Source organism: Engraulis encrasicolus, chromosome 2 (assembly GCF_034702125.1).
Source record: "Engraulis encrasicolus isolate BLACKSEA-1 chromosome 2, IST_EnEncr_1.0, whole genome shotgun sequence".
In the NCBI taxonomy this organism is placed as follows: Eukaryota; Metazoa; Chordata; class Actinopteri; order Clupeiformes; family Engraulidae; genus Engraulis; species Engraulis encrasicolus.
In genome coordinates, this window is record NC_085858.1 from 51491541 (window position 1) to 51619427 (window position 127887).

At 42.3% G+C, this 127887-nt stretch overlaps 8 protein-coding genes across 9 annotated transcripts in view; 4 read left to right on the forward strand and 4 right to left on the reverse strand.

The window, feature by feature from the left end:
• LOC134465089 (protein phosphatase 1 regulatory subunit 1B-like) overlaps positions 1-6000 on the forward strand; it is a 17786-nt gene extending 11786 nt beyond the window's left edge. The window contains exons 2-6 of the mRNA XM_063218531.1: positions 844-927; positions 1376-1451; positions 4295-4384; positions 5237-5355; positions 5995-6000. Of these exons, the coding sequence (XP_063074601.1) occupies positions 844-927; positions 1376-1451; positions 4295-4384; positions 5237-5355; positions 5995-6000 (375 nt within the window). The remainder of the gene's footprint in view (positions 1-843; positions 928-1375; positions 1452-4294; positions 4385-5236; positions 5356-5994) is intronic.
• A 3289-nt stretch (positions 6001-9289) lies between these two features.
• On the reverse strand, positions 9290-12594 carry LOC134463394 (olfactomedin-4-like). Its single transcript, XM_063216600.1, has 5 exons — positions 12506-12594; positions 12062-12184; positions 11031-11249; positions 10556-10709; positions 9290-10119 (listed from the first exon to the last, which is right to left on the reverse strand). Exons 1-5 carry the CDS (start codon positions 12560-12562, stop codon positions 9290-9292), a joined length of 1383 nt encoding a protein of 460 aa, XP_063072670.1. The 5' UTR covers positions 12563-12594.
• Positions 12595-37336: 24742 nt separating this feature from the next.
• Positions 37337-38971, forward strand: LOC134463414 (1-phosphatidylinositol phosphodiesterase-like). The gene is made up of 3 exons (XM_063216617.1): positions 37337-37452; positions 37751-37821; positions 37992-38971. Exons 2-3 carry the CDS (start codon positions 37775-37777, stop codon positions 38857-38859), a joined length of 915 nt encoding a protein of 304 aa, XP_063072687.1. The 5' UTR covers positions 37337-37452; positions 37751-37774; the 3' UTR covers positions 38860-38971.
• Positions 38972-46994: 8023 nt separating this feature from the next.
• On the reverse strand, positions 46995-48729 carry LOC134465101 (1-phosphatidylinositol phosphodiesterase-like). The gene is made up of 2 exons (XM_063218556.1): positions 48659-48729; positions 46995-47853 (listed from the first exon to the last, which is right to left on the reverse strand). The coding sequence occupies exons 1-2, from the start codon at positions 48727-48729 to the stop codon at positions 46995-46997; spliced, it is 930 nt and encodes a 309-aa protein (XP_063074626.1).
• A 2416-nt stretch (positions 48730-51145) lies between these two features.
• On the reverse strand, positions 51146-54442 carry LOC134463425 (olfactomedin-4-like). Its single transcript, XM_063216627.1, has 5 exons — positions 54419-54442; positions 53927-54049; positions 52962-53180; positions 52552-52705; positions 51146-52179 (listed from the first exon to the last, which is right to left on the reverse strand). The coding sequence occupies exons 1-5, from the start codon at positions 54422-54424 to the stop codon at positions 51338-51340; spliced, it is 1344 nt and encodes a 447-aa protein (XP_063072697.1). The 5' UTR covers positions 54425-54442; the 3' UTR covers positions 51146-51337.
• Positions 54443-57463: 3021 nt separating this feature from the next.
• Positions 57464-60554, reverse strand: LOC134463434 (olfactomedin-4-like). Its single transcript, XM_063216634.1, has 5 exons — positions 60456-60554; positions 60071-60193; positions 59629-59847; positions 59209-59362; positions 57464-58751 (listed from the first exon to the last, which is right to left on the reverse strand). The coding sequence occupies exons 1-5, from the start codon at positions 60513-60515 to the stop codon at positions 57922-57924; spliced, it is 1386 nt and encodes a 461-aa protein (XP_063072704.1). The 5' UTR covers positions 60516-60554; the 3' UTR covers positions 57464-57921.
• A 973-nt stretch (positions 60555-61527) lies between these two features.
• gaa (alpha glucosidase) lies at positions 61528-75947 on the forward strand. The gene is made up of 19 exons (XM_063216644.1): positions 61528-62049; positions 62210-62361; positions 62607-62772; positions 63112-63208; positions 63956-64075; positions 64566-64684; positions 64815-64946; positions 65705-65815; positions 65977-66090; positions 67246-67330; positions 67419-67536; positions 68141-68274; positions 69042-69193; positions 70050-70198; positions 71243-71384; positions 71630-71728; positions 72049-72213; positions 73240-73392; positions 74627-75947. The coding sequence occupies exons 1-19, from the start codon at positions 61537-61539 to the stop codon at positions 74690-74692; spliced, it is 2787 nt and encodes a 928-aa protein (XP_063072714.1). The 5' UTR covers positions 61528-61536; the 3' UTR covers positions 74693-75947.
• A 1059-nt stretch (positions 75948-77006) lies between these two features.
• On the forward strand, positions 77007-121455 carry tbc1d16 (TBC1 domain family, member 16). Of its 2 annotated transcripts, none has more exons than XM_063190594.1 (12): positions 77007-77180; positions 81155-81355; positions 84481-85009; positions 93188-93379; positions 95119-95266; positions 96172-96336; positions 100487-100635; positions 106368-106502; positions 109831-110017; positions 111675-111854; positions 113828-113974; positions 119184-121455. In XM_063190594.1, the coding sequence occupies exons 2-12, from the start codon at positions 81187-81189 to the stop codon at positions 119475-119477; spliced, it is 2295 nt and encodes a 764-aa protein (XP_063046664.1). In that variant the 5' UTR covers positions 77007-77180; positions 81155-81186; the 3' UTR covers positions 119478-121455. The 2 variants fall into 2 exon arrangements, with proteins under 2 accessions (XP_063046664.1, XP_063046656.1); XM_063190586.1 differs by lacking the exon at positions 77007-77180 and adding an exon at positions 78563-78679.
• Positions 121456-127887: the final 6432 nt, after the last annotated feature.

Genomic DNA, 127887 nt, shown 5'->3' on the forward strand with positions numbered 1-127887 from the left:
CCCGCCAGGGATCCAGATCCAGTCCATGTTGTTGCATCACCAATACGCCACTAGCTTTTAGTGTATATTGCATTTTTTCCAGTGTACACAACATGCTAGCTAGGCTAGGCTAGGCAAGGCTATTGCTAGACGATGATAATCTGGTCCAGATGATGTATCCCGGGTGTGGCCCAATAACAACACACTGTACACAACATGCTAGGCTAGGCTAGGCTAGGCTAGACAGGGATAATCTGGTCCAGATGTGACCCAGATGTGGCCCTGACCCGCTTCTGTTGAGCGGTAACCCCATGTGACCGTTGGCCTGGACATCAGCTTATCTATCGCACGTCCACATGACCCATGAGGCATGCATTTCAGCATCACAAATATGATTGGAATATCAAGTATTCTGTCATGCTAGTGTGTGTATAAACACCATTTGCCAAATTTAGGTCAAGACCAGTCTTGCTAAAAACTGGGTAGATAGAAATTTGGAAAAAAGTTGTTGTCGATATACTGTATGAAAATGCACCCGAATGCAGCAGATAAAAGTGATGCTCAGGCATAAACAGTAACGCAAACGCTCCAACAGATAGCAGTGATGCTAAGACTAACAGTAAACACTTAAACCACACACTCCACCACATAGCACTGATGCCCAGGCATATACAGGCTATGAATCTGGCGCACTTGTGCACTTCGGACACTATGTTTCAGTGCGTAACTAATGTGCAATACGCACTAAAACATGAACACTGAAGTGCACAAATGCACCATTTGAGATCCAGGGTCCCAGCTCCCAGGCATGAAGTAGCCTACCGTACGTAGGCCTACTAAAGCCAACACTGCACCTGTTTCCAGATCCGACGGAGGAGGCCAACGCCCGCGACTCTCTTCAGACTGACAGACCACCCTACTCCTGAGGACGACCTCTGCAGCCACCAGGTGAGGTACCGCCACCTTGACCTTGCCATACGTAAAGATCCAGTCAATTGACATTTCTCTCCACGTTATGGCTAAGATGGGTCCTCTGAGAGGAGATTATTCTTGTTGCCATACAAGGCTATGAATTAAACTACAGTATTACAGTTTTCTCGAGATTTGACATTGCAGGACAAATAACGAAAACAAAACAAAAAAACGAACGCTCAGCTTTATTACAGTTGCTTTGTGGTATGCCACAGAACAGATAAAAAAAATATTGTTGACCAAAATATTGTTATCCTGATGTGCTGTATTTCATAACGGCATGTATTACTACAGGATTTACTGTGGATTTACTGCATTTAAAAATGTTTCCATGCAGTAATGGTCATGCTGATGGGCTAATGGCATCTTAAAGTGTTTTGTCATCTTGTTGTAAGAACCTAACTTGATTCCACTCTTTCATCAGAATACAACAGAAGAAAACGGTGTCCTGAAACACATGAGATCAAACATTGCAGTTTACCAGCCCCCATCACTCCAAGGTGAGTGCTCGCGCTCTGACTGCTGTGCCTGAATTTCCCAGCGGAAATCCATGGTTCCGACCTCACAAAACATTACAGACAGCGAATTGTATGAGAATAGCAATGAGTAAGTCATGCATAATAGATAATTGGTCATAAAATCACAATCGGTTTTTAACAAAATGCTGTCATTGGATGAAAGAAAATGACGTCAAGTAGCAGATGGAGAACTTGACGACGACTTATCAGTGAACCATGACATAAACTACCCCCAAAGAAATGTAGAGGGAATCGTCAGATTATCAAGAGGTTAGGACAAAGGAGCTTTGTAGAAGCATGCTGTCATTGAATACTGCCTGTCTCTTTGACCATGTGTCTGTGCATAGCGGATTTTGCAAATTGCAGAGGCAACGGGAGCTGAGAAGGTTTCTCTGTTTCCTTGTTATTCTTTCTACAACATTGCATGCTAGTCAAGTGTGATTATATGGCTTAGATGGCCATACACACCTGTGTGCGTGTATAAAGGATTTTCAAATGAGTGTGTGTGCGTGTGTGTGCGTGTGTGCACGCATGCGCGTGTGTGTGCGTGCGTGTGTGCGTGTACACCTAACAACTATTTTGGGTGCTAGATGTCCCCACAAACATATTAAAATCCACAATTTCGGCCCCATAAAATCTAACAGTTTTTCTTGGTAGTTTTGTTGTCACTGGTAAAAGAAAAAGTGATCACTAATAGGTTAAGGTTAGGGGTTGTTTTGGTGTGGGCACAGTTTAGAATTCTTTAGCTGTGTGTGTGTGTGTGTGTGTGTGTGTGTGTGTGTGCGTGTGCGTGTGTGTGTGTGTGTGTGTGTGTGTGTGTGTGTGTGTGTGTGGTGTGTGTGTGTGTGTACGTGTGTGAATATATGGAATTCTGTCAGTGTCTATGTGTGGCTAGTTGTGCTCTCCAGTAATCCAGGATGCTGCAGAGGGTTCATGAAGTCATTGCACAGCTGTCCTCATTCGTAATCCCTTCAGACACAGAGATGAACACACACACACACACACACACACACACACACACACACACACACACACACACACACACACACACACACACACACACACACACACACACACACACACACACGGCACACAAAAATACTGATAAGCAGTCAGACATACAAGAAATGCTGAAATACACACACACGTACACACGTACACACACACACACACACTTTTCTATTGGGCTCCATAAGGGGCCGTGTTGTAGGGCAGAGTGACCTTGTCTGGATATTAGCCTGGAGAGGGGCACAGAGGGGTGTGTGTGTGTGTGTGTGTGTGTGTGTGTGTGTGTGTGTGTGTGTGTGTGTGTGTGTGTGTGTGTGTGTGTGTGTGTGTGTGTGTGTGTGTGTGCGTGTGTGTGTGTGTGTGTGTGCGTGCGCGTGTGTGTGTGTATGCGCTCGTGCACGTGTGCATGCGTGTGCGCGCGCGCGCGTGTGTGTGCTTGCATTTGTGTGTGTGTGTGACTCAGCATTCTGCCAAGGAGAATGAAGGCAGAGAGGCCTGTTGGAGCTAAGGGCTGAAGTGATGACAGGCCAACTGGCTAGTTTCATTAAGCAGACACTGGAGACTTCATACAGACCTGACCTTGCCCCGACCTTGATGTATTCCATCGCCATCAGTGGCGTGCACAGACATTTTGGGGGGGGCAGGTGCTGAAGAAGGTGGGGTTGGGGGCCATGTGGAACTTATTACTAGGCTATAGAGGTTTAATATGATATTGGGGCATTATTGTCACATGCGCTTAATCATGGAGCATGTGTAAATTATTCATGTCAACATGGACCACAGTGCATTGAGACAAAAACTTGAGTCAAAAAAGAATGTTCAAAAAGGGCATTTTTTTGTCCAGTAGGGTAAAGGGGCAGGTGCTTTAGCACCACCTCGTCCCTATCTGTGAGCGCCCATCATTGCCATCACACTCTAAGCTAACCTGGGTGAAAGCCGACTGTTGACTCCATCGCACAGTCTGGAACAAGCTAAGAGGAATCCGTTTCCATGGAAGGTGGGAGATGGTCTGACCTTACTCTGCTATTTAAATTAATTGGAGCTCCGAATTCAAATTCAAATTCAAATTGTGCTTTGTCAGCATGACTGTTATGATACAGTGTTGCCAAAGCATACAAATAACAAGACAAAAATGTGAATAGTGTTGCCATAACCAATCAGTAACGGACTCTGTGAGTGAGTTCTGCGTCACGACTGTCAACTGTTTGCTGATTGGCAGAACGGTGAGCGAACCGAGCTAGGAGGGCTGGGCCAAACTATGTACGGAGCCAAACTCTTTGGGTGGAAGTATGTAGGATGGCAGCGCCAGGCTAACTCTAAAAGCATTCTAATAGACACAAAAAGGAGCGAGCGGGTGACGAGACACAAGCATGACTTGGATTGAGTGAGTGAGGGCGGTTGTTGTGAGTGGTGGAAGTTAAAGTGGGTATGGGTAGAGATACTTGAATGAGTAGAGATTAAATATACTGTACGTGCTTATACAGAACACATTACACAAATCCAACATATCATTTACACATACTACCTCTGCATATCTACATTAGCCAGGCTACGGCCTCCTAATGACGCAACGCCTGCAGCATTGCTAAATTAGTAAGGAAAAAAGCTTGTTCAAGTACTTTCTCACCTGACCAGAATCTTGGTACGAGATCTGAAAGTCGATGAAAATCAGGTTATATCTACATAGTAGCTACATAACTGTACATAATGTGTGTGTTTGTCTGTGTAGTGTGTGCATGCCTGCGTGTGTGTACATTAACATGCTTGTCTTTATGTGTAAGTTGTGTGTATGCTGTTTGTGCACTATGTTCTTGCAGTTGTACAGAAGATGGCTCAGGCCCACATGCTGAAGTTTCAGAGTTCACCAGAGGGGGGCAGCACCTCACTAAGCCCGGACAGTGATGAGGGTGAGTGGGGTCATCTGTCTGTCCAACCTTCCTTCCATCCACCCATTCCTCCCTCCGTCCACGCAGCCATTCATGTGTTCATCCATCTATCCATGCCATCTTTTCTTCCATCCATCTCTCCGTCTCATCCAGCTATCCAAACACATACCATCAATACACGTCTGTCCATCCAATATTTTAGACATTCATAAATCTATCTGTCCATCCATCCATCCATCCATCATACATACATCTGTCCATCTTTTCATTCATCAACCCATCCATTTGTCCATTCATCCATCCATTCACATCTGGTGGTCGCCACTACATTGTATGTAGTCAAAGCTGTCAGTAGCCCTGGGTACATGTACTGTATAGATATCAGGGTGAAAGTGAGTGAATTGTATGATCTGTGGGAGGCTGAATGATAACTGTCTAAATCATGCCTGCCCTAAATGTTTGATGTTACTGGTTGTCTGTTTCATTTGTCTGTGTCCCTCTAAAACAATAATTCTGTTAATCTGTCAAGTGAATGAGCGAGGGTTTTTCGTAATCCATGGTCCTTGGCGGCACCCACACAGTCACCACCGCCCACACATACACACACACTGCCCTCACCGCCCACAGCACTCACCTCCAATCCACCCGTCTCACCACACACACACACACACACTCAGTCACTCCGCCCCCTCTCCACACACACACACACACACACACACACACACACACACACACACACACACACACACACACACACACACACACACACACACACACACACACACACACACACACACACACACACACACACACACACACACACACACCTAGCCTTCGTCACTGACCTCCAAATCTGACCCCCTGTCATCACAGACTTTCCGGAGGATTCCGAGCCTACCGACCAATCAGAAGAGCGCATGGGGTCAAAGGTCACAGCGGTTGAGTTACCTAACATTCTGCAAACGGAACCACCAGATGAGGAGGGGGGCGGAGCCAATGAGGAGGAGGAAGAAGAGGATTAGGAGGAGGACAGGAGGCAGAATTGAGAGAGAGAGAGAGAGAGAGAGAGAGAGAGAGAGAGAGAGAGAGAGAGAGAGAGAGAGAGAGAGAGAGCAACTCACAACATGGGGAACTGGGAGCGGCTGGGGTGTGGGGTACGGGGGCAAGTGCCATGCTCTTACAAGACTTTGTTTTCATACTGTAAACTGTGAATTTGGAACTTGCAGGTTGTATGTGCATCACGGTGAGAGGGACAAATTTTGGATGAGAAAAAAAGCTGGAGCACACTGAAGCTTAAACTTTAAGCATACAAACAACTGGTCTGTTGATGTCACTGAAGAGCCTAATGAATTGGGAATTTGGGAAAGAGAAAGTGGGGGTGAGGGTGGAAGGTTGGTTCGTAGAGAGAGTTAATCACAGTGTCTTGGGGGTGGGGTGGGGGGTGCTTTGTGTATCGACTGGTCATGACAGCAAAAAATGTTTTCATACATGGGTCTAAAACTCCAGACACCAGCAGTAAAGCACTAACGGATGTCCTGTTTAAAGGGCTGTTCAGACTAAAAGTGACCAAAGCGAGCAGAACTAACGTCTGGGACACGTGCCATGTTTACATGATGTTTTCCATTCTGAAGAAATAGATCGGAATTAAATAGTTTGGAATTCAAATTGTTTCCCGTCGAGTTTACATGAAGCACTTTCATTCCATTCCGAATAAATGTCTGGGGATCAGAAAGCATTTTGATTGGACAGAGGATGCATAATCTGGGTTTGCGTCGCTGCCTCTATGGTCATCACGTAGCAATGAGCATGTGTGTGTCGACCGGAATTGTTTTAAAGGTGCTCTGTGTTAAATATTTTATTTTTATTTCCACAATTCATGCTGCCCTTTCACAAATGTTTTTCACAAATACTTAAAACTTGATTGTGGTGGTAAGTACTCACTATGACTGGGAAAATTGTTCTTTTCACACATGAAAAGGGGTATCTTCTCCATTTTGAATGTTCAGACTCTTCTACCTGCAAAACTTTACTTACGTATAAGCAAGCAGCACAGTTTCAATTAGCAATTTGCAATACCTCTGGCCACAATTCCACACAGCGCACCTTTAAAGTGGAATTAACATATGATACAGAAGTTAATTATTCAGAATTAACAATGGAATAAACCACCCACGTTATTCAGAATAAATAACTTTAATTTCGAATTGTGAGGTGTTTACATGGTTTTCAAAGCAGAATTGAAGCAAAGAGAGTTGAAATTCAGTCTTCAATTGTGACAGCCCAACGCTGCGGAATCAAATCAACCAAAACATTTATGTTGCTGATTGGATTGGCCGCCACAGGTGAAATTCACTTCTCATTTACAAAATATTGATCTTGCCCAAATATTTTCGCTTAGATTCGCCCCTGTTCGCTTCCTTTTGCTCAAATTGCCTCATAGGATTGGATGACAAATTTTGCTTCGCTTTGCCAAAATCACATGTACTCTATGTGTCGCATGTGTCAGTGAAAGTGCGATGGTAAAATCTAGTTCACTGTGCCGAAAAACAAAAAAGATGGACCCATTTTTTAATTCCCCATGCTGACAAACCAAATCCCCATGCCGTCTCATAATAGGCTGAGCAACATCAAACATCCCAATCATAGTGAGTTCAACAACTTAACAGCTTGACTGACATAACAACTTCTATTCTACATTCCCCCATACTTTCCCCTACATGGTTTATGCCCTCTTTTATAACATATTTTACAAGGATAAAAATGTCTGCTAAATGAAATTTGTTCCATTTGGTCACTTTTGGTCTGAAAATGTAGCCGCTCCAATCCAACATATCATACTCCAAAGGAATGAATGAATAAATGAACGAGTGAACAAATTAATACATCTTTAATGACCACACAGCCAGACTGATTATATTTGTTCTCTGTGCAGCGCCTTTGCACAGGTTCCATCATTATCACATTCATGTAATACAAAACAGATACACATACAGGAGTCAATGACATTTTTGTAGTAGTAGACATCGGGGTGGTGCAACCACAGCTAATGCCACTATTATATGAATTAAATGTGTTTTCTTTTGTTTATTTGTTTGTTTGTTCTTACTGGATTGCCTAAGAAACATATTCAGTTTCTCTGCATTCATTACCAATTACGAATTCATTTATGGCCATTAACTGTGGTTGACCCAACGTCATTGACCCACAGACAAAATGTATTGTTCATAGGGGAACCAGATTATCATTTGAGAGAGTTCATGACATTTATAGCAGTGGGAATGAAACTGTTTTTGAATCAGGTTGATTTGTTTTGCAGTTGTCCTGTACTGCCTCCCAGAGGACAGAAGGCCTAAGTGGTAATCTTATAACAATGTTGCTATGATGTAGTTGCGGGGGTTTTTTTTCAGCAAAGAGTCATTAGGCTCCTTAACAGACCCGTCAGCTCTGAGAAGTGACACAATCGTATTAATTACAATCAGCAACTTAACGACTGGGATGGGAACTTCAGATTTCTTTGTCCCGGGTCCGGCAAAAGCTGTCACTTTAAGTGTATCATACACAAATATAGTAGATGCATATTTTTATTGGAATGTACAGTACAGTTTCACTATCCGGGATGCTTTACGTAGATTTTTTTTCTTTTTTCTTTTACAAACTGGATGACTGGTGGACTTTGTAATGATTTAATGCCTATTTTTTCTCTGGCCTATGTGTGTGTGTATGTGTGTGTGCGTGCGTGCGTACGTACGTGCGTGCGTACGCGCGTCATTGCGTGTGTATGCTTTATGAGGGCCTAAATCAGTATGTATTGTATATTATCTTTGAATGAACACAATAACACAGTGTCAAATGATCATTGAATGAATAATTCTTCTGCATTCCTTCTTTCCTTGCATCATGTTGCTTGTAATTACATTTAAAAAAAATAAAACAGATATTGCAAATTCATTGTCCGCTCATGTTTATCATTGTTTATCATGTTGTTTATCTACACTTTGTCCTAAGACGGCAGGTCTTGATTCCCCTTTCAGCTTTCACCTTTAAAATGCACAGATGTCTTCAGAGTCTGACAATCACCCTATTGAGAACATGATGCATGCAGTAGATGAGTAGGTACAGTAGGTACGAAGTAGGTAAAAATGACTAAAGTAACACATTCTGTGATGAAGCGATGAATGGTGTGAGTAAAGGGAATTTGAAGAAAATGCTATGGACGTAATAAAAATGCAAGACAGCTAAATAAATAAGTGGTAGCAGGCATAACAAACCTCACCTCAGAAGTTTGTCATGACCTTCTCTTTCAAGGAGCAGGACGTTAGGTAGGCCATGTGGAAATACGGTAGACAGTACACTAACAAGTCCACAACATACGAGGGCGACGACTAACTTTTGGGGCCAGGAGAGAGTCACTTGGAGAGAGGTTCTGGATTCCAATTAGCGGACTCATTGCTCACATTGCTGAACAAGAAAAAAAATCATGCATGATGAGACAACATGGTTCCCAAGCTTAATGCAGGGATTGCTCAGGGTGTATGTAACTACATTTACAGTAAAAAAAAAAAAAAAACTTTGGAAAATGTGTGTTAACATTTGTTTGTCATTGTAACATTTTCATGCTTAATTTGAATGCCCCATGGCCCCATTAACCCAATTAACCCATTACATTTGTTTACGAATTTGAAGGTAGTGGCAGACATCTCTCTGCCATCAGCAGCTCATCGTTTTACCCTCTGCACGTAGACAGGAAATAAAATGAAGGATACAGTACTTTTGTTTTTGAACATAGTGTACAGTATTTGGAAGGAAAATGACAACAGTGGACAACAAGAATAACACCATTCCATTAGTTCAACTGCTTATTTTAATATGAGTTCAACAGCACAACATATCGAGCAAAAGCTGATCCAAACGAGTACATAAACAAACTCATTCAAAAATGACATCATAGGAGATAGCATATGCATTGGCATAAGCATACAGCCTGTGGTCAGAGGGGTTATAATTTAGAGACTGTATATTAGTCTGCATCTTCTTGAAGCTGATGTCCAGATCATAGCGTTCCACACCAGTGCGTGTGTCAAAGGAGTAGAATACCTCTTCTGTCTCCTTGTCCACATACCGAGTGGCGTAGAGAACTCCACATGCCATAAAGGTGTTGGTGGCTGTGCGTTTGTGCAGGGAGGTTTTCAACGTGCGTCCTAACTTGGGGACATCACCAGACTCAACCTGACTTAGCATAACGTTACCATAGGACTCTTCTGAGGCGTAGGCCACCCAAACACCAGAATCGTCTGTCATCAGGTCCAGATCTGTGTAGACGTAGCACGCCCCTAAGTGGCAAAAAGGGAACTTGTTGTTGATGCCAGTATTCGCTGGCAGGGCCGCTGTGGTAATCTCACGTGACGTGACGTTGAAGCGGCAGACAGAGGGGGTGTTGTAGCAGCCGTAGTAGAGGGCGTCACCGTACATCACCACATTGGGCCCCTGGATGGTGTTGGTGGTGGGGTTGTCATTGGATATGGAAATAACCATAGAATCTACACCAGCAACTAGAGCACTAAAGCTTCTATACAGGAGGACATAGTTTGCAAAGACATCACTGCTTGTCAGTGCTACCAGCCAGTACCAGTTCTCCCTTCCAGGACCAGGCTGTGGGTCTTGGCCCCAGGATCCATAGTAATAAGAGGTGCCATACTCTGTAATGGTGTACGTACTCGGACCATTCACCTGTGCAAGACGACGCCGTGGACAAGTTCCTGTGCAGGCAAGGAAATAAATGTATTACAGAGGGTCCACATTGTACCTTTCAAAATGATCCATATCATTTTTTTAAATAACCAGTTAGACTAAGCCCATTTCTTTCAGCCTTCAAGAAGCAAATAAAGACTCTTCTCTTTCGTGACTATCTACCACACTAATGCTTGAGCTGACCCCGTCCCCAGCCTGACTCTATGGCATGATGTGTATGTGTGTACTCTACTTAACCCTGTACTAATATACTTAAACGAAAAAGGCTAACCCTACTTAGCATCTACACTTATTGTTCTGTATATTTCCTGTGCACGTCGTATCTGCTAGTGATGCTGGCTATGACTATGTTCTCGATTGTAAGTCGCTTTGGTTAAAAAGCGTCTGCCAAGTGCAATGTAATGTAATGTAAAAGGTATAGGGGTGTGGTTTGTCTTGGTGTACCTGGGGGCAGGGTTGGAGGAGGGGGTGTGGCCTGAAGTTCCTCATGGCACTGGGCCAGACTCCTCTGCAGTCCTTTGTTCTCCTCCAGCTTCTGAATGATCTGCATTTGGTCAAACTCCTCAAGCTGTTTCAACTCCTCTGTCAACTGCTGCACCTGGAGTTTTCAAAAAGGCCTTCTTAAAAGGGTTTGTAAAATGTATAAGACAAAAAAAAAATCTTGGTTGGTTTTCTGCCTGTTTCACAATAAAGTGGTCTAATTACAAATGGTAACTCAATCCTCACAAAGAAGGAAGCTGAGTGTGATATCAGTTGAATTGGAGTTCCCAATCCATTGGTAAATTGCTAACCTGTTCAAGTTAAGCATGTAGCTGTTTAACAGTGGACTATACTGACCTTCGTAGAGTATACAACACAGCACATGCATAAACTATTATGTTATAATAATGCCCCTCTATTGGCAAATTGTGCAACTCACTGTAGCAGTGACATTCGTGCTCAGACTCAGGTGCATGTTATGTGTGGTGTTGAGCCTGTTGATGAGCTGCAGTATCTCGGCCAGCTCCAGCTCGATGATCCTGAGAGACACGGCTCCATACAGACCACCATCATCCTCCTGCTCCAGCACAGACACCTCATCCTGCAGCTGCAGCAGACGCTTATGCAGACCCAGACGCAGGGAAGCCTCCTCAGACACCTGGAGAGAGAGGAGGGGGGGAGGGCGGGGCGGGGTTACAAAGAAGAGTAGGCAAGAAACTTGATTTGGTCAAATAAAATATAAAGCAAAGGGAATACGTTAGACGGCTAAATAACAGATAAAATACACCTTTATGTAATGTGCACATTAAACAATCTATCATGTTGGCCCAGTCGCCCAGTCAAACGGCTGGGCACTGGACTGCTATACGGGCGATCTGTATGATTTATTTGGCAATCCTTCCCGGTCTCTCTCTCCCCTCATTTCCTGTCTCTCCCACTGTCCTATATCAAAAAATAAACTAGAAGCACTCAGAGAGCGCAAACCGCCGCCATGGCCATGGGGTCACTGATGCCATAACATGATCCAGATCACCACCAAAATTTAATCACTTGTTCCTTTTGTCATTTCCAACAACTCCACACAAACTTCTCATCAACATGTGTTTGTAACTTTTGGAGTTTTCCTGCTGACAGACAGACAAACCAACGCGACCGAAAACACAACCTCTTTGGTGGATATGAAATTTCCCAAAATATATATCTAAATTAAAAACCCTTTCTGCCATATTAATGATTTTTTAAAAATATATAATTGCATTACATTACATGTGGCAGCTTTTAACCAAAGAGTCAGGAGATACTGTAATAGAGGTGATGAAGCGCTGGAAGTATCATCGTCACAGTAACATCAAGGTCTTCAAAGCAGTTGTTGACTGACGCATGAATGTTGATGCAACACAAGCAAGATTTAACATGTTTGTAAATGTAATGTAAAATGGCTCTGGTCTATGACATTCGACATGTAGATACCTTTGCAGACTGTATTTTCTGATTGCATGCCACAGCGGAGGTCTCCATACTCAGCAGTTTGTCTTTGGGGAAAGGCTTCTCTCCACTGGTCAACTCACAGGCACAGTCAGTGGCCATAACACCCTGCAGAGCATCAGTCAGTTGTGAAAGGTTTCTCATCAGTTTGTTAGCTATAAACAGTAATGTAGTACATTTTTCACTACATTAAATCCTGCCGACAAATTACTGAAATCCAACTTTCATGGCTAAATAAACCAGACAAAATGTTGAGCAACCTTTGATTGATGAATTAATAAAAAAAGGGGGGGAAGGGGGGGGGGGGGGGGGGGTTGTGATCAACCTGTAATTGAAAGCCAGACTCATTTTAGCAGATTGGCACATTTTTTATGTACAAAAAAATGTCACATTTAATAATCTTTAAAAGAAGTATATATTCGTTTTTACCTGCACAATGAACAGACTTAAAAACAAAAAAAATGTTTTCCACTTGGACAGACACATTCTGATCCTGATGCGATGACAGGTGGCAGAAGTTAAGTTCCTCTTCAGGATGCAGACCCCTTCTAATAACCTCCCAAACCTTGCACAGCAGACAATATAACAGAGGAAATGCAGAAAAAAATGAGTTTTGAAACCACAAAAGGAGGTACTCTGATAAATTTAACATGCCTGATGACGACTAAAAAGTTGCTGACATTTATGAAGTTGTGACCGGAAAAAAGTTTTCTTTTCCTCTTTTCCCATCATTTCAACGTATGTAAAATGTATATTGTTCCTCATTCATATGCTTATTTCGCTTTGTCAGTCCTTCAAATAGAACAGAACATGGCGTTCCAGCACAAAAGCCTGGCCTCATATGAGATTAACATATTAAATTGATCCATTTAGGCAAAATTGTATCCTTTTTCGACAGCCACGACAAATAAATTGACTCACAGCAGAGAAAGTTTATTGAGTGCTTGGAGTGTTTATAAGGGCAGTGGGCCTTCAGACCAAAATGAAACAAGAGCAATCAGAGATGGTAACACCCCCCCCCCCCACCCCCATTGCCTTGCATGTGCACACACACACACAAACAGACAGGCAGGGTCACTAAAATACCAGGCCTGACCCCTTCCGGAGTAGCAGGTAAAAACTAAATCATAGAAAAGGTAGGTAGGTATTTAGATACATAGCCTCTTAGGGCTGTATTATCCCACCCGTGTAAGTAAAAAAAGCGTGAAACAGCGCCTCCCCGCTTACTCAAATGTGTGTTTATGCAGGATTTGACCAGTATTCTTTTTTTTTTGTTTAGCTTGTTTCCTCTTCCCTTTGTTAGTCTGTCCCTCCCAGATTCACACTGGATCCGATCCCCTTTAGCTCCCGGTACTAGTCCAGCCCTAGGCTACTGGCCCCTTATGATCGAGCTTCCAGGGTACGCAGCCTCCTTTTTGAAACAGTCACTTGAGTGTGTAGTGGAAGTGTGCGAGCTCTATCTGAGTCAGTGTGTGAGACTCTTGACTGTCTGCCACCTTACAGGTTTATTTGCCCCACTTGTGTGTAACAGGGGTTGCAGTGCTAAATACTTTGGACTATTTGTGTTCTGCCTTAGGGGTCATTTCCCTTCACATGTGTATTACGAGGCTGGCCCAGACTGTTCCCTCTGTTCGGCCCAGTAGGCTAGCGCCGACCCGGGCATTGTAGGAACCAGTGTGTCTTTGTCCAAACTTTCCCCCAATGTATTTGTTTATTTATGTTTAACCTGTTGCAACACCTCTGGCAAATTTTAATGTGTATTTAATAAAACCAGTATTTTTATACTTTTCCTAATTACCGTTGTGTGGATTTTTGGGACAGAGTTCCCCTTGCTCTCAAAGTGTGAATTCAAGGGGTGGCGTAGTCTTTACTGCAGGGGGCGCTACATCTACAAAGTCTACTGTAGGGGGCGCTACATTTACAAGCATCAAAGGGCTGTAGTAAGGTCAAGCGCCACTATGAGGCAAAATGTAATAGCCTATTGCATTTGATGCTCGCTTGGCTCGCATTTTGAACATTTTACAAGGTATGCTGTGTTGATGTTCCTTACCGTCAGCGTGAGTCCAAATCGAAATTCAATTTTCTGTTGTTGAATTTCTAAACTACACAGTTCCACAAAAACATTCTACATTAACTGTGGCAAAATATGACTAGCTGCCCAGAACATATTCTCATATCGGTAACCTTACAAACAAAAGCAAGCAATTAATAATTAATCAGTATGAGGATCATATCATGTTGTGCCCACGGACTGCAACCAAAACCAAAACCACTTCGTTGCACCATGCGCAAGTGGATAAGGCGTCAGACTAAAGAATGCTGTTCCAGTCGTCTGGACAGCCACCCCAATGTAGGCTTATTCAAAAACAACCTTCACCATTTTTACGATGGTGTAGCCACGTTAAGTAAAGGCTTTTTATTGCAACTCCTCCACTTTTGTGATTTATTTGAACTCGTGCATATGTGCATGTAGCCTATTAAACTTTCTGGACTGATCCCCAACATACAAAGCCACCATCGACCTATTGAGGCAGGCAACAGGTCGTCCTATCTGTTTTTGTAAGACACAAAATATTTTCTGAATCTCATTACAGCTAAACGTAAAAAGGTAGGCCTACATATCAGAGCATGTCTGACATTTCGCTTCTGGTCTCTATTACACCCCATCAACTGCGTGTTTAAGTCCTGGCTTGACATTGCATGCCCATGCGCAATTCCCATGTCTGCGACAGAATATAAAGTATTTTCATGACGATCGATTTCCTTGTTCATTCTTCAGCATGCATGCAAGTGTCATATGCTGACGGACAGCTGAGATCCACATATTTCCAATAGTATTAATATCACGTCGCTGCTGTACAGAGAAGCGGAGAAGCGATTTTAATAGTCAGCGAATACAATGTGTTACTGTGGGATTAAGAGGCAAAGATCAGCACTTTAAATCAACACACCAAACTCAATTTTTAACAAAACGTTTCATATTGATTATTTCACCCAACCTGTTGCTGCGCTCCCAAACGCCAAGCTACAGTTCCCGCGGAAGGGACACATTGCGTTGCCATCTCATTATCACACCTCCACTACTCGCCTTGTGTTTGTGAAAAGGAGTGGAGGTTAGATTTTGAAATGTTTTTGCATGATCGCTTTTGGTACGTGGTTTTAAATTCAAAGTTAAAGTTCAGTTTTGGATTTCAATGGACTGCCGCTGTTTTCACATGGTTGATCTGAAAATCCATGCTCTGCGGTTTGTTGGTAGCCACAACTGATGAACTCGGAGAAGACTCATCCCCACATTTAGCATATATCACGCCCATGTTGGGCTTGCATGCTACACATTGACTTTCACTAGCTTAGCGACATGCTCCCTCTTTTAACTTGTCTTAAAGCAAGACAACGGCTTACATGAAAAATAAGACACTTTACCACCTTTATAAACCCTGGCCAACGAGTTTAACTGTATTAAGCCCCAAAATAGTGGCATACCCCTTTAGGTGGTGACGGGAAAATTCCGCCCTATTTGATGAAAATACTCAACTACGGTACACGATAACAATGTTGTTATAACATTACTGAGAGCTTTAAAGGCCAACTTCCGATAAAACACAGTTTTACTCACTCCTTTTGAAGATCGGACGGTCACCCCAAGTTAAACTCACTTGCAAGGCTCTCATAGCGGTGCGTCACCTCGCCTGGCTGTGTTTCCCGGTGTTTCCCAATTGACATAAATAATGCAGAGAAACGAGCGAATCACGAAAGCCTTTCTGTGTTTCGTCACGTCGAAAGAAGGCGTTGGCCACAAAGGTTTATGTCGACCCATTTTTCTAAAAACATGTCGAGTAATTTTTTTCTGCTTGTTTTCAATACAAGCAACGTCTGGTGGCCCGAAATCTAGCTTAGCTTAGCTTTCAGCTGGTTGCTACTCTCAGGTACACACACAGCACAAAGCCTCATCCATAGAGCAAGCCCACTCTGGTTGCTCCATGCCTGCAGCTCTCCTAGGGGTCGCTGTCGAAAGAGCACAGCCCTGAATGGAGCATGCACGCCTCCGTTGGCGCCCCTATAGTGCAGTACCACCCGGAGAAGTGGCGACTCTGTTTCCCATTACATTCTCTCCAAGAACAGGAGGACTGAGCCAATCAGAGACGCATTTCCACGAGAAACACGGAACACCCTCTCGTTTCTCCACAAGCCACCTTGCTGGCTTGCAAAAACGGCTTGAAACAAAGCAACCAGAACGTTTTTTAAAACAGGACCAACGCGTAACACATTCAATAACAATGGGGAACACAGCAATATTAATCAAATGACATAGGGTCTGGGGTTAAGATGTCCCTTAGAAATTTGGTTAAACTTAACTCCAGCAGTTACTATGGGGCGCCGTTTGTAAAGCTGACTGTGCTGAAAATTTCAGCAACATTTTGTCACATTTAGCTTAAAACAGTGTTATAAAATGGTGTGAATTTTTCAGACTCCCCTTTTTACACATTTAGAACAATAAATGTTAAATCTAAATAATGTATCCAAATGTTAAATATAAATGTAAATAATATATAAAAATGTTAAATCTAAATGTCAAATCTAAATAATAAATCTAAATCTAAATATTAAAATCTAAATGTTTAATCTAAATGTTAAATCTAAATCTAAATGTTAAATCTAAATGTCAAATCTAAATAATAAATCTAAATGTTGAATTTAAACTTAAATCTAAATGTGAAATGTAAATCTAAATGTTAAATCTAAACTTACTTACTTAATCCTCTTCTTCCCGGATGGGAAATAAGGCTTCGACGACTCGACGCCATTCATCTCGCTGTTGTGCTAGTCTCTGTGCCTCGCCCCATGTAAGCTTCATCTCCTTCAGCTCCCCTTGAACTGTTCTCTGCCAGGTGTTCTTTGGCCGCCCAGGCTTACGTTTTCCCGGTGGTGTCCATCTTAACGCTGCCTTTGGTATCCTCTCGTTTTCCATTCTTAGAACATGGCCTAGCCATCTGAGTCGCCTGAGTTTTATTTCAAGGACCACATCTCTGCATCCTGTTTTGGTGTACAGCTCCTTGTTTGTTATTTTGTTGGGCCAGAAGATTCGGCAGATTTTTCTAAGGCACCCATTGTGGAAGGCACTGATTTCATTCATGTCCCCTTTAACCACTCGCCAGCATTCAGAGCCGTACATAAGGACAGATTTCACGCAGCTGTTGTAGAGCTGAATCTTGGTCCTGAGATGGTACTGTCGGGACTTCCAGATTGGCTGTAGTCTTGCGAATGCCCCACAAGCTTTTGAGAGCCTTGCTTGAATGTCTTTTTTCGCTCCATTGTCCTTGCTGATGAGGCTCCCCAGGTATGTGAAGTCCTCTGCAAACTCGAGTGGCACGCCATTGATGGTGATAGGTGTAGGGTTGGTGGTGTTTATGCACATGACTTGTGTCTTTGTGGTGTTAATGTTCAGACCTGTCTGTTTTGCATATTTACTCAGCCTATCCGTTTTCTCTTGCAGGTGATCTCTCCTTGAGGACAAGACTGCTAGGTCGTCCGCAAAGTCGAGATCCTCTAAATGGGAGAAAGGCGTCCACTGAATTCCTCTGCGCATGTCCGATGTAGTGTTACGCATGATCCAGTCGAGGGTAACTAGGAACAGAAAGGGGGAGAGGATGCAGCCCTGCCGTACACCTGATTCTACTGGAAACCATTCCGAGAGTGTCTTGTTGTTAATGATCACACTACATTCAAAACATAAACATTAACATTAAATCTAAATGTTAAATCTAAACCTAAATCTAAATCTAAATGTTAAATCTACATCTTACATCTAAATATTTAGATTTAGATTTAACATTTAGATAAGTTAAGTTACAAACACAAAAATGTTTAATCTAAATGTTAAATCTAAATGTTAAATCTAAATCTAAATATTTAAATTTAACATTTAGATTTGACATTTAGATTTAACATTTAGATTCAATATTCAGGTTTAGATTTAACATTTAAATTTAAATTCCACATTTAGATTGAAGTTTATATTTAACATTTGAATTTAGACTTATTATTTAGATTTGACATTTAGATTTTACATTTAGATATATTATTTAAATTTAGATTTAACATTTAGATATAACATTTAGATTTAACATTTAGATTCAATATTTATATTTAATATTTAGATTTAAGATTTATATTTAACATTTAGATTTAGATTTAGATTTATTATTTAGATTTGACATTTAGATTAAACATTTTTATATATTATTTAGATTTATATTTAACATTTAGATACATTATTTAGATTTAACATTCATTGTTCTAAATGTGCAAAAAGGGGAGTATGAAAAATTCACCCCGTTTTAAAAACACTGTTTTAAGCTAAATGTGACAAATTGTTGATGGAATTTCAGCTAAATGTGACAAAATGTTGCTGAAATTTTCAGCACAGTCAGCTTTACAAACGGTTCCCCATAAGTTACTGCTAAGGATTTTCGAAGGGCACATCACTAGATTTCATCAGAAAGCCTTCTGTGGCGCAGCATGCTAAGCCCCCCACCTTTGAGCTTGCCTTGTTATTTATTATACCTTGGGAAAAAAAACATTAATTTGCCAGGAACCGAAGGATTATCTACCTTCGAATTGTAATTACTCGTTTTAAAACTGGTAGGCTAACTTGCATCAGCACATTACCAGTAGCTAACACAGCTAAAGTCAGATGTTTGTGCCGTTTCAGATCTTTAAACCGTAATATCACTTTACCATTTAATTACAGACTGTATATTAGACTGGGGGGAGGTCTACATACACCTGTCAAAAAAGTTGCAGGTGGTTGTCCAGCTTGCACAGCATCGGTAAGTATTTACACCACAGCCCGTATTACACTTCACTAGCTAGCGAGCTGTTTTGGATGTGTCAGATGTGTTTCAATGGAGCCCTATCTCTGTCATTTCGTGAAGTATTCACGAAAAAAATAACTTTAATTTTCGTGGTGCATTCACGTTATTGCCCGTTTTTCGTGGTTGGGCAACGCTTCCGCTGCCTATTCATTTGAATTGCCCAACTGCTGCCTAGCGACTCGTGGTCGGTATTTTCAGCTCATGTTGTTGCTATGGTTATCCAAGCGTCTACCCTAACCCTAACCCTAACCCTAACCCTAAACCTAACCCTAACCCTAACCCTAACCTTAACCCTACTTAACCCTAAACCTAACCCTAACCCTAAACCTAAACCTAACCCTAACCCTAAATTGCTTGTTTGAAATGTTTGATTACCATGTGACGGTACCGAAAGGGCGTCAAACTAGTGGGTCGCTAGGCAGCAGTCGGGCAATTCAAATGAATAGGCAGCGGAAGCGTTGCCCAACCACGAAAAACGGGCAATAACGTGAATGCACCACGAAAATTAAAGTTATTTTTTTCGTGAATACTTCACGAAATGACAGAGATACGGTTGTTCAATGGGCTCGTTCATGATGGTGCAGGATGTGGGCATATATGCAGCGTGCGTGCACAGGCAAAATTACAATGTATTCTGGTTAAAAACACAGCCGGTTACTAATAGCCACCCTACTTCGTATTCACCATATCATACAGAATATTACAGTGGTTTCCGAGAGATCCATATGGATCTCTATGGATGCAATAATCTGGAAGTTATATCCTTCTGTTTTCTTACAGGTTGGGCGGTTGCGAGTCAGTCTCCGTTAGCATCTACTAGGGTTGTAAATCACAGCCTCCATGACGATACATCGATTTCTTGAGGCAGTTATTCGATTATTTTCGATACTTAAGAATGCCCCATGATACGATTCGATCGGCGGCTGTAGGATTGATGCATATCAATTATTATTTACACACCAAGCATCTACGTACGTACCTAACGAAATCCAATCAGCTAATGAAGAACTCAGAGCAGCTAACACAGTCTTGTGGACTAACGTAGGGTAGTGGACTAACGAAAGACTGACAGATCGTAAAATAGGTAGAGCGACGTCATATGTAGATAATACAACATATCTGCCTTCGTCGTTTGTGAGGATTGTTTATCCTATTATATCGAATTATATCCAAAGTAATGGCAGCAACTGTAGAGCTCCATAGGACCCCATTAATTCTGACTGGCTCTGCACTCGCCCAGGAGCGCTGCCATGGAGTGCGGTACCATCCAGAAAAAGTCATCACTGAATATGCATTCTGCAGAATTTCAAACAGGGCCAATACAGCTCCAGGCCTTTTTATTAGAATACCATGAAAAAGTTGATTTATTTCCATAATTCCATCAATAATGTTAATCCGTCATGGACTGTAGATTCATGGCCCAGTTTTTTAACTATTCCAATCATTGATTTTTTTTCTTTTTATATACGTTGGCCTTCCAGCTAAAAAAAAACATGAATTGGGGAATTCGCATTATTAGAATATTGTTATAAAATCACAGTGTGGGGCACCAGGTCAACAAACAAGAACAGCTGACAGCAAAGCATCAAGGATATCTGGGCTTCCATAACTCCCATGCACTGTTTTTGCCATTGACTTCAATGTTAAACGCATCATGGCCATTATGAAGACAGAGAATGTCCTAACCAAGTATTGACCATTGCATGTTATGTAGAAAGTACCAAATTTCAACTGATTTAATGTGACCCGAATTTTGATGAAGAAAAATGTGATTTTATAACAATATTCTAATAATGTGAATTCCCCAATTCATGGTTTTTTTGAGCTGGAAGGCCAACGTATATAAAAAGAAAAAAATCAATGATGGGAATAGTTAAAAAACTGGGCCATGAATCTACAGTGCAGTCCATGACAGTTTAACATTATTGATGGAAATATGGAAATAAATCAACTTTTTCATGGTATTCTAATAAAAAGGCCTGGAGCTGTATGTCAGATCATTTACTCGGTAATATCCCCTTTCAAACTTTCATGTTTTTTAATGTAGGCCTACAAACAAAATAACATTTGCATCCATTAAGTCTTTTTTTAGAAGAGAATTATGTGTTCACTTCAGCTTAAAATTGTTTTACTTAGAGACACATTCTGATTCTGATGCGATGACAGGTTAAGTTCCTCTTCAGGATGCAGACCCCTTCTAACAACCTCCCAAACCTTGCACAGCAGACAATATAACAGAGGAAAAGAAGAAAAAATGAGTTCTGAAACCACAAGATGTACTCTGAAAAATGTAACATGGCTGATGGTGACTATATACACTGATAAAAATGATTTTGAGGGGCAGTACATTTCACTGACAAAAAATTTATATTTTTTACCCCAACAAATTAGGTTGCTGAGGTTACTCTGATGCAAGGGGTATAATATACTCACTCTACCTATAAATAAGGAGTAGGACTTGGTACTGGTGAGAAATGACTAAACTATACCTAATTTGCATTCATACGCTATAACTAATACTAATGGCTAGTGTCGAAACTACCTATAAATGACTAAACTTTACCCAATTTACATTCCAACACTGTAACTAATACTATTGGCTAGTATGATCCAAACCGTCTCTGTCAAAACTACCTATTGAAATTGGTTAAGGCCCGCAAATGCGCATTGCTTTCTGGGACTTCATTGGAAGAAGAATCAACCGGCGACTGTGGCGAGCCTCGCCGCGGATGAAGTTAACTTCCAATGGACGGGACAGATTCAGAAGGTAAGCTGACCAGTCGTGCATTAAACATGGGATACAAAACATGAACAATGATCAAAAGGAAACTAAATCACGCTGGAGTTGTAGTTGGCTCGTAATGACTGGCTGACTGTGACTAAGGCAGCTGCTATCAGCAACGCACTGGGCAGACAGGTCAATGGACCATGTAAGCTGCCGTTCAAACTTCGTTTGGAAAAGGCAACAAGTAGCCTATGCGCTGTGTTCAAGATGAACGGATAGCACTACCAATGTCAAAATGTTGTAGAATGAAACCCACTGCAGCCGAGTTTTTTTCCATTCTCAAATGTTGCCTTGTTGGCTCGTTTTGGCGCGCAGACTGGGACTGGCTGCTGGTGGTGATCTGACCTCGTGTGTCGTTCTACAATTTGTTGCTGAATGTTCCATCCACGGCCACTTGATGCTCTGCATCACTCGAAAGCACGGAGGAGAAAATTCTACAAGATAGCCTCCATTTTTGCTTTCACACAAGGCTGTAGTGTGATAATCTTACATGCACCTAAATGACTGTGCTCGTAGACAGACTATGAACGGCACATTACTTCACTAAATTAAATGAAGATAAAACTGAAGTGTTGCTCATTGGGCCTAAGAAAAAACGTGCAAAACTCCACTCAAGCCTAGGTGACCTAAGCATACACATTAAAGATAAGGTTACTAGCCTAGGTGTGGTCATAGACTCGGATTTGAGCTTTGAGCCTCACATCAACAAGATAACAAAATCTGCTTTTTTCCATCTTAGAAATGTCAACAAAGTGCGCGGCTTGGCCCCCCGACAAGACGCTGAGAAACTTATTCATGCCTTTGTCACCAGTAGGATAGACTACTGCAATGCTCTTTTCTCCGGTCTCCCAAAAAAATTAATTGACAAATTGCAACTCATTCAAAATTCTGCGGCAAGAATCCTAACAAGAACCAGAATGAGAGAGCACATCTCTCCTGTCTTGGCAGACCTGCACTGGTTACCTGTCTCATACAGAATCGACTTTAAGATTCTGCTCACAGTATTTAAAGCATTAAATGGACTTGCCCCTAGCTATATCTCAGACATGCTCTCTTTTTATGCCCCTGCTCGAGCTCTCAGGTCCACTGATGCCAAGCTGCTAAGGACCCCCACCCCCCCGCAGAAGAAGATCGGCGACGCCGCGTTTGCCTGCTATGCGCCCAAGAGATGGAACGCCCTCCCCATCGAGATCCGATCAGCCACCTCCGTCGACTCCTTTAAGAAGCAGCTGAAGACCCACCTCTTCATCCTTGCCAACTCCTAGCTGCCAAGGCGTCATAGTGTCCCAGCCGCCGCAGCGCCCTTACTACTCGCAATCCAGCCCTGGCAGGGGGCTCCCCTAGGTGGCCGCTGGTCTCTGCCTGAGGTTTCTTCCTGACTACAGGGGGTCTTTTTTCTCAGACCTCACTGAGCTTTTTTTTCCCCTCACAAACTATAAAGCAAGCGAAAGGGAGTTTTTCCTCACCCCTGATGCCACCAGGGGCCGCACCTGAGCGCCCAATCTCTGTGTGACTATCTATGACTTATGATAGGCCCAGCCACTATGGACCTTACACATCTAAGAATCCTGGTCCTAACCTACGTTGACCTTATGACTCTACATTCTCTGTCCATCTCTTCTTCCTCTGCCTTCCTGCTTTTTCTGCCTCTCCTCTATACCTCTCCTTTTAAATCTATCTCTAACAATGTTTTTTCCCATTTGTTAAGCACTTTGAGTTACATGCCTTGTATGACACAGTGCTATACAAATACAATTATTATTATTATTATTATTATTACTATTTCATTCTCCACAATAAATCCATTCAACATGGAACGGCTACATTTTTGAATGGTCACTCACTGAATCCTTCATCGTAGCCTAAGTCTTTCAACAGTTCCCGTCGCGAATCGTCCTCTTTGAATGTGGTTTTAAAAATGTGTAAATTCCTATGGTCACCAAGTTTTCAAATCAATGAAATGCGCGACGAAATGCTTCATATCAACTGTCAAAGCAGTGTGCGTAAACAGTCATCATTCTGGGATGCCTCCGTGCCGAGTCAACTAAATACTTTTTTGTATTATTAATCATAATCGTAGACATTCTTAGTTTGAATGACAGTTTGAAGATGGGGAGCGAGACAGACGGTGTGTGCATGCCGGGTGCCTGCCTGTGTTACTGGGAAGGGAGAGGGGGAGCGAGAGGAATCGATCATCAAATAACTTTTTAAACAACGCTACCCTAGACATGATAAATCCTGCTGAGCATAAACGCTAACAAAGGATCAACCCGTTAACATTGCGAGGAGAAATTGATTAGTTTGTTGTAAATGTATCATAGTAAGTAGTCCTATGTAGACCAACACGCCCTTATGTTACTCTGAGTAGCCTAGTGGTGAGAGGAGGTTTTTGGCGAGGGACCTCCCAATGTGCTCATCCACAGTCATAACATCACCTAAGATGAAGTCAGTTATTTTTTTGTTGGACATTGCAAACTCAATCTCAGGGTTACGATAGTTTGATGGTTGCTTCATAGTCGAAGGACTCGCTATGAACAGACACGCGCAGGTTCCATAAGCACAGCCCTTCTCTCTCTCTCTCTCTCTCTCTCTCTCTCTCTCTCTCTCTCTCTCTCTCTCTCGCTCTCTCTCTCTCTCTCTCTCTCTCACTGGTCTCCGCAGTCCGCACACACTTCAGTTGTACCGAAGTGATGACGTTTGACATTAGGAAGGGCAGTCCAACGAAAAGAGACCGGTAGCCTATATTTTCATAACTAGTATAAAAAAGTGAAACAAATGCTTCAAAACGGATAGCAATTGCAAGGGGTAGAAATGTTTACTTAAGAATCGAGTGTAAAAGTACAACTTCTTAAACTTTATCCATGTCAAATTATTCACAATGTTTTGTGCATAATGAAGGTGTTCTGCTTCTGCCTACTGCAGGAGTTGAGAAAAGGCGGTAACTGCTTACCTCTCATGTAAGCTATAGCCTATGTGGTGTGTGGCAAGTAAAGCATATTAATATGTGTTTCAGGCAGTGGTTGCATCTTTTATATGCATGGTTGTCCTGAAGTCATTCTGGAACAGGGTAAGTCGCCGACTTCAGAAAAATAAACAGACTTAAAGGCCATAACACTGTCATGTTATTTGTTTATGAATAGCCATTTTCACTCACTCAGGCTTGCTGTCCTTGTTGCACTGTGCACTGTGTAGGGTGAGTAGATTTTGCAACTGTGGTGCCTAATTTGATCTTTTCATGAATATTTACTAAATAATAAACTCATATTTACAGTTATTATATATTATTATTATATACTATTATAACTAATATTGCAATTTGCGCAGTCATAGAGAATATTTTGAATTTGATGGTGGTGGTAAGAATCGGTGAAAAAGATTTATGACTGGGCCGCATGAATTATGGAAAGAGACTGCCAAATACATTTCACAGTGCACCCAGAGAGAGTAGAGAGAGAGAGGTTCCATTGGCCCATTGTTTCCTGGTTCTATTATGGCCCCCCTTAGGCAGACCTAGGCAGACCTAAGGACTGTTCTATTCATTGTGGGAGCATTATGACACACCCCTTTAGGCAGACCGGAACCTGGTCGCGTTAGGTGCCCATAGAAACCTATTATGTTGGCATATCTCTATATACTTAAAGAATCTCTGGTGCACCTTTGAGGTCAATAGATCCCTTTACTGTTTGCATACAGATGTGACATAATCAAGCTGCGCTCTCATTGTTGGAGCACAATGGACCATGTATGCACATTTGTAAAGAAACTAGCCAGGTGTTATTTCTGAAATAAGCAAATGGATGGTCACGTTAACTTCAGATATGAAGTGGGCATCGCTCATTCCTTATGGTGGCCTCAGTCCAGTCGTTCTTAAATTTCTTGAAACAAACTCCGATGTTCTGAAACAGCCTATTCCCGTAGGTTCTTTTTGGGGTCTCTATTTAAAAAAAGGACGGCAGGTCTTCTCTCTTTAGGGTCTGCACTGTCTGTGTGTGTGTTTGAGTCAACAATGCGTGAGCAGTCTGATGACTTAACTTCTATGTGAAGCTGTCAAGAGCTGTGTAGAGGGCAAATACACTGTGGATTGGTCACAACTGTTACTAATAACTCAACCCCTTTACTTTTTCAGCTCTAGACAGATGACCAAAACAGACCATAGAATGTACCTTTAAAAAAAAGTTTAACCAATGAGTATTCTTAATAGTGTATCTTGTCACAGGGTTGTGTTCAGGTGCGTGACAACTGACAACATTGAGAAGACCCAGGAGCGGGAGAAGGGCAGCCTGATGAAAGAAGGCGACAGTGTTCTGTGGTCACACCTGAGATGATGGTCCTGAAGAGGAACGAGAGGAGATACTGGGCATAAAAATGCAGGCACTGTACGTTGTTTTTCTGTCCATTATCTTTTTTTTCTATTTTTTGGCATACTGTATTTCACTCGCATATGTAGTAATCAGTACGTGTTATTGTTAAAAGGGTCATCACAGTGGAGGACAATCATGAAAAGGTTGAGGACTTCACTGTGCCCATCCCTGAAGTCCCTCCACTCGGTGCAGCAGTTCTTTCCACCATACTGCCATGCTCTGGGTTGTCCCTGCCACCATCCACCTTTTGGGTCATCCGTGCCGCCAGCCATCCCCATGCCTGCAGCGCCTGGGTCATCCGTGCCACTCCCCACCATGCTGCCAGCCATAACTGTGCCAGCAGCACCTGGGTCATCCCTGCCACCATCCACCGTGCCTCCAACGTCCACAGCACCTCCGGTCTCTGTGAGCCAGTTCGCAGCTCTACTGGCCTCTCCAGTATACAGTATGCTGTAATTGCTAATGGTTTCTCTGAGTGGCCTGACCGGTTAATTGTCCCGTATCCCAACTATTTACCACTAAACAAGTGATTTTGTAATGAGTAGGAGATCTTTGCAATGTTATCAGTATGGTTGGACTCTGATGTTTCAATGCTGTATGTCTTCCTCAAAGAGTAAAACGAATTCTGAGTATTCTTGGATTTAGTCTTTGAAAAGTAGAGCAGCCCGCTTGTTTGAAACTGTTGTCCTGGACACCAAATAGACTGGAACTGATATCCTTTTTTATGTGTGCAGTTTAATGGTAGAACAGTATACACTTATGTGCCTTTATCAGTAACAAAGTGAAAACGGAACAAAATTTGACTATTTCTGTCAAAAATTGCTACAAATTCTACATATTGTTTATATAAACCTAGTTCTGGAGGAAGTCTGACAGTTATTGACAGCTGCCATGTCTAGCTTCCGCCTTCACGTAAATTTAAATCCCTCCTTCCCCTGTCATGCGCAAAGGCTATCCTAATTGTCCCAGCACCTCCCCCTACTCCCTCATCTCACTGGATCACCCAGCTACATGTCCCCTACACTTATAGGGTGGAAGCGGATCTCGTGCCGCATGATCTCTGCAGGGTCCCAGGACAGAGGCCAGCTAACATCGAATTATGCCGATTGCCTATGGTTACCATACTCCAGGGCAAACTCGTGAATTAAATGGTCCTGTTGTTTATGTTTGTTTACTTTTTGTGAGATAAACTGAAACATTGTGTATCTGCTCATTTTTCACATTTTCCTGTTGGCGATATCCCTTTAAATAAAACATCTTGGTTGATATGCACAGGTTTGTTGTAATTGTAATTTCCCTGGTGGACGTTTGCACAACACAGTAGAGGCAGAAAACACTGATTGTTACCTAAGTAGATTCTTCCAATGGTACATTTACTTGTGATTGAGTACAATTTCAACAGAGTCGGCTAATTATTCTGATTACTTTATTGTTGTGTTTTTCTTATTCTTATTAACCAGAGGTGAAAAGAGTACTAAAATATTTTACTCAGAGTTAAGTATTTTAGTACTCTTTTCACCTCTGGTTAATAGGAATAAGAATAACACAGCAATAAAGTAATCAGAATAATTAACAATTGATAAATAAGCAGTAATACTAAAAGGCTACATGAAATGAGTAAACGTTAACCCATTTTTATCAGCAATAGGTGTTAATAAAAAGCTACATGAAATGAGTAAATTTTAACAAAATTTTAACAGTAACAAGTGGTGATAAAAAGCTACCTCAAATGAGTAAATGTTACTCCATTTTTATCAGTAATAGGTGTTAATAAAAAGTTACATGAAATGAGTAAATTTTAACCAATTTTTAACAGTAACAAGTGGTGATAAAAAGCTACCTGAAATAATTAAATGTTACCCCATTTTTACCAGTATTTTTTACTTTGATGTGGTCAGTATAACAGAACTTCTGGAATTGGTTAATCTTAACTGAATATGTAGGGGTACGTAATACTCTATTTAGGACTGTGGAAATTGTTACACCAATTTAATTGAGTAAATCCTATAGATCTCTTTTTACGTAGTTGCTGATATGGGTGAAATTGCGACCGTCAAAAAGTTTTATTTTCCTCTTTTCCCATCATGGCATTATCTGCCAGAATATTGTACCACATATCTCCCAGTTCCTCAATCAGATGCTTGTTTTTTGTCAGTCCTTCAAGTGGCAATCAACAAATAAAAATGTATACATCTGGAAATTAAAAATGGCAGACAATGGAGAAGATCCCCCTTTTCATGTATGAAAAGTGCAATTTTCCCAGTCATAATCAATCAATAATAATCATTGTATGTGTTTAGCACTATATCATACAAGGCATGCAGCTCAAAGTGCTTAACAAATGGAAAAAAACATTAGTGTTAAAGATGGATATAAAAAGAGAAGTAGAAAGGAAAGACAGAAACAAGAGAATAGCAAGAAGACAAAAGATGAAGACATAGATAGAGATTATAGAGGCATAAGGTCCACATAGGTTGTGCCCAGGATTCTTAGTGGCATAAGGTCCACCAACATGATCTCCAAAAATTCCTTCCAGGAGCACAGAATTTTTGGAGATCAGGCTGGGTCCACAGTGGTTGGGTCCAGGATAAGTGATAGTCACACTGAATATGGGCGCTTAGATGTGGCCCCTGGTGGCAACAGGGGTGAGGAACAACTCCCCTTTTCACTTGATTCATGGTTTATAGGGGGGAAAGCTCAATGAGGTCTGAGAAAAACACAACAACATATCGTCAGGAAGAAACCTCAGGCAGAGACCAGCGGCCACCTAGGGGAGCCCCCTGACAGGGCTGGTTGTGAATAGTCATAACTAGAAAAGCGCTCATAGAGCACACCTCCGTCAAGGCAGGTCAGAATTATATTACATTTTTGGAGGAGAAAGCCAATGCACACCAGAAGTTTTGAGGTGCAGGTAGCGGGTACTTGTTCACTTCAGAGGGGAAGATACTGCAAACTCTTGTCCATTCAATGCTGAATTTTATTAAACGTTTTGGGCAGTGTGGCCTCTCTCAAGTTTTTTTCTCAGATTACAACCAAAAAGAATCAGCTTGCAACATATTCCTGCTTTAAAAATGTCAAATAAAGTAGTAATGGGGTGATAGAGAAGAGTAACCTGACGTACATATTTTGCTAGTTATCTGAAATGTGCTGAGGTGTAAGAGTGTGGCCAAATGACCCTAGTTACAGGCGTTGGCCTATCATTTCAGTTTCAGGAAATGAGCCAAACCTATGGAGAAAAACTGTAACTCAAGGAGAGGTGTCAAATGAGCTTATTTCCAGAAATGGTGTGGCATCGCTTGACCAAGGATTTCCAAAGGCACACTACTGTACTGGATTTCATTGAAAAGGCCTTTACTGTTGAATACCGGTAAATATATAATTTTTAAATATACTTTGTGACGGGCTAATGCATTACACACAAGTGTTTTCTTCAGAGCTTCCCACTAATTTACAAGAAGAATTCTACTGTAAATACCTTTAATGAGGTTAACACCAAAGGCAACAAGAACTACCAGCCAGCAAACTGATGCTGTGGGGACCATCACGAGGGTGCCAGTTAAGAGGATGTCCTACACTAACATGGAGAATCGGGATGACTGGAAGCAACGATGGAAGGCTGTCTGAGGACAACCTAGACAGAACACCCAGGAAATGACCAAAAAGATAAAGGAGATGGGAATTCCAAACACAAAAAGATAGTTCTTTTTTATTAGCTAGGCAGGAGATTAAAGTACTCAAGGGGGTATGCTATTGGAAAGTGTACATTAAACACAGAAACCTATGACTTAACAGTCCTCAGCAAACATTCTTAATTACACAACAAACAAAGTGCAAAATGCACCACACTAGTCTGTGTGTGTGTGCATAACCTGCACACTAGTATCCCTGGCCCTTGGCCTGTGTCTGGTAATATTCATTTTATGTGGATACTATGATTTTGTTGACCTCTGTTTATTTTGTTGGTCTTTGTTTGTGGGTTTAGTGGTAGGCTATACTCTAATTATCCTATAGTCTAATTATATATATTGTTTGATTGACAGGTGCAGGTAATCCTGGAGGGAGGTTGTAGTTACTTCAAATGAACCGTAGAGGGCAGCATTGGGTAAGGTTTTCCCTTGACTGCACATTTCCTGACGCAGGTTGAATCGCAAAAATCGATCTGCAGTTGCCTCCTCTTAGCCTGATTATCATCAACATTCAAATATCTTCGAGACTTGGTCTGACCAAGAGCATAACAATTAACATTTCCCAAACGGCATGGTTGACCCTAATAATAATAATAATAATAATAATAATAATAATAATAATAATAATAATAATTGTATTTGTATAGCACTATATCATAAGGCACTATACTGGGTCCAGCATAAGTGATAGATACTGTAGGTTTACTTATAGTCTATGAGCCGAAGGGTTGACCGGTGCCATCTGGGGGGAGAAATGCTAACATTTTTTTTTTGTAAGGTATATTTCCCCACTACTGGGTGAGGCTTGTTATGCTAGCTACCACCTATTTAGTTGTCTTATATGCATTTTATTACATCCATAGAACTTTCTTCAAACTCATTTTACACACAACATTCACGACTTCATCACAGAATGTGTTGATTAGTTGGTTAGTTTGGGTTGGTTTTTGAGGTAGTTTTTTTTTTTTTTTTTAAAGATTTTTTATTAATTTCCCAGGATGGCGTAGTCATATCTCCCTAAATTTAAAGTCTTGTAACTTGCATGTTCCACATGCATACAAATATGTCGATGACCTTAATAACGACATCTAAGGTCAAACTGAGAAACATACAAGGTCAAAGTGAGAGTCTTCAGATCTGAATGTCAGATTATGGTGTTAGGAGCAAACCCTGAGCATTTAATTATTTTATGACTTTGTGCACAGTCTTTTGGCTTACCTGCTCTAGGGGTTTGAGATGTGTCTTCACTATTTTTTGAAAAAAAAAATGTCTAAATCAACCTACATAACATTGTTATGACATCACCAAGAGTCTTACTCTGTGTAAAATACCTGCACGCAAATGAGAGCCGTATTTTTGGCCTGCCACTCTCTGCTCTTGCTTCCTTGTAGGCTACAGTAGCTGGTAAGGGTGAGCATTCGCGAAGTTCACATTACAATTCGATTACATTTCTGGAGGGTAATCAAATAACATAACTATTTGGAAAGATCTAACCATATAGGCAAAACATAAAGCTTAGTTACATTGGGATGGAGAAAGAATTTGACTTAGGGGGTACTCATGGCACAACGAAAAGGCTTGGGGGTACACAAGACAAAAAAAGGTTGGGAAACACTGGTGTAAGTAATTACACTTTTCTCGAGGTGTCAGTCACAAAGCACAATCCTCTACCTGTTTACCCCCCGCATAACATATTGCTGTGCACCCTGATTTTATTGCTGTGCAGTAGGATATGTGACATTAATTCCATTGCTAGACACCCAGTCATACTTTTGAATGGTCGTGCAACACTCTTTCAATTCCCCCTGAGACAGGAGAAATCTGTATTCACCTCTTAACACTTCCTCCTACAATGATGTAAAAATCGTCATTTTGCATTATTGTAGGAGGAAGTGTAAGAGAAGTGGATTTCTGCTGCCACTACAAGCCTTTTCCCCACCCTTTCAACCCCACCATAGGGGGTTGGACCTAATGCGCTAACAGACCTATCACAGATCAGTGTGCCAGTGCTTTTGAAATCACTGGCAATAAGTGCATTCAAGTAGTCATCAACGCATGCATGCACATTTAGACAGCAATGCACTCTGGATGAAAATGCTGCATGACGGTTAGATTTCCTGTCAAATTTCAAAATTTCGGTGATGTTGCGTTGACGAGGTGACACGTCACATGGTGTCAAACTATCGCGGGGTGAATGCAACTGCAGTCAGATCTTGCAACCTCTGCAGTTGCTTATCCCCTTCAACGCTCGTCTGCAGATTGCCTCTGAGGTCACGCGCTCATGAACTGGTTGGTCAACAACTCACTCACAAGTGTATATGAGTCTTGTCTCACACCTCTACACAAGTGTGCACAGGTCCCAACTTCAGCTCCTCCTCACTGCCTGTCCCCCCACTCCTCACACGTGGTGTGTTAGTAGAGCAAACTGGTGCAAGCTTATCGTCTCGTTCATATTTGTGGCCGACTTTAAATGCGCTGTATTTAATAACACCCACATCGTGACAACAAGTTCTCGCTCACGTGCTTCGTCAATGTTGGTTGACAGCAACAAAGTCGTATGGGGCTATTGAGGCTCCAGTAAGTCACTGGCATAGCTGCCTGGGTGTGGCCTGTGGAACTTGAGCATTTCAATGCATTATGTGGATTGTTGTTACAAATCCACAAGCACTAAAAAGTCATTTTCTGCCTTTTCTCGGCCAAGAAGGCACCAAATTAGAAATGTATGCAACTATTCTACTACATATATGACCCACTTTCAATACATATTCATGTCTCCATCGGTGGAATGCCCCTTTAAACAATAAATAAGCAAACCGGAACTTGTATTCAGATTAACTTGCTTTCTTCAGTGCTTTACTGCATTTGTTTTTGGAAAAATGTAATTTTTATTTTTATTATTTTTATTATTACTATTATTATTATTATTATTATTATTATTATTATTACGTGCAAAAGCGCGTGTGCAAAGACAGTCCTGTCTAAAATCCCTCAGAACACGTTTTACAGCGTGAAAAAACAATGTAATGAAATGAGCGCAATGAGTTTCTTGTTGTTGTTTTGTCGCATAAGCTGTCTGTTCGTTCAAAACTTAATGCTGGTAGCCTACAGGTTGTGATTAGGTTAATCGCATGATTCGCTGTTTCGAGGCTGTTTTATTGCATGAACTGACGGTTTCTGAGGAAAAGAGTGGGCGCACAAGCGCTAGAAAACTACGGAGCTCGAGGGTGACAGACAGCTCGTATTTTCAAGGAACTTAAATTTTTGGTGGCATCTGGTAGCTTGATAAGCAAGACCCTCTGGCTCTCTCTTCAAGAGGGGGTGTGGCTCATCGGACAGGGCCGTGGGTATAATTAGGCTACTGGACAGACGTTTTTTTGATAATGTGAAAAATCCGGGATATTTCCGGGAAAAATGTCAAATCGGGAAGAAATCGGGAAATGAGTCAAAATTAGGGAGTTTCCCGGGAAATTAGGGATGGTTGACAGGTATGGTGTAGCCTGATAACCCAGCCTAAATGTGACACCGGAGTAATTTAGTCTGGCCCCGATGAGCGATACCTCCAAAGATTGTTGATGAGAACAACCTATTGTTTTTTCAAACCGTGCCGGCGCTCTGACCATTCAGCGATCTTTGCCGTTGATGTGCTTTCCCAACGGTGTTGTGAGATTCGTCGTCACTCCCTCAAAACCCCGCCCGCTTTGATTCAAAACAAATCTCTGCGTTGTGATTGACTCAGGGCACAGTGTTCAAAACGTTCTCAGATCCGAGGCCAGACCCACTCGCAGCTAAAATAATTTCGGCGTCCAGCGGGTGGCGCTGGTTTACCAGGCTACAAAGGGTGACTATTTAGTGTGTGTGTGTGTGTGGGGGGGGGTGGGGGGAGGCACATCCAACTGCGTCTGACAACGCAATTAAATTAAATGTTAACTGATAGGAAACCAAGCGGGTTTTCATGTGTCCATAATCAGACCGTTCATCTACATAGGTTGTTTTGTTCAGTTAATGACTGTTGGTAAACATTGTTTTAACGTTTTTTAACACCCACACCTTAAGCACGACCTGATGATTTTTCTTCTTCTGACGTCATTATTGGTGTTGTTCGTGATGACACATTCCTGCGCAGTCTGTGAAATTACGATGTGTTCTGGTAGGAAAAATCAAAAATATTTCAGACTCCACAATTAATTTTTTTGATGGGGGTGAAGCACTACTTTTGACTGAAATAACATGAAGAGTCAAGAGTCAACTTGAGATATTACATAATATGGCTATCTTAAGAAACATTATTAAAGACATGTCCATTACCATGTTGTTAACAATTAGGTTATAACAGAGGCTCTGCATGAAAGGGTTAAAAAAAGTCTATTGATTAGGCTAGGTAGATTTGCAGTGCTGTAGTGATGGAATTTTTGGCTTTTTTCTGAGACGCTTTTCTTTTGGCTTTTCTTACTATGGAGAGCCGTCTCTTTCGGCTCCCAATCGGCTCCCAATCGACTCCCCATACATGCTTATGTCTCGCTTAGTTTCTGGTCTGCTCCTGTCGTGTTTCTGCTCCTTGACTGCTGTCTGTAACCCCTGCTGATGCCCATTATAATATACATCTTGGCCAATTATGTCTGTTTTCACGCAAACAAATTGAGAAACCCCTTCCAGCAAGGGACAGCAAATCGTCGCCTCTGTGGAAATTGCAGAACATATGCGCAACAAGAGGTAGGGGGGAGAGACAGTGAGGCACCGGAAGACCGTAAAAAAAAAAAAATTGGCTTCCAAAACGACTCCCATTGTGGAGCCAGTTCCTGTCGTACAGGAGACATTGAGTGACTTGTTTATTGTTTTTATCTGTATTTTCATTTTGTTTTTGACTGCTGCTTTACTTTATTATTTTGTATATTATTTCATTTTTAATGTCATGGACTACAGATGAGAACTAGCCCAAGGCTAAATCTGGTGTAATGCATGGAATGGAAACATTTATGCTTTAATTGCACATAGTCCTAATAAACTTGATTGATGATGATGATGATACATAACTGGAGGAATTTAGCGTGAAAATGCCCTTAATGTTAAAATCAACCGTCTAAAACACCAAAAGTTGACACACAAAACCTAACCAATCCTAACAAAAATGGACACTATGTAGTGGTAGCGTGGAAAATGCATGTTGTCTTGTCATGCTTGGACGTTATTTTGTTGCATCATACTAGCTTCTTCCTCATTTTGACAAATGATACAATCTGTCTGGAGCTCAAAACACATTGCAACACATACAGTACTGCATAACCATAACCGAAACGGTTGCTGTCTAGTCATATCTACAGTGATACTCATCATCTTGAAGAAGTGACTTTATTTTGTGCAGCTACCACACCCGACTAGGCCAGCCCTGAGGGCTACTCCCCCAGAGCAAAAGTTATGTTAACTAAGAGACTGGTAAAGATGAACTTCAAATAAGGCACACCAGTTAACAGACACTCAGAGGCAAGAGGAGTATGCTTCCCCAAAAAAAATGAATAATTATTATACACATGTCCACGGTACATCACTATAACAGCCCAACCCAAACACATGTACCCCCCCCCCCCACACACACACACACACATACTCCCAGTACAAAGATAACCCTGCCCTACAGACCCCAGGGGCTAGATCCAAGACACTAGAGAGAGAGAGAGCTAGGCAGCAAGGGGGGAAGCAGAGAGGGCCCCATGGAGGTAGTATAAGAACTGGAGAGAGTGAATAAGTCCAGCCCTCAGTCATTTTAATGGGAAATACTAGGCTAGTGAATTCAGCCAAAATTGAGTTTCAAAAAATGGAGTTTCATGGGGCTCATTTCCGGAACCAATTTACTCAGCCAATTGCGTGCCACGTTGCTAACTGCCGTGGTTGACCAGAAAGCTATATGGAAGACGGGCATTGGATGCATGGAGGTATTATAAGGTGCCCAACCACAGACCTATATAGGTCTGTGTGCCCAACACTAAACTCATGCACCCACCAATCATCATTGAATGAAGTGGCGTCGGACATGAGCAAATTTGTCTTAATGAGTTGAAATGCACTCCACAGATTTGCCCCTACTCAAAAATACCTTTCACATTACTCTGTGGTCAGTGTAACATGTAGCACGAGAGTAGAGTTGGTACGAAATTGTCTGGCCGCTGTAGAGTTGAAATGTAGCAGACCATTTGCTACATTTTACAATGACTTTCCACTATACTGCCTGAGGAATTTGACTCTCCACTGTGCTGTAAATACTCTACTGTTGAATGTTAACATCCCTTTTTTACTGTGTGTGGAAAGCACCCTTCACCCTGTTTTACCCACACTTACAGAGGAATAACAGAGAGCATTCTCACTGAGGTCAAGACACACAAGACTGGCTGGTAGCCCCTTAATGCGCGCCGTACCTCCTGAGGCACGCTGTAATAGACATTGAAATGTAACTACCATAGCAATACAATACTATGACACAACACAAGCCCTTTAGTAATGCACCACGACTTGGTCATTACCATACTGGTAACAATGAATTTATAAAGCCGCGCCTTAAATCATTGCAAGAGTACGGCAAATGATTTTCATTGTGTCTATGAGATGCTCATTCATCTGTCACGTTATCCAAAGAATAGTAACTGGACATCTCTGCACTTGAAGATGTTGGTCGCACTTCAATAAGATTTCTGAGTTCTGGGAAAGTAAAGTGCAAAGAAGTTACTCTGGACCCTCTAGTTATGCAGACTTGGTTGCGATGGCAAGTGTTTGTCCGGTTCTCTAAACTTGAACCAAATGTAAGCAAATGTAATCTCACTGTTTTCCTATAGCTGCATGTCTACATCCACACGTCAGGCTTGGTTTAGTTTTGGTTGGTTTGAGCCAAATCATATGTCAGCATGTCTATAGTTGCAGTGCTACTTCTATGCAACATTGTGACAATATAGATCTTGATTTATTATTATTTAGACCAAGGCTAATCTGCATATAGCCTTGCCTATGTCCGGCCGGCTTAAGTATTTTTTTGAGGAGTTCCATTGGTGGAGGAATAAGTGGGGCCCTCTTTATATGTAGCGAGGGTTCTGGGCCTTGTTTCCCGAATGAATCGTTGCTAACCACTTAGCAGCTTAGTGGGTTGTCAATGGGAAATGGCATTGTTGCAACCACAATGCTGTCGAGAAACACTTAGCTGGTTGGTTTGGCTGTTTCACTTGACATTGACGTTGTATGGACTCTCGTAGGTATTGCTGCAAAGCGAAGATGCTTATAACTATCTTAGCTACTTAATTGGTTGCCGTACAATTACCCATTGACAACCATCTAAGGTTGTGGCAACCAAGCTAATTAAAACCAATGAAAACTTAACAACCAAAACATGGCCTAAAATAATGTTCCGGCATCGTAAACGTTCTGAGAACGGAAATTTCTTAGTAAGGTAGGAGCCATGTATTCATCTTTGATCCCCTCAAATGAGGAGGCTTCTTCTGCCTGCACCATGAATTTCATAATAAGTTGTTGAAACAGCCTTTTAAGGTAACAGTGATCTCGAGTCTCACAAAAGATGTAACCAGGTCTGGTACTAGACACACCCTATTTTCAAAACATAAAAGGAGGATGTTTGCAACTGGCTTAGCAGAGCAGCACCGTTGCACCAGGACTGCTCACCAGAGAAGACAAGGTAACACTTCCATATAGGCTATAACCGTTTTTTTATGTGATGACCATTTGGGCATATTTAATGGATGTGCATTTTGCTATTTCAATAACAAAGAGATTTACAGTACATGTACTCTGATTTACTTTTCGTTTATTTCATCCGTGGGATGTTGATGCACTTAATTAGGCCTACTATGTAAACACCACTGGAAATGCAATTGCCAATATATTTTTTTAATTGTAATTGGTTGTTTAACTGCAATACTTAACTGTAATAATTTAATATGATTCATTCATTATGGATTCATGTTTGCTTTTAGATAGCCTTAAGAGAAAGCCCAAACATGGGGGATAAATTCCTGTTGGTTGTCCTTTTGGCTTCACTTTGTTTGTAAGTATAACACATCACAGCCTACAATACGCATGTTATTAAGATATTCATCTTTCCATTTGTACTAGAATTATACCAGATATACCAAATGTGTGACTGATGCATACGGTATCTTTCTCTGTGTCATTTGATCTTAATACAAGAAAAATGCTCTCTTTTCAATATTACAGAGTGTATTGTCAGCCCCAGTCATTCAATGACAATTCACAGCTCAATCTACCAGCATCGTACAAGAATGACTGGATGAAATCCATCTCTAACAACAAGAAAATCAGCCACATTACCATTCCTGGAACCCATGATGCCATGGCTCGGCGTGGTGGAATCTCTGGAGGCATTGCTATTTGCCAGGTCTGGTCAGTGGAAGATCAGTTAAGGGCAGGTATCCGCTATCTAGACCTCAGGGTTAAAGATAACCTCCAAATAGTCCATGGAATTATAGATCAGGGAATTACATTCACTCAGGTGTTAAACGCTGCCCTAAACTTCCTAAATCAGCACAAGAGTGAAGCTGTTCTGCTCAGGGTAAAACCAGAGGGCAACAACAAAAAAAATGTTCAAGTGGAAGTTCAAAAAGTCATTAAAAACCTGGCAAACGTCTGGGCCAAGTCAGACGTACCAAGTATGGGTGAGGCAAGGGGAAAGGTTATTCTGCTGCAGAAAAATGAGTTTAAACTAGGTCTGAAGTCATCTGGTACTGACAAAAATGGGGACTATAAAGTTTGTGAGTATGAGAAAAAAATGAAGAAAATTAAAGCACATTTGAATGAGGTTAACACAATGTGTAAGAACAATGAGAACAGTGACACTGTCATTGTGTCCTACTCCAGTGGAACAGGTGCACCGTATGGTCTGCTGTGTAATACACCAAAAGAAGTGGCGAAGCGCATCAACCCCTGGTTGAACACACACCTGGGTACTCTTGATGGACCTTGTTTTGGAGTTATTGCCATGGATTTTCCTGGCATTGACCTCATTCAGAGCATTGTCAAACTCAATGATCTAGTAAGCGCTATAGACCACATAACATACAAATAAAAAATAAAGCAACACTACCATGTCGCACATCCTTGTCTGATGTAAACTGCTGTGAACTGTGATAAGGTGGCGGTGGGTTGGATTAAATGGTGGAATTTATTAAAATCATCTTTGGCATTTAAAGCAGTCTTTGTGTAGTCATTGTCATTTTTGGGTTATAACTGCATTCACTTTGGCGCATGTGGGGTGGTCTTAGAACTTGGAGCATAATGATGAGTATACTAAAGTGATACCAGTTCAGTCAAACTTAAAGTGTACTTTATTGATTAACTACACTTACATGTTCACGGTATTTGAATCAGATATATGTAAGCTCTCTACACACATCCAACATTCTCAATACAATATTAAATACAAAAAATAAAGACAATAGCATGTAAAGCAGTGTGGACTCGTATTGTACGGCATACAGCAAACAACAATATGGATGCCTAATATAGTAATAAACTGTAGCCTATTTGAACATTGGGGCGAGGGTGACAACTATTTGGATTGCATGATGACATTCTCAAAACAAGAAGAAAAAATACTTTCCCAGTCTATGTCTTCATGGGAAAGCAAGACATGTAATTTCAAATTCTTTGTATGACCAGTGCATGTAAAGAAATTGACAATAAAACCAACTTGACTTGACTTAAATACCATCAGTTTAGTTGACAGCTCTGCTAATGCTAATGGTTCATATACATTATATTGATCCTTCAACCCCTATGCTTCACATATAATCCGCATACAACTCTGCATACAAATTCATCAATTTAATGGAACATACTTTTTCTAATGTCAAAAGTAGCAGATTCTACCCACTGAATGGAAAAATGCATTGGAAATCTGCTAATTCTGACCTTTAAAAAAGCTTGTTCCACTAAAGTGATGAAGGTTGATTTTTCATATGTGATGTAGGGGGGATTAAGTATCAAAACATGCGACATAGGCCCTATCTTAGAAAAGACACGCATATAATTTGGTTAACACTTGAAGGTTCACTTCTCTGAACATAATGGTATGTAAGCCTATATGTAGGCCTGCATGGATTACACCACACCATGACACAAATATTAAAACAAGTTAAGTGTCCTTGGCGGAGGTCTGCACTCTGTGTGCATTTCTAGTTTGATATTTGTGTGCAAACTAGTAGTCCCGGGACATTAAAACTCTTGTGCAGGCCCTCTGAGTACATACAAAAAAGACAAAAGACAGAAAAAATAATCCATTAAGTTAGTCCAATCTTCTGTTTTGCCATGAATCTGACTGTAGCAGGCAAGACGCTTCTTAAAAAGTCTTGTTTTTTTTAGTTGAAATACTGTCCGCTCTATTTTAGCCCATCGGCTATTCTTCTCCATGCAACTGCTACCTCACCAGCTAATCTGTCTGGTAAGTAGTGTTAGCCATGGACCATACACCATGTTCATGCAGAGAAAGCGGCCAAACAAGGACCCTCCTCCAACAGATGTGGATACAATACATTACAGACTGGTACTGAAGTCCAGGATTGTGACACTCAAAGGCATTTGTGAGACAAAGTCGGCAAATAGTCTTATTTTGTCAATTTGGGTGTGCTGAATCCAAATCTGCCATATGCTGAGCTCTTTCTGGTCTCTGTTGACCTCTAGAGGTCATTGAACTTTGACCCTGAAAGTGTACCAACTGAACACAGTTAATCAGGGTTTTAAACAATTAATTAATTCATTGAAAGCAAAGTGATGGATTAAATTGACAAATGGATTTGTTTGATTAATATTGTGATTCAAAACTCGCTTTTAATTTGTCTAACAAGTTATTACTTAGTGATTAATATTTAGTGATTATTACTTCATTTATTACTTCAAGGTCATTAAATATGGCCTGTTGTCCAATGCACTGAGCTTCATTTTTGTAAACTAGGCTATTTTATGTTATTGTTTTAAATAAAATATTAATTGTGTTTGCTCCTGACTGAGAACATCTTCAATCATAGTTAATACAGTTTGACCTCAGGTCATTGACGTCATCAGGATACCATGCATGGTTACCAAAAACAGTGTATGTTAGGATCCAAGTGTGACAGAAATGTCTCTCCAATTTAAAATGATCTCTCCAATTTAGCACAAATGAAAATAGAGTAAAGATGGATCAGGTTTAAAAACACACAAGTTAAGTCACTGGCTTCTGTAAGATAGAGGAAAGAGTGCTTTGACAGAATAGCATAGCCAACAAAGGTACAGTATTCTATAGACAGAGATTAAGGCCACCCAATGCCAACTCTGTATCCGTGACATCTTTTTCACAGCAACCTGCTTTGTAGTTGCAATAGCCAGACTGTATACCAATAGAGTAACTTTATTGACACATTGAGATATCCAGCAGCATACACTAATATATAGTAAAGAACTCAAGCCAATCAACAAGGATCAAAGTGTTCTGTGAAAATGCAGTTGCCTGCATGGATTCTGGTGATCTTAAAGCTTGTTCAGTGATGCACTAGACTATGGCACGCACACACACACACACACACACACACACACACACACACACACACACACACACACACACACACACACACACACACACACACACACACACACACACACACACACACACACACACACACGCGCACACACACGCGCACACACACGCGCGCACACACACACACACACACACACACAGAGGTGAAATGAATGAATGGATAAATGCTGGAGGAGTGGAGCAGCTAAGGCCCTTTTCAATGTTTTTTGGGGGCTTTTTGAGGTCTTTATTTGGACATGACAAGAAGTAAGTGGGAGAGAGACAGGGTGGGGTTGGGAAATGATCCAGAACTGACTCAAATCCGGGTCAGAAGCATTTGGCTACAGTGTCTTGATGTGCTGCGCCATAGCACCCACCCTTTTTTGAATTCTGGTATTAGTCTATCACCACAGAAGATCCTCAATTTGCTCAGGCTATCCACACGCCATTGACGCTGTTTGTTCTCCTGTTACCTGCCGGGCATGCATTGTAGCTGGCTAACTCCTGGGGCGCCTTCGTGGAGAACTGTCTGAAGTGAAACACTCATCACTGACTGGGCGTAGGAGGTCGATTGCACTGGCCCACTCGACACAGGTAGGGGCCTACAATATGACTGGACAACAACTCTTAGCAATGGAGTACCGTTTGGTTCTGTTTACCATATATTGCATACACTTGTTTACCGTACGCAAGTGTGGAAATGTAGTTTAAGCTCCAGAAAGATTTTATCATTAGCCACAATGACGAAGATACTCGTATTGCTCAATAAAATAACGTTCATGCATGACAAGACAACATTTACTTCCCACACTACATAATGTCCCTTTTTGTGAGGTAACAATCTGTGAGAAAGTTTTACAGTAAAAAATTAACTTCTGTGTGTCAATTTGTGGTGTTAGGTGCTTAATTTTAACATTAAAGGCATTTTCATGCTTGATTGTAATGTACAGAAAACTCATTGCATTTGCTTACAACTAAATTGAAGATATGCTAGTAGCAGACATCCCTCTGCCACCACATAGCACTCAGTTGAGTAGGCCTACATTACCACATAGAGAAAGTAGACCATGAAAAGACAACCAATCTCATCTACCTCCTCACTGTATAGAGAGAACTAAAAACCTCATGGATTATAGCTTGACCAAATGACAAAAAATACATGCCAAGGCAAAAAAAAAAGCTGTACAGTTAACTTTTGCGAAGAACAACATGGGAAAAAAGTTTTCAGTGGAGGTGAGCCTTGATTTGCTTTTCTTTTTTTTCTCTTTTTTTTTGGGGGGGGGGGGGGGGGGGGGGGGGGGGGTGTCCAATCGGCTTTGCAATGACTTCATTACAACCACACAATATTTTACGCAGATGAAATGTGAAAATCTCATGGCGCCTCCTCCCCTTCATTCCCTCCTACTTTGAGTCCCCTTCTATACAGTGACACTTCAAAACACAAGGAACGAATACAGTTAGGCTATTGAAGATGAACAACTGATGTGGTCCATATAAATTGATCAAACCTTATCATTTGTCAATGATGTTTACTCCAAAGCCACATGACGATGAACGATGCTCTGCTGATGCCAACCTCCTCACCCTCATCACCACAACCATATACTGTGCCCTGGGTGACAGGGCTTTTGCCATCAGTCAAGTTAAGTCAAGTTGGCTTTATTGTCCATTTCTTTACATATTATGCACAAGTCAAACAAAGAAATGACATTACTGTCCCATGCAAACATAGACATGCAGCTATCCAGCAGTGACTGCCAGGCCATGAGAACAGATTCTCCCTATCAGTTCCGTTATGATGTGGCCGTTTGAGGTGCAGAACACCACCCAAATCACTGGGTGGATTCCAATATGCGGACTCCGTCCTCCCTTGCTCACTTGACTGCTTGTGGCCTCATGATGATGACGTCACTTACGACGCAACTTTAATTCAATATCTTGCAAAAGCGCAATTCTAATGTCATTTTTCTCATTTACAATTGGGATTGTGAATGAAGAACAGTGCCCCAAAAGTTGTTGTGGCTAGGCTCAGGCTGACAGCGGGGAAACTCATTTGTTTTCCTCCATGGAGGCGGGGCGTTAGCAAAACGCGAGGCTACAAGCACAGGCCGAGGATGGGAGTCTGCATATTGGAAATCACCCTCTAAGTCACTGCTGGGACGAGGGCCTCCTATTTCCACTGCTGCAGAATGATGCGTCTAGCTAGGAAAGTGCAGGGGGAAATAGTCTGTCCCACAGTACATACCGTAGCCACTGGTGTTGGGATGTGGGTCAGGCACAATAGTTTTATGGAAGTCCTTTGAGATATCAAATATGAGAGACCAAAAGAGAGTTCATTTAAGGCATCCCCATCTGTCTTGACTGTTGTGTGTTTCTAGTGTATTGCCTGAAGCGCCTTCGAGTGCACTATATAAAATATATATTAGGATGAATAAAATCTTTTTTTTTATCATTCTCTACTTTCACTGTAACATACATTTATAATTATGCCAATTAGAACAGTAGGCTATTTGCAGTTTTGTCACAGTTCTGTATTCCAAATTAGTCAGTGGCATGTATTACTAAAATCACAACCAATTATGACTGTGAAGCCTCAGGTAGTGTTGTCAAAAGTGAATGCCATCTATTGTCTGTATTAACCGAAACTTGTTTTGAAGAACTGAAGAAGAAGGTGATATTGCCCTCATTTGATATGACACCCACACTGCTTTCACTTCGCGAGGTAGTTTCACAATGGGAATTTAGCCTACAATCTCTTGTCACTTGATGGGATATTAGCTGTTGAATATGTTAGCAGTACAATAGCTTGTCCTCAATTGCCAGGTTGGAGCAGTGACAGAATGGTTCTCAGTTGGTTTCAGTTCCACGCAGACAGATGGCGCCAAACTACACATCGTCGATTTACCCTTTCATTCTGAGCCTCCATGTAGGCCTATAGGTAGGTTTGTTGTAACCAAAATGCTACATTACATTACCTAAGACACGTTGCCACTGTCTTAATCTGCTACTTAAGAGTCTCAGGCTATTACATAGCAATGTTGTTATTATGTAGTTGTAGCAATTGATCTGTCATTGTGAAATGTGTTTTTTTCAGCAACATGACATACACCAAGAACTCAAAATCATTACACGTGATAACCCTAGTTCTCCATGAAAATCCTGACATTTACCTCTACTCATCGTAACATTTTCAAATTTAACAGAACGCTTAGGCTACAGAATAATTTTGTCGACCCATGCCCTGAAGAATGTATGCTTTGTTTAAAAAAGACAGCAAAGTTTTCTTTACTAAACTGAAGTTCAACATTTCACCACAGCAGAGGTCAGAAAGGGACTCGCAAAATTAGCAGATCTGAATTCATACACCGCAGGCACCCAGCACACATCTCATTCTTGTTCTTATCTTTCTGTTCACAAACGTTTAAGCAGGCTTTGGTCTTGTTTTCCTCATAGGTCCTGGTGTCATATGCCCTGAGGCAGACAGTAGTCTGCGAGGAGAAACAGCTTGAGGGAATCCTATCCCTAGAATTCCATGCTAGGGTCCCATCCCGGGGTTGCCCTTGTACAGGCCATTTCAGAGACTGGAACAATTGACTGCTGACTGTAACCAATACCAGAACTACAAGTAATTTTAGATAAAACCTTTAGCTGTATATATAGTGTAATCATGTCATGTCATTATATCCAGCTAATACTGTATTACAACTGTGAAGTATCCTTTAAACCGAGATCTAGGACAGATACTTTCATACTCAAATAATTTCCACAACAACACATCCTGTAGTTTGAGTTGCCCTGAGCATTTTTTATTTCTCTGACTTCAGTAACTTACAATAGTTCCAAAGCATGCTGCCATATCACTCTCAAAAGCCATATAGTCAAATGTGAATTTGAATACTCACCCAGCTGATTAGTGTCAATACTTGAGCTCTACACTGAAACGGAATGCAGTCAATGGATGTTTTACACTAACCCAGCTGTAGATATTACCTCATTTTACTTCATGTTTAGTGGATGACACAACACCTTGAGTCTTCTCTTGGGCATTTCTCATATTCAAACCATGGTAGTTTTTTGCAGCATGTGGCTGTGGCAGGCATGATATATGTTTAGTGTGGAATTCCAGCAACATGCAATTAAACATGCAGTTATATTGATTACACTGTCCTAGACGTGTCTGCCATTCTCGCCCCACTGTTCATAAATACAGATTATAAATCTTCATTCAGCCCACTAATACCTACACATACTTTACTGTCTAGGCCAGTGTTTCCCAACCCTGGGTACGTGTACCACTAGGGGTACGCGAGCACACTGCAGGGGGTACTTGGAAAGATGCTATTATTATAAAAATGTATGGAGCAGTTACATCAGGACAGAGAAAACGATATAGAACATGAATTAGGGGGTACTCATAGCGCAACAAAGAGGTTTAGGGGGTACGCGAGACAAAAAAGGTTGGGAAACACTGGCCTAGGCCCCCATCTTATTTTATCAGCTGTATATGGGTCCACACTACTTTAAATGTCTATATTTATTATATTGCATATTTTTTATTTGGTATGCTGGATGTGTGTAGAGAGCTATCATATACAAAGTCATATAAACTGAACAAGTAAGTGTAGTTGGCCATTAAAGTAGGCCTACACTTAAAGGAGAACTTTCAATATGCCAGTTTCAATATGCTGTTGTATTGCTCACACTACCCTTGACTTGTTAGTACCCGGTGATGCTGCATTTTTCGTCTCAGCCCTTTCCGGGATCTGAGCTATTCTAATGGTGGCAAACTTTGTTCACATTAAAAACCTTCTACTCCAAATACTATCCCAAAAGGTATTGCTGTTTGCTAGTTGTCTGCTGATGTTGCAACCTTTTGGATGTTATTGGGAATAAATCAAGATGTTTTTTTAATGTGAACATACTCTGCCCCCATTACAATGACCATGATCTCGGAAAAGGTTGAAGAAAAAAAATATATTCTCAGGTACTAACAAGTCCAGGTGCACCGTGTAAGATGGTGGCGCAGGGTGGCCAGAGTAGGTATTGCAACTATGCAGCTCATTGAAACTGCCCAATTAGATTTTTACATGAATATTTTCTGAGTATTAAACCAATATAGTATGACCAAAGCACAGTAAGTTTTGCAGCTAAAATGTCTATTTCTGGAAATTCAAAAATGGAGGACCATGGAGAAGATCCCCCTTTTCATGTATGAGTGATATTGAATACTTAGAATTTGATGGTGGTGGTAAGTAGGCCTATTTGTTAAAACGGTAACATTTTTGAATGGACTGCATGGATTCGGGAAATGAACTACTAAAAATATTTCACGGTGCACCTTTAAAGTTTGAATTGGTGCCATTTTAGAATAATCATTATGCAACAGATATGGCAAGTTCTGTCAGAGCACTCCATGTGCACCCACTAAATGCACCTGAAAATGACAGTTATGACTACACAAAGACTGCTTTAAATGCCAAAGATTATTTTAATCCACTCTACAATTTAATCCAACTCAACAGCGCATTATTACAGTTCAACAGAGTTTACATCAGACAAAGATGTGTGACATGATAGAGTGTTGTATTTGCATGTGTGCAACATGTAAGGGCTTTTTCTGCATGACTTTGCATACAGTCAATATACCGTAATTATTTTTTTGCTGTTACATGATCTTTTGCAACTGGTAGATCATTGAGTTTGATAACAGTTTGAATAAGACCAGTGCCTGGAAAATCCATAGCAATAACTCCAAAACAAGGCCCATACTCAAGTTTAGCTAGATATCTGTTCAACCAGGGGTTGATGTCTTTTGCCACTTCTTTTGGTGTTGACCAAAACTTAAGAATTGTACCTGTTCCACTTGAGTAGGAGACAACAACCTTATCACTATTCCCATCTTTCGCACACATTTCTTTTACCTCATTCAGGTGTGTTGCAATTTTCTCCTTTTTCTTGGCCTTTCTAATAACCACATAATCCCATTTCCTGTCGGTACCAATAGATGGAACACCTAGCTTAAAGTCATTTTTTTGCACCAGAATAACCTTGCCCCTTGCATCACCCATATTTGGTACTTCTGACTTGGTCCAGACATTTGCCAGATCTTTAATGACTTTTTGAACTTCCACTTGAACATTGATTTTGTTGTTGCCCTCTGGTTTCACCCTCATCAGAACAGCCTCATTCTTATGCTGATTTAGGAAGTCTAGGGCAGTGTTTAACACTTCGGTGAATGTAATTCCCTGTTTTACAATTCCATGGACTATTCCGAGGTCTTCTGTGACCCTAAGGTCTAGATAGCGGATGCCTGCCCTTAACTGATTTTTCAGTGACCATGCTTGGCAAATAGCAAGGTCTATACCACACCGAGCCAAGGCATCGTGGGTACCAGGAATGGTGATGTGAGTGATTTTCTTGTTGTTGTCAATGGATTTCATCCAGTCAGTGTTGTATGATGTATGACTGAGGTCTTCATCATCATTGAATGACTGATCCTGACACCATGCACTGCAATATGATGTTGAGTAAAGAGCATGTTTTAGTAAATGTTGGAAGAAGTGACACATTCACACATGCACATGCACTTTCACATAGCCGATCGAAATCACAATAATCACCAACATTGTGCACCATAGTTCAGGTATACTGCATAACATAATGAATGGTTTATAATAGTACTTACATGTAAAGTAAGGCCAAAAAGACAGTCAAAAGGAATTTTCTCCCCATGTTTGAGTTTTCTTTTTATCTACATGAATCCATAATAAATTAGTCATATTTATTGTTAAAAGAATATCACAATAACACAAACAGGAATATTCACATAATTATATTCAGAATCTACGATCCAGTGCCAGACCTGGCTTCACCTGTCACCAGTTCTATTCACCTATAGAACAATGATGAAAGTTTTAAAAGTAAAAGAAAGTAGTTATAAACACCTAACAATTTCTTGCAGAAAACCATAGGACTGGTATATCTTTTTATGTCAATGTCACCATGTACAACTTTTCCCTGCTTTAAATGCATTGAATCTGACAAGGCCCTTTGCCCTATCTGAACAGGTAAAACCTGGTCTTTTGAAATGTGTGGCACTGGATTGTAGCTTCTGAGTCCAGGTTGCTCATTACTTTGCAAGTTACACAGCCTATATGGCACAGGCATTAAAATGTCTTTGATAAAAAATAAGCTACAGAAAATTAAACAGAGGTCATAGTATAAAGTTTTGTTGTTGACATGCACAAAATGCACATCAATTAAAATGATAGGCCTATAATAAAATATATATAACAGTTATATATGGAGGTGATACCTTGTCTTCCCAGGTGAGCAGAGTGGTCTGACAGTGAAGATGTGCTGCTCTGGTAAGTCACCTGTGAACATCCTCATACATCATCTGTTTGCAAAAGGGCGTGTCTTGATGTACCAGTGATTTAGCCCAGACTCCACCTCTTCCGAGGCTCCAGAACGTTCTTACTTTAGAAAGAGATCTGCCATGCTGCTCATGCCAGTCTCAGCAGCAGCTTATGAAATTGATTATGCCATGACGCTTTTCCTGATGCCATGAACATGACATCAAGCACTATCACCTCACAGGGCTACATCTTCAGCCTTCAATTGAGAGGACGAAAGGTGAGCGCATAGAAACCAACCACTGATGGTACATGCAATGTGACAAACCTCTACTGGGGCCTACTGCAACATTAGTGGGGCCAGAGTATATCTTTCACTATTTTTAACCCCTTAAGACACGGCATTATAAATTAGCTGTTACTACAATGGCAATGACCAAGTCGTAATGTATTACTAAAGGCCCTGTGCACTGTCATGGTAGTGTAGTACTATAGTAGTTACCAGAGGTGGAAGAAGTACTGAAGTTGTGTACTTAAGTAAAAGTAGAAGTACCCTGCGAAAAAATTACTCAAGTGAAAGTAAAAGTTGTTTACCAAAAACGTACTTAAGTAAAAGTCCTAAGTACTAACTTTTAAATGTACTTTTCAGTACAAAAGTACAAGTAGGCCTACACGCGCACTGGCTGTCTTTCTCCATGTCTACCTACTTGATACAATAGGAAAAATTGTCTGCAACGGTTTTCGGTTCCATTTGAACATGACTATGGAGTCCTGTTAATGTTTTTAAAAGTATATTTTCTATCTGGGTGTCAATTTGGAAGAGGGGCTTGGTCCCACCTCCCTGCCCGCAGCTGAGGCTACTGAAATATCCACGAAACACAACAGGAAAACCTAGGATAAATGTAACTAGTAACAAAGTCTTCTCCTAGAAATGTAAGGAGTAGAAAGTACAAGTAATTGTCAAAAAATGTACTTGAGTAAAAGTAAAAGTCTGCATTTTTATTTTTACTCAAGTAAGTACAAATTCCAGAAAAAACTACTTAAGTACAGTAACGAAGTAAAAATACTTAGTTACGTTCCACCTCTGGTAGTTACTGTAACTTTCAATGTCTATTACAGCGTGCCACAGGAGGTGCAGCGCACAGGAGGTACGGCGCAGGGGGGCTACAGATTCCCATGAATGTGACATATCTAAACATCAAACTTCCTGGTAATACTACAATGTCAATTTCGCCAAGCCCCTTTGGATCCCTGACCTGGTAGGTAATCCACCCCTACACAATTCCGAATTTGGTTAGGCCTATCTGTTCTTTTTTGTTTAACAACTGTATCATAAAGCACCTCTAGGCTCTGCATATGAGAAACAAAACTCCATCAAGAGGTCAGTTTGGCCCGTTACTCATTTGACTTGATATGAGAGTGAAGATATGAGTGTGCCCTACCATGTGTGAAGACATGGGTGTGCCTTGAATGCTCAGCTGATTACGGTATGCAAAGGAGCCCTGTGCACTAGGTCTAACTGTCGTGCACGTGTTCAGATAATGACCAGTATCAATCATTCATTACCACACTGAAACAGGTGCCAGTGCCACTATGCATTACATTGACATGTGTTTAAGACCATTTTCAATGTGATGGCAAGCACAGTTTAAAAAAGTAATATATAGTATGTCTTGATTCAGCTCATTCAACTCCTTATGTTTTCTTTAACTAAGACAGAGGAAGTTGAGTTGAGATAGTAAGTGGAGTTGTACTTAAGAAGGATAAACAGAAAAAAACTGTGACTCCAGTAAAGACAATCATATTTCTGAAGAGAGGAAGGAGAGAGGAGATATCTGACCTCCTTGGGATGCACAGAAATAAGCTCTAGGCAAATTAAACAAAAGTCCCATATGATGGCATGGACCAAGTTGGTCAAATTTGAAGAAGTGATAAGCATAGGCCAGCGGAAGAGGTACTGAAATGAAATATAAATACACTATCGAAACCACAAAGAAGCTGACATACAACACTGTGTTACAAGAGTTTATTTTGGTGACTGATGTCTTTTTATACAAGATCACTAAGTTGCTGTACATGTAATAATGGTTGGAGATAGCTGTGGTTATAGGCTCATACGGTAACACTCACTGGCCTTCTTTCACTTAGTGTTTAAGACCTGTGAAAGAACAAAACACCCCATGTTTCATTTTCAGAACCATTGGGACAAATCTCCAACTTTTGACAGACCTAACAGATCGTATTATCTTATTACTAACTTAGTTTAGTATGTTATCGCTTTTGATCATTTTTCAAAAACCTATTCAGTATACACAGTATTCATTTTGGCCTGAAAGAACACTGCCCAAGAAATAGGCTTTGCCTTTTATTTTAATCTGATTGAAAAGTGAAAACAAATGACAATCAACAGCTATAATTTTTTATTTGATTGTTTAGAGTGCATCAATACAGAACAGCATATAGCAGATTATAGTATTTCAGTTTCCATAACATGACATGAAGGGTTCCAAGTCTATGTTCCTCTAAAAAAACAAAAAACAAAGTGAGTCTATCATTGCCCCTCTTTATGTTAACTCCTAATTCATCATGACTTGGTATAAACAAACACAAATTCAAAATGAGGACTAAATGATATTCTGTCAAATCCCTCTCTCAAAAATGGCATCATATTGCACTACATGAGAATCACTGTAAGCATACAACTTTAGGTCAGAAGGGTTATAGTTGAGCGACTCTACGTTGGCCTTAATCTTCTTGAAACGAATGTCCAGATCATAGCGTTCCACACCAGTGCGTGTATCAAAGGAGTAGAATACCTCTTCTGTCTCCTTGTCCACATACCGAGTGGCGTAGAGAACGCCACATGCCATGAAGGTGTTGGTGGCTGAGCGTTTATACAGGGACGTTTTCAAGGTGCGTCCTAACTTGGGAACATGACCAGACTCAACCTGACAGAGCATCACGTTGCCATAGTTCTCTGCGGAGGTGTAGGCCAGCCAAACACCAGAATCGTCTGTCATCAGGTCCAGATCTGTGTAGACGTAGCAATACCCCAAGTGACAGAAAGGGAACTTGTTGTTGACACCGGATTTTGGTGGAAGAGCTGCAGTGGTGACTTTACGTGAGGTCATGTTGAAGCGGCAGACAGAGGGGGTGTTGTAGCAGCCGTAGTAGAGGGCATCACCGTACATCACCACATTGGGCCCCTGGATGGTGTGGGTGTTGGGGTTGTAATAATCTATGGAGACATCTGTGTGTCCTTTGCCTACCATTAGAGCATTGAGACTGGTGTACAGCCGGACATAGTTGGCATGGGTGTCACTTTTTGTCAGTGCTACCAGCCAATACCAGCCCTCCTTCCCATGACTGGGTTTTGGGTCTTGGCCCCAGGACCCATAGTGGTAATGATAGCCATCGTGCTCAGTGATCGAAGACGATTTGGGGCCATCCACTTGCACAAGGCGACCATGAGGACAAGAGCCTTTCAAAGAGGAAGGGGAGAAAAATAAAAAGCACAAATATGTTAAACTATTGTAGAGAAACTCTTAGAGAGCTCAGACATACACCTCCACATCATCTTCTATTTTGTCAGCAAGTATTCCATTACTGTCCATGACTGTCATCTGAAAACAATCCCTTCTAGGCAGTGACAATACTCACATACCGTGAGAATGTAAGAATGACATGTTCATGAGGTTTTTGGTTCATGGCGATTTTGCAAATTAACAATCAAACAGGCAAGCTAGCAGACTGACAGAATGATTGGCATGTACCGTCTTTGGCAGAGTTTATTTTTTTTAGTCAGGTGGTCTGTCTAGTTCTAGATGTGGTGTAGAGTGCATTATGTTCTTACCTGGGGGCGGAGTTGGAGGAGGGGGTGTGGCCTGGAGTTCCTCCTGGCACTGGGCCAGACTCCTCTGCAGTCCCTTGTTCTCCTCCAGCTTCTGAATAATCTGCATGTGGTCAAATTTCTCAAGCTGTTTCAGCTCCTTTCTTAAGTGCAGTACCTAGAATTAAGATTTTATTGTCAATTTATTATTATGTAAAAAAAAAAAGTATTTCTCAAGGCAAATCCCAATCTTTCATCCTACTGACATGATATTGATCACATTTTTTAAGATATTGTGGTTGTGTGCATCACAAGAGACATTATCTGAAATTTGATGTCAGTTGTTAGAAAGTACATTTCAACAAGATCAATATCCATTTTTGTGTCAACAGAATGAGAGATTGTGATTGTCATTGTACTGTTTCAGCTCTCACATTGACAGTGATGTTTCTACCAAGATTTTCTTGCATGATATTTGTCTCGTTCAGTTTGTTGATGAGTTGCAGAAGTTGAGCCAGCTCCAGCTCTATTATCCTGAGAGACACGGCTCCATACAGACCACCATCATCCTCCTGCTCCAGCACAGACACCTCATCCTGCAGCTGCAGCAGACGCTTATGCAGACCCAGACGCAGGGAAGCCTCCTCAGACACCTGGAGAGAAGGGGAGGATGTGATGTCTCAATATTAGACAAAGTTTTTGGTGGGAGCCCGCACATCTCGAATGTTTATTTTTTAGCAGGTGCAGCTTTTCAAGGCACTCCAGTCTTCATTTAACTCAAGGAAGGAAAAATAAAAAAGTGGTGAACTGTGAAGAAGCAGTGTCGCGCTCTTCCTTGAGTTAAATGATGTCTCAATATTAGCAAATGCTTTTCCATTCACGTCATTTGAAGAGAACAGAATTTATTTTGACCAATTAAGTATAAAGAAATTAATTAATTAAAATATTAACTCAATTTAATCACAGTCTCCATTCCAAATAACATGTAGGACCTATAGCAACTCTTGCAAAGTTTTACACCACGGAAACACCTCGGCCAGTACACTGTTTTCCAGCTCCAGTCTAATTAAGCCTGTAATTAATCAGTCCGTTATAGCTTTAATCTATTTGGAGTACAGACAAAAACAGGTTACTGTAACATCTTTGACCATCATGAACAGATCCAGCAGTTCCTTTGCTTGCTATATTTGCTTTGCAGTTTGATGGTAGCCGCAGAGGTGGTCCAGTGAAATACAATCTCTTTTTTCATGATCTGCAACACTTGCAATGGAAACTGTGATTAATTAGCATTAATATGAATAATCAATTAATTACCTTATGAGTTAATTGCCTTATAATTAAACTTAATCAATGAATCATAAAGTCACACCCTCAGTTTTAACATCTACAGTAGGCCTACCTTTGCCAACTGGATGTTCTTATTGCATTCCGCAGCGGAGGTCTCAATACTCAGCAGTTTGTCCTTGGGGAAAGGCTTCTCCACATTGGTCAGCTCACAGGCACAGTGAGAGGCCTTCACATTCTACAAAAGAACATACACTGCATTAGCCCATTGGGAATCCGGAACATTTTTTTTAATAAAAAGTTGACATGTTCTTCCTGAGTGAAGTGCAGGAGAGAGCGCATGTTTGGTTCTTGGAGACCTGGACAGTTCAAAGCCAGGGGGGGCAACATCTTTTCCCCATTTTCAAACTTTGCAACACTAATTTAGTGAACAAGCAAGCATTTTTCCCCACAAAAAGGACACAGAAATGCAGCTCTATTGTTCTGGTATAATGTTACTCTATATTGCTACCAGTTGTTTCTCTATACATGATACCTCAATTCAGCTTGTTTCTTGAAAATATTTGTAATTGCAAATTAGAATTGATATAGTCTATATTTAATTTACCTGCATATAGAGAATGAGGTAAACTCCAGCCAGGGGCGGAGCTATAGGAGGGGCGAGCAGGGCATTTGCCCCTGGGCCCAGGGCCCTCCCATATTGATAGTGGGGGCCCTATTGTGACCTTGGCAGGCTGTATAGGGGGCCCTATCAGTGATCTGCCCTGGGGCCCGGTGTGCAATTGTTCCGCCACTGACTCCAGCTATGCTCCAGGATGAGAGTAACAACATCATATTCCTGAGGAGAGGAAGGTGAGGGGAGAACAAGACGTCCTTGGAAAGCACAACAATGAGCTCTAGACAGCTGAAACAGACTTTAAAAAGCCCATGTAAGGGGATGCAATATGGCTGAAATGAAGAAGTGAAGGACTTAAAATGAGCATATGGCAAGCTGAAGAGGTACACAAATGAGATATAAATATCCTATCGAAACCACAAAGAAGCTGACATGCAAAAGTGTGATACTATAAGTAGGCCTACATTTTATTTGTGTGACCAGTGTCTTTTTATAAGATGCGAAGTTGCTGACATACATGAAACTGAGACTTAAAAAACTTGTCCTTTCAACCATTCATCTGAATAATCTTCTGATTGACTTTTAATACATTTCCCGTTTTATGTTGCATGCAGGCAGACCTGAGGTCACAACAACCAAGCAAACTAGGGAATTGCCCATAAAGTCAGCTGAAAGCTGACCCTCTGGTAATGAGTAGTTATGTACTTGTATATTAAGGAAATGACAACTTTGTGAGTGTGGCAACACCTCCCCAAGTTCAATGACTGAGAAGTGCAATGACACTGCTATCGAAATCACTCTTGAGGGGGTCCCTCCACAATGGCTTGAAGAAAGGGGGTGGCAGATGCCCCAGGCTCAATGAGAGTGGGGGATCAGAATTGGGTCCCCATTGCATTGTATAGTAGTAGATTGGGTAGGGGGGGTCAGTTTTCCAGATGATTTTGTCCAAGGCCCAGCCAAAACTTCCAACGTCCCTAACAGTACCACACGAAATGTGCTGAAAATCCATCTACCCGTTCAAAAGGTATGTTGCGAACCAAAAAAAATCATTCATCTTGAAAACCAGCCATCTTGAAAGCACTAGTCTTCAAAAGTTAATCCATTCATGTAGCCTACATTCTAGTGTTGGCAAACAAGATTTGGTGCAATTCTATCCTGTTCAAATGTTAAGGCGCAAAACAAAATCTGTGGTGGAAAGATGGATGAACGGAGAGGCTCATGGAAGCACGCATGGCTGGGCGACCGGAAAACACTATTCCTCTGGTCAGCACTTTCAGCAGGAGGAGGTGTAAAAACGGCAAGTGGAGCAAAGGGGAACTGCCTATTTGCTAAAGTGGGGCGGCCTAATGGTTAGGGAAGTGGACCTAAAGTGATACTGTGACAAGGAAATAAGCTCATATTACACTTCCCCTTGACTTAAAATATTGAGCTTTCCTTTCTCTTGTAATTCAAGTCGTTCTCTGAGTGGCAGTGCAAATTTTACCTCCAAGCTAGCAATTAATATTGAATCCTTTGAGACCAGCTATCCACCAGCTGGTCTCATAGGATTCAATGTTAATTGCTTGTATGGAGGTAAAATTTGCACTGCCATACCCAGACAGTTGAAAGTACAGGTAAATGGTAAAACTCAATCACTTAACTCAAGGAGACATGTAAAATAAGCTTATCTCCAAAACTGGTACAGTACCACTTTAAAGGGACAGTTTGGTCAATTTCAACATGCAGTTGTATTGCTCACGCTACCCTTGACTTGTCAGTACCTGGTGATGCAAAATTTTCGGCTCAGCCCTTTCCGAGATATGAGCAATTCTAATGGGGGCAGCGTTTGTTTACATTTTTAAAAAATGAAACATAGGCCAACTCCAAATATTTTCCCAAAAGGTACTGCTGTTTGATAGTTGTCTGCTGATGTTTTATAACCTTTTGGATGTTTTTGGGAATAAATAAAAATGTTTTTTTGAAATGTAAACAAAGAGCTGCCCCCATTACAATGACCAGGATCTCGGAAACGGCTGAAGAAGAAGAAAAAAAAATCTCAGGCACTGACAAGTCCAGGGTAGTGTGAGCATTACAACTGCATGTTGAAATTGACCAAACTGTCCCTTTAAGATCAGAGGGTTGCAAGTTCAATCTCACCCTTACTTACCCATCCTCCCTACACCTCCATCCATGGCTGAAGTGCCCTTGAGCAAGGTACTTAACCCCACATTGCTCAAGGGACTGTAACGTACCCCAGGGGTGTCAAACTCAAGTTGACGGACAGCCAAAATCTAAATCTTTAGCGAGGTCTCGGGCCAAACTCTATATGTTTTAACCAAAATTGACTAAAATTGCTCATGTTTAAATTTACAGATTCCCATCTTCAAATTCAAATGTGTCTGCATATATTCTACATTTGAGTGTGTGCTGTTTCAATGGCCTGGGCCCACTCATACTCCCGTGATATACGAATTTTCATGTTCAAATCTTAATACGCTATACAGTTATGGTGTATGTGGGCCAACTGTAATACACATTTGAAATGATCTCGCGGGCCAAATATAATGGCTCCGCGTGCCAAATTTGGCGCCCGGGCCTGAGTTTGACATCCCTGACCTACCCTGTAAAAAAACCTTTAAGTCGCTTCGGACATACAAGCGTCAGCTAAGTGTAATGTAATGTAATGTAATGTAATGTAATGCTATAGCCACAGTGTAAGAAGTGTGGAGCAAATGGCAAACCCTCCCTAATGTTGCCCTCTAGCGTCCATTTGATGCAGCTACAACAAGGAAGAGGGCAAACATGATCTCCACAGGTTTCACAGTGTTTAAAGAACAACAAATATACATAATCATAACACAATTTTGAGACTCCTTATAGTTTTTAAGATTGCATGCATATCAGACCTTATAGTCATATTAAGGCCCATGGGAGAGCAAAACACCCCATGTTTGATTTTCATGACCATTTTGTCAAAGATCAGGCTTTTGACAATAGACCAACATGATCTTTTATTAAAGCATTGTATTCTTTTCACCATTTTGTTAACTTCCTCAGCAAATGTTCCTGTTTGCCTAAAAGTTCTTTCAGGCCAAAAGGAATATATTCTGAATAAATGATATACGCACAATAAATAGGCATGATCTTTTAACTGATTTGATAAACCCTCATCTTCATCTGATTGAAAAGTTAAGGCAAATGTCCATCAAGAGTGAGATAAGTTTCGAAATTTTTATTTGATTGCATACAGCGCACTGATAGAAAAGGATATTGACTATAAAAATGTCAACCAAAATATGCATTTCCATAACATGACATAAAGTGCTCAGAGTCTATAATCTTTAAAAGCAATTGCTCATTCATCCTTATGTTTACACCTAATCCATTATTACACCAAATTTAAAATGTGCACTATTGATGGAGTGAAGCCAGAATAAAGGCCTTTTAAGTTAAATAAGGAGTGCCTACATGTTTTGTCTATTTTATATGTGCACTAATGATGTTAAAATTTCCCCTCACTCAAAAATGGCATCATATGAGACTGCATAGGCATCACTGTACGCATACAGCTTATGGTCAGAAGGGTCATAGTTGAGGGAATGTATGTTGGTCTGCATCTTCTTGAAACGGATGTTCAGATTGTGGCGTTCCACACCAGTGCGCGAATCAAAGGAGTAGAATACCTCTTCTGTCTCCTTGTCCACATACCGAGTGGCGTAGAGAACTCCACATGCCATGAAAGTGTTGGTGGCGGTGCGTTTGTGCAGGGAGGTCTTGAGGGTGCGTCCCAGCCTTGGAACATCACCAGACTCAACCTGATTGAGCATCACGTCGCCAAAGTTCTCTGCTGAGGTGTAGGCCACCCAAACTCCAGAATCGTCTGTCATCAGGTCCAGATCTGTGTAGACGTAGCACGCCCCTAAGTGGCAAAAAGGGAACTTGTTGTTGATGCCAGAATTCGCTGGCAGGGCCACTGTGGTAACTTGTCGTGAAGTGAGGTTGAAGCGGCAGACAGTGGGGCTATTGTAGCAGCCATAGTAGAGGGCGTCACCGTACATCACCACATTGGGCCCCTGGATGGTGTTGGTGGTGGGGTTGGCAGAAGCTATGGACACGTCTACAGGGCCCACGCCAGCCACCAGGGCACTCAGGCTGTTGTACTGACGCACGTAGTTGGCATAGACGTTACTGCTGGTGAGTGGTATCAGCCAGTACCAACCCTCCTTACCACGGGCAGGCTTTGGGTCTCGGCCCCAGGAGCCATAGTGATATGAGGTTCCATACTGGGTGATGGTGTACGTTCTGGGACCGTCCACCCGAATGAGGGGACCATGAGGACAGTTGCCTGAGGGAAAGAGGAAGATCGGTCATACGAACCACTGAAGGTCACCAGTGAACGTAAACATAATGCAAAGCACATCAATCCCCTTTCCCCCAAGCAGTGAGATATCCTATGTTCAAAATTTCTATGAGGTAATGAATTAATTGGACTGGAGGCAACGATGGAAGGCTCGTCTGAGGATGACTTAGAGAGAGAATGAATTAATTGAAAGATGTTATCCTGCTTAAAAATAAAAAAAGATTTTTGAGGATTTAGATGTTGAGGGTTTTGAGGCAATTCGCCAACAAACAAATAGACAGACAAATAAAAAAAAGATAAAAATCTTAGTTGTAGGAAGTGTTCTAGTCAAGGAGGTCTACATAAGGTTCTAGTATATGTGTGAGTGTTTTCTAGATGTGTGTACTTCTAAATATGGCAAGAGTGGCGTGCAAAAGTGCAAAATATGAAGTGAGAGTCTTACTTGGGGGTGGAGTTGGTGGAGGGGGTGTGGCCTGAAGTTCCTCCTGGCACTGGGCCAGACTCCTCTGCAGTCGCTTGTTCTCCTCCAGCTTTTGCGCAATCTGCATGTGGTCAAACTCCTCCAGACTTTTGAGTTCAGCTTGCACCTGCTGCATCTACAATTTTCATTAAAACAAATCATTAGTCTTATACTATTTTATCATTCTGTTTTGTAATGTGTGCTTGGGTATATTGAATGACACTGGGTATCTTGAAAGACTGATTTTTCTGATACTAAAATCTAATTGTCTAATTCTGTAGTTATTTGGGAATCAGACTTGTACAAAACAGTACACACGTCAATTAAGTTTCTATTTCTCTCTCTCTCTCTCTCTCTCTCTCTCTCTCTCTCTCTCTCTCTCTCTCTCTCTCACTCACTCACTGTGCCATGGACGTTTGCCCCCAAGCTTCGGTGCATGTTATGTGTGGTGTTGAGTCTGTTGATGAGCTGCAGTATCTCGGCCAGCTCCATCTCTATGATCCTGAGAGACACGGCTCCATACAGGCCACCATCATCCTCCTGCTCCAGCACAGACACCTCATCCTGCAGCTGCAGCAGACGCTTATGCAGACCCAGACGCAGGGAAGCCTCCTCAGACACCTGGAGAGAGAGGAGGGGGAGAGAGAGAGAGAGAGAGAGACAGAAAAAGAGAAAGAGAGAGAGACAAATGATAGGAGGAGGGGGATATTTTTGTGAGATATAATCAAAAATATCAACTAAAACAATAATATTTTTGTTAGGATACAATCTTTAACCGAATTTGTTACTCAGTAAATTCTAAGTAACTCATACTGTGCAATGCATCTTATTGTGAAGTGTGTACCTTTGCCAACTGGATGTTCTCATTGCACTTGATGGCAGAGGTCTCAATGCTCAGGAGTTTGTCTTTAGGGAAAGGCTTTCCTCCGCCAGCCAGCTCACAAGCACAATCAGTGGCAGTCACACTCTAAAAGAAAAAAAGGGATATTTTCAGTACATTCTCAAACCAACCCATTCTACAAAAAGTAAAATTTCTTCTGATGGATTTAAAAACTAATGAACGAGTGTTTTTTTTAACCAAAAATAATAATAATAAAATAATAGTGATAGTCCACAAATGGTTCTTTTGTTAGCATAGTATATAGTATAGTATAGTATAGTATAGTATAGTATAGTATAGTATAGTATAGTATAGTATAGTAGATGTAGGCCTTTGTATGTCTATTTACCTGCATAAATAGAATGATGACAACCCCAACTATCCTCCAGGCCAACACCAGTGAAGACATTGTCTTGCTCAGGAGAGAAAGGTGAGGAGAGAGCTAGGCCTCCTTTCAAAGTGCAGAAATGAAGTGTAGTCAAATGAAATGGGTTTAAAAGTCATCAATAGAAGGGGCTGGACTTACAAGGTGAAGATATAGAAGTGAGGGACTTTTGAGAATGTATAGGTCAGCAGAAGAGTTACACACAAGAGTTTCAAATGTCCTACGAGAACCACAACGAAGCTGACTCACACAAAACTGAACAACTGAAGACAAATTCTTTTCCTCTTTTCTTCTTACACAACATCCCTTATATGCACATACTATTCAATTATTTCTTCACTAATCCACATTGTGATATGATGTAACAACGGCAACCCCTCATAGGACATTCCAATATGTCTTAAAATGCTTTGATTTGGTCAGAGCAAACATCACCACAGCACACATAGAACTCTACATACTCTATATTATTTTAGTTAAATAAAATAAAACTGTCATGTAACTCTTACAAACAACAGACACTTATAAAACCTCCATTTATATAATCTTACAATTGTGTCCAGTGACCAAAGATGGGCTACTTCATTGGTTGTCTATTTCTATTTTGGTAGAAGTCATTTATTTTTTAATTGTATGGATATTGTTCTGGAATAAAAGAAGAATTGAATTGAATTGATAGCGAATAGCAATTTATCCAAGATGACAAATTATACAGGTTCACCAGGCTGCTAAACTACCCCCTAATTTCTCTGCGACCCCCTAGGTTGCGCACAGCACATGCTTTTTGTCCCTCTTGATGCACCGTCGATTGCCTTGAGTTTACAGCGGCGTTGTTGTAATGGTGGGAACTGAGAAAACGAGCTTTGCCTTGATATGAGTTTTGAATGAAAAATGGGTTTCACATTTGCCAGTTAGAAGAGAAAACTTGCATGCGCGCTTCCGTGCGTAATGCATGATTGGTCTTGTATGGCAAACCTTCGTCGAATTGGTTCTCTTTCAAGCAAAGTACATTCAAAATATTCAAAGCTGCCGGTTGTACTCGCAAATGACGCGCCACGGTTGTCTCACACTGTGCTTGTCTTTGTCAATACTATTATTTGTGCTAACAGTATGGAATAATTTGCCAGATCACTGCCCAAGGACCACACACACAGGTAGAAACACTGTTGCAGCAACAGTTACGAGGGCGCTTTCACGTTCTCGGTCGCCGAGTCCTCTGAATGTATCCAACCTCAACTCCACACCTCATTCGGGTTCAAACGGGGCCGAATGCAGTACACCTCCTGAAAAACGCTTCGACTGTGCAAGAGATCGAGCACTCAGTCGGGCCGAGTGTGAGAGCAGGGGCTGCTGTTACGTGCCTCTACCTGCAGGCCTCTATGGTGGACCTCCGTGGTGTTTCTATCCCCCCGCGTACCCTGGCTACTCCATGGGCCCACTTACCCCAACCTCGAAGGGCATCGTTGCAAATTTGGTCCGCTCGAAACCCTCCCATCTCCCCAGAGATTTAAGTGTTCTGAGCTTGGAAGTGGAAACAGGGGCTCATTTACACATCACAGTGAGTGACAGGATAAGGAAAAAACATTGAGCTCTGATTCAAAATGATTTGGAATGCCTTGACAAAACCATTTATTCTCATTCTCTCTCTCTCTCTCTCTCTCTCTCTCTCTCTCTCTCTCTCTCTCTCTCTCTCTCTCTCTCTCTCTCTCTCTCCAAAGTTAAAGGATCCCTTCTTTCCTCGATATGAGGTCCCTTTGTCTCCTCAACTGTCAGAGGGGTCTTCTGGCACTAAGGACAGATGGTTAGACATAAAGTTCCAGAAAGACCCCTTTGGCTTTGTAGTGCGCCGCAGTTCCAATGGACGGGTTCTGTGAGTCCAGAATACATTGTATAGTTTCATACATTGTAATTTGTTATTTTACATTATGTCAGAACATCACTGACTGATAATACACCTACCTGATAAAACACCTAACTACTCTGTGTGTGTGTGTGTGTGTGTGTGTGTGTGTGTGTGTGTGTGTGTGTGTGTGTGTGTGTGTGTGTGTGTGTGTGTGTGTGTGTGTGTGTGTGTGTGTGTGTGTGTGTGCATACATGCGTGCACGCTGATATCAGTTTGGACACCACAGTTGCCCCACTCCTCTTTGCTGACCAGTACTTACAGATGTCCACCTCCCTGCCGTCTGGCCTGATATCTGGACTGGGGGAGCACTACACTCCCCTCACCCTGGACCTCAACTGGACCTCAGTCACGCTCTGGAACAAAGACATGGCTCCGCATGTGAGTTACACTAGCCGACGCCTCAGACTTCTCCTATTCACCCACCTTCTCTCACCCTCCAAATATTTTTTTTAAATTACTTTATTTATAGGTACAATGTCATTTTGCCTCAATATCTCAACCTTTCAAATACTTCAGAATCAGAATCACTTGTAGTTTTGTGTTGATAATAAAATTGTTTAATGCACAATCCTATTTTCCCAAATACAAAAATGATATTTCAAGAACAGTTTGAAAAGTATTGTCTACCAGATACTAAAAGTTAGAACTAACCACAATGCGTAGTGCAAATTCACTGTGATTGCATGGATGAGTGTTGTTCTTCCATTTCCCCATTAGAGCGATGCCAACCTGTATGGCTCCCACCCGTTTTGGCTGGTACAGGAGGGAGATGGCCAGGCCTACGGAGTGCTGCTGCTCAACAGCAATGCCATGGGTAGGCCTGCTTTTGTCTTCGGCTGCTTTCATAGTCGACACAAGGTAAAAGACGTTTACATGCGTAATGGGGGTCAACTTGTGATGCAAGGTTCTCCTCCAATAGCGATGCATATAATGTGTGACTAGTATCAAAAATTCAGGGGACGTGGTTTGATACACATCAATGGACAATTGTGCCTAATCATTGAGATGTGTAGCCTTGCAGCATGCATATGCGCCAGAATGTGTGGATCCTTGGTGATTACTGTTCAAAAATGATAAGTTTAACATTGTCAGTTAAATCGTAATAGTTTCCTAAGGGAAAGTTGGTGTCCAACAGCAGACACATCATAATTTATGACTAAATATCATATTCATTTAAGTGCAAGAGGGCACAGGAACTGGGAGGATAAAAATCTAAACTGTTGAATATAAGTCTTAAATACTCAAAATAACATATGGGCCATTCTACGAAACTGGTGCCTTTTATGTCCCACCATGATGGAAAATAGCTTTAAGATGGCTATTAATTGTGTAATAAATCATCATTTCTTGGATGAATATTGTAGAAGAAAACTTGAAAAAAGCTACCCTTAAAAGCTACCCTGAATACTGATAATCATGCATTTCATACCTGTCCCTCATGCTAAAACACTAAACTTATCGATGATGTCTAAATGTGTGCATTTTTGGGACACCCTGTAGTCTTGATCCTACTGTAGGAAATCCTCTAAATGCTTTGTGCCTGTCTGTGGCTGGACTGTAGAGGTGGTGTTGCAGCCCATGCCTGCACTCACAGCAGTGTCACTTGGAGGGATCCTGGACCTGTATGTGTTTCCTGGGCCGGACCCCCAGAGCGTGGTCCGTCAGTACCAGGATGTCATAGGTAAGTCTGGGTCTTCTTCCAGGAACTTGATTGTAGGGGGGGGTACACACATCCATGACAAAAACTTCAGCAGATGCCAAATCAAAAAACGTACCTGCATACAAACAGCTTGCACACTGCTTGCAAAAGATGGTTTCAACTAAAGCATCATTTCACTCCAGCTAAAATGTTAATGCTAATTTGGGCAGAGTGTCAGGTGGCGTAATCTCCTCAAACACTACCCTATTACTACTTTACCACAACTCATTTCAAATTTCTCTGAAAGTATCTCTGAAATGACTCAATAACTACTATAGTAGTAATTGTATTTTAAACCTCTGAAATTGGTATGACAAACCTCTTCAGTCCAGAGTGTCTTGTGTAAGGAAGACATGGTAACTTTTTCGGACTCATTTGGAGATGTGAATGTGGGGGTTTGGTTGAATTGACATGACATGACATGACATGACACAGTAGCTCTTATTGTTTTGTGTTGTTTTGTTCTCCACAGGCTATCCCATGATGCCCCCTTACTGGGCTCTGGGATTCCACCTGTGTCGCTGGGGATACCGCTCCACCAATGAAACGAGATCTGTAGCGCAGCGCATGCATGAGGCCAACTTTCCACTGGTTAGTCAGCACAGCAAAAAAAGAAAAGCATTTTGACACACGGAACGCAGCTTGTGGTTTTCTAAAACAGAAGTGGTTGCTGAACTATTTGTGATGTTCCGTCTTCCATCTTCCGACATCCGTCCCTTAGGACGTGCAATGGAATGACCTGGATTACGCAAACAAGCGTCGAGTCTTCACCTTTGACCCCATGCACTTCGGAGACCTGCCTGAGATGGTGGAGGAGTTCCACCAGAAAGGCATGAGATACATCCTCATCCTGGTATGGCATGGTCCAAGCCCGCTGTTGTGTTTTTCTTTATTTTGTGATAAAGTGAGTAAAGTGCGATGGTGCGTCTCTGAAGTACGGAGACAATGTAGAGAATACAGTAGATCGCACTCAGATTCTTCTTTCCTCTTTTATTCAGTTATTGCAGGGGTCAGACATTTTGGCTACAAGAGCACCTGTTTGACCCCTGAAATGACTGAATAATAGAAAAAGGTTGAATCTGAGTGAGATCTATGAAGGCTCTTGTGGCCGAAACATCTATCTGACCGCGGCAGTAATAATAAAAGAAAAAAGTGTGATCTATTCCCTACTTTGTAATATTAGTTTCAAACACAGGACAAAGCTGTCATTAATTTATTTTTTGTGGGTTTTTGTTTGCAAAATAGTGCTCCCACTCTTCATTTAGCTGCAATGAGTACCAAACCTTAAAAACATAACCAAATGAAATCAACCCTCAAAAAGTGAAGACTTATGCCACAAGAGGGCAGTAGTAAGTTGAATAGAGATGACCCTAATGAACAGACGTAGTAGATCTCAATTTCACAGAAGATATTGATGTGGACAGTGGCTATATTGATGTTTTGCGGATAGGATAGTTTTGTTTGAAACTGATCCAAAAGTGTATTTGAAAAGTCTAGTAAAAAAAGACTATAAGATAGAAGTTGGTTGTCAGTTCTGTAATGAATTGCACTAACAAGGATCCCTTTTAAAGGTTTTTGTTGGATGAAGTCTCCACCTGTTTCATTCCGTAGGACCCTGGGATTAGCAGTACAGCACAGCCAGGCTCTTACTGGCCATATGATGAAGGTCTGCGCAGGGGGGTCTTCATCAAGAACTCCACAGGCCAAACACTCATAGGCAAGGCAAGTACTCTGGCAACATCTGACCTAATCACTTCTGTTCCACCTATGTTGTACTGTTGTTTTGATGTTTTTGCACCTCTCTCTCTCTCTCTCTCTCTCTCTCTCTCTCTACCTTTCTCTCTCTCTCCCTTTCTCTCTCTCACTCTGTGTTTGTAATGAAGGTTTGGCCTGGGCCAACTGCGTTCCCTGACTTCACCAACCCTGAGACGGTGCACTGGTGGTGGGAGTGCATCCGAGACTTCCATGCCAAGGTGCCAGTGGATGGCCTGTGGATTGTAAGCATAAATAGCTAGTTAAACACAGTCACCACAACAAGGGAAATGAATTGTGTGATTTATTAATTTTAAAAGAATTACAATCACGAATGGCAGTAATATAATTAGTACACTGATGGGCAGTCATGGGTGAGTGGTTAGGGAGTCAGACTTGCATCCCAGAGGTTGCCGGTTCGACTCCCCACCCGCCAGGTTGGTGGGGGGAGTAATCAACCAGTGCTCTCCCCCATCCTCCTCCATGACTGAGGTACCCTGAGCATGGTACCGTCCCACCGCACTGCTCCCCATGGGGCGCCACTGAGGGCTGCCCCCTTGCACGGATGAGGCATAAATGCAATTTTGTTGTGTGCAGTGAGCAGTGTTCACTTGTGTGCTGTGGAGTGCTGTGTCACAATGACAATAGGAGTTGGAGTTTCCCAATGGGCTTTCACTTTCATGTTGAGTCTATTCCAGTGTAATTATTTGTTTCACCATATTATACTGACCTGTGTAATGTGTATACAGCACATCGTAGTGTACGAACGTGTACAGATATGTGGATGAAGTAAAAGTAGCTGAACTCTTAAAGTGTCACTGGACACTGGAGCATATTCTTTTCTTCCTTTAATGAAGTGCACAACACAACACACAACTAACTTTTCAATGGATAAACCATCTTCATCAGAGTCCATGAGTAGTATGGAGGGAAGAGCCTAATTATCTGAAACCATGATTACAGACGGGTGTAGGCCTGTGCAGTGTGACATGAATGTATTGGCCCTAGCCCCTGCCGTGGACAATCAGTGGGGTACTCGTCTGCTATGCGGCCGAACCGGGTGCGATTCCCGGCCCGGGTCCTTTGCCGAACCCTCCCCGTCTCTCTCCCCATTCGCTTCCTGTCCACCTCTCAAACTGTCCTATCATCAATAAAGTCATAAAACACCAAAAAAATATCTTTACAAAAAGAACCTATTTGCCCTTCTTCTAAGGTCAATACTCACATTGCCCACACCATAAACTAACTATTTATAAAAATCACAAGGACAAAAACACTGCATGGATCCTTGTAATATTTATAAATAGTTATAAATGTACATGCTTGGGTATAAGTTGACAAAACAAAATGTATTCTATTCATTCTACTCTTTAAATCCGATTCCTCTCTTCTTTTTTCAGGACATGAACGAGCCAGCAAGTTTTGTTCATGGTTCCGTGGATGGATGTCCAGACTCTGACCTGGAAAATCCACCATATGTTCCAGGTGAGTATGTGCCCTCCTATTCCCTCATATCATCATGTCATCAAATATTTGTCTAATGTGACTTTATCTCCACTTGTGTTTGCTGCAGATGTAATTGGAGGCCAATTAAACTTTGGTACTTTGTGCATGTCCGGCCAGCAGAATCTCTCCACCCACTATAACGTGCACAACCTTTATGGCCTCACTGAGGCCATTGCCACCTACAGGTCTGGAAGACTAGTTATGTTTGAATTAGGGCTGGGACTCGATTACATTTTTTAATCGAATTAATCTATAGGCTTTGAAATTAATTAATCGAATGAATCGCATTTTAATCGCATTTAAGTATCTGACTTGAGAACAGTAAAAAATATTTTTTTTCATACGGAGTTTGTCTAATGACAATAAATAAAGATATTGTTCGTTTTTAAAAGAAGAGATAATTCTTCTCAATTTCAGCAGGCTGTTCACCATCAGGCGCAATACTGCCCTCCACTGGTCTAATCCAGAACTATTAAGATATATTTTGTAGTGCGATTAAAATGAGTAAATTATTTTAATCATCTTAATTTTTGTGTGATTAATTAATCAAAATTAATGCATTAATGTCCCAGCCCTAGTTTGAATCAAACCACTGTGGCTCAGTCTGTAAATTTCACTTGTGCATTGTGTTGCAGAGAACAATGCAATGCAACAACCAAACATAGCTTGTGTTAGCATGTAGTAATGTATAGTTGTGTACATACCTGTACATGTATTTCAAATACATATTACACGATGGTTGTCCCTGACATTGTCTGACAGAATATTCTGCCTCCCCTTCACTCGCAGTGCACTCCTGAAGGTCACAGGGTTGCGACCTTTTGTGCTGTCTCGCTCGTCCTTCCCTGGCTTGGGTAGTTTCTCGGCACACTGGACAGGGGACGTCAGAAGCACCTGGGAGCAGCTGCGGTATTCAGTCCCAGGTGAGGCACAAAGTACTCCTCCTACCAAAAGGAAGGCCGTTGTGTTTTGTGTTTTGCTCTCTGTGGGGGTCTTACAGTTCTGTGCAGCATGTTCAAGGACATCAGCAAAGTTTTCAGTGTACAGTTATATCAGCTGAGTGATGACTAAAGTTGTGGTACAGACACATTTCAGGGAATAAGAACAAGATCATGTATTTAATTCATTAAATAGGAGTAGTAGTTCAGATACACCGCACTCTTCCATGTGGTGCGTCTCCAGTTGAATAACTTAGAAGGTGAGAAAGTGGATTGCACTTGGGTTCTTCTTTTCTTCTTTTTATTTTTTATTTTTTACATAGTAGCGGAAGTGTAGACAATAAAAAATAATAAGAAGAAAAGAAGAACCCGAGTGCGATCCACTTTCTCACATTCATTAAATAGTAGTATGAAGAAGTTATGACCCATTATGCATCCTTTCCCCCCAATCTGCCGTGATCCAATTTTTACATAGGCCTTCTGTGCACCCCAACTTTGACGGGGTGTCACGGAAATTCCCATTGGATTTGACCGTGGATAAATTGTGAGGTGTGTCCAGACACCTGTAAGAACATGGTTAAAAAATCTATTGGTAAGAAATTAGTTCACAGATTTCCCAAAATATCCATATCTTTCCCTAACTACAGGAAAAAAACACAAAGTACATCAAGCCCTCAAGATATATGAGATAATTACTCTCCACAACTAGTGATATTCTCCAATAAAATACATCTGGCATGTCTTTGCCCCAGCTGTGCTGCTGTTTGGGCTGTTCGGGGTGCCGTTGGTGGGGGCTGATGTGTGCGGCTTTGGGGGAGACACCAACGAGGAGCTGTGTGTGCGCTGGACCCAGCTGGGGGCCTTCTACCCCTTCATGAGGAATCACAACGACAGGCCCAATGCGGTAAGAGGTTACCCTCAGTCACAGCAGTCACAGGGGAGTGTCTACTGGATACTCTAGTCATTATTACTAGTATGGAACCAGTTACTGAATAATACTTAGTAACTTCATAAGGGACCGAAATTATATTGTATAACATGACATTACATGACATTATATTACATTATATTATATTATATTATATTATATTATGTTATGTTATATTATATTATATTATATTATATTATATTATGTTATGTTATATTATATTATATTATGTTATATTATATTATATTATATTATATTATATTATATTATATTGTATTATAACTGTCCCAGAGCTGTCCTCATTTCTGGAAGTCGCACCTTGTTGTCTGAATTTTTTGTCTGCTCCAAATTCTTTATGTAGGGGAGTCTCTAGAAAACTCAGGTTTGTGAAATAATGTAAGCAATTCATATTTAAAAAAGAGTCCAAATTGTACACTGGTTTGCTTTGCACTTGAGCTCACCTCGGTCCTCCTTTGCCATGGGTCATCTTACCCCTGGGTCCTGTTATCCTTCGGTATTAACCTGTTCTTTGTGAACTTTAACTTGTTCTTTGTCACAAACAACTGTGAACACATCAAATGTGCATGAGGTTCTTTTTTTCTGTTGTTGTTCTTGGATGAGTGTCATAGTAACTGATCACCTGTGTGCTGTGTGTTCTGCCTTTTTCGAATGAATTAAATATGAGAGAAATTGTATCTGAACATAAATTCACCATTTGTGTGTGTGTGTGTGTGTGTGTGTGTGTGTGTGTGTGTGTTCGTGTGCGTGCGTCCGTGCGTGCGCGCGCGCGTGCGTGCGCGCGCGTGTGTGTGTGTGTGTGTGTGTGTGTCAGCCTCAGGAGCCTTTCGTGTTCAGTCAGGAGGCTCAGGCAGCCATGCGGGGTGCGCTGTTGCTTAGATACTCGCTGCTGCCGTTCCTCTACACTCTCTTCTTCCGGGCACACACCTCCGCCGACACCGTCGCTCGCCCGCTGTTTCTCGAGTGAGCCTCCAAAACACTCACCAAAATCATCACACAGATGCAGATGGGTGATAGATGTTTGATCTGCCTAATGTCTCTAAATGTATGTAGTATGTGGGTGGGACACCCTAAGGAATCAGTAGAGTAGAGTACTTGTATTAATCCCAAGTGAAATGAAGGTGTCTGACAGCTTACATTGATACAGTACACGCATTATATTGCACATTGTAGTAAACATATAGCAAAATCAGAGTATAGGAAAAAACCTGATGTAAGCCTTTTTGCTATACTCACATTTTGCAATAAAGCAATGTAACCATACTCTTCTCAACTCTGCTCTACTCTATTCAACACACTCATGAAATCAATAGTAGGGGCACATTTACTATACAATCCCTAAAATGACTGTTGATTTCAAATGTAGGATTACTTCTAGCTCTCTCCACTGCACACGGTCTCAGGAACCTGAATATATACGTACTGTATGCATACTTTATCATCTTCCTTGGTTACATCTTATTAAAACCTGAAGGGGGTTCAAATTCCCACAACCCGGCTCAGTAGTAAACCAGGTTCAGTTAAAGGTGGGGTTGCAGGTATGACATAACGTTGGGTAACTGCCCCAGGATTCTAAGGTTTTACATAGACACCTATGAGCCTGCGGAACCCCCAACATGATGTCATAATGGTACATTTTCTTAAAATGGTTAACCTGCAACCCCGCCTTTAACCTTGAGGTAGTGATAAATCATCTACCATTAACAGAAGATTCTGGAGTTCTCATTTTCTGAACTAAATGACACCTGTGGTCTATCTAGTAGCAGGTTTACCAGTTCCTTAGGTTACTTTAGCCAGGTTGATCCCTTAGCATGTTATGGGTATACCGTCCATGTCAATCAAAAGGCTAGTTTATTCAAAGGGGCGAGGGCTTCTACATCTAAATGGGAGTATCATGATGTATGGAAACAGCACACTCGTTGCATTTTACACATGGTGAAATGATCCTATTTCTCCTTCTAGTTTTACTCTATCCATATCTCCATCTGTGCTTTTCTGCTTTGTCAGGTTTCCCACAGATGACTACAGCCATGCCATCGATCGCCAGTTCCTGTGGGGGAGTTCCCTCCTCATCAGCCCCGTTCTAGAGCAGGGGAGCGTGGAGCTGTCTGCCTACTTCCCTCCAGGGCTGTGGTACAGCTTACACCATGTAAAAAGCCCATGAAACCATTTTGATTTTTATTGTCCACAAAAAAAAACTTTTGTTATTCAAGTTGTTTTTGTATAAAGATGCCAGTGATTCCACATAGATTACGTAATCATGAATTGCACACCGTTTTTTTTGTGTATGGACTGTGTAGCCACATACTGCATGCAGTAGCAGACCTACATTACTGCACATCATAGCGGTAAGTATTAAAGGGACGTGGTGTGTTGTCTTCCTCCTACCTGCAGGGCCAAGCCTATGCCAGTAAGGGCCAGTACTTCACACTGTCAGCTCCCCTGAACATCATAAATGTCCATGTGAGAGGGGGCCACATCGTAACCCAGCAGGTAAGGAGAAGACTGTCATCAACACACATAGCATCCAAAAACTCAATTCAAACACTCCAACAAATACTAAATATGGCATTATAAAGCACTCTTACATATTGATTTTTAGCTGTAAATTAAATATCGGATCAGGGTGTTACACTGTAAGCAAACAGCATCAATACAATGCCATCATAAACATCACATCACCTTTTGAGTTGACCCAGGTCTGGTTTAAGTTTCGTCTAATTTACTTGGTTGTACCAGCAAAAGTTCATTGATGATAAAAAAAAGTCGTCATGGTTACAGTGTTATTCTTGGTTTTGAACTCACCAATACAGGAGCCGGCCCTGACGACCACAGCAGCACGTCGTAACCCATTTGGCCTGGTGGTGGCGCTGTCTGAACAGGGTTGGGCCACCGGGGAGCTGTTCTGGGATGATGGGGTCAGCCTGGACACGTACAAGAGGGAAGACTACTCCCACATCATCTTCACTGTTAGAGAGGTGAGATGAGAGATGTTTTTTGAATCTGTTATTTCAGTAACACCCTAAACTCAAAAACATCAGCCTCCATGGACGGTGTGTTACAATATAAAAACTTAAAGCAAAAGGTTAGTTTCTTAAAACATCTCGAGAACAGATACATCCTTGAAAGATGCTAAATAGGATTGCTCCTGAATTCTTTGTGGAAGGAGAGCGCAAATAATGGGCCAGGTGAGTCACTCGCTCTCCTGCTCTCTGCATCACCACTTCATATAAACTTCCTGATTGTCCAGGAAACAACTTTAGTAACAAGGTCACACCAGGACAAGTTAATCTTGTTCCCTCATCATACATACTCACTGTCATCAAAAGCATCTGCACCGTATGTGAGAGAGAGAGAGAGAGAGAGAGAGAGAGAGAGAGAGAGAGAGAGAGAGTTGGGAAATGACCGAGGTGGAATTCGAACCTGGGTCCACATGAGCAATGTGCAAAAATGTGTATTAGTTCTTTGTGTATGTTTTGTATTTTGTGTATGTAAGCTGTCAGACATCTTAAATTCCCTCTGGATTAATAAACTACTTCTCCTCTACTCTACATAGCCAGGTGTATTAACACAGTGTGTCAGAGCATCCCAGATTCTAGTCTCTTGAATTGGTATGTTTTGTGGTGTGGTAACTGGCGCTGTGTGCAACCTGGTCAATTAACCCATTGATGCCTGATGTTGCGTTGCGCAACATTGGCTCTGGTGCCTGGAGCTGCATTACGCAACATTGAGGCTCATGAGATTTGAGACAACTTTATTAAAAATCTCTGTTTGTTTGAGATGAATGAACACATTCTAATGAAAGATGATGGTCTTAGTGTTTAAATGCAACTTAGTGCATATTTTTATGTGCTTCAGAAGCTGAGATATTTAGGTTTATATCTAGGCTGAGGGCAGCTTTTCTGGAATAAAAACGGCTCAGGCATTCAGCAACCCTTCTTTGCAGCTGCCTTAGGCATCAATGGGTTAATTCATTGTTCTCTCTTGTGCTGTATGGTTTGCAGTGTAAATTGGTGAGTGACCTCATCATGCTGAATGGGGACCTGGCCGGGCTGATCCTAGGCCAGGTGAGGGTGTTTGGAGTGCCCTCTCGCCCCAGAGCAGTGTTGGCCAACGGGGAAACAGTGGCTGACTTCACATACCAGCCTGCCACCAGGGTAAGACGGTCCATGCACGAGTTCCAAAGAAAAGATCCACCTGACCAGTTTGTCCTGTGTTGACTTCTTAGTAACTTGTAACTTGTGATGAGCTGTCTGAAACAAGCAAGTGAGTATGTTTGGTTACACTTTACTTGACGCCGGCGTCATATGTATGACATAACAGTGTCACAGTAGTCTCAAAATAGTGTCATAAATACAGTCAAAATGGTGTCAAAAACCGTCATAAACATGATGTCAATGTCATAAACGTTTTATGTTTGTGAAAAGTTGACATTGTTAGGGTTGTCTATTGTAGGAAAATGTCACGTAATGACAGTCATCAAATGTTTATGACATTGACATGCTTACGACACATGCATAACTGCATTACACTGTTACGTCATACGTATGACGTTGGCGTCAAGGAAAGTGTTACTGTGTGTCTCCTTCTTCTTGTTGCCTCCACTTATTTGAGTAATTACAAGCAGAGGAGTTGTTATGCCCTTTGCATCAGTGCTTGTGTGCCACCTGCTATCGGAACAGTTGGCATGTAATGTACAAGCATTAACACATTTGCACATTAAAATAATAAATGTACTCTACTGACTGTCCCTGCCTATGGATAGAGCAGTGTAACCCTAGCCTGGTGAAGCCATCCTATGTACTCCACCCAAAGATTTTGGCTCCACACATAGTCTGGCGAAACTCTCCTAGCTGGGGTCGCTCACTGTTTTATTAAATCAGCGAAAAGTTGAGAGTGGTGATGCAGAACTCACCCGCGAAGTCCATTACTGATTGGTCAAGGTAACACTATTCACACTTGTTTTGTTATTTGTATGCTTTTGCGACACTATATCGTAACAGTCATGCTAATAAAGCGCAATATGGGTTTATAGTTTGAATTCGGATTTGAATGAATTTAAATAGCAGAGTAAGATCAGACCATCTCCCACCCTCCACGCACACTGATTCCTCTTAGCTTTCGCCTGCCTGTTTGACGGAGTCAACAGTCAGTCGGCTTTCGCTCAGGCTAGTGTAATACACCAGCCATAATTAACCCAATTCAAATCTATTAAAGAGCTGCACACCATAAAGAACTTCTTTTCTACTCTACCCTACACCAGTGTCTTACCACTGCCACTGCAGTGCATGCACTACTGTACTCTACTTTATTCCACTCTACTGTTCAAGCTCATACCACTGAGTGTAATCAGTGACTGACTCCCGTCATCTCTCTCCTCTCTTCTCACAGACTCTGACAGTGGCGTCCTTATCCCTGCCCATGACTGAGGTTTTCTCTGTGTATTGGCTCCTATGAGATAATGAAAAGCCCTTTGTGACTAATGGACTCTTGGTGGCTCTGGGTGTCAATGAACTCTCTGATCAGGGCACTCTGGGAGAGGAATGTGTCAAACAACATGGCAGTGTCATAGGCCCTGTGCCTGACCAAAAGATTAGGGTTGGTTATTCGCCGTTCCTGTATGACTTTTTAAAAGGAGCCTAGGCCTATTTTTGGACTTTGTATACCCTTTTTATGCCTGTTTTTTATCATGAGAGTGAAGAGTTGACAGGAAATGTTTGATGGAGAGAGAGATGGAGGAAGTTCGGGAAACGGTCCATACACAGTATGAAGTTTAACCCGTCACCAGTTTGGGGATGATATACTTAAAACAATGAGGTGATGTCTGCCCTTACCAAACTACTGATATACTGTACTACTGATATGCTGCTTTGTTTTGGAAAAATAAAGTGTTGTGACCTATATTTTGTGCAAAACTTAAGTACTCAGGTGGAGCTCCTTTAGAAGTCTGCTGTCTGCTGTATACTAAATGACCAACTACGGGCTGAAATGAATGAAGACTTTACATTTTTGACCCCTTGTACTATTCACTCACTTAGTAGAATGAAGCAAATGACCTCTTGAAAAAAATGCTTCTTGCGTATGTCACTCTACCCCTTTCAAAGTTGTTTAAGGCCCAGTGTGCCAAAACAACTGCAAAAATAGCTTCGCTCTGACACAGCAGCTCAAAGCTCAGTTCACACCTGCAGTAGCCTAGACCAGTGGTTCCCAACCTATGGGTCGGGACCCACCTTATGGGTCGCCAAAGATCCACAGGGGGTCGCGGAGCCCTCTTGATTTTAAGGGGTTTCATTTTAAATATATATAGCCCATGTTGAATAAAAGACAAAGCATTTAACTAATAAATGCATAGAAGAAACAAATTGTAAGTGCTACATTAAACATTTATTCTATATTTGACCAAAGACGAATTGAGGAATAAAATAACTAAAATTAGTTTTCGCAGGAAACAGAGGGCATCTTGTGACTCCGTCTCGTGCGGGCGCTCGCGTGGTTGGGTCACCAAAGCTTACAATAGTAAAAACATGGGTCCCTTAAGAAAAAGGTTGGGAACCACTGGCCTAGACAGCAAAAATATGCACCTGAAATATTCTGTTGGTTTGTGCTGTGTGTGTTTGTGGCGGGGGAGGGGGGGCATATTATCAGGGAATATTTTTCGCTATATGAAAGTCAAAGTTTTTTCCCCATATGAAATAAAAGTTTGCCTACCTTACTTTTTTGCTGTCTGACATTCCATTAACTGCAACTGTATCATCCAGTTTGTGTTATGTCCATTTCTATGCATATAGCCCTCAGTGTGATCTTTATTACATCCACGTGTGGGGAACAAAAACCATAACAAATCTGCAATTTCTCATCAATGTGTTGAAAATAGTAAACAGAATAGCTGTGTGCAACTATCATCTGTCTCTTTGACAGGAACTGAAATGCATAGGCCTGCACAGTGTGTTTCTCTTGTGGTCTAAGTATGTATTCATCTATTCATGTTTCGTTTCGCTTTGTAGCCTAGGTGTAGGCTACTTGATTTTTTTCACAGAAAAGCGTAGGATAGGCCTACATGTTGCAATGTAGACTAGCCTACGTCGGTCTAGCATCCTCTTCGTCATGATTTTGTTGTTGAGAATGGTCCTGATGATGCAGAATGACGATATAGCAAATGCCAGCTGTGTCCGAGCACAACCAACCAAAGGAAGGCTTTCTCGTCTGACCCAGAGCCATCTAATATCAGAGTTACGCCACTCCCATAGACCTCTATGGACCAATCTTTCCACAGCAATGGCGGCTCTCATGGAGCCTCACGGAGAGTTAACGTGGAAATCCCCATTGACTTTAGTTCTATTAGAAGTTACTTAGTTCCAGGAGGTGGCGGTATAACACAGAAAATGTGGTAAAGGTCATGTCATTTGTTTGTACTTAATCTTTGTTTGGTATGTGATGGTTCTGTGTTAGTTTCCAAGAACAGAAGTTTACTGTTAAGAAACATTTTAATCAACGCGAATCACATCACCAACCGACTTCCTGGTCCCCGGTTTGCGCAACTCTGTTATTAGATGGCTCTGGTCTGACCTCTAAAACGTCATAGGATGTCAATTGGAACATCTTTCCACCTCACCCTTCATCGTTGCATGGACACAGGGCGCGGACATTGCCCTGTATCTTAATATTTTAAGATGGCTTATTGTGTTTCGTTTGTTGTAGGCTAGTGGTAATTTAAATGACGAACCTGAGAAAGAATATGGTTTTCTCTCCCGGAAGCAGAGGAATTCGGGGGGTTGGGTTATAACCCATCAGCAACAACGTGCCATGTAGTATAGCGCGGATAATACCGCTCTGTAAATAAAAAAAAAAAGAAGCGAAACTATCTCTGTTTACGTGTAGCCTATCTCAGACCACTGTCAACTGGATGGACGCGCTGCCTGAATTATAATTCTCGGCGGAGCTGAGGGTGAGACGTACCTTATTCTGTTCACCCTTCATTGCTGACTTCTCCTGCTCGGTCGGTCGTGCCGCGGTGTCCTGCCCTGGACAACTTTTACGATTACAATGTTTCAATTTGTCGGTAGCCTATACAGAAGCGTACTCCTGCAACTAGGTTGGTTTTTAAAAGGTAGCCTATGCAGTCATGGTGGAACGGGTCTTTGAATTAGTAAAATATGTATGAATATTTTATACCGGCCGGTGGCTGCCATGGTTGGACTGACATAGTGAAACCCTACCTTACGGTCAAGCGGGTGTGGATTGTTGGTGAGGTGCAAGTGTGAACGTCAGTGGATTGTTAGCATGTAGCATTATGAAAACAATGTTGCAGATTCCTAAAGCCACACACCATGCTAGTAAGCTGGCTGGTTGTATAGCCTATTCAATGATTGAACGCAACCTTTTTAGGCGCATCTCGGGCTCGGCTCAGGTTCCCTAATATAAAAGTTGAGTGATCTGAAATGTAGCCTACATTATATTTGTTTAGACTTGTTTAGACCTGCTTCACCAACAATGTTGATATGTGATTGCAAATAGTTTTTCTTGTGCAAGCCTAATATTGGCTACTGTAAAACGATGACATCCAGCATTCCTTAGACATTCAGTCACCTATGTGACTTCCAGGCGTCACAGTGAAAGAAGTCCCATTCACTAATCACAGTTTACTGAGGTCAGCAGTAGTCAGTGTTAGACTGGAAGTGTATAGTTCTTCATAAGAGAGTGTACTCCACAGCCTCAGAGTGTTGACAGACTGCCTAAAGGGGGTGAGAAGAACTATCTTTATCACTTGGACATAGACTGTGGAGTCACATGCTGGTGTTGGAGCAGGCTCAGTTCATAGCACTGTGCCCTAGTTACAGTAGGCTACACATGGGATACTAATACTATAGCCCACTGTACACAATCAGTTTCCTCCTTTTCTCTATTGTCCTATTGCGAGTCTTCTTTTTGTGGCAGCATATCCCCCAGTCTCTGGGGACAACTATCAGGCGCAGCTGTCTGACCCAACTAGCTTGTTTTACTGCTTGTATGTGCAATCAGTAGAATGGACATCGGCACAGAGACCGTCTGTCAGCATACTGTAGCTACTGTATATGCCTGACGTTCAACTACATCCTGAAAGACTTCTGCACACGTGATATTCCCTCAGGGCCAGGCCCGTGAGGTAGCTGGTGTGTGTTTGAACTTGCTCTTTTGAACAGCCTCTTCTGTCGTTGGACGGTTGCCTCTGTCCACCACCCAGACCAGTATCTCATCAAGCGAACAAGGGGGAGAGAAGGAGAGAAGGAGGGAGGGAGAAAAAGGGCTCAGCCTTCCTGTTGTAAGCATGTCAGTATCGTGTCAGCAGGGCGCTACAAATGATGCAGGGAGGTTATCAGGGGAAAGGGAAGCAAACTGCAACACATTCCAAAGAGGCTGCCTGGAGTCTGTGGAGTGAGCAGGGAGTATTCCTCTCGGGAATGCTGAGTGAGTATTCCGATCCGTTCTCCCCCTGTCAAACAACACCAAACCAGCACACAGCTGATGCCGATCAGGGTAAAGTTGACACATGTTGGAAGCTTGTCCCATTTGTCTCCCAGCCAGTCTCTCCTTCAATGCCAAGTGCTCAGTTGTCCACGTGAAGGACAAACTTGAAGCTGTGTAAAATGTGAGAGCCGGACAGCTGGACACAAAGAGCGAGGGCTCTTGAGATTGTCATGGTTGACTTCAGACCAGGCCGTAGTTCCTCTTCGGATGTTGCCGGGAAACTTGTTCAGCGTTTCATTTTCCCCAGGAGGAGAGGGAAATGTGAGGCTTTTAAGACCTGTTGACTTTTGTCTATGACTGTTTGTTTGTCAGTGTCCTACCCGGGAGTGTGTAAGTGTGTGTGTGTAAGAGAGAGTCTGTGTCCGTTGTGCATGTGTCGTATGTGTGTGTGCTCTCGCTGTTTGCACAAGGAGGTGCTGCACCTGGATCGACTCCCAGAAGCAGTCTGTAAATGAGCAAGATAAGAGTAAGAGAGTGTCTGTGTGTGTGCTTGTGTGGTACGGTACCAGATGCTGACATGAGCAGAGAAACTAGACACTCAAGCAGATCATGGACCACAACTCATTCCTGCGAAAAACCACAACACATTTTTTTTGTAAACTGTCCAGATTTCAACCCTCTGCCTTTTACACTCTGAATGTGAATCTCACATTTGGTACACTACTCTCAGAGAGCCATCCTGATGGACTCTCGAGTCAATTATTCATCGATCAAGACCTCATTTTGTTTCCCCTTCAGGCCGTGTGAATCACTGAGAATGCATAGAGTATGTGTTGCACATGCTAGGTCATTTAAGCCAACATGCAGAGGAAGTGTTACCGCATAGTGTGTCAGCACAGCAGATTAGTCTGGAGTGGACACCTCAGGGAAGGCCTGTTTTTATACTGGACCCTTCTCAGGGCTCTGGTAACTCAGTCTGAAGGTCTGACTAGCCAGCAACAACGCAATGCTGCTGATTAATTAAATCCAAAGCACTCCCCTCTGGTATAGGTATAGTTATTTCAGTTATTTAGAACCCCTTTGTTTTACTGTACATTGAGGGACATACGCAATGTAAAGTAAAGGGTTTTTTAATGACTCCACTATTTGAGAAACTGTGAAGACTGTGAATTTTCTCTCTGAATTTAACCAACGGGAGGGATACTCCTCAGCAGTTTGCACATGCATAGATAGCGGTTGGGTCTGGATCAGCATGGGCTGTGTGACGCTACTAGTGTAAAACTGTTTTTCAACGGGTTCCTTCCTCTTTTGTAGCTTGCTCATTGTCTTTGGGTGGGAGACGTGACGCCTTGTTTTTTCGTAACATTGGCTAAAAACCTACGAAACTGTTATTTTTCCTTTAAAAAACATATGTCAAAGAAAGAAGATGTGGTACATTATGTTTCATATTAGTCTTAGATGAGAAGAAACATTTTTGTTAAGATTTATGTAAAGGTTTATGTGTCAAATATCCTGCGGTGTGACTGTAACATTAATGAAACCTGGAATATAATATATATATAAATTAACCAACAACATTTTGAATAATGTATGAAGCATTTGGCATGATTGCATAAATATTAACTTTATATTAAGATATGTGAATGTGAAAAAAACTCAAGACAGTAATATTAACTACACGTTTAATTTCGTAACACAAATTGCGTCCTGTGGGGTGACATGTAGATCAATGTTTGTGAATGGACAGCTGCAAGGCCAACTACAAGGGTCTTAAAGACTGGCTCCTAACCAGTCAGTACCTCAGTTATTGGAGAGTGCTGTGGAAGTTTAAGGTGACTCTTAACCTCTTAATATGTCTTCATATTGCAATCTTTCTGTCACGCAATGCTTAGGTTCATTTTATGGTGTCCTGTGGTGTGACTGCTCTTATAGGAGGACATTTGTTTTATATATAAATGAAAACACATATTAAGATTAAACACAATATCATTATCAAGTTAGCATGAGCTCAGATGTCAGTCATGTATACAAAAGGATTAAAATGGCCATAATGCAGTGAATTCCCTGCGGTGTGACATGCCTATGCAATGTGTTGATGCAAGAAACATTTTCCCAAAAATGGCAAAAATAAGGTGAAATTCCACAGACCACAGTGCTTTATTTTTTTCTATTTTTTTCCAATTTTTATCCATCATTTTTTTAAGGAATTTGAAAAACTTGCGTTACGCCCTTAAACGTCAACCACCCCTTTATCTGTCTTTTATTTCTCTCTCTCTCTCCCTTAATGTCTCTCTCTCTCTCTCTCTCTCTCTCTCTCTCTCTCTCTCTCTCTCTCTCTCTCTCTCTCTCTCTCTCTCTCTCTCACACACACACACACTGTGCATCTCCCTGAGACTCATCTATCTCTCTCTCTCTCTCTCTCTCTCTCTCTCTCTCTCGCGCGCTCTCTCTCTCGCTCTCTCTCTCTCTCTCCAGAGGATGGGAGGAGTGTCCCCGTGCTGGAGGACATGTCATTCGGTCGACTTCTGCGCCGCGCCTCCACTAAAGCCTCTGACCTCCTGACCTTCAACTCGTCAGGGTCGCGAGGAGCCCTGGATGGAGAGATCATCTTCTCCAAGAACAATGTGTGCGTCCACCCCGCAGAGCCCCTGCCCGGCCTGCCAGAGCACCACCCAGGTGACCATCACATTGCATTACATCACATTACATTACAATTAAATCTTGCTTTTATCAGTTATTATATTTAGGCACAGGGTATTGGAACAATGCTGGGTTAGGTCAGCTGTCTTGCCAAATGTCACCTCAGCCATGGATGAATTCTACTGGTAAGGGTGGGATTCGAACCTGCAACCTCCTCCAAGATGTACTCCCCAACCATTAGACCAGGGCTATTCAAATGGAGGCCCTGGGTCCAGATGCGGCCCTTGGGTGGCAAGGTTCTGGCCCCCCACAAGGTCTGAACAAAATGAAAACAGGTTTGCTATCTGTGGCCTTGCATAATTTGCAGTCACTTACACTTCAGGTTGAGGATATCTCTCCTCTGCATTCACATGAGATTGAAACCTTTTTTAAAACAGTCTGATAAATAGACCACCATAAGGCTACTAAGAAATAGAGAAGCAAATATCCGCTTGTTTCACACCCAATACTTTGGACAATGTGCTGTTCGCGGTTTTGCAGATTCTATGTTCGTCCCCTTTACTGGAAGGAATTCGAAAAACTGTCCCTAAGTGACTTTTAATTGAATACCCCTGCACTAGACCATGGCTGCCCTCAACTCACCTGCCCACCGGGGGTTTTGAAGGGGGTTTCTACATTCTGTAGATTTGCTTCCTGTAGCCTATCTGCCCTTATAAAGTGCTAGACAAAGTATGTTTGTGGGATGATGATGAAGGTAAAATCCAAAATAGGGTCTACAAAATTAGGGCACAGACCAAAATAAATGCTCATGCGGGTTGTCTTGCCTGCATCAGAGGCATTTTAAAACAATGCCTGCTCGTTCTGCTCATGTCCATGTCCATGTTACGGTTCACACTGAAGACACTAAAACGCTATGCCCAAGATGGATTACTAGTTGGAAAATACATTGGTAATAATGAAGAAATATGAGTGAAGAAAAAAGTGTTGGATACCATCATAGTAAGCTGAAGTTGTGGTGTGGTGGTTGTGGTGGCAAATTGTGAACATTGAAGAAACAGCTGTGGCTTTCATGGCAAACTTCATGCTGTCATGAAATGACCGTATATCGCTAACAGAAATGAGAGTGAGCTGAAAGTTTAGTCATCTGACTAATGGCGTCTGTGGTGATTCAGGACATACTACGTACATACATACAGGTATGACGTAAGTGAGCTATCATGCTGTGTTCTGTACTCTTTGTGTCATACCGTGAAGGGAGTGCAGACTCCATAATGTACCATTGTCAGTCAGCCGAGAGGGATCCTCTACTGTCGTCAGGCTGGCTAGTTTACGTCATAAGCAAACATCAGAGTAACGCAAAATGAAGAGTCCAAAGGTCAGATAGGTGGGAATTACGCTACTGTGCCCCTTGGTGTCTTGGCTGTTATGGCATACCTTCTTTATGATGTGGTGCTGAGGAAATTAGACTGTCAAAGACTTTTGGGACCTACAGTAGATCTATCAATTCAACTGGAACTGAGCCTCCCCTGTGGTGATCTCTTATCAATTAAGCATATTTTGCTCTGCTCTTAGAAGGAAAAGACAACAGTTTTTTTTAAAGAAGACACTATGTTTGGTATTTTTAATAAGGTTCCACCATTAAAGGTTTTGAACTTTTTAAAATGTATTGATGTGACCAAACTTATTTAATGTATTTTATTTATTCAATTATTTATATCATTGTTGATTTTTGATATGAAGTGAATTTTATTACCTGTACTGGCCATGAAATAACCACAGCTGCATAATTGGCCATAAATGTAAACAAACAAAAGATCTATCAATTCAAAGGCAAAATGAAGTTCTTCCTTCCAAATACCATTATGTGTATTATAGTCAACTATCTCCATATAGATTATTAGATAAAAGTTGAATCCTACGTATTTAAAAAAGAAGGAGCCCCAATGGCACATTGACCTGAAAACTTGAAAATAACAGTCCACTCATGGTTAAAGCCACTACGAATTTTCTGAAAATGGTTACACTGTAGGTGTTATTGATCATTGCTGTAAGGGCATAGAGCATAACAAAATGTTTGCTTTTACTGCAGTCACTTACAGAATGTTACTTTTATGACCACTTACCATGAACTATCCCCCTTAAATAGGTCCATATATTTTTAATGTCAGTGAAGTCTTTTGGGGCGTGGAATATTCATATTATGTGTTTATAAACACTGAAGTAGATGTTGAACAATGCTTTAGTTTATTGCCGTGTTAAAGCAAAATCGTTTTGTTTTTTACATTACGTTACATTTAGCAGACGCCTTTGACCAAAGCAGCTTATAAGGAGGAAATTCAAGCAAGCACAGAGAAGGGGGTCAGCGCAGCAAAGTGCAGCAGTATACAAGTAATTAGTAGCAAAATTTAGATAATAAACAAAGACATCTAGGCACATATGGTAAAAGAAGATGTAGCATGAAAATATAGATGCATAAAAAAGTGTTAAAAAGGAATTTAGTTACATAAAAGACGACGACACAAAATACACAAAAAAATCACAAGAGCACCCACTTTGTAATTGTGTAAACCAGAAACAAATCATTTCCAAATAGTTTGTTATAGGTAGTTGCTGACAGTTGGTGAGTTAAATTCTGTGGTTTCTTTGCTGTAGAAATAGATTATGTTTTAGCTAATATCCTGTTTTAACCCCATGTTTACCCAGTGGAGGTACTTGTACAGTACATTGTCAAGGCAGAAACCACAAAGTAATAGCAAAATCTTCAAGGCAATTATTATATGTTCAATTATCTCACAAATGATGCCTTCTATCCGATCCTTCAAATAATTCAGAGCTGATTGCAAATTTGTGGGGGCTTGATTACTCCCTGAACATGTGCCCTCTCTTTTTTAACTAATTTCCCATTCTTCCATTGCAATTAACATGTGTGTTGATATCCACTTCACCTCAGGAAACACAATGCATCCTCTGACAAACACAGTGCTGTCAACATTCCTGTGTCTCACATCATAACAAATCATTATGGAACTGTTCCATTGGTACATGACATAATGTAATATGACACATACAGCAGACCTCAAGCTGTCAAACTTCATTTTGCATTCCTTTCACACCTTCTGTGTCTGACCCCATTGACCCCCACCCTGCGCCCCCCACCCCAGGCTACCTGTGTGTCCACATGGAGAAGGACGAGGCCCTGGGCTCCACACTCATCCTGACCTGGGTGCCCAACTCCCGCATCGCGCGGCAGGACGAGGAGGCTCTGCGCTACATCACCCCGGAGAGCTCCCCCGTGCGCCGACACCCCCGCCGACGGCCCCGTAGGCCCCCACGACAACCCCCACCCGCCCCCGAGGAGCAGGAGGAGGAGGGGCTGGTGGGGCTTGGCGAGGAGGTGGTAGAGGGGGGTCGGGAGGCGGAGGGCAGCAGCATGGGTCCCTCGCCCTCTCCTTCCCCCCAGCAGAATCACGGGCACCTCCAGCTGCATCCTAATCATCAGAACCAGCAGCAGCAGCATCAGCAGCAGGAGGAAGGGGACGAGGGCTCCTGTGAGCTCTCTGCCGATGAGGTCAGCAGGGACAGCACGCTGGGCTCCGACTCGGACACCTTCTCCTCGCCCTTCTGCCTGTCGCCCGTCAGCGAGGCGCTGGGAGAGAGCGCCGGACCCGTGTTCTTGGATAGCGAGGGCAGGTGAGTTGGGGGACCTTGTGATGAGTTGGGGACAGTGTGGGCAATTAAGATGGGGACAGTGAGGGCAGGTGAGTTGGGGGACAGTTTGGTGAGTTGGGGGCTGTGTGGTGAGTTGATGGGGACAATGAGGTGAGTTGGGGAGCAATGCAGGCAGGTGAGTTGGGGTCAGTTTGGTGAGTTGGGGACAGTTTGGTGAGTTGGGGGACAGTTTGGTGAGTTGGAGACATTGAGGTGAGTTGGGGACAGTGTGGTGAGTTGGGGGACAGTTTGGTGAGTTGGAGACATTGAGGTGAGTTGGGGACAGTGAGGGCAGGTGAGGTTTGGGACAGTGAAGTGAGTAGTAACATTTTGATAATGAATAGTTCAGATTGACGGGAACAGTTAGTTTTGCACTTTTCCACACTTCAAAAAGTCATTGCACAGCAACATTTTTTTTATTGCACAAATGCTTTCGGCGTGTGCCTTCTTCAGTGTGCAAAGAACACACTGCATACTGAAGAAGGCACACGCCGAAACGCATCTGTGCAATATAAAACACAACTATGCGGCCTCCTTCTTGAAAGATTGAATTGAACATTTGGGCCAGCACCCTCAGAGGTTTAAATAATTAAGAGTGACGCCTGCTCCAAGAAGAAGATTGAAACAGTTTACAACAGTTTATTCCTTTTCACAACATACAACCCCAATTCCAAAAACGTTGGGACACTTGGTAAATTGTTAATAAAAACACAATCCGCACACAACTTGTGGACAGAGACAGGCAAACCTGTAGGAAGCTGTGAGAGGCCAGGTCAGTTGGGTATCTTTCAAATGCCTTTGTATATACAAAGCAACAATTAGTCAGGGCACTGGTCCAATGATGTGCATGCACTAGCCTGGTGAATCAGCGCCACCCGCTGGACGGCAAAATATTTGAAATATTTGAAAGTCAATGCATCCGTGTAGCATGCTACATGCTACAGTGATCCATTGACTTTCACAAGCTTAGCGTCATACTTCCTCTTTTAACTTGTCTTAAAGCAAGACAATGCTTAACATGAAAAATAAGACACTTTACCACCTTTATAAACCCCAGCCAACGATTTCAACTGTATTAAGCCCCAAATTAGTGGCATACCCCTTTAACAGTTTTTACCACACCACAAAGAACTGGCAATAACCAGGCTGCCCAGTCTGACATACCTGTAAATGCAATATCCAGTGTGGCGTCACCATCACATTGTAGTAGCTGGACTCAGGCCACTTATGCATGTTGTAATTGGTCAAACACTTTCCTTCTCCAGAAGCAGGAGGCAGAACAGTGATGCAGATCAAGTCAAGTAGGTTTTATTGTCAATTTCTTTACATGCACTGGTCATACAAAGAATTTGAAATTACATTTCTTGCTTTCCCATACAGACATAGACTAATTAAGGTAAGGACATAGACAGTATAGACATAGACAGTACTTATACATGGACTTAAGACAGTATGGACATAGACAGTGCTCATACAGACATTTAAAGTGCAAGACTGGACAACAGAAGACTTGTAGAGGACATACATTAAGAGGTATTTGTTGTGTTTTTGTGCTTTTCCTAAAAAAAAGTCCTTTATAGCGTTCTGACATGGTAATAGTAGCATTTTGAAGAAAATAAATATAAAAAGGTCTGTCAAGTACACCAGCAGCAGTGTGTGTGTGTGTGTGTGTGTGTGTGATTTGCATCTTGTCAGCATATTGGGTCCATTTTGTGATTAATTGTTCCAAATATCGCCCCAATTACACATTTACCCTACCCTGAACTACTGAACAACTATTTTATAAGAAGGGTGAAACGAGAACATATTAAAGATATCAAATTTGTTTTTCTTTTTCATGCTATAGTGAGAACCTTTTGGTGTATAGAACTGATCAGAGATTTAACATAGACAGTGAACTATGCAACATATGTCGGTCGACATCAATCAGAGAAGATATCAAATTGAAATTGGTATGAAATGCTGTAATACAAATGCAACTTTATACTGGGCTGCTTTTGATTGGCTTTGATTGGCAACAGTTCAAAGCCTCTGATAGGCCAGCATTTGCCACACATTATGATGGTAAAAATCAATCAATTGAACAATCAGTATGTATAGTATTTGGGTCAATGATGTTATAGTGGTAGCACACGTCAGGCTTGTGCAACCACAGCTCATGCCTCTCTATTGTATGTTTCTTTTGTTTAGTGGATTATCCCAGGAGCATACTCATTGCAGTACATAACTAATTACTAATTAATTCATGGGCAGTAGCTGTGGTTGTACAACCTGACGTCTGGGCCTATAAAAACATCATTGACCCATTTATACAACAGAATTTCACTACAGACTTCAAGTTGACTCCAAGTGCGTTACATTTAAACACACATTCACACACCGTCTGTGGACACTGCCATGCAAGGTGCCAAAGTCCAGGGCTACTTGCTAAAATGTGACGGATGTGACAAAATGAGAAGCTGGTACAAAGGTTTCAAGCTTGTGAAAATAATTGGCGCCTTAGAACTTAGAGAGAAATGTCCTGCACACTGACCATTTCAGTCACTCATTTATTTTCCGTACCTACAATGTTTCGGTCCTAGACCTTCAAGCCGTTATGAGCTAAAATGATCATGGTGATTGATTGATCAGTCAACTCTGTGGTCCTCCTTGTACAAGGTCTTGATAACTAGAGTAATCAGGCGTGTGGAGGGAGGAAATGGGGAAAGAATGGGAACTCCCAGAGTGCTGTAGATGTTTTTGTTGGTCCGTTGTATGAAAAGCTCTTTGACAGGGATTTTCTTTTTTTTTTGGGCTGGTGTCCCCTAATGGAGCGGATCATTTGCCAATGACCCCCTCATGTCTGCACCCTACTTTAGTTAGAGCAATTGTTTTTTAACTGTCATTTTAATGGAAACGTAAGGGCTACCGGTATGTAGGAACAATTTGTCTTAACCCATTGATGCTGGCTGTTGCGTTGCGCAGCATTGGCCCTGACGCCTGGAGCTGCATGATGCAACTTTCAGGGTCATGAGATTTGAGACATTATTTTATTAAAAATCTTGGTATGTTAGAGCTGAATGAACACACTCTAATTTAAGATGAGGGTCTTGGCGTTTAAATGCAACTTAATGCATTTTTTTATGTATTTCAGAAGCTGAGATATTTAGGTTTTTAGAGGCTCAGGGCAAGTTTTCTTTAATGGGCCTTAGGCATTCAGCAGCCTTTTTTGCAGGTGCTTTAGGCGTCAATGGGTCAATGCGACAGCACTGTGACGGCAAGCACGGGTCGCAAGGAGATCAGTGCCACCAGTAGGGGTAGTTAAATGTGCATTGCATTGTAAGCATTGCATTGCATTGCATTGTAAGTATTGCATTGCATTGCATTGTCAGTAACTTTTCCGTGGACCCCACTTTGAGAACCCCTGCTGTATAAAACCCAGCGTGCTTATCTCCTCCGGAGTGCTCCACTTTCTGTTCCTGTTTGTGCACATGATGTTTTGGTTTTGCAAGCCCGTCTGATCAAAGTTATGTAAAACCCTTGTGTGGTTAGGTCAGCACTCAGCACCAAAGCATGCACATCATCGCAGTTCAGGGACAAGGCACAGTTCTTCGATTCTGTTGCCTCAAAACTCTTTGGATAAAGTTTTAGATGAATAAAGTCAGTCTTCCCTTGCATTGCAGCTGTTATAGCTGTGACAAATTTGATATTTTGCTCAGCATGAGGTTTTCTTGTTTCCCTAGGGTGCCCAATAACACAAGATGAAATACTATATAACTGGTTTGATATGCTGTAAAGGACAATAGTTACAAACCAAGGTCCCCAACAGAATATTGGTCTGGAAAGTCTGTTGCAACCACATCATTTGAATATTATGTAAAATATAAATACTACAATACATATACACTTTGGAGTTTCTTTTGCCTTAAGACATGTAAAAGTTTTTATCTTTTACCTGACATGTTTCGACGGTGTACTTCCGTCTTCATCAGAGGGTCACTGTGATGTTGATGAGTGACGTGCTTTAAAAACAGCTGATGTTATTGTGGAGGTGTTTTTAAAGCACGTCACTCATCAACATCACAGTGACCCTCTGATGAAGACGGAAGTACACCGTCGAAACATGTCAGGTAAAAGATAAAAACTTTTACATGTCTTAAGGCAAAAGAAACTCCAAAGTGTTTAAGTTAAACAGTTAGACATAATGAACTTAATACATACAATACATATAAATCAGAGGAAATTAGATTAGTTTAGTAGTTTCATGCCTGTGAGGCGGTGTCATCTGGTGCGTGTATGTAATGTCAACATTTAACCACAAGAGGGAGTTGAAGAACAGAGCCAGCTAAGGCTCAAAGCTCACTACAGATCAGGTGATCAATCCTTGTAGAGATGTCGTCTGTATCCCTGTTGGCAACATACAGATTAGAGACTCACCCTCCTCACGCTATCCCCTCTCTCTCTCTCTCTCTCTCTCTCTCTCTCTCTCTCTCTCTCTCTCTCTCTCTCTCTCTCTCTCTCTCTCGGCTAGGACGAGTAACACCAAATTGTCGTGATTTTCACCAAAGAGTATCCAAACACTAGTTCTACATGTAATTAATAATTGGATATACTGGGTGCAAATGGGCATCACTGGTCCTTGCAAGGCTAGGACACTTCACTTTGAGAAATGCCCACTATGTACGTCTCTCTTTCAGTGCATTCCGGCATATCTCTTTCCCATTCAAAGCAAAATGTTATTTAGTGTGTATAAACGGCTGAGCCCCAGAACCTGTGTCTGACTTGGGGGAACAACATTGTTATGATTTGTGTTTTGTCAGGATCCGTAACGGACACAAGTGCAGCCAAATGGCAGTTGGGTGGAGCACTTGGAGCGGAGTTCTCTTTTCAGGCCTCTTTCCATAAACCTCTATGACTCTGGCCTTCTCTCTCTCTCTCTCTCTCTCTCTCTCTCTCTCTCTCTCTCTCTCTCTCTCTCTCTCTCTCTCTCTCGCCCCCCTATTCCCTCCCTCTTTCCTAATATCTTGTTTCATTCATCGGAACCCCAGTTTCTCTGAGGGACATTATTATCCAGAGTTGTCATTCCTCTGCCTTGTGTCATTCTTTATCTGTCTTTCTTTTGTAACTTGTTTTGTGTGGTCAGATTTTTGCGGTTGTTGTTGAACGTCTGCCCCCTCAGACTTGGCAGGGAGCCGACAAAAGGAGGAGATGTCTGGGGATCTGATGTTTAATTGACAACATGAGAGGCTGTGGAACTGTGGACTTGTCATATTGAATTTGTGTCTTTGTGTGTGTGTGTGTGTGTGTGCGTGTGCGTGTGCGTCTGTGCATGCGTATGCATATGCGCGTGCGCGTGCGCATATACTGTACGTACATACTGTATGTGTAGGCGTGCACATGCAAGCTCAGACATGTACGCAGAAGACGATGAAATCGAGAGAGAGAGGAAATTGATTCATTTTTTGAAAACCCGAATGAGTCTGCAAAATCAAAATGACTGAAAAGAAACCTCCTTCCATAGTCTTTTAGTTCTGTTCTTTTTTTTCCATTTTGAATCTGCTCAGCTTATCCAAATATTGTCGCAATATATTTAAAGCAATTAGTGACTCACTTTTACTGGACAGACTCAGTGTTTGGCCAAAGTCACTAGAGGTAGGTGGGTGTATTTCATGTGAACTCCAACTCCAACGCTCTTTTGCCGCTTTACTGGAAAAGTCCTCAATGCAGCCTTCCCGCTGCTGGCCTGACATGCAGAGGCTTATTAACCAAGAGGACATGGAAGAGTCTGGTTCCAATTTGCAATGAAATCAATCTCGATCTGTAATAGGGACATTTTTGCCTCTTTTCCAAAGAGCTGATGTACTGTTTTTGTATTATTATTTATCTTGTACATGTGGACGGTGAGTGGGTGGGTGGTTTTTCGTTCAGTAACTCTGAACAATATCAAACAGTGATGGAATCATCAGCTCAGTTACACATTCCCCGTATACTCAGAAGGAGAGGGGCTTTCTCCTGTAGTCTTTAGACATCTGAATATGCCACTGGACCTGCATGTGTGTGAAGGCTGTCATTCATTTGTGTCTTGTTATCCAAAGTTACTGGGCTTCTTTTTTGAGCCATTTTAAGTCTTTGAAATGGTGCACAGCCTGATACCTGTACTCAGCACTGCCCATGATCAAGAGAAAGCATCTAATACTGTGTGTGCTTACAGTTCTCAGCCAGTAGTAGAGTAGAGAGGAGTAGAGTAACTTTATGTATCCCAAAGGAAATGAAGACAGTGGATTATGGCAGTATTCAAGAGGTGTTTACATGTTAAATGGAGACCATATTTACTCCTAACCTGACTCTCAGTCTGGAGGACCGTCGGATTCGTCCTGCTCTCAAACCAAAAGGCAGAAGAGCCCCTCAGGATCGTGGTATTTTCAGAGATGTAGCGTAGTCAAAATTTGAATGCTGTGGGGGAAAGGGGGGAAAATAAGTGAAATGCAACAGTTGTGTCAGCAACAATGGCCGCTCGCATGGACTTCATAAGGAACTGGGGCCTTAGTCAGGGAGGAGGGAATTACGAACTGTTCCTCAGGGGTGCCATGGTAGTGGCATAAAACCTTCGGTCCCTTGTAAGAAAGGTGAATATGCAGAGGAACTACATCTTTCAGAATGACAATTACCCTAAGCACACGCCTAAATCAACAAAGGCTTCACCAGAACAAGATTTTTGGATTTGGCCTGAGCAAGTTCAGACCCATATCCCATCGCATAACTGTTGGGTGATCTCAGGAGGACTATGCCCAGAAGATGCATTCTCACAACTTATCAGATTGGCGTGCTTTTGCAAAGAGGAGTGGACAATATTGGCACATCAACATGCTGATAGACTCTTACCCAAAAAGACAGAGTACTGTAATAAAAGCCAAAGCTGCTGCAACAAAGTATTCGTTTAAGGGTGTGCATATTATGCAACCACGTTCATTTTTTTATTTTCTGTTTTTCTAAAGATTTGAGTTCTCAATTGCATTGTACAAGTTAATGGTTTAGATTGGATTTTTACCTCACAAAACCCTGACATTTGAACAGGGGTGTGTAGGCTTTTTATAGCCACTGTATGACACGGTGTATCAGCGCAGTGTTCCACAGTGCATCCCTCCACACTGCACTTTCGTTCTTTAACTTAAAGGGACACTGTGTGAGATGTTTAGTTGTTTATTTCCAGAATTAATACTGCCCATTCACTAATGTTACCCTTTTCATGAATACTTACCACCACCATCAAGTTCTAAGTATTCATTATGACTGGAAAAATTGCACTTTTCATACATGAAATGTGTGCAAAAATGACTCTACTTGGACCATACTAGAACATATTTGTTTATTGCTAGTAAACTTTCCTGTAAAGATCAAATTTGACAATAGGCAGCTCAGTTTCAATGAGCAGCATAGTTGCAGTACCCTTTTTGACCATTTCCTGCACAGTGTCCCTTTAGAACATGCATTCCACCGTTATTCAAATTAGAGTGTTATAGACTACTACTAGAGCATGCCATGAGACTGTGGCTAGATGTAGGGGGGTGCGGTTGACTGTGTCATCTCACCTCCGTTGACCTTTAGTTTGTAAAAGGTCTGTGGGCTCAGCCATAACAAGCAACTGAAGTGGGAAGCAGGTTGTTTGTTTGGTGTGGACTCAGTTACGGGAAGCATGTTTGCCTCACTCATATTTCACAACCAGTGTATTGCTGAGGTGGGGAGCAGACAGAGACTCAGTGAATAAAATACTGGGAATTAAAATGTTGGTTATTCATTCTAATAACTTTAAACTGTTTTAAATGTAACTATTACACTTGACTTGATAGTGGTGGGTGAACCTTTGCAAGTGAAATACTTGCTAATGGGCACAGAGCTAAAACAAGTATGAAATGGAGTTAGCATTATTCCCATCACATCTCTTAGGAAGCATGCTCATGCCAGACACTTAAGGCTAAGGAGTTTTGGGCCTAACCCTTAGGCCCTACTGGCACGAGCATGGTAACCTTCATAGCTGATATATAGACCTTCCGTGGCCATGTGAGTTATTGTTGTTGGTCTATATTTTTCAAGAAATCAAACATCTGTCATTGTTCATGTTGAATGCTTTAATTTTCGTCCCTTACCTTTTTTGGGCATCCCCGTCTTGTTTGTGTCTTCCAGGGAGATGTGTGACGAGTCCATGACCCACTCGGCCAGCTCTGCCTCCAGTTTAGACAGCCACGCCCCCTCGGAGAGCAGCCAATCACAGGGCACGAGGTGGGAGGAGCAGCAGAAGCTTCTGGCCCTGGAGCAGCTGTGTGGGGTGTTCCGAGTGGACCTGGGCCACATGCGCTCCCTACGCCTCTTCTTCAGGTCAGCAGTGTTGCCATATATGTTGCTTTCCCGCCCAATCGGGCTGCTTAGGATGACAGTCTGCGGGTGAAAAAAAAGTGTGGCTGTTTTTGTGCAGATTTATGGCCATAGATATCAATGGAATTTAGTTCAAATTGGGCAGGATTTACTGCTCCCAGGTGGGTTTTGGGCATTTTTTGGGCTGGAAATCATCACTTACATCTGGCAGGTCAGACACTCTCTGCACCAGTTCTGTCTACATGTCTACATGTGGACTGGGCTCGCATTCCCCTACTGATCTGTCGTAGCATATCTTCAAAAATAGATTTTTAATTGGATTGTAGGCTGATTGTAGCCAGGCCGTGCCCTCCTAGTGACGCAACACCTTCAGCATTGCTACTAGTCAGGTCAAGAGCAATGTAAGCTCTTTCTGAGCTCCCGCAAAATCGGGAACTCCTCCCACTCACCAAGGGAGGTGGGTCAACCATGCCGTTTGGGAAATGTTAATTGTTATGCTCTTGGTCAGACCAAGTCTCCAAGAGATTTGAAAGCAGATGATAATCAGACTTGGCTGATTGTATACTGTGACCCCTGTGTGCCCAAGAATTTAAGCGCAGGATACAAAGACTAGGGGGAGAGTTCGTCTTGTACTTTGCATAAACCAACTATCTGAATTGAAGCTATAGAAACAAATTAATGAATAATATAATATTGCCTGGCCAAGACGTGTAGAGGATTCAGGGTTCTAAGATCTTCGTTTATAACTAACGATCATAAAATACATAAAAATGAGTATAATCTGATGCTGCCATGAAAGGTGAAGTGGCTCTTCTGCCTGAGAGATTAGTGGTAGTCCTCTGGTGGGGAGGGATGTTGACAGGAACCACTCCCTTCCTGCCAATTGCGGTTTCACACCACAGTGGATGACTAGACCTCAATGCAAATGTGTGAACAAGTTATGCTATGACTAACATTGAGAACTTCAACAGCAACTAAAATACTAGAAATTTGGTGTATTTATGCTTGTGGAGTCAAACACACACCCTGCAAGTTTGTGGCTTGCATCTATAAATCGCAAAGAAGTTTGAGACTAAATCTACGTGATGGAAAGTCTTGCTAAATTGTTCAGTGTAGCACCGAAAAACATTGTACAACTGCAAAATTACAGCCCTGTTAATTGTACTGAAAATGTATTAATATCTCACTCTACAAACGTCATTTCTGTGACCTGCACCATTTAGCAAATCAAAAGTTACAGCACAGGCGAAAGTTTGGTCTCATACCCAGTTTTCAATATGCATGTCTGAGTGACATAACTGCTCCTTTAACCAGTTAAGTAGCGAAGTGGTTAGGCTACTTCGATCAACCCTGGTGAGGTTTTCTGGGGAAGAACCAGGGCCAGTCCCTATAATGTAACTAAAGGGGATCCACAAAGGGACATAGTTCCCTATTGGTCGGCCTGGGAATTCCTGTGGTCTGAAAGGGACTTTAAGAGAGATTCTACTGTATGTGTGATGTAATGACCCCAAGTTTTGTTTTCTAATTCATCCAGGTCAAATAGTTAGGTTGTTTAGCTTCAAATGTTACAAGCTACAAAAAGAGGCCCATTTTCCTAAAACTTTTTGACATATTGGGTTGATGTTGGAGGTGTTGCTTTCATTTCTTCACTCCTTTGACATTGAGTCGATGTTGGGTGGTTTTGTTTCTTCACTCCTTTGACATATTGTGTTGGTGTTTGATGCTTATGCTTCCATCTCCAGTGATGAGGCCTGCACTAGTGGGCAGCTGGTCATCGCTAGCCGGGAGAGCCAGTACAAGATCTTGCACTTCCACCACGCTGGACTGGATAAGCTGGCGGAGGTCTTCCAGCAGTGGAAGTTCTGCAGAGAGACCCAGATGAAGGACCAGGTGAGGGTCTTGTTCAGGTCACGGCCACCCTGCATGGGCTGTTTTTACATTCATTTCCCCATTAACTGGTAATACCTCCACCATATTCATCCCATGGTAACTACCCTTTAATCTGCATCGCACTACTGTACTGTACTCTTTTCAGTTTGGAATATGTTTTTTTATGTTTTTTTCATGGTGAGTGGGACCTACTATGTGAGATGAAGGTCTGTGGGGTGAATTAAAGTTACAGCTTTAGTAAAGTTTCATTCATTGCTATACATCTCCACTTTCTTAGTGAAAAAAGTGAAAAAAGAAACAAAAAAGACAAAAATGATCACTGGACAAGATTACAGTATGCTGGAGTGTTTGGTAGCTCACGTACATGTTTGTGTTTTCTAAAGAGTACTGCTGTCATTTTGACACAGACCATTCTTACAGCTGTTAAGTAGAGATACTGTTCACATCTGTGTTCAACATGTAACTGAATTTAAATGAATAAAAACATTGACACGGGCTCAACTATGAAAAGGGCAACAGGAATTAAAAACACAAACCCAGATGAAGGTGGTTTTCACACATTCAGAAAAAGAACAACACCCCTACCTGAGCGCATCCATTAAATTGAGGTGTAAATGAAGGTTGTGATTTGTGTGAATGTTTGAGTTATAATTTGACTTATTCTTTGCTATGATGTGTATTTACAGTATATCAGTAAATAAATAGAAAAACAAGAAAATTCTTCTCTTCTTTTGTCTTTCTGTCTAATTTATCTGTTTCTGTTCTGCACTCACACCTTCTCTTTCTTTCTTTCTTTTTCTCTCTCTCTCTCTCTCTCTCTCTCTCTCTCTCTCTCTCTCTCTCTCTCTCTCTCTCTCTCTCTTTCTCTCTCTCTCTCTCTCCCCCCCCTCTCTCTCTCCCCCCAGGTGTCAGAGGAGAAGTCCTGTATGCAGTTCTCCATCCGCAGGCCCACGCTGCCCTCAGCGGAGATGCACCCTGAGGAGCGGCTGTACCGCCGGCTGGACGTGACCTCCTGGCTGCGCCACCTCAACCACTGCGGACAGGTGGAGGAGGAGTACAAACTACGCAAGGTGAGGAGGAGCATGCAAGCACACACACGCACAAATGGTGTCGGCAAATGGGTCTTCTAAATGGACAGTGACCCAAAGCATACCAACAAAAACTGGTTAAAAATGGCTTGAGGACAACAAAGAGAGTGTTTTGCATTGCCCACCACAAAGCCCTGATCTAAACCCTCCTGAGGTATCATGGGCAGAGCCGAAATGGCCTGTAGGGCGGCCTACACACATGGCCCAGTTATGCCTGCTCTGTCTGGAGGAATGACTCAACATTCCTGCCAAGTATTCATAACAGTCTGTAAGATATCCAAACCTTTTAACCCAGTTGATAAAGTGTATGCAAGCGTTTGACTTTAATGATAATACTAAAAACATTGTTTAAAATTCTTACTCTCTTTATTCTTTGATTTGGAAATAATTTTGGCCATTGGTAATGTCAACGATCTTAAATTACCTTGAATTTTACAGCTGTGATCTGGTTTTTAAGTCAGAATGAAGGAAAATGTGATTGCTGTGTCTTTGCATACTGTATGTTACCTACAGTATATGTACACTTCTGGTTTCAGCTGTATATCATTGCTCTCATTGCTCATCCAACCCTGTTTTTGTAAGTATGTGCAGGATGAAACACAGAATTGATTTGGGGGACATTGTAAGATTAAAAAAAAATGCTACTTGCTGCTTTAAATACTGATTTAGGTTGGGGTACTCAACAGTTGTAAAAAACTTCATTTTCATACATGTAAATAAAATGTATTTGCACTTGGTCAGCCTCTATCTCAAAACACCAGCACCACCCACACAGAAACGCAAAGCGATAGCGCGATAAGGCATTTTCACAGTGGCCTGAAACTGCACTAAATTCAGTTTCAGATTCCATCAGCAAAAGTCTTGTTCTTACACCACCTGCTCTGCATGCATATGCACTCACCCGGGTGCACATGTTCGTGCACATGTTTGGTGTGCGTGTTTTGGTGCGAAGCTGATGCATCAAATGTGTGCGTGTGTGTGTGCGTGCGTGCGTGCGTGCGTGCGTGCGTGCGTGCGTGCGTGTGTGTGTGTGTGTGTGTGTGTGTGTGTGCGAAGGTGTGTGTGTGTGTGTGTGTGTGTGTGTGTGTGTGTGTGTGTGTGTGTGTGTGTGTGTGTGTGTGTGTGTGTGCGTGCGTGCGTGCGTGTGTGTGTGCGTGTGTGTGTGTGTGTGTTCGTTCAGATAACTCCCAAGAGAGAGGTGTGATAAAGGGAGGTGTGAAAGCTACTGGAGGTTGTTGTGAGCTTGCATGTCTAAAATGTCGCTGGCACTACAACACCCCTGCTGTGACTGTCGCGCTGCAGAAAAATAGAACACATCCCTTTGAGAAGCATAAGTCAACATTATTTATTCATACTCTCTCATGTGCAGTACAGATACTGGAAGTTAATAAGCCCCAACAAAATATGCTGTCAATGATTTTACAGTGGAAGGTAGCCCAACAAAAGACACCAAAGAGTTAATGGTTAGCTTGACAAAAAAAAGAGCAATGCAAGGCACAGTACACAGATCCCCGGGGCTTCTTTCCCATACAGTATCCTCCCATCCTCCTCAAGTCAAGTGTATTTTCTTGTCAAAAATCTATGTAACAGGGTAGCACAGAAGTTTGAAATTGCGTTTGACCAGTCTCCAATGTGCAGTTAAACTAAACATACATGTAAGACATTGACAAAACACACACACACACACACACACACACACACACACACACACACACACACAGACACACACAGACACACACACACACATACACGTGCAGTAGAAGCACTAACATTACTGATACAAGACATGTACAATAGACACACACACAGTGTGCAATAAGAAGACAAGCATACTGATGGACAATAAATACATACATATGAACCTCATTATTTCCTCCACTGAGGCGAGGCGTCACGTGAAATGTGAGGTCACATGCACAGGTCAACGATGGGAGTCGGGATATTGGCAAGAATATGAATAACCTGAATCCTGTAATGCCATGTACCTGTATGTGGGTGGTGGGCTGTGGTGGATATGCCCTTGAGTGTCTCTAGGGGGGCACTTTATGTATGTATGTATGTGTGTTTATTGTTGTTTTCGTTTTTTGTTTTTTGGCGTCATGTGTATCTGTGTTGTGTGTATGTGGCAGCTTTGTATGTCCAAGACAAATTTCTTTCGGGACCATTAAAAGAATCTTGAATCTTGAATACCAGATGTCACCAGAGTATACACGAGGACACTTGTCATGACACCCCCTCCCTCCCTTCACCCCCCTCAACACTGCTGGAATCAGCGATGACCAAGTCATTTCACATTAGATATGGTTTTGGCCTGTTGTTTTTATAAACATTTCAATAAAGACGCTTTTGCACACCTCTGTAGTTGGGCAGGTGCGTAGGATGTTATCCCAGCGGGGTTGTCAGTCAAGTGCAAAGAAATCCCGCACACTGTCCATTCCACCAACAAACTTTAATACAACGTTTCGGTCATCCGACCTTCTTCAGGTAAAGTTACTTTACTTTACCTGAAGAAGGTCGGATGACCGAAACGTTGTATTAAAGTTTGTTGGTGGAATGGACAGTGTGTGGGATTTCTTTTCACTTGACTGTTTTTATAAACATGAAATGATCGATTGACACTGCAATCGTCTGTATGCATGTGTCTGGGGATGTGCGCAACAAAACAGAGAAATGAAATTGCCGCTTAAGCCATAATATTCAACATGACTCATCGGCATGGAATGGAATAGTCCCATTTTGCAGACAAAATTTCTGCCTGTTTTTGAGAGAAACAAACTACAATTTCTCTCCACCATGTCAAAGGTTATCTCATCTGGGCAACTTGTGTATCATAATATTTTACAGTGAAAACTACCACGTGGTGGGGGGTCCATGTCTGCTTTTCTTGTCGACGTTTGGTTTTTACCATAATTCCCATAGCACGTGAATGGCACATTACACCAGTCAAGGCAACGTTGCATCAACACAAAGGTGGTACTGTAGGCTGTTCTTGAGCAGTTTTGTGGAAGCCACTGCAACTGTCAAATCATTAGATCTGTACCGTCCATCAACCATTTCATGGTTGCATGTTGGTGACATCACGCCAGCTTTTGGACAGATGATTTCACACAATTTCTTTTTTTTTTCCAATATATTTTTACGGGCTTTTATGCCTTTATTTGATAGGACAGTCTGAGATGGTGACAGGAAGCAAGTGGGACAGAGAGATGGGGTGGGATCGGGAAATGACCCCGGACAGACTCGAACCGGAGTCTCCATGGGCATGCAAGCCCAAATGTGGGGGGCTTAGCGCACTGCGCCACAGGGCCCCCCACTGATTTGACACAATTTCTAACCACGTGACACCTTCAGCCCATAATTGAATTCCTGGAAGATTAATTTCACAATGATTGGCAGGTAACATACGGTTTGCCTGCATGTCTCCCTTTTTAACACACTGATCATCCTGGTTGGATTGAAATGAATGAATGTTTGTGAATGTGTCTGTGTGTGCGATGTGCCCTTTTAAGCAACTTGGAGCATTGACTCGTCCCTCATATACAATATGTACATTCCTCGTGAACAGCCCCCCGTACATAATATTCATACTGGTCATTCTGAAATGAGTTTCACTATTGCCTCATGTAGCCCACCTTTTGGGGGCAGTAACACGTACACAAAGGTGAACTTTTTTCTGATTTGCTCCCCGTGAACATTATACTCATACTGGTCATATTAAATGATAAAGGACTTCCAGTTGGAGTAATAAAGGAACAGACAGTGAATGTGAGGAGCTTAGATGTAATTTGTAACTAACATGACCTGTGTGTGTGTGTGTGTCTGTGTGTGTGTGTGTGTGTGTGTGTGTGTGTGTGTGTGTGTGTCTGTGTGTGTGTGTGTGTGTGTGTGTCTGTGTGTGTGTGTGTGTGTGTGTGTGTGTGTGTCTGTGTGTTGTGTGTGTGTGTGTGTGTGTGTGTGTGTGTGTGTGTGTGTGTGTGTGTGTGTGTGTGTGTGTGTGTGTGTGTGTGTGTGTGTGTGTGTGCATGCGCGTGTGCCTACATGCGTGTGTGTGTGTGCATGCGTGTGTCTACATGCGTGTGTGTGTGTGTGTGTGTGTGTATATGTGTGTGTGTATGCCTGTGTCCTCCTGTAGGCCATCTTCTTTGGTGGTATCGACCCGTCCATCCGGGGGGAGGTGTGGCCCTTCCTACTGCGCTACTACAGCTGGGACTCCTCCTCTGAGGAGCGCGAGGCCTGGAGGCTGCAGAAGAGGACCGAGTACCAGGACATACAACAGAGGAGGTCAGGGGATATACTCAATTTTGCACCAGCATAATTACACACAAATGGACAAATATGTAATTTAAGTTATTACTACTGACCTTTCTTTTCTGCCGTAAGCTCGTAAGATGTTGTATTACACTTACTCTATGGTCATTTTGGGAATAACTTGTATGTTTATTACAATGTTGTTCAAAATGTTACTTTTCAACAGGGGTGTACTCAGTATTGCTGTGCACTGTAGATGTCTTTGTATGTCTTTGTACGTTCATAGAAGAGGATTGAGTACCAGAACGTACAGCAGAGAAGGTGTGGGTGCATGCATGCGTGCGTCTGTGTGTCTGTCTGTGTCTCTATCTGTGTCCGTGTCCTCGTGTATGCATCAGGTATATGTGTGTGAGGCCTGCAGGCTGCAGAAGAGGGCTGTGTGTGTGTGTGCACCTAGTAGTGTGCGCGGTGTTTCAGAGTGGCGAGGAGTGTTTGGGAAAGACGGGCATATTCAGTAGCCCCTGAGGAGATAATAGTCAAAATGAGGTGTGTGTGTGAGTGAGAGAGAGCAATAACCTTCAAGAGATTAAGGTGCGTGCGTGTGTGCGTGCGTGCCAGAGAAAGATCATTCAGAACTGCTGAAGAACATTCTGCAGTTTAAGGAGAGGTGTGCGTGCGTGCGTGCGTGCATGCGTGCGTGCGTGCGTGCGTGCATGCATGTGTGTCAGAGAAAGAGTTCAATAACCTACAGCCTATTTGGAGAGTAATAAGTGAAAGGTGTGTGTGTGTGTGTGTGTGTGTGTGTGTGTGTGTGTGTGTGTGTGTGTGTGTGTGTGTGTGTGTGTGTGTGTGTGTGTGTGTGTGTGTGTGTGTGTGTGTGTGTGTGTGTGTGTGTGTGTGTGTGTGTGTGTGTGTGTGTGTGTGTGTGTGTGTGTGTGTGTGTGTGTGTGTCTTTATTACACATCATATATGGTCATGCATAATTGATGGTAGGGAGTCTGCTCGATGGGAGGTGGAGTCACTGCATTGCATTGTAACACATAGTGTGTGAAACGGCCAAAAAAAAAAAAAAAACGGTTTCATGGTCTGAGGAGTTGAAAGAGTCAAGATGCAATGATAGAGGCTGAGGAACAGGACTGTGTCTAGAACTATTTTTCTGACATGGTTACACTGGACATTAGGTATATGTGAATGAAACTCCCTTGTTCAATTGATTTCCCCCATTAAGGTGGAATTGCATGGACACTGTGCAGACTTTTTCAAGTTTTGTTTTCATATCAATGCCGTGGCCATCTAGGGAGACATTTAAAATCCTCTGTACAGCCTGAACATACTTCGTTTTTTACAATAAAAGTCAACCTGAACTTTGACTTTGATGCAGTTATTGACTGTAAATGGTTTGTTTGTCTTCACCTATTTTTAGTGAGACATCCGGTGTTAAATCCCCTTATAAAATGTTTTGACTTCTGCTGAAATGTCACATATCACGTGACAAGCAACCTTTGTTACGACTAGGAGGTTGATGCAGAGTGGAAAACGTGTAGGCTGTTCATTAAACTCAAAAAAGTAGTGTGGATGGAAAGTATATGTGGATATTATAAAATGGTGAAAAGAAACCAGACACACACTCCATGGCATGCCTATCTACACTGCACAGACGCTGTTATACACTGAAGAGGCACTATGTTAAATACACTGGACAGACTCTACCTAGTATCATATAGTACATATTGCATGTGTATTGTATTACATACGGTACTATATAATACACTCAAGCATAGTCATTTTATTTCATAGTGATGTCATGTTTGGGAGTGATGAGGTTATTAATTGGGTATTAAATGGGAGCATTAACAGTGTTTCGGACTTCTATCATTTATTTGAGGTTATTAATTCTCATAAATTTTCCACCATGGCGGTCCATACTTTTGACGAAAGATGTCGAAACCAGATTTAGACATGCAGAGAAGATAAGCAGACGATAGTTGTTGTGTTTTTGTCGTCGAGCCAAAGTGCTGAGGGGCTGGCTTGAAACAGAAGCAGTTGGGGTTAATGGAGTGAGTCAGACAAGATAAGCAGCTGTCAGGTAAATGAGCCGTGAAGTGACAGAAGGTGTGGAGGATGACGCTGAAGATGGCTTAGGCCGAAACGTCTGTCTCTGTCTGTGTCGTGCTAACCCTTTAACAAAAAAAAATTGTCGAATTGTAGTTGAGAGTGTGTCTACAACCAGTGCACTGATCCAATTGCCTGGACCTGAAGTCCTTTAAAAAAAAAAAAACATTTCGGAGTTGCGCACACGTCTTTTAAAAAGGTGTAGAAGCACATCTCACAAACGTTTTATTTTTTTGTGGTCAGATTAAAATGGCGTGTCTCTGGTCAGATTAGCCCATTTTAGCCTGGAAACACATATACGCTGCATTCAGGCCCTTGAGATTTGAGGGTTTTTATTTAAAATGTGGGTTAGAGCTGAATGAACACTGTCTAATGCAATATGAGGGTCCTGGCTTTTAAATGCAGCTTATTTCATGTGTGTATGTGATTCGGAGGCTGAGATATATTTAGGATTTAATAGGCAGAGGGCACCCTTTCCCAAAAAGGGCTTAGGAGAAAATGGGTTAAAATGGTGCGTCTCTGAAGCGTCAAAACAGTGTATGGAATAGATCACCCTAAATTTGTTCTTGATCTTTACATTTCAGCTATAAGAGCTTTCAGGAGTATAAACCTGAGTGTAATCTATTTCCTACAACGGGCCGATAAAATATTAAAAGCTCTTAAACGTATAAAGAAATGTAAAATGGATCTAGTCAAGCATTTGTCAGCATGTGAACATGACACACGATGGCATTAATGAAGGGTTGAAATGTATCCCCCCCCTGGGGACAGGAATCATTGTTCTTGTCAGCCCAATTATCTGGGGGGCATTGTCACCACTGGCCACAATTCCCTTTTGTTTGTCACACCTCGAGGACATCTCAGTCCCTGATCAGTAGCTCCTGACAGCACACACCACCTACCTGCAGAAACATTTCTCTCTCTGTGTGTGTGTGTGTGTGTGTGTGTGTGTGTGTGTGTGTGTGTGTGTGTGTGTGTGTGTGTGTGTGTGTGTGTGTGTGTGTGTGTGTGTGTGTGTGTGTGTGTGTGTGTGTGTGTGTGTGTGTGTGTGTGTGTGTGTGTGTGTGTGTGTGTGTGCGCATGTGTGCGCGCGTGTGTGAACATACATGTTTATAACAACCTGTATGTGTGTGCACGTGGGTATTTTTAGGCATGTACAAAGTTGTGTGTGTGTGTTTATTACACATCATATATGGTCATGCATAATTGTGTGCGTGTGTGTGTGAGAGAGAGAGAATGTGTGCGTATATTCGTGTATGTTTATGTTTTTAACCATGTATGTGTGTGTGGCTTTGTGCATGCAGCATGCGTGTGTAGACATTTGTGCATTCCGTGCACATGTAGCCCACATCAATAGTCTATAAATGGACACATTCTGCTGCATCAAGGGGCTCAGACACACACACACACACATCTGACGGTTTCAGTCCACGTCTCTACCTGTGCCTGTGCCTGTGCCTGTGCCTGTCTTGTCTACTCCTGCAGGTCTCCAAGAACACCGTGTGCACTCAGTGGCAGTTGTTACTTCTCACTCGCGTGGTCGGCGTGTTCATGACGTCCTTCGGGGGCTCAGTGTGGCCAAGAAGACCCAAGTGGACCTTGGGGAGGAGGGTGGCAACCAGCAGCAGGGTGGCCAAAGGCCAGGAGGGTAGTGGTGGGTAGTGGGCTACAGACATGGAGCTCACACAGTATGGGGAGCCAAGAGGAGGGACATGTCCCAGGAGATTAAGGGGAACAGGGAGGTGTTGGTTGGGGAATGGCTGGACAAGGAGGGTGGTAACCAGGGTAGTGAAAGGCAGGAGGGTAGCAGTCTAAAGCTCTCTAGAGCTAGAGCTAGAGTCTAGAGCTCTCACTTTCACAGTGTGGGCCAAGGAGGGGTGTATCCCTCCCAGGAGAGTAGAGGGACAGGGAGGTGGGGTGGTTAGGCGACGGGGGGGGGGCCTCCGGGAGCGCTTTCACAAACAGCAGCGTACGCGGCACGGAAACTGTTGCGCAGAGTTGCATCAGGCTGGGCTCTGCGCCTCCTCCTCAGCTCCTGGCAGCGCTGGTGGAAAAACAAACAGTGTTAATTAAATCCCACCTGCGTGTGAGGTACTTGGGGCTGGGCTGGGCTGGGCTGGGGAGAGTGTGTTTTTAGCTGCGTGCGTGCGTGAGTGCGTGTGTGTGTGTGTGTGTGTGTGTGTGTGTGTGTGTGTGTGTGTGTGTGTGTGTGTGTGTGTGTGTGTGTGTGTGTGTGTGTGTGTGTGTGTGTGCGTTGGTGTGTAGGTTGATCGAGGTGTTTTGTAGAGTCGGTGTATGTGCCTGCGTGCGTGGGTGGAGGTGTTTGTGGGGTGGGTGTTTGAGGTTTGTGTGGATGTTTAGTTTGATAGAGGTGCGTGTACGTATGTATGTATGTGGGTTGGTGTAGGTGTTGGACTGGGTGTTTTAGGGGTGTGTTTATGTGTAGGTTGATGTAGGTGTTTGGTGCGTGCGTGCGTGCGTGCGTGCGTGCGTGCGTGCATGCATGCATGCTTGCGTTTGTATGTGTGTAGGGGAAGGACCTTTTGCCTGAATGTTTGTTTTACAAGGGACTAAACTGAAGAGGTGCACCTGACCTCTCGGGTCAATCGAGAAGTTTCATCTTTCACTTTCGTCAAGACGTGTTTCATCCCACAGCAACACAGATAGCTCTAGAAAAGGTTTGGTTTCTGTTCCACTGGGGCATGTGTGGTAGTGGCTGGATGGGTGCCTGAGGTGTACGTGTGTGTGTGTGTGTGTGTGTGTGTGTGTGTGTGTGTGTGTGTGTGTGTGTGTGTGTGTGTGTGTGTGTGTGTGTGTGTGTGTGTGTGTGTGTGTGTGTGTGTGTGTGTGTGTGTGTGTGGTTAGATAGAATTAGCAAAGACGGTTCTTGTACACCGCCCCTTATGAAGGGACAGCAGTGGCAGGGCTGCTGACAGCTTTGGCTGGGCCCGGGACAAAGACATCTGAAAGGGCCCCAAACCCAATACATACAATGTAATAATTAGCATCCAATTCTGGGCCCCCTCTCTCCCTGGGCCCGGGACAAGAGACCCCTTTGTCACCCCTGTCGGCTTCCCCAGTGGTACACCTGATCTGGAGTCAGTTGAGAAGTTCAAACTCCACTTTCTTCTTTCACTTTCAGCCATGTTAAACTGCAGAAGAGTCTGTAAATCTTCTGGTTTCTGTTTGGTTCTCCATTTTTGCATATATGCCTTTCTGTTATGCTCCAAACCACCTGCCTCAGATACAAATACAGACACGGACACGCACGCACATCCAGACACACACTTGTGTATACACAAGATCACACACACACACACACACACACACACACACACACACACACACATATACACACACACACACACACACATGTACACACACACACACACATGTGCACACACACAGAAACAAACTTCATTTCCATACCTATGGAGCACTCTACGTATAATAACGATAAAATAATTTGTTTAAACTGTTCCCAGACCAGAATCACTATTATTTTTGTTATTTATGACAAATCAGCCCTTTTCAGGTGTTCTTATCTTAGTGGGGGACATTTGTACCCAAATTACAAGAATGCAAACGTACCCGCTGGCGCAAACGCCTAACCAAGCCATCTTTTTTGGTGTTCCTCTTCCTGTGTGTTGCAGGCTGTGCATGAGTCCTGAGGAGCAGAGTGAGTTCTGGAGGAAGGTGCAGTTCACGGTGGATAAGGACGTGGTCCGCACCGACCGCACCAACCTCTTCTTCAGGGGCGAGAACAACCCCAACGTGGAGATCATGAGGTTAGTGTAGTACAGACACGAAATGCGAATGACTTAGTGGCCAAAAGTCTGTTGGGAGTCAATGGGAGCGTGTCTGATATTGAGCTCACAAGTCTGTTATGTCCTAAATGTTTGGAAGCCCTATTCACACTACTGAATGAATACGAACCATGTGATGAGAAGCCATAGGCCTCTCTGTTTTATCTTCTCTCCTTTTCTTTTCGTACCTTCTCTCTTTGTGTATCTCTCTCTCTCTCTCTCTCTCTCTCTCTCTCTCTCTGTCTTTCTCCCTCTTACTTTTTTGAGTCAGATGTTTACAGTCACTTGTAGAGAGTTACTTGTGCACAATCCCTGGTGCTGAACAAAAAGATTACGTATTTTTTGAAAAAAGGTTCGCACACTTCTTTGTATTTTACATTTGTAAATAGCTGTGTCATATATATGCATTTGTAGGTTTCACTTGAAAAGATTTCTCTCCAACTGTTTATGTTTTTATGTTTTGTTTTCTGATATTTTGTAATTCATTTGGCTCTAGTCACTCCACAGGTTTACATCCTGGACCTGTAAGGGTTAAAATCGACTCCACCCCTTCAGACAGGTGTTGTAGATAATGTGTCAAGCCTGTGTTTGTTAGTGAATCTGAGGAAGACCGAGAGGTCGAAACGTCATTGCCAATGAATGAATAAATAAAAAGAAGAAAAAATAACTTAAAGAAGAAAAAATCCAAAGAAGTGTGCGAACCTTTTTTCAAAAAAAAAAAAAAAGATGTTTACAGTCATACAGTAGCTTATTTGGTTAGAGTTGGAACAACTCCAACAACCATGTTCTTTGCTCTTGTCTTGTTTTTGTTATGTCTTTAAAATTATTCTGCAATTACCTTTGTATTCCTCTCTGTCCTTTGGCTCCACTGTTCCCTCTGTGTTTTACTGAGATGTACTCATGACTCATTATGGAGTCCTTCACCTCACTTATCAAACCTCTTTATAAGCTTTGAGTTGGTGTAGTTTCTCGCAATTTCACTGCCCTCTCTAGTACACTTGACTTTTTTCTCCAGTTTTTAATCATTCTTTCCACTGGAGTGGGGGTCCACCTGGCAATCCTCAGCAGCAACATGGCCGTCCTTTATTCAACTTCTCGGTTCAGTTCGTTCAGTTCAGTGCAGTCCAGTCCGTGGTAGACTTGACAGCCAAAACTGGCCCATGAAAGTATATATGAAAGCAGAAATGAGTCAGTCAGTCCGGCAGTAGGCCAGCAAGCTGGTGGACAAGATTTCATTTCACTTCATTTTGGGTGTAAAGCCTGGAAACACCTCATAAGCATGCACACTACTACTTTCTGTGCGGCTCTAAATTCATAGCATAGACATCAGATGTGCCAAGAGCAGCTAAAATGTTCATTATTTAAACCTTACCATAAAAGCTCTCTCAAAATGACCACCCATCAAACAGGAAGTTGCACTTTATCTGATTCATATCAGCAATATTTCCATATAATATATTATGCGTTAATTAATGCAATCCGGCACGACCTGAATAGATCACTGAATTGATCTCCCTCCAAACCAGACAATCGTATGATACAATGCGCTACACATAGTCAAACTTGTTGTTCCACATGATTGCATTCAGTAGCCAACGCCTACCAAGCCTCTGTTCATTGATTGCAATGCAAACCCAACAATTGGGTCCTTTCAGTGCAGAGCCTGAGTAGTGTGGCCTGCAGAATATTCTTGTCCATGCTCTCTCAGACCCAGCGACATGTGTGAACCCATGAGGTTTTCTCTGGTGTGGTGGCAGAAGGTTGCTGAGGAATACGGCAGCAGTCAGCCTGCTCTCCATATAATCCTCTTCCAGTGAAAAACAGCCCCTGAGGGAAGACTAATAGCCTCCTGTGCCTTCTCTCTCTCTCTCTTTCTCTCTCTCTCTCTCTCTCTCTCTCTCTCTCTCTCTCTCTCTCTCTCTCTCTCTCTCTCTCTCCATCTGTACTCTCCCTCATTCTCAAACTTTTTCTGTGTTGGCGCTCTCTTGACATTACAAAATGCATTTCACTTTGCCAGAGTTGCATCTGAATAATGAGACGTGTTAAACAAAATAAAGGGCCTACCATGTCCTTACTATAATCATATCAGTAATAACGGTGTTATTGGAACATGAAATTGGTGGATACACATCTACAGTAACACAGTAACAGACGAGGTGTGTAAATCACAGCCTCCATGACGATATGATACGGTATCGATTTCTTAAAGCAGGGATTCGATTATTTTCAATACTTAAGAATTTCCCACAATACGATAAGATTCTATTCGTTTTTTTCCTAATTACTTTTCTACTTCTATTATGTTATGGAGCAAGGGCATTGGACAGGGGCCAGCGATTTGATTAATTGATACTTAAGAATGCCCCACGACATGATGCGATTCGATTAAATCGTCGGCTGTAGGATAGATGCATCGATACATTTCGATATTATTTACACCCCTAACACAGACAGCTCGGCATTTGTTAGCCGCCAACACGTGAACCCTTTTCTAGTGTCACCAGTCAGAATGAAGAATGAAGATCCCGCCCTTACCTCTCCCTACACCTCCATCCATGGCTGAAGTGCCCTTGAGCAAGGCACCTAACCCCACATTGCTCCAGGGACTGTAACCAATGCCCTGTAATATCTGTAAGTCACTTTGGATTTTTTTAAAAAAATGTCAGGTAAGTGTAATGTAATAAAAAATAAGAATAAGAATACATGTGCAATGTTGTGTGTAAAGTCTTTGTGTCTTCTTCTGTATTTATGTATGTATGCTACTGGACACCTTCATTTTCCCTCGGAATTAATAACGGATATACTCTACTCTAAGAAGAAGACTGTACCCATGTTGTGTCTGTCTGTCTTGACCATTGACAGTAAATAGAATGGACGCCAAATCAACGCTATTTGCCATTCAACGCTTTGAAGCCAGATTTGGGAACATTCCAACTTACATTCCACCTTAGCAACGCCAAACGCAGGTGCTGATTGGACAACAACAAGACTTCTAACGGTCAATCAAACCATGTTCTGATGCTCATTGGTCAATTTAACTTTTAATATCTCTCTAACATAAAACATCACCACAAAAAATCACCACCCTGGTAAGTTGGAGAGCAAGGGGACCTACTAGTTGAGCGAAAAATGATCCCCCTGGAGTGGCATTTAAGGGAGATACTGGGTTTTATGTCTCTCATAGGAATGAATGGGATTTGGCCATTTTTTGGTCTTTTTGGGTCCAACCTTGGCTCCAACTTGGCTTCAACAATGAAATAGAATTTTGGCCTCCATTCTATTTACTCTCAATGGTCTTGACCCACCCCAGGCGTATCCTGTTGAACTACGCGGTCTTCAACCCGGAGATGGGTTACTGCCAGGGCATGTCCGACCTGGTGGCCCCGCTGCTGTCGGAGGTGCAGGACGAGAGCGACACGTTCTGGTGCTTCGTGGGCCTCATGGAGAACACCATCTTCATCAGCTCGCCCCGCGACGAGGACATGGAGAGGCAGCTGGTGAGAGGAGTGGGGGTGGGGGTGGGGGTGCGAGTGGGGATCGGATGCAGGTGGAGGGTGGATGGCGTTAAAGGTGGTGATGAGCCTAATGGGGGGTCTACGGTCTACTGGGGTGGGTGGGCTGGTCAGTCCGGTGGGTTGGTGTGTGTGCGTGGTGTGTGTGTGTGTGTGTGTGTGGAGGTGGACCAGGTGGGTGGAGGGGTAGGATTCAGGTGGCAGTGAACACCATCTTTATTATCTTGCCACCCCCCAGGAGAGTACATAGAGAGACAGTTGGTGAGGCTGCAGGGGTCGTTGGGCAGGGGTAGGGTGTAGCAGTGGTGGCAGTAGTGGTGGGGCGTGGATGGCATTCGATTGGTGGTTGAGCTGGTGAGTGTATTGAGGGGTGGCGCAGTGTGAATGAAAGTGAAGGGAGGGTGCGTGGGTCAGGTGCTGGGGCCGGAGCTGGTGGGTCTTATAGGGATGTAGGTGGGTCAGGTGAAGGTTGATGTGGGATGGCGAGGCAGCTATGCGGCTGGTGTGTGTGATCAGCTGGCTGTGCTGAAGGTGGATGTCTGCTGTCTCGGGACAGAAGGGACAGATCAGTGCCGTGCACAGGGTCATACAGGGACATCTGCAGAGTGCACGCACGCATGAACGCACGCACAAACACACCACATGTGTCTGTGTGTCTAGGTCTATTTCTGTGTATGTGCATGTCTCTGTGTCTGTGCATGTGTGCTACAGACACACCAGTAAGATGTTACTTCCAGATACCCCACTGAGCAGTCTCTCAACAGGCTACACTGCAGTCTCGGGTGACATCTTGCCTGTTAATATCAACACAAATCAATAGGTGTTTTTTATATGTGCACATTCATAAATATTGTGCTAATATATGTGGGTGGGCAATGCATAAAACATTGGATAATGGTTCCTTGTCGTCCAACAAAAATAAATATATGAACTAATATTTTATTTAATACAATGTATTCCAGCTGGGGTACTTCAACATCTGGGGATAGACAAGTGGGCGTGCATGTACGTGCATGCGTGTGCGTCTCTACAGTATTCTGTGAATGCAAAGTCGATTCCTGCATCTCTGCATAGCATACCTCCTGGTCACTTGTACCTGCCAGAGCTGCTCCGTCTGATGCTATGCTACCTCTGTTCCACCAGCACCTCCACCTGCTACGGATATGAATGTCAGTGTGTGTATACTGCATGTGAATGTGATGTAAAGGTTTTAAAGGGCACAAATAAAGAAATAAAATGTGTGAATGTGTGTGTAGTGTATATATATAGGTTTGTGTGTGTGGTTTATCCCTGGTCAGTTGTACCTGAGAGAGCTGCTGTGCCTGATGCTTCCTTGGTTCCATCAGCAATGTGTGTGCATGTGCTTGTGCGTGTATGTAAAGTAAAGGTTTGTGTGTGTGTATCCCTGCCTGGTCAGTTGTGCCTGCGAGAGCTGCTGCGTCTGATGTCTCCTCGGTTCCATCAGCACCTTGTGTGTGTGTGTGTTTGTGTGGTGTATGTGTGTGTGCGTGTGCGTGTGTGTGCGTGTGTGTGTGTGTGTGTGTGTGTGTGTGTGTGTGTGTGTGTGTGTGTGTGGTGTATAAGTATAAACTAAATGTAACATAAACTAAATGTTTGTGTGTGTGTGTGTATCCCTGGTCAGTTGTACCTGCGGGAGCTGCTGCGTCTGATGCTGCCTCGGTTCCATCAGCACCTGCTGCGTCTGGGGGAGGACGGGCTGCAGCTGCTCTTCTGCCACCGCTGGCTGCTGCTCTGCTTCAAGAGGGAGTTCCCCGACGCTGAGGCCCTGCGCATGTGGGAGGCCTGCTGGGCACACTACCAGGTCAGATACAGCACCTACCAAGCATGTGGTGAAATATACTGTACATATAGAGGCACACACACTAGCAGTCAGATACCAAGCATGTGGTGAAATATACTGTACATATAGAGGCACACACACTAGCAGTCAGATACCAAGCATGTGGTGAAATATACTGTACACAGACGCACACACTACCAGGTAAGATACAGTACCTATCAAGCATATGGTGAAATATACTGTACACAGACGCACACACACTAGCAGTCAGCTACCAAGCAGGTGGTGAAACATACATAGAGGCACACACTACCAGGTCAGATGCCTACCATACATGTGGTGAAATATACTGTACATAGAAGCACACACTAGCAGGTCAGGTCAGCTACTAAGTAAGTGGTGAAATATACATTGAGGCACACACTACCAGGTCAGATACCAAGCAAGTGGCAAAATGCATACAAAGGCTCACATACTGCACACACACACACACACACACACACACACACACACACACACACACACACACACACACACACACACACACGCAGGTTAGGTTAGGTTAGCAGCAGGCATGTGGTTGAAGCACTCACTCAAGCCCACACACACACACACATACTGGGTTTCAAATGGACGCATGGCATGAAAACATGATGTGTAACACAGCCAACTGTGACGACCTTCTATGCCCTGTAATCCTGCTGGTAGACGTCGGCAGGGAAGCCGACAAGGGGGACAAAGGGGTCACATGTCCCGGGCCCAGGGAAGAGGGGGCCAGGATTGGATCCTCAGTACATTGGATGTATTGGGTTTGGGGCCCCTTCAGATGTCTTTGTCCCCAGCGCAGCCAAAGCTGTCAGCGCCCCTGAACGTCACGTGTAATTTAACAAACTCTCTGACGATCTCTGATGAGCAATCTCTGATAGCAGTTTCTGTTCTATTCAGTAACCCCATGGCAACCCACTGGCGACCTCCCTGACACTGGCAGCCAAACTAGTTCCACCTGTTTCTGTTATGCAAAAGTAATGCATAAGTGCTCTTAAAAAATATACCAGAAATACCAGAACATAGCAAAATTGTTTCCTTAAAGGTACACTGTGTAAGATTTGTAGTTGTTTATTTCCAGAATTCATGCTACCCATTCACTAATGTTACCTTTATTCATGAATACTTACCACCACCATCAAATTCTAAGTATTTATTATGACTGGAAAAAATGCACTTTTCATACATGAAAAGGGGGATCTTCTAGCCTAGAAATCTAGACGCCCCTAGCGACCGCAAATTGAATTTTTGCTGTACGGGTCTGGCTCGCCGGGCTAGGGATCTTCCCCATGGTCAGCCATTTTGAATTTCCAGAAATAGCCATTTTTAGCTGCAAAAATGACTGTACTTGGGCCATACTAGAAAATATTTGTTTATTACTTAGTAAACTTTCATGAAAAGATCGAATTTGGCGATAGGCAGCCCAGTTTCAATGAGCAGCATCGGTGCAGTTACCTTTTTTGACCATTTCCTGCACAGTGTACCTTTTTAAAAGATCAGGCAACCCGTTTGGTTATGAAATGTGGGGAAAATACTCTGTGTGTGATAATGTCCGGTACACGGTCTGTACAGATGACTTTCCACTGTCCTACAATCCCCTCATTATTATCCTCATCTCCTACACACTACCTGTGAACATGACTTCACATGGAAATACAATCTGTAATTAAGCTGTGATGCTAGTGTCTGTTCCGTAAGCCTCGGTAACTCCCTGGTTGCCTCCCAGGCAGACATGTCTAATTCAGCAGACATTAACAATTTCTGGCGTGGTTAATTCCATAACCTTTGGTAACCCCCTGACTGCCCCCTGACAGACATTCAGCAAACGTTGACGATTTCTGACAATAGTTTATATTCCGTAACCCTTGGTAAGACTCTGGTTCCTCTCCTCCTCCTCCTCCTCCTCTTCTTCCTCCTCCTCCTCCTCCTCCTCCTCCTCCTCCGTGCAGACGGACTACTTCCACCTGTTCCTGTGCGTGGCCATCATCGTGCTGTATGGGGAGGACGTGACGGAGCTGCAGCTGGCCACCGACCAGATGCTGCTGCACTTCAGCAACCTCTCCATGCACATGAACGGGGAACTGGTGCTGCGCAAGGTACGTGCCATACTTACTACTTACTCACTACTGCATAGGGACATCTGCAAGGTACATGCCATACTTACTACTTACTCACTACTGCATAGGGACATCTGCAAGGTACATGCCATACTTACTACTTTCTCACTACTTAGGCCTTTACATTCCTTTTGGAACCTAGGCCATTGATGAAGAGTTTCCACCCTCGACATGCAATGCATAAATATCAATTACATTACATACCTATGATGCAAAGATATGTTACATGATACTTAGGGCTGGGTAAAATAATCAATTTAATCGATAATCGATCGATCGAATCGAAATTCACATAATCGATACGCAGGGCACCAAATCGATTTTTTTGTTTATTTTTCTTTTTGTTCTTTTTGTTTAATTTAGGTCTATGAAAAATACCCAGTAGGTATTAGTCAATTAGGCCTAGGCCTACTTATTACAAATTAGCAATCTGCTAACACTGTCAAGCCACAGCCCTTTGACATTTTTCTATGAAAGTAGGCAACAGCATCTTTTGGGGGAAATCCTGGCACCAAGAAGGGAACGGATTGAATAGATTCGGAATGAATCAAATCGAATCGAATCGAAACGAAACGAATCGTGATTAATCGATTCAAAGCCCTAAGAATCGAAATCGAATCAATACAGGAACATGTCTGCGATACCCAGCCCTAATGATACTGTATAAAATCATATTGTGTACCACATGCACATGAACAGAGAACTGTTGCAGCGCAAGATACATGCAATGCACTAACAACAAATTATGTTACTTTCATATACAATTATTTGCGACATGATTTTCTATTAAATTCATACTGTAAAATCATTTCGTATACTGGCCCTGCCGTGGCCAAACGGTAGGGCACTGGGTTGCTACGCTGCCGACCTGGGTTCGATTCCGGCCCGGGACACTTTCCAATCCTCCCCCATCTCTCTCTCCCACTCGCTTCCTGTCGCCATCTCCAACTGTACTATTGAATAAAGGCAAAAAAATAATAATAATTTCGTATACTACATGTAAATGAATGGAGAACTGGTGCTGCACAAGATACGCTCAAAACACCACATCAATCTCAAGAACAATCTCGGCCACAGCGCAAAATGCCGCCCGTTGTATTGCTCACTCTACCCTCGACTTGTCAGTACCTGAAAGCGCATTCTTTTTTGTTCAGCCCTTTGAGGCCCTGCATGTTGAAATTTGTTGTAATTCTCCTTTAAATTATATTACAGTGCATTCATATGGTACAACTATGTATTACGTTTTATTCAATTCATGAGAGAAAACAGTTTACTTACAATCACAAGATGGACTTGATTATACTTGTATTATATTCTAGATACAGTTGAGGACGATATTATTACCCCCCCTCCTGAAATTAGACATATCTCTTCATTAATCATTGAGAATGATCATTATTAATAAATGTGTGTTATTCTGGAAACAAATACACCATGGAGATAGTATCCAATAAGTTAAATTTGGACTTTTCCATTTTCACAATGAGTTTAAACAAAAAAGTGTAAAAATGGCAAGGACAAAATTATTAGCCCCCTTATCATTAATAGTCAATACAGTGCCATTTATGAACAAAAATTGACACCAGGCACTAAGGCTGTAACGATACACCCAACCCACGATTCGGTTTGTATCACGATATATGACCCACGGTTCGATATGCCCCACGATTTCACACAAAAAAAATTGAAAAAAAAAAATTGGAAAAAAAAATTGAAAAAAAAAAAATTAGAAGAAAATAAATTATATAGCCTATGTACTTTGTAATTAATATATTTTTTGCATTTACCTGCCTGCATTAATTTTGTAGGTTTACAAGGCTGAATAATGTTGCAGATATAGGCTACCACAGCAACCTGTTCCCAGGTGTTCCCATCAAAACACAACACAGAGAAATAAGGGATATTAGTTCACCAAGGAAAAAGGCTTATAAATAGGCTAAGATCATATATATATATATATATAGAGAGAGAGAGAGAGAGAGAGAGAGAGAGAGAGGAGAGGGGGTCAGGGTGTATGGTCATTGCTTGGCAGCTGTCTTACTTTATCAAACTTTATCCAATTAATATCCAAACATTAAAACAACACAGGCCATATATCGTCAGGAAACATGTTGTATTAAGTTAGGCTACTTAAAGAAATGCAACACTTAATTTTGATTAAGCTAAATATTTCCGTAGCTCTTTTTGATCGTGCAGCAGCGCGTGCCCGCCTACAATCAAACCTCAAAATTAACCTCAGTTAGTTCTCACTGCTACATAACGCGGACGTTTTTCTTTTGTTTTGTGGTTTGACATTTTATCAAGAGCGAGAATGAATGCAGAGGCTGAAATGGAGCATGCTTTCTGCTTATGCAGGCGGTAATTTTACAATATAGCCTAACATTAACGTGGGAAGAAATAATGCTGCCTAATATTCTGCCTCAACGTTCGTCCGACTTCGGGCACCTCCCTACAAGCGATTCCAGGCTGGTTTAGGCAGGCGGAGCATCTCGTGCGCTCTCTCTCTCGCTCTCTCTGCTCCATTTTACAATATAGCCTAACATTAATGTGGGAAGAAATAATGATGCCTAATACTCTGCCTCAATGTTCGTCCGACGTCGGGCACCTCCCTACAAGCGATTCCAGGATGGTTTGTGGGCAGGCGGAGCATCTCGTGCGCGCTCTCTCTCTCTCTCACTCTCTCTCTGCTCCAACGTCAAACTCCACTCGCAATACATCGCGCATGCATGAATAAAACTAAAATCTTGACACGTTTATAAAAGCCTTCTTGGTCTGTTGGTCTTGGTCTTGTTGTTCACCTTCCGATGTTTGCCCAAGTTTTTCGTCTCACGGAGGTTGCTCAGGCAATGGATAACAACAACGTGCTGGTTGGAAGGAGCATTTTATATGAGAAAGGGGTGAATGGAACTGTTACTCGAACGTGTGCGCCCTTTTTCTACTGGTCTTTTTAAGCGCATATGCAAACTCTTGCCTGTATGTTGCCTGTTGTGTTCTACACTGAGGGTAACAACTTTAAAAGGACACATCGCGATTCTGTGAGGAAGCTTCGCGATAGGGGTTCGTGGGTCTGCGTACCGCGATCCCTCGGTTCGATGCAATATCGTTACAGCCTTACTAGGCACTTTGATTAGTTGTTAACTATGTTGGCACATGTCCTACCAGGGATTTTGGCCCATTTTTTTCATTGCAAATAGTTAAGCTGGTCCAAATGGCATGGATGTTGAGGATGGACATTCATTTTCAGCACTCTTCAAATACTATCTAAAGGATTGAGGTCTGAACCACTCCATGACCATGGTTTTAGTATCCTTGAAGAACATTTGAACTATTGAAAGATCCAGTGAAGATCTTAGCTCCCTCTATGAGCATATTTTTGCAAGGTCACTTTCCACATTCTATCATAATTTTCCGTTTTTATGGTGCCGTACACCCAAACAAGGTTTCCTGTGGCTGAGGCTGCCACAGAATGATGCATCCACCACCATGTTTAATTGTGGAAACCATCTTATAACGATTCAAGGCCTATCCCTTTCTTCACCTGACAGAAGCAGAATTCATGCATCAAAGCAGGTGCAATTGAATATCATCAGATGAAAGCAGAGATGTTCAAAACTCATTTTTGACTTTCAAATGTTCACAGGCAAAGCTCAATTACACTCTGCATTGCATTGCCTTCAGTAAAGGGGTTATTCTGTGATGATGGCCCAAAAGCCCAATATGATGACAAGCCCTAACAACTGTCTTTCTTGGTGGGGGAAAAAACTCCAGGTGAGGCCAGGTCAATAACAATCATCTAGGCAGGTGTCCAATGCTTCTTTGGTCTAATGAGGCCAAGCAGTTTCCACAGTTACACACAGTGGTGGGGCATCAAGTTTAGTCTGTTATTCAGCCTCAGACACAGGGAGTCTGGGTCTGAATCTGGATTGCTGGGTCTTCCAACAACATTGTAACCCAAATCATACATTTAGATTAGTTCAGAGGTTCTTCAAGGACACTAAAACCATGATATTGGAATCACCCGCTCATAGTCCTCAATCCCACTGAGAGTCTGTGGTTAATGTCTATGCTCAGCATCCATGCAATTTGGACCAGCTAGAACACTTTGCAGTGAAGAAATGGGCCAAAATCCCTAGTGGGGCATGTGCCAACCTAGTTAGCAACTTATCAGAGCCTGTTGTCAGTTTTGGTTCATAAATGGCGCCATATTGACTATTAATGATCAGGGGGCTAATCATTTTGTCCTTGGCATTTTTGCCCTTTTTTGTTTCAACTCATCATAACAATAGAAAAATCCAAATTCAACTCATTGAACATTATCTCCATCAGTGTATTTGTTTCCAGAATAACAGAAACGGTTAATAATGGTCATTCTTACTGAGAAATCAAGAGAAATGTCTAATTTCAGGAGGGGGGCTAATAATATCGTCCTCAACTGTATAAGGCACTACCTGTACTTCACCCTTCACAAAGAGAAACACCATGCTCTGCCACATGAAATACATAAGCCACAGTACATAAGCCACTACATTAGATCCATAAGTTACAATTATGCACTACGTAACATTTTATCTATGAGATAACCTATGTACCCCTATAATTATGTTAGTAGGACATTATTACGTTCATGGGAAGGTAAACAGTAAAAGTAAAGAAGGTAAAAGAGTCATCTCAATTCATCATTTTTACAATTTTACCGTTCAGACACATGTTGAATACATTGGCTGTAGAGAACCCTTTTGAATTATGAACATTTACCCCATTATTTAAATTGAATTGCAAATATTTCGTATTGATTTATAAGCAGGAAGTTATAATGTTGATGGTGGATGTTAGAATGCATGTTTACTCCAAACAGTGTGGCTTCTTGCGATTTGCTTTCCTCTAATTGCACATCGTACAATGTGTACCTGTGATCTATATGTGATACCCAGCCAAATGTTCTCACACATTATTCAAACAAAGTGGTTTTACTCTCTGTACCCTCTCTCGCTCTCTCTCGCTTTCTCTCTCTCTCTCTCTCTCTCTCTCTCTCTCTCTCTCTCTCTCTCCCTCACAAACATGCACAGTCACACTGACCTGCTTTACCCGTGTGACAGGTATAGTAACGGTAGCGATATTATTGGGATTTCTAAGAGACATAACATTTCCTCTTTGTTTGTCCTTATCTTGTTTTTTGCTTATCTTTCAGGCCCGTAGTCTGCTCTACCAGTTCCGCCTGTTACCCAGAATCCCTTGCAGTCTGCACGACCTGTGCAAGCTGTGCGGGCCGGGCATGTGGGACAGCCGCTACATCCCGGCCGTGGAATGTTCCGGAGAGCACCAGGACTCTCAGAGCTGCCCGTACGGGGGCACCGTGGACCCCCAGCCGCCCCCCTCCCCGCGGCCCGACACCACCTCCACCAACACCACCACCACCACCCCGCCTGATGGCAAGAGGGGCTCCAAGACTCGGGACATCTTCAGCTTCCGCAAGCAGTCCTGAGTTAGGGGAGTTGGGGTTGGTTGATGTGGTGACAGATCAGTGATGTCACATCATGTGGAGGCTGAAGGGGGGGGTGTTGGTGCCAGTGAGCAGCCTGATCCTGGGGCTGCTTTGGTGCCCACATTGGTGGGTGAATGGGCACTCTGCTCAAGAACACCTTCACCCACTTGCCTCACCCTTGAGTTTTTTTTTCTCAAAATGTTTATTTTGTTTTATTTTGTTTGTTTGTTTGTTTTGCTTGCTGTTTTTTTTGTTTTCCATAAGGGCATTGCTTTATGTGTGTGTGTGTGTCCACATGTCTGTATGTTTTCACATTTCTGTGTGTCTGCGTGTGCGTGTGCGTGTGCGTGTGTGTGTGTGTGTGTGTGTGTGTGTGTGTGTGTGTACTGACAGCATGTCTGTGTGGGCTGATGTGACAGTCGCAGTGGGAGAGAGAGAGTCTCCATCTTGGTCATGCACCAGTTTGTGGATGAACAGGGTATCTCCCGTAAGCAATATGTCAAACCTCATTGTTGAGACTGAACTGGAGGGGAAAAAACACCACCCAAATTAACTTCCACTGCTCAACACATCACATTGTTGTATCATCTCTGACATTTCATTTGTTATTTTATTTTATTCTGTGTATCCCCAAGTTCAATTACATGTTTACCTTCATGTCTACCTTCTCCTTTTTGATTTAAAAAAAAAATTGTGATGATGATGCTGCAAGAAATGGCTCATTGTTAATGGCATTTTTATTCACACTAGAGAGAATAGGGAAAGGTGCAATAATAGTTGAGGGATAGGATTGTGCACATCCCAGGAAAAGGTGCAGGACGAAGGCCCACTAGTTTTCAGAGTGAGAAGTCCGCACACTTAAAATCCTTTTTGTTGTCTTTTTAAGTGTGCGGACTTCTCTCTTTGAAAACTGAAGGTGCAATAATAACCTGAGGGTCATATTAAGAATCCAAAAAAATAAAAGTTCGGCTGCTGCAGCACCAATCTTTGCAGTACAGTACTGTATATGCTTTCTCAGCTCACGGCCGCCTTAAGAACCGGAAAGACCAGGAGAGCTGGTTTCACGAGTCGTGCTCAAAAGTCAACAGTCCGTTGCTATTCCGTGTGATCCCAGATTCTCCGCAGGGGAAAAGAGAGAAGACGGGAGGGAGAGAGACAGACAGGGAGGGAGGGACCGAGACCGTGAGAGATTGGGAGGGAGGTTAGAGAGAGATGAGAGAGAGTGTGTGGCTGGTGCTTGTGTCTGGTTTCGCTCGGGGGGCCGGGAAGGAATCTCTGTGATAAGATAAAGCAAACACCGGGCGGTGTCGGTTTGACTCCACGGATGAATATTTTATACTGGGACTAATGTGGGAGGAGGAAGGGGCAGGGTTAGGGGGCAAAAGCAAACTCATCACAGCAGCTTTGAGTCCAAGCTAGGGGAATTCCTTCCCCTCTTGTTTTCTGTGTGTGTGTGTGTGTGTGTGTGTGTGTGCGTGTGTGTGTGTATTGGAAATAGCTGGAGGTCATATCAGATCTTACAGGAAGGGATGGATAATTGTATTCATATCAATTACGGTTGAGCTGTGTGAAAGAATGGATCTGCGGTCATCAACGCTTACTTGATACTCACCATCATCATGCTCTTTAACACGACTCACAATCAATATCAGTTCAGTGGGCAAGCAAACATCAAAGATTATTATAAGTTGGTTAAGATTGGATTGTATCTTTTTTAATGCATGTGTCAATACACAAGGCTTTGCTGCAGCTCATCAGAGCCGGGGGAAAAAGAAAACTGTACATTTTCACCTTTTTTCTTTTCAACCAAATATGCCTCTTTGTGAGGAGAGTCCAATGTCTGTACTTCATTTTGGAATGTTTATGCAATTGTAATGTACACTCTAGAAAATATTGTTGAAATCCTGGAATAAACGGCACATCTGTAAGGAGATTTATCCAAAGTGAAAAATATGAAGTAAAGTTGAAAAATGACCAATGACGGCTTACGGATGTAATTTTCCATTTCCTCTCTGTCCCTTGTTGCTACATCCAGCCATCGTTTCCAAAGTGAGGATTACAGCAACCCCCATGTTTAATATGTTTCCCCTGAGGGTGTCTAAGATTGGCGTTAAAAGCTGGCATTAGTACCTGAAGCCAACCTTCCCTTCCACCTCCCCTCCCGGTGCACAGCACACCACGGAAACCTCTTTTGATTGACAGCTGTTGTTGCTGGCCCTCCATGGCCACTGGCCCGCCCACACAGCCTGCCTGCAGCAGCACAGGTTCTAGGAAACTGCTCAGTGGCAGTCATTCGCATGGGCGGAATATAATTATGTGATGTGCAATACTGTGGTTTGCATATGAACCAATGTGTGTATGTATGTACACTCTGCTACTTGATTGCTACTAGATTTCTGCCTGCTGCTGCTCCGTAGGTCTGTTGTGGCGTAATGAGTGGGAGTGGAGTGGCTACCTGTCACTCATAGCAGCGTGTGTGTGTGTGTGTGTGTGTGTGTGTGTGTGTGTGTGTGTGTGTGTGTGTGTGTGTGTGTGTGTGTGTGTGTGTGTGTGTGTGTGTGTGTGTGTGTGTGTGTGTGTGTGTGTGTGTGTGTGTGTGAGAGTGAGAGTGTGAGACGGACGGACGGACGGCATGGGCACAGATGGTGTTGTTGAGCTGGCAGCAATGTCTTGGGAAATGGGGAAGTTACTTCATGATGTTGTTCAGCCATAGTCTTCAGATCTGTGAGATGTATATAAGCGTCTCGTGCTGAAAACTGCTGCTTTGTCGAGTTAATTGTGCTCCGGTCACCATAGTGCTGAGATTAACTAATGTCATCTTAAGTGTCTCTTGGCTTTAAATGAATGACCACTTCTCGCAGACATGCAATTGACAGTGGCATATCTGTTGAGTTTGATATTAAAAAGGTGCAGTCTATTTTGAATTTACTTTGTTACATTATTACATTTTGATGCATTTATTGATGCAATATATTAATAATTGATGAAGTTAATCTACAGTGTCTATTTTAAGTGAGTGAAGGTTGTTTTCACCAGTCAACCCTGCCTCAAACAGGGTGGTGTGTGGTACTTGCACAATCACCGCTGTTTGCCTGACAGAGATCATGTGGGTTGAATTAACATTGCATGACCATGTTTATTTCACCATCATCAACGATGCATCCTTTTTTCTACATGTAGCCACGTCAGTATGAGCAGACAACTTTAAAATAAAAAACAAATCAATTGCTTCAACTACTGTATTTAAGCAGTTTGAATCAACATATTTAAAGCTAAACATGATTGGAACATCACGATTGAGATTTCATGCTTCAATGAAACGGAAAATTATTGAAGGCTACAACAGCTAGGCTATAACAGTTTAATATTTGATTGCTCAAGAAGCAAGGACAGAACACTCTAAAACAAATTGTGACATTTCCAAAGAAAGTGTGTTTTTTTGTGTGCCGCCCAACAGTTGTGTAACTCAGCATTTGACTGTTGGAGATTGATACGAGAGCAATCTTCGCCTTACTCCCACATTTGTGGTCTAACTGCAATGTCCCTATCACCAGCCATCGCACAAGTAGCTTCCTTGCTCAACAGTAGGATGGAGTGACTAATCACAAATACAGCAGCACATGCTACGAAGCATGAGGCAGGGGGGAACAACATGGTAACATTACATTACATTACATTACATTACATTGCACTTGGCAGACGCTTTATAACCAAAGTGACTTCCAAAAGAGGACATAATGATAAACAACATCGCTAGCAGATACAGAGTGCACAGGAAATATACAGAACAAGTGCAAAGAAGGGTTAGTCTTTTTTAAGAGTACACACACACATACACACATACACATGGTTTTATATGTGAGAGAGAGAGAGAAACATATTCAATATATATTCATCGTTGTCACCAGGGCTGCTGTCAGCTTTGGTTGAGCCCAAGTCAGAGTCACCTGAAAGCCCCTGCTCCACTCAATACCTACAATGTCATGAAGACCCAATTCTGGGGCCCTTGTGTCTCTGGGCCCAGGACAACTGACCCCTTTGTCCCTGGCTGTCACCTCCCCCTCTGTAAACATGTCTGTTTGCTGGTATTACTATCAGTCTTGCAGCATCAAGGGAGAACACCTCCCCACTGTGAGACTGCCTCTAATGTATTGCTGTGAAGAACCCCTTCAATTATCAATTACCGCGGGTCACCTCGTCTTCCATACCTGGGGCTAGGGGAGGGGTCATGACATAGGGGCCATTTGGAGTAGTGTGTGTGTGTGTGTGTGTGTGTGTGTGTGTGTGTGTGTGTGTGTGTGTGTGTGTGTGTGTGTGTGTGTGTGTGTGTGTGTGTGTGTGTGCGTGTGTGCGTGCGTGCGTGCGTGTGTTGAAAGCGAGGGGAGGTGTGTGTAGTAGTAGGTAGTAGTAGTGGGGGGAATAGCCCCCCCTGGCTCGGAGGTGTTAATGGAAGTCCTGCTCCACACAGCCAGGACTCATTAACACCACGCTGCAGGACAGCGCAGGTGGATGGCAGTGCAGACTGTGGCTCAACAGCGCAGGTGGATGGCAGTGCAGACTGTGGCTCAACAGCGCAGCGTGTGCTTTCACCTTGCCTCCCTTGAAATACATCATATGGTGGCTAATTCAGGCTGCTGTTCTGTCTCACGTCCTTTACAATGCTCCTCAAGATGCATTTACTGTATGTATAGGCCTATACATGACTTTCAAATTGGCATGCACAGTATCCTGGTTCTGTTGCTGCTCATGTCCAAATGTCCGTGATTAACTTGCGCCATTTTGTGTTTGTTGTGTTGGACTGCACGTGTTGATGAGAAACATGTTAATTCCCAAAACAATTTAGCTCACATGTGAAGCAACATAAACCACTTTTAAAGGTTAATGCCGGTTTTGGTAGACACTCCAGATATCAAAATGTAAACGATCCACCAAGATCCATCACCCACTCATCCTTCTATAGGATCTTTTCCGCTACCCATTTTCTGGTAGGCCTACAGCTCGACACAGCATGACTCAGCTCAATTGTAAAGCGTAAAGTGGCGGCCAAGTTGCACTGTGTCGAGCTGTAGGGCTACCAGAAAACCGGAAGTGGAAAAGAGCCTTATGTTGCCCTCCTTACTTTGTGTGCTAAAGCCAGGCTTTCCCGGACAGCCGTGTACTGGTGCTCAGGTCCTTTGTGAAGGTTTTACCACCCCAGTCGTTTGTTTTACTAGCGACTACAATGAGGCACCCTTAATGACCTTTTGTGAAGCAAGAAGGTTTACTTTCAGCACTTGCACTGTTGGGTAATTATCATTCTCATGTTTGTATAGGTGATTGTTTCACAAGGATTCAGTGACAGCACGACTGTTGACTCAACTGAATGTACTTAAAAACAAGGCAAGAATATCAAAAGAGAGGGCTTGGAAGTCTCAGAATGGCTTTCTCCTGGCGTGGCTTCCTCTGTTATGTTGACACACATACATACATGACACTATGGAAACCACGCTGTGTGTAAAAACTAGGGAGGGGGGGCAGGGGGGGGTTGGTTACATATTTGGCTCACAGAAACGTGACTGAAACATAAGAGAGTATTAAAACATCTCAGCTGGAATCACTAAGGACACTTGGTCTGAGTATCATGCCAGTGAGAGTCAGATCTTATCTCCGTACCAAGACTTTCCCACAGCTATACCTATCAGATGAGGGGGGAAGCAGGGGGGATTCTTGAATCTTTTTCTTTTCGGTTTTAAGTATGCACTATAAAAATATTGTTGGAATAATGTGCATTTATCTTTCATTTTTGATTTCGCTTGGAATGTATCAAATGAATGGGTCACTCCCCATGCGCCTCATGAAGCACTTATTTGTTTTGCATTGTCATTGCTGGATTTAAACTCCATCGTTGTTTACCTAATATTGTACCTAATGAAATATATATTTTGCTAAATGACTCATGCTTTTGCTGCACCACACACACACGCGCACACACACACATAGAACACACACACACACACACACACACACACACACACACACACACACACACACACACACACACATACACTGTTGTGTGAAGTTGCTTCAATTCACACAAGGCTCTCACAGGGCTGGTGGGTTGAGCATGATCACAAACCCAAAAAAAGAGGGAGGGGGGGGGGGAGAGAAACGAGGAAAAAGTATTCAAGTGCTTTGGTCTGTCTTTCGAGCTTTTTGAGGACACTCCTCTGGAGACCCTGGACCCGAATTGAAATGGCGGTCAAAGAGCAAAGAGCAAATTCAGTCTGAGGATAATTCAATAACCACAAAAAAACGTCATACCACAAGTCGGGAATTGTGAGCCAGAGACTACATAGTCATTGTTCTGAGCGATGCTTTCGTGAGTGCACTCTCGATACTCCTGACACATGACATGGCCGCTTCAGTTTGAGTGGGAGAAGCGGTCCTTGTGGACTTTGCCCTTTGCTCGTCATTCAAATTAAAGAATTAGGGCCGTGTACTGTATGCTTGTTTTTGTACGGGGGAGAGGACACACATTTGAGTCAAAACTGCATTTCTTTGTCCAATGGCACACTCGACGCTCTTCACTAATTTCACTCTTGTGTTCCAAGCACAGCTTGCCAGTGTGTGCTGTGTGTTCATTAGTCGTGGACTGCTAGCCACGATGAATGCTGTGAATGGGGAACTCTTAAAACGTCTGCGTGCTGGAATGCCTGTACTGTAAAAGAAAAGAAAAAAAACAGAAGGCCATCAGCAAGGGCAGAGAAGGAATGCACGGTGGAAAGATCCCTGTATTTATTTTTCTATTGGTTATCAGAAGAGAGTCTTGACTGGATGGGTTTAACTATGATCCTCAAGGGAGGACTGAGTAGGATGTTTGGACATGGCATGCCTGGTTTGGTTGTATTGAACTTCCCTTAGCTGGGAAAGCACACCTCCAGAATGCTGGGTGTAGCTTGACCGTGCAACACTTCACTGCAACAGACTGGTGGTAATGCTGTTGTGTGTGGAGGTAGACTGTCTGGGGTGTTATTACTTACTTACACTTATGGGATATAGGTGCCGAATAAGGGGGGGCAAAAACACTCAAAAATAATGAAAATGTTGATTGTTGTTTTCTATCTGTCTGTGCACGCACATCAGTCATTACAACATTCTACATTTTTGACTCCCAAAGTTGAGCTGAAGTTGGCACCTTTGGATACATGTCCCTCATGGCATCACATCAGACATTTTTTTTTTCAACTTATTTTGTTTTATTGGTTGAAAAAAATATGTAACACGTGCAAACACGTGATTGCCACCGATGGTCCTGCGTCTTCAGTTTTGAATACATTTTCGATGCAAAGTTTCAACATTTAGTTGTAACTGTTTTTTGTTTCAAATACAGCTTGTTAAAGAAATCATTCTGTTTGATTATGAGGGCTATTTAAGCACTGCTCTGACCCAGCTCTATTCACATTGTTCATTCATGCTCTAGCTGCATTTGTCCTAATCTTCCCATTGTAGCTCACATTGATCACTTTCTTAAACAAACAGAGCACAGAATAGTGCAACCAGTGTGTATTGTGCCATACAATTTGGCAAGCTAACATGCGTATACACACCAAGACATCTCTTTTACACACACACACACACACACACACACACACACACACACACACACACACACACACACACACACACACACGTATGCACGCTTACACCCACAGACACAGGCAGTGCACCTATAGAGGTTAAACATCCAGTTCAAGTAGATTCACACATACTGCACGAAAAGTCCCATGAAAAGAAAGGTGTGATGTATGTAACCTACCTTCAAGAGTGTATCCGATCACTTGAGTGGCATTGTCTTCACAATGCTGCCTTGATCTTGACCTATAAATGATTGTGGATGGCTTTTATACTTAAGTTTTAAGACATTATCATGTAAATGTTTTCATTTATTCAATTATTTTGACAAAATAAAATATTTATCTTGTATTGACCCTAAATCGAATTTGAGTGTTTCATATTATAAGCTGTTTGGTCATGAAAATATTCCAATAGGTTATCATGATTGCTACTGGTGAAATTGGTTTACATGTTTGAAAAAAAGTTTTTTTTTCATGGTGTGGGGTATAATAGGACTTTGAAAGAAGCATCATATCCAGCATGAATTGAAGTTACTGGTAGACTATGGACTTAATGTTTTGCCCTACTAGCTGGAAGGCAGCCTATTGTCCTTGCAGCCTGTATTGTATGTGTGAGGTGCTGCTTGTTCCGCTTTGATGACCAAAACGAGGCCATAATGTAAACTATACCTGCTTATGTTGATGTCCAATCCTAATAAAATAAAATCCGAATAAATTGCATAATTGCATGCCAATTAGGCCTAAATTGAATTGCTTAGAGACATAGCCCAGGCATACTTCACGATTTCAAGCCACAA

Excerpts from the sequence above, each read along its gene's own strand:
- LOC134463425 (XM_063216627.1), bottom strand. Across the intron at positions 53,181-53,926 it reads AGAACATCCAGTTGGCAAAG|GTGTCTGAGGAGGCTTCCCT; the intron begins GTAGGCCTACTG and ends CCTTCTCTCCAG. Across the intron at positions 52,180-52,551 it reads TCCTCCAACTCCGCCCCCAG|GCTCTTGTCCTCATGGTCGC; the intron begins GTAAGAACATAA and ends CCTCTTTGAAAG.
- LOC134463434 (XM_063216634.1), bottom strand. The coding sequence starts at position 60,515 with ATGTCTTCACTGGTGTTGGCCTGGAGGATAGTTGGGGTTGTCATCATT. Across the intron at positions 59,363-59,628 it reads GGGCAAACGTCCATGGCACA|ATGCAGCAGGTGCAAGCTGA; the intron begins GTGAGTGAGTGA and ends TGAAAATTGTAG. Across the intron at positions 58,752-59,208 it reads TCCACCAACTCCACCCCCAA|GCAACTGTCCTCATGGTCCC; the intron begins GTAAGACTCTCA and ends TCTTTCCCTCAG.
- gaa (XM_063216644.1), top strand. The coding sequence starts at position 61,537 with ATGACGCGCCACGGTTGTCTCACACTGTGCTTGTCTTTGTCAATACTA. Across the intron at positions 62,773-63,111 it reads ACAAAGACATGGCTCCGCAT|AGCGATGCCAACCTGTATGG; the intron begins GTGAGTTACACT and ends TTTCCCCATTAG. Across the intron at positions 66,091-67,245 it reads CAGTGGATGGCCTGTGGATT|GACATGAACGAGCCAGCAAG; the intron begins GTAAGCATAAAT and ends TTCTTTTTTCAG.
- LOC134463414 (XM_063216617.1), top strand. The coding sequence starts at position 37,775 with ATGGGGGATAAATTCCTGTTGGTTGTCCTTTTGGCTTCACTTTGTTT. Across the intron at positions 37,822-37,991 it reads CTTTTGGCTTCACTTTGTTT|AGTGTATTGTCAGCCCCAGT; the intron begins GTAAGTATAACA and ends TCAATATTACAG.
- LOC134465101 (XM_063218556.1), bottom strand. The coding sequence starts at position 48,729 with ATGTTCACAGGTGACTTACCAGAGCAGCACATCTTCACTGTCAGACCA. Across the intron at positions 47,854-48,658 it reads TGCTCACCTGGGAAGACAAG|TGCATGGTGTCAGGATCAGT; the intron begins GTATCACCTCCA and ends ATCATATTGCAG.
- tbc1d16 (XM_063190586.1), top strand. The coding sequence starts at position 78,571 with ATGATGCAGGGAGGTTATCAGGGGAAAGGGAAGCAAACTGCAACACAT. Across the intron at positions 95,267-96,171 it reads AGACCCAGATGAAGGACCAG|GTGTCAGAGGAGAAGTCCTG; the intron begins GTGAGGGTCTTG and ends CTCTCCCCCCAG. Across the intron at positions 106,503-109,830 it reads CCCAACGTGGAGATCATGAG|GCGTATCCTGTTGAACTACG; the intron begins GTTAGTGTAGTA and ends GACCCACCCCAG.
- LOC134463394 (XM_063216600.1), bottom strand. The coding sequence starts at position 12,562 with ATGTGTCTGTCCAAGTGGAAAACATTTTTTTTGTTTTTAAGTCTGTTC. Across the intron at positions 10,710-11,030 it reads GCACGAATGTCACTGCTACA|GTGCAGCAGTTGACAGAGGA; the intron begins GTGAGTTGCACA and ends TGAAAACTCCAG. Across the intron at positions 10,120-10,555 it reads TCCTCCAACCCTGCCCCCAG|GAACTTGTCCACGGCGTCGT; the intron begins GTACACCAAGAC and ends TTGCCTGCACAG.